Source organism: Dermochelys coriacea, chromosome 1 (genome assembly GCF_009764565.3).
Source record: "Dermochelys coriacea isolate rDerCor1 chromosome 1, rDerCor1.pri.v4, whole genome shotgun sequence".
NCBI lineage: Eukaryota > Metazoa > Chordata > Testudines > Dermochelyidae > Dermochelys > Dermochelys coriacea.
This window is the reverse complement of record NC_050068.2, coordinates 158633560-158737771: the sequence shown is the minus strand read 5'-3', so window position 1 is coordinate 158737771 and position 104212 is coordinate 158633560. Positions and strand designations below refer to the sequence as shown.

General features: G+C 43.1%; 2 protein-coding genes and 1 long non-coding RNA gene across 12 annotated transcripts; 1 reads left to right on the top strand and 2 right to left on the bottom strand.

Moving 5' to 3' along the window:
* Window positions 1–8931: 8931 nt before the first annotated feature.
* LOC119849700 (histone H4 transcription factor-like) lies at window positions 8932–32148 on the bottom strand. The gene is given in 11 exon segments (XM_043507055.1): window positions 8932–9294; window positions 9296–9515; window positions 9869–9984; window positions 13432–13570; window positions 15397–15517; window positions 17480–17557; window positions 18568–18720; window positions 19806–19920; window positions 28260–28483; window positions 30288–30449; window positions 32017–32148. Coding segments are annotated over 10 exon segments (1497 nt in total). The 5' UTR covers window positions 30439–30449; window positions 32017–32148; the 3' UTR covers window positions 8932–9114.
* A 110-nt stretch (window positions 32149–32258) lies between these two features.
* On the top strand, window positions 32259–59961 carry LOC119852100. 2 transcript variants are annotated; one of them, XR_005291522.2, is made up of 3 exons: window positions 32259–32519; window positions 53892–54894; window positions 58885–59961. It is a non-coding gene; the product is annotated as an uncharacterized LOC119852100 (long non-coding RNA). The 2 variants fall into 2 exon arrangements; XR_006278499.1 differs by lacking the exon at window positions 58885–59961 and having other exon boundaries at window positions 53892–56686.
* On the bottom strand, window positions 49944–102020 carry PRDM15 (PR/SET domain 15). Of its 9 annotated transcripts, none has more exons than XM_043507023.1 (25): window positions 101885–102020; window positions 92702–92747; window positions 89098–89191; window positions 86208–86361; window positions 83821–84073; window positions 81389–81511; window positions 79261–79359; window positions 78059–78283; window positions 76368–76503; window positions 67765–67946; window positions 67087–67181; window positions 66101–66188; window positions 63662–63829; window positions 62432–62526; window positions 61371–61502; window positions 59958–60092; window positions 58161–58324; window positions 57448–57527; window positions 56402–56521; window positions 55559–55690; window positions 55028–55111; window positions 54674–54849; window positions 53419–53499; window positions 51774–51983; window positions 49944–51321 (listed from the first exon to the last, which is right to left on the bottom strand). In XM_043507023.1, exons 1-25 carry the CDS (start codon window positions 101993–101995, stop codon window positions 50845–50847), a joined length of 3660 nt encoding a protein of 1219 aa, XP_043362958.1. In that variant the 5' UTR covers window positions 101996–102020; the 3' UTR covers window positions 49944–50844. The 9 variants fall into 9 exon arrangements, with proteins under 9 accessions (XP_043362958.1, XP_043362944.1, XP_043362972.1 ...); XM_043507009.1 differs by having other exon boundaries at window positions 55559–55711; window positions 101885–101991; XM_043507037.1 differs by having other exon boundaries at window positions 55559–55711; window positions 89098–89214; window positions 101885–101978.
* Window positions 102021–104212: the final 2192 nt, after the last annotated feature.

Genomic DNA, 104212 nt, shown 5'->3' with positions numbered 1-104212 from the left:
GAGCCTAATTTCTTTCAGCTCTAGTCATCTCAAAGATTACTTGTAACTATACAGTATTTTCACACAAGTGTTTTTTTTCAAGCTGATGTCCCTGTAATAACTGTAGGTGTCAATTAAAGAAACTTTATTCCTGGGGATGATACATGAGCATGAGTTTGCCGGACGGGAAGCTAGACTTTGATGTACATTTAACTTGCACAAACAGTACTTATTCAGCACAGTATGTTAGCTTTCCCAAACCCTGACAGGACTCATTTATTGTCACATGGAAAAATGGATTTTGAAAAGTTTCTCCAGTGTGTTTCTCCACCCTCCAGTTTCTCCACCTTCCCCCTCACCCAATATTTGCTGTGGCTATTGCAAAAAAAATTCACTCCCTTAGTTGTGTTCCATTGTAACTGACTTACAACATTTCCAAATCATGCCAGAGAACAAGATTTGTACTGCACTTCAACCTTTTCTTTCAGGATGATTCTCCTTTAAATATTACTCAATATTCATGGAATAAAACAATCTGAAGTTTCTATGATTTCAGCTCTGTCCTATGCATCAAAGATCTATGATGTTGTATTGCTATATTGTACTGTAAAACAGAATAGCAGGTATGGAACTATGTGATCTTACAGTCCAAACCAATATATTGTTATAGACAATTTGGTCAAAAGTAGCTACAGATTTTGGGTGCCCAACTTGCGACACCTTGGGCACCCATACATGCAGAGTACGCACATCTCCAGGTTAAGGCCCCAGGCCTGAAAATGTTTATGCACATGCTCAGCTTTCCGCATACTTAACAATCCCATTAAGTTAAAGTTAATTAAATATTTTAATTGGACTGCTCACCCTGTGTAAAGAAAAGCAAGTGCATCTATCTTTGCAGGTTCAGGGAGTAAGTTAATGGAAGCTGTCTGTGCTCAGCATCCTGAAACCATGTCCTATATGTTTCAGCTTGAGCACCCAAAAACTGAGGCATAAGATATCAGTGACTGGTTTTGAAAATGTGAGGACCTTTATAGGCATTTTGATTGTGCTTTTCACTGTAATATTTGAACAAATAAAAAACCTGAAAGTAGGGAAAGGAAATATGTTAGAGGTGGGGAAACTGAGGCACAATTGGGGCAATCCATGAAGGTACTTAGGTGCCTAAGTCCTGACACCACTGAAATCCACAAAACTCCTGCTTGGTTGCCACCTATCCCTGTAGGCAACTAAATTCACTTGGTGCCTGTGTTTTTCTCTTTGTAAATGTTCATTGCAGCTTCACTCTAGGTCATGTGGGTGGGTCATCCAGATAGATTGTCTCAGGTGAGTTCACACCAAAGCAAGTTCACCTGAGAGAGAGCTAAGCACTGTTCAAATCCCTTCTCCCCCTCAGGAGGAGGGGGAACTTGAACTGGGGGAGGATGCTCCCACATCCTGGGTCAATATCCCATCCCCTAGGGTAAGGGAGGTCTTCCTCTCTCCCAGCCATTTTGTTTCAGGCCCCATATGGAACATAAGCTGCTGAAGGCCTATCTTCCCCCAGTTCCTGGCAGCCTGGGCTTATGCACCTCTGAGAGGGGGAGAGCTTGGTGCACACCCCTCTCATCAGCATCTCCCATTGGCTACCTTAAGCAGCTCCCCACCTACTGTGCTGGCTTTGTGTGAGGAGTGTGAGGCCCCTATTCCCATTCATTGTATAGGGAGCCTAGGCGCCTCATTCAGGTTTTGTGGATCGCAGTGGTGTTCTTGTGATTTTCTAGGCAACTAAAAGTTAGGGTCTGCAACGCTCAGCATTGCAATGCCTGCGTCCCTTCATGGATCCCACCCAGAATGATTTGCTCCAGATCACAGAGGCAGCCTATGTCAGAGCTAGAACAGAACGCTCCAGCTTTCCATTCCTAGGCCTGACTCAGTGGGCCATTCTACCTTTTCATTTGCTTAACTTTATCCAGCACAGAAAAGATGGACTCGCCCAATAGTTTGGTATTCTACTAAAACGACTGTTGCAACACTAACAAAAATGACCCCAAAAAAGAGAAAGCTAGTTAAAACATAGTAATGACTGCAAAAGGTATAGTTATGCCACTATAAAGATAATGTGAAGAAGGAGTGTGACCTAGAGCGCTGAGAAAGATCAGAATAAAAAAAGGGAATGAACAACCACACTTGGGTCCCCCCCCAAATCTATTGTCATCCCGTAATTGATGACCTAGCAACAACTGATGTTTTGTAGTAAGAGGGTAAATGTTTCTATGCTTTAGCATACAAAGAATGCTTTGAACTTTATTTAATACACCTCAATTTTATGTAATTATATTAAGTATCCCACGTTAAAAGAACAGTAAAGTTGCAAAGTCAAGCACTCAGAAGTTAAGGAATGCCAGAAATAGTGCACTGAATGAGGGAGAGGTTCTGTAGCAAAAATTATAGGTGATCACATAATTAATGACTATCATAATGAATACATACAAGGGGGCTAAATTAAGGTTGCACAAGCAACCCTAATTCTGGTATTTCCTAACTTTTAAGTGCTTGACTTTGCCACCTTACATTCTTTTAACTTGTTTTTTCAAATGTTATTTCCTAATTTTTTTTTTAAAAAGCAACAACAACAAAAATCCTTAGTGTGAAAACGTATTGACCTCTGCACGTGTCATCAGCAGAATATGGAACCTTTAGATCCACACCACAAATTCTACCACTTGAGCTAAAGGAGCAACTAATAGTAGTGTAGTAGTGTGTTGTCATTTTCTACATGGACCAATCACTAGAGAAAGGCTGAGATACACATTTTATTAGTCAGTTTCATACCCATTTGTTGACAACAGAAGAATGGTGAGACTGGAGAATTCTGGTTTTGGAGGTGAGTATGCTCTAGTGGTACAGACCTTTCTTACCTCCATTTCTCCACCCCCTCCATCAAGACTGATCCTTTCTTTCTCTCTCCCCTCCAGCCTGTCCCTGTCCCACACTCTCCAAACAGCCCCTTTCTGCCCTTTCCCACAACCATCACCCAAGGCTCCTGTCTTGGTTTTTCCTTCCCTGGCTCACTCCACTCTTCCCCCCCACCCCCACAAAAAACCTTTCTTCACCCCTCTGCATTCCACTTAGGCTGCGTCCTTTACCTCCATTCTCCTGGGCACCAAAAAGGCAGGTATCAAGAGCACAGGAGAGACACTTTTGCCAGTCACCACAATAGCATCTGCAGCCAGAAATAGCAATTTCAGGGAAAATTCTACTCAGCCCTGCAGCCTTGGGAAGGAGCATGTTCCATCACTCTGAGGGAATGGAGCATACTCAGTACAGACAGAATCTTCTGAGAATTTAGCTACAAAACTCTAACAAGCCTCTACTGAGCATGTATAAATTGTGTTTTTTTTTTAAATAGGCTTATCATTTGGCCAACTGGGCAGATTTCCATGGGGATGGCAAAACGCACATCCCTGACACCAGGCAGACCCCTCTGCCAATTTTCAAATCCATGCTTTTCAATTAAACAGTTGTAATAATACATCTAGGAAGAAAGCATTGTATTTTTCCCCAACTGCATTCTTAGAAAGAGCTGGACTATTTTTGCTGATATTTTCCCAAAAAATCAGGCAAAGATAGATATCCAGCATGTGAAATTTCAGTCAGAACTATTAACATCTGGCAAAGGTATAAACAACTCAAATCAGGATCTTACAATGGAAAGTGTAAGGAAACATTAACTGTGTGTGTCACTACCGGCTCCGCCTACAATAACATGATCCTCAGATGAAGGGGGGACCTATACAAGTGCAAAATATGAATAAAATAAAACAAATGAATATTATTAAAATAAATAACTGAAAACCAAAGTTGCTTCTCTAGTATTAAGAAAATCTGTAGGGCTCCTCAAGCCCTTGAGCACCGATTGCTGCTCTTCTACCATCTCCACTAACTCAGTCTTGCTGCTTTCTGGCAGGGGTAACCATTTTCATGGTGCATTTCCTCCTGCTGCAAGGTGAGCAGGAGGGCATCTAATGAGTTTGGTTTGTACTGTTTGTTAGTCAGTACCGCAGCTGTCTTTCCCTTTATCTCCTCAAAGCCAAGGGCACAGTCCTGTGGCACTGACATCTGTTAAAGCTAAAAGGCCAAATCCTCAGATAGTATAAATTTCCATAGATGCATAGACTTCAATCGTGCTATGCCAGTTTATATTGACTGATGATCTGGCTCCATGAGAACAGTATGGGGCCCTAAATGAATCATGGCCATCTCATTCTGATATGTGGGAGTAAAGCAGCAGTTTTTCAGCTGGGGTCTCACACAGCACAACACGTGATTTTACATTTCTAACAAAGCTTTTTCTCACTAAGAAATAGCTGCTTAAAACATTTATTAAATTATCTTGTTTCATATATATATATGCACACTGTACAGAACAATGCATAACACCAAACTAATGGCAAGATTTGGGTTATACTCATGAGCATTCAGTACACCTGCACCCTCTACAGGCCCCTCCAGGAAACGGCAGCCTTTTATATCCTCTAATTATACCTAACACAGCTACGCAACCTAAGGAGAAAACAACTTGAAAGTAAAGGCTAAACAGAAATTAATTACAAACACCAGAGCATTCCTGGTGACTTTACTTTTCAGGTTTTTCGGACTGAATGACTAACACAAAGGTTTTTCAGTTTGGAATCACAACATCGTAGTGAAATTGAAATAAAAGCTTTTTTTTACCGAAGAGCTTTTCAAAAAAATACCAGATACACATTTTATATTATATTTTGTTTTGCATAGTGCAAACGAGCGCACATACAGCTGAAAACAAAAACAATAAACCCTGAAATCCATCTTTCCTATCAACTGGATCTGAGTACTGGTGAACATGAGCAGTAAGAATAAGCAGTGTAAACAAAGCCTCTTGATCTGCACAGGAATTAGTATATGAACACATTATAAAGCAAGAGAATTACAAATCTGATTTGAAAACAAATTTCACTGTCAGCTTTCTGAAGCCCCAATACTGCGAACATGCACATGATTAATTTTACTACTGTGAATAACAGTAAAGTTAAATGTGTATAACTGTTTGCAGGATGCGGGGAGTATGGTGTGATTAATAAAGTAACTAAGGGAGGAAATAAAAGTATGATTTTCAAAGGGATGATTTCTCTTTGAAAAAACTTGTCATTGCATTGTTGCTGCTCTAACAGAATTGTTTTACCTTACAACAGTACATTTAATAGGATCACATTAACTAATAGCAATTCCTGCAGGCTTATAATATACAGTGAGTTTGTAGACTAACTACTCCACTACAGGTTTCAGAGTAGCAGTCGTGTTAGTCTGTATTCACAAAAAAGAAAAGGCGTACTTGTGGCACCTTAGAGACTAACAAATTTATTTGAGCATAAGCTTTCGTGAGCTACAGCTCACTTCATCGGATGCATCCGATGAAGTGAACTGTAGCTCACGAAAGCTTATGCTGAAATAAATTTGTTAGTTTCTAAGATGCCACAAGTACTCCTTTTCTTTTTTACTCCACTACACGCATTCTTCCTATTACTTGTCTCATGCAGAGGCAGCTGTAGCATGGTTTCAGTTGCACCTACGGAAATCAGGCCCAAATTATCCAGTGTGCACTATCAGTGCACTTACACAGGACCTGTCTCAGGTTTGGTCTGGCTGCCTTTCCATCATGATAATGTTGGGAGTGACTTGCCTGTGCCAGCTGGGCCCTGATCCCATTGTTGTTGCTGCTGGGATCACCACACTGGGTCAAGGCAATCCACCGAGTCAATAGCCCAGAGATAGGAGTGGGGTTTGGGACACTACTCTCACCAACAGCACTGCTGGAGCTCAGGAAAAAGCTGAGCTGAAAGTGGCTTCCGGCCACATATAGGGCAGAGCCCCCCATCCCCATGGGGAGGGCTGTGACCCCCTTGTTCCACAGGGAGGGCAGCAACTCCACAGATTAGACTAGAATTTTAATATAATGCACCCATTGAATGGGGGGTGGGATGAGGACTAAATCCTCCTCTCATGTATTGATATTCACTACAGGAACTTTTGATCTGATGTTAAGTCTTTGATCCTGCAACTGACTTTATGCAAGTGGACACCTGCACCTGCATGGAGTCCCCAGTGATGTCAGTGGAGCTCAGTGTGGGTATGGGGGTCTGCTGCGGGAATCAGTGGCAGGATTGAGGCCTAAGATTTTTCTCGTGGTTCTTACAGGGGAACTGGTAATGACCTGTTGATTTAGGTTGCCTAACACTTTCCATTTTAAAAGATTCTTTTCTTTGAGAAGCATTAATAGCTCTATTGTTTGCAGCAGGCCTTCAAAAGTCAGCTGGGAGAAATCCCTCAGGCGATAGAAGTGCCTTTTTTTTTGCCCAGTGAAATTCCATTCAGATTTAGGTTAGTTGTAAAGCATTACAAAAAACAATCCCAATTTTCTTTTACTGGCATTCCAGACAAGTATTGGCAGCTTGCCAAAATCAACCACTATTCTAGACAACCTGGTCCATGCTGCCACCAAAGCAGCTGCAGCAGCCAACACTGTGCTGGGAATATTTGTGGGCTGCCGGAGCAACTGCAGGGGGCAGAGCCAGGCTGGGCTTCCTGCCATCAATCCCTCCAATCTCACCCCAGCATCCCATTTCCTACTCACCCCACTTCAGGGGGCACATTATGCATCACAAGCTCCCCCCCGGAGGATGGGGTGTGAGAGAGACACGCTGGGATTCCCACAAAAACCCCTTTTGATCCAGCATATGGCCCCATCAAAACAAACCTCCTCTAGGGGCAGGTATTCCCCCAATTTTTAGGACAGGAGAGAGCAAGCCAAGCTGGACTCCAACCATAATGCATAGGCACTGTTGCTCAAGTGGTAGAAGTCAGTGCTGCAATGGTGGAGGTTCAGATGTATAGATTGGAACTTGTCAAAAAGCGCATTATTTTGACCAAAAAAATGAAAAATTTTTGGCTTTTGTTTAGTTAAATACCTTAAAGATTCCATCTCTGGTAGGCATTTAGTTAGAAGTAAAAGATCCTATAACAATTTCTGAAACAATTAGGTGATAAGGGGCAGGTCTGAACTTGGTGGCTAATTCAATTAGGATTAGAATGGGGACACATTTTTCTCAAAGGAGGGCTTCTTTATTGTGGAATTCCCACACCAAAAAAGTCTGCCAGAACCCCTCCTTAGCTGCCTTTAAATACATCAAATTTTCATTTATTTCAACTGGCCTATTTTTGGCTGTCTGGGCTCCTTCCCCTTGCTTTTATATCTGCTACTCTTGTTTCTCCACTCTTTTTATTGGTCAGGAACTGATCGCTCTGTAGGTTGGGTGATTTGATGGATACTAGGTTTGTTCTAGGTTGTAATGGGTATGACCCTGTCCCAGTTTTTCTGAAACTGTATATCCCTGTAAATTTTAGTTGGAGAGCTTATTCTTTTTTAGGTTTAAAAAAAGGTTTATATTGTTTTTTTATTGCATGGCAGTAGCTGTCTCATTATTGGCACTTTTATAAGTGAATTAAAAAACTAAATAATACTGGAGCCATGACTAATATTTTTTATTTAACAGGTTCTAATAACCATGGCTGCATAGAATTATTTCTGAAAACTAGTCAGCACTTCTAGTGCCCAAACGATTATTCTGAAATACTTTGTAATCTCTCAGTTATAATTAGTGCTATCTGAAACCAAGATCGGTTCTCTGAACATCTTTTTCACTATTCTATGAATGCAAACAATTATTGAATTGTAATCACCTTTAAACAATGAAAAAGGTTTTAAAATTATATTAATTTACAAAACACATCAGAGCTTAAAGCCAAAGTAAACTACTTGAAAGATACTTAAAATTACTCTTGCATATATTTAATATATACTTAACATCACTAACTAAAGGCAAAGACACTTGTTAGAAATATTATAGACCAGATGCATTATGAAAATAAATGTTTGTCTAATCAAAAATATGGCAGTGCACAATCTACCACATCAAACCCTTTGTCTAGGTAAGGGGCGGGCAAACCTTTTGGCCGGAGGGCCGCATTGGGTTTCACAAATTGTATGGAGGGCCGGTTAGGGGAGACTGTGCTTCCCCAAACAGCCAGGCGTGGCGTGGCGTGGCCCCTGCCCCCTATCTGCCCCCCCGATGGCCCCCTTCCCGGGACCCCTGCCCCATCCACATACACCCCACTCCCTGTCCCCTGACCGCCCCTCGAATCTTCACCCGACTGCCCCCTGCCACCCCATCCAACCCTTCTTCTCATTCCTAACTGCTCCCCTGGGACCCCTACCCCATCCAAGAACCCCTTCTCCCTGACCATCCCCGGAACCCCTGCCTCTGACTGCCCCTGGCTACCCCATCCAACCACCGCTCTCCTTCCTGACTGCCCCCCTGGGACTCCTGCCCCCATTCAACCTCCCCATTCTCTGCCCTCTGACCGCCTCGACCCCTCTCCACACCCCCGCCCCCTGACTACCACCCCGAACTCCCCTGCCTCATCGCACTGCCTGGAGCACCGGTGGCTGGCGGTGCTACAGCCGCACTGCCCAGCTGAAGCCAGCCACGCCACTGCACAGCACAGAGCACCGGGTCAGGCCAGGCTCTGCAGCTGCGCTGCCCCGCCGCCCAGAGCATTGCGCCGGCAGTCGTGAGCCGAGGCTGCTGGGGAGGAGGGACAGCAGCGGAGGGGTCGGGGACTAGCCTTATGGGTTAGGAGCTCAGGGGCTGGTCAGGAGGGTCCCATGGGCCGGATGTGGCCCATGGGCTGTAGTTTGCCCACTTCTGGTCTAGGTACTGGCTCACAATTTTGCCTATGAGGGATAGCTTTGTTTCCTTTGTATATACAGGCTACAAGAGCACACAGATTAATGAAATCCAATACCTTCTTGTTTGATGAGTTAGTATCACATATTGAACATACAGCAAAACCTTTCTGGTATATCATCATATATTCAGATAAAATACATTTAGTTTATTTAGCATATTTAACAAATACATACACAATGTTACATACAAAATGTGACAAGTGAAAACAATGCAGACTCTTTGTAAATGTCATATTTAGTTAAAATAATGAACTCTTCCAGGAGTACTAAATAGGGACCAAGGTAAAATCCAAGAAAATGCATTTTTCTTAAACAGCAATCTGAATTCCCAAGCCCATTGCAATTTCTATTATTTTTTCCTTTCTATTCAATGTCATTGCTTCATCAAGTTCAGAGGGAGCAGCAGAGCTTTCAGATGACTGTGGTGCAGTTTGAACTTCAAAATACACTGGCTCCTTAATGGAGGTCTCCAATTCCACAATAACCTTCTTCTGCAGTATTTTGTGACCATCTCTGACATCTTGTGGAATGTAGTTCCACTAATGAATGGCTTCTTTCGCAAGAGGCATAGCTCTCTTTTCCAGTACTGTTTTGAACTACTGAAGGCTTCTTTGGTGCCATCTTGTTCTCAAGACCCTGATCTAAACCCATGACAGCATTATAAACTGCTACATTCAGCCTCAAGTACCCATCATCATCATCTTTGTATCTAAGAGAATAAAATGGAAGTAATGAAAATAAAAATTAATGTAGCTTTATATACATGCATACAAATAAAAAATTACAAAAATGCATACTAAACCCAAACGGCTAGCATTTAAAACGCAGGTCATAAATTGCAACTTATAAAATGGTAATTAAAGGAAATGAAATTTATGCAAAGAAACAAACATAATGGCACTAACTACTTTGTGAACATACATGGACGAGATAGCTATTCATAATATATTTTATTAGAAGAGCTCCTCATTCTCTAAATTGAGAATTAGATAGTAATAACACCCCCCCACCCCAGGAAAAAAATATTTCATTTTTTGCTTTGGGTAAGAATTGATAACATACCTGAAGCGAGAATGATAGCTGAGTTTGTGTGCCTTGCGAAGATGCAGAGTCAAGGTGTAACACCAAGAAAAACATTTCTGACAGATGTGACATTTATATTTTAGATTGCCATTACTCTGAGGAAAAGATGGTGTGGAAATCAGTAACTGAGGTTGATGATAAATACAAAGAGTAAAATTAAAGTAAGAAAAATTTAATATTAACTATATGTTATAGTCCTGTAATATTTGCATTATTTTCTAAGTACGCATTTTTGATAGATAACCTCCACTGAATATTGCAGTTCTCTGATCTAAAACTATACTGCAGATACCTCAGTCTTTATTGGTCTATGGCTTTCCGTCAAGCAACTGCAGCTTAAACAAACATCAGCTGGACAGTACTGGATTGCAATACATCAGTCATTATAACCAGGGTCAGCCTTAGTGAAAATGGTGCCCTGGGCGAACTTGTATTTTGGCACCTCCTGTCCCCCCCCCCCGTCACCCCGGCTCCTATGGGCTCCTTGGGCTCTCCCTCGCCCCCTCATCACCTCCAGGCCATTACCTATACTTCATATGGAATGTCCACAGGAAAGTCCATTCAGTGTAGATGGGTGTCTCCCATGCTCCATTGTGAGTTAAGTGTCCCATGATGAGCCACTTACTTTGACTGAAAGAAAAGAAGGACTTGTGGCACCTTAGAGACTAACAAATTTATTTGAGCGTAAGCTTTCGTGGGCTACAGCTCACTTCATCGGATGCATTCAGTGGAAAATACAGTGGGGAGATTTATATACACGGAGAACATGAAACAATGGGTGTTACCATACACACTGTAACAAGAGATCACTTAAGGGGAGCTATTACCAGCAGGACAGCGCGGGGGGGGGGGGGGGGGGAAGAGAGAACCTTTTGTAGTGATAATCAAGGTGGGCCATTTCCAGCAGTTGACAAGAACGTCTGAGGAACGGTGGGGGGTGGAGAGCGGGAATAAACATGGGGAAATAGTTTTACTTTGTGTAATGACCCATCCACTCCCAGTCTCTATTCAAGCCTAAATTAATTGTATCCAGTTTGCAAATTAATGCCAATTCAGCAGTCTCTCATTGGAGTCTGTTTCTGAAGTTTTTTGTTGAAGAATTGCAACTTTTAGGTCTGTAATCGAGCGACGAAAGAGATTGAAGTGTTCTCCAACTGGTTTTTGAATGTTATAATTCTTGATGTCTGATTTGTGTCCATTTATTCTTTTACACAGAGACTGTCTAGTTTGACCAATGTACATGGCAGAGGGGCATTGCTGGCACATGATGGCATATATAATTTTCACTCCATGCATCTGAAGAAGTGGGGTTTTTACCCACGAAAGCTTATGCTCAAATAAATCATGTTTTAATCAGATAACGTCACAATGAGTAACTGCTACAACTAACAAATTCCGAGGGCACTATCAGCAGAAGTGCAGGTGGTATGGTATATGGTGTATTCCCACACTTACTTCTGTGCTGCTGCAGTGACCTGTGGTGCCTGGGGCTTGGCCTGCGGCTCAAGGCAGGCTTCGCGCTGTCACATGGGGGCTGCATCTTGCCACAGCCCACGGCCCTCCAGCAGGCCCTAGCCACTCCAGGCTCACCATGAGCATTTTGACAGGAAGTATCAAGCAGTAACAACAACACGTGTGTGTGAGAGAGAGAGAGAGAGAGAGAAAGCCAGTGTGTGACAGAGACAGAGTGCCAGTGTGTGTGAGACTGTGTGTTGGCGGATTGTGTGCAAGTGTGTGTTGGGGGGCTGTGAGACTGTGTGAGACAATCCGTGTTGGGGGACTGTGAGAGGCAGAGTGTATGTGGGTGAGAGAGCCAGTCTGTGTGCGAGACTGTGCAGGGTCGTGCCTACCTATAGTGGTGCCCTATGCAGCCCGAGCACCTGCACCCCCCTTGAGGGGGAAGCGGCCACCCTGCTGTGGGGGCAAGCCCGCTCTACACGGGGGGGGGGGGCATTACGCTCAAGGGCTGCAGGGCCGTGAGGAGCAGCAGCAGGGCAGCGTGGGGGATTAGTGGGGGGCCTGGCGCTGGCAGCAGGACTTGCGCCCGCCCCCCGGTGGCAGCAGGAAGCAGAGCAGGCCAGCCCCAGCCCGCTCCACTCTCCCAGCCCTGTCGCCTGGGGGAGAGGGCTTGGAGGAAGGGGTCAGGCCCGCCCTACACTCACCAGCAGTGGCAGCAGGAAGTGGAGCAACGCGGCTGGGAGCTGGCAGAGTGGAGCAGGCTGGGGCCAGGTCACTCTGCTTCCCGCTGAGCTGCCACGTGCAGGAGTGGGCCCGACCCCTTCTGCCAGCTCCAGTACCCCCACTAATCCCACGAGCCGCGTCACTCAATGTGGGGGCTTAGGGGAAGGGGTGGAGCAGGAAGGGATGGGGCAGAGGCTTGGGGGAAAGGGTTAAATGGGGGCAGGCCAGGGGCAGAGCAGGAGGGCTGGCCAGTAGAGCCAGCACCTCATATGCAGCATGCCAAATTTAATGGTGCCCTAAATTATATGATACCTTACGCAGCTACGTATTCTGCATATGCCCAAGGATGGCCCTGTGACTGTATGTTGGGGGATAGTGTGAGAGACAGAGTGTGTGTTGGGGAGTGCGAGACTGTGTGTGTGAGAGACAGAGCGTATGTGAGAGCCAGTTCGTGTGTGTGTGCATGTTAGGGAAGTATGAGAGAGTGAGAATCCAATGAAGTGAGTTTTAGCCCACGAAAGCTTATGCTCAAATAAATTTGTTAGTCTCTAAGGTGCCACAAGTACTCCTGTTCTTTTTGCTGATACAGTCTAACATGGCTACCACACTGAAACCAGTGAGCACGCTGTCATTTTAAGTCCCCCCTCCCCTCCCGCTCAGCCCATGAGCTCAGCCCGCCCTCCCCTCACTCACGTGGAAGTTTTGCTCCTCTTGGCACCAGCCCGGCCAGACCCCAACCAGAGACTGAGCAGCGCAGGGCCACAGGCAGGGAGAGACTTGGCTCCACTCCGGGCAGCGAGTGGTGGGCTGCACAGCTCTGGGTTCCCCGGCTGGCTGAGTGAGTGTGGGAGGGGCCCAAGGGGACAGGGGCTCGGAGAAGCCTTCTGGCCCAGCGCAGGGGAGGGGCAGGAGAAGAGAAGAGTCCAGCCACAGTCAGCCAAGGGAAGCCCGAGCCCCTTGTGGTGACCCCCTGGCTATAGCACCCTGGGTGCGGGCCCCATTTGCCAGACCCTGATTATAACTCAGACAAGTTCAAAACCACGTAATAAATATGTACCAGTTCTAGTTCTGTTTTAGTGTGCTGTACTAGTTCTAGGGACAGAGTGCAATAAATTGATATAGAAGTATATTCCTTCAAATATTTTGTTTCTCAAGCTAGGAATAGCTTGATTTACAGGAAAGAAAAACATGATATTGGCCAAGTTTTCAAGATTGGGAACATACAACTGTATACAGTTAATTTATGCACCCAAATAGCCTAGATGCAAGCACAAGTCAGGTATTTAGACAAACACATGCATTTTGAAAATCAGCCCCTACTGTCTATTAAAAATACTTCAGTCTACTTTTTTAATACCCACCATATGTGCTCTCTTGTAATGCTGTTTCAAGATCTGTGAAGTCCGTGAAGTAAAAACACATCCTTCTACATCGCAGCTGTAGGCATTTGAATCATTGTGTGTTTCAACATGTTTATGAAGATCATAAGCATTCTTAAAACTGAGGATACAGGTGAAAAATTACTTTTACTGTTCAAACAACAGCAAAAATAGCTGAGAGGGTGTGGTCTAGTACAGTGGATCTCAACTTTTTTGGGCTCAGGACCCCTTTTAAAATGTTTATGGCCTGTTGCAACCCAGTAAATAGTCTGGGTTGGAGGCCCTGGGATGGTTTTGGTTGGATCCTCCCCCTCCCCACCTGGGGGAGAGGGGGCTGGGTCCTGCCCAGCACTCACCCCACAGTGGCAGCTCCTGTGCTGTGGGGCTCACTGGGCTTGGCTCTCAGCTCCAGGCTTTGCAACCTCAGGGATTGCAGCGCTACTCAGGTTTGGCTCTGCCCCCGACTAGACCAAATTAGTCTGAGTGGAGTTGTGATCTGGCTCATGGGGTTGCAGTGCCACTTACTCAAATTTGGCCTACCCAGACTCCTGTCATAACAGCTAGGCCAAACCTGAGCGGTGCTGGGACCCCAAAGGTTTCAGTACCTGGAGCAGGGAGGCGATCCCACCAGCCTCATACAACAGGAGCTGCCATGTGACCTTTGGAAACATTCTAGGTACCCAGTGTTGGGTTCTGACCCACAAGTTGAGAAACCGTGATCTAGCAGTTGAAGCACAGGAGTGGGAGTCACAGATTCTGAGGTTCTATTCCTGGCTCTGACAATGAATATACTTCCAACATTCTCATTATTATGGTTTGGGCGTAATCTCTGATTCTACTTTCTTCCTAGGCATCCAGGCTAGGTCCAAATATTGCCACATTTCCAACAATAACTTTTCAACGATCCATCCATGCCTCTCTGTCCTCAAACTCTTGTCCATGCGCTGATCAACTGTTGTCGTAATAAGAGCAACTTCCTCCGCTCTAGTCCCTCCAATATTCATATTACTCCCTGCAGTCTACCTAAAACGTGCACATGAAAGTGTTATCCGTTTATCTGACCTCTCCTGGAATCCATCCCTGCATCAGGTTTAAACTTCTTATTCTCCCTTTCAAGGCCCTATTTAATTCGACCCCTGCTTACTTATGTGAGTATCATATCATTATGCCCTGCTCCCTTTGCTCCAACAGCGATGCCACCGTCAGTGTTCCCTTTGATTGAACTGAAAAAAGTAAAGAAGGTTGTGAGAGCCACCAGAAAGTTAAAGAATCAGGTGGGGAGCAGAAAAAGAGAGGTAGCTGATAGGAAATGGGTAAGATGATCCAGCAGCAGGAGGCCAATTCAGAAGAGGAGCATCTGACTCTCAGAAATATCCAGGTTTCAGAGTAGCAGCCGTGTTAGTCTGTATTCTCAAAAAGAAAAGGAGTACTTGTGGCACCTTAGAGACTAACAAATTTATTAGAGCATAAGCTTTCGTGAGCTACAGCTCACTTCATTGGATGCATCCGATGAAGTGAGCTGTAGCTCACGAAAGCTTATGCTCTAATAAATTTGTTAGTCTCTAAGGTGCCACAAGTACTCCTTTTCTTTTTCAGAAATATCCAGTAACCCTTGCAGCTGCCCAGTTGAGCGGGTAAATGGTTCCTAAATATGGCCTAAATTGATCATTGATGACCTTTTCTTACGGTATGCATAGTCTTACCTGGAAGACATCTTTTGGCACTAAGAAACCGAGTATGAATCCTACTTCCACCATAAGTTCAAGAAGTGCCTTTATGTGTTCCAGCAGGCTAATACATCAGACTACCTATTTATTTATTTTTTTGAGCAAAGGGTGGCTATTTTAAGGGTTGAAAGTTTCTTATCTTTGTTACCTCTTACATTCATTGAACACTGAATTATTTCCACACTTTTGTTGATTAGCTAAGAGTTCCAAATCTTCTTACCTACATTCACAGAGATCACAGTGGAAAGGGCGTTCATCACAGTGTCGGAATCTGATGTGCGCTTTCAGAGAGGAGACACTTGTACATACCATGTCACAAAATGGACATGCAACATGGGTAACTGGAGAAATAACAATACTTTTATTTTATTTCTATGTCACTCCTTTGCCAAGACACTCAGTCTGTGGTGCAATATGATAAAAACATTTAGAAAAACCCATTCACACTAAAATTAACAACTAAAGCTAATTTGGGTATACAGTGCATAAGAAAAAAGAGGAGAAAAGAAAGAGAACGGAGGGGTAATAAATATGGGCCAAACAGTGGGCATTCCAATAAACATGCATGTGAAAAGGCATTTTGAGATATTTTCAAAAGGTAGATGGAGAGAGAAACAAATTTCAGAGGGGAAGGGGGAGTTTGTTTCACTCTCTAGGGCTTAGTAAAACAAAGGCATAATTGCCTACTTGCTTATGGCACAATAGTGGGAATTCGTAAAAGGTGGATATTCTGAGAGCGCATGCAACAGGAAATTTTGAATGTAGGCAGGATCTACATTTTGGTGGGAGTTTAAACAAATGTGTTATTTTATAATCTGACGCTTTATGGGCAGCCAATATAAAATATGTATGGTTGGTATAATGTGCTCATGCTAACCGCTTGTCTGGATGGAGAAATTGACCAGAACAACAACTGAAGAATAAGCTATTCCTCATTAGCTACTGCTAGATTGCTCCATATGTGGACTCTCTTATCCCAGAATAAGAGTGCCCTTTTCTTATTGAGCTTAATCCACTTGGAAAGTTAATTAAACTAAGTTACAGAAAGTCACTCATATTCCACAATAGCTTTAGCACTTTAAATTTATACCCTATCTTACTCCAGAATAACCTCCCCATGAAGGCAAACCCTAAGAGAGAATTGTAATACTCAAACTTTGTACTCAAGTGAGGACATGAAGAGGAGAAAGTCCTAAACAAGTGGGCAGCGTTAAGGCTGAATCCCCACTCTGCTACTTTGAGTACAGAAGGTGGGGACCAGCAAGGATTCTAAAAATTAATACTTGCCACTCCAGGCTTGTATTAAACTCCCAAGGTTACAGCTTTTCTCTAATCTTGGCTTAGTAAACGCTGTCACCACCCAAATGCAAAAAAAACCCTTTAACCCAGGAAGGAGCACTTGGGAATTCCTCCCTGTGGGGTACCCTCAAGCCCCTTCACCCCCCCCCCCCCCCGGGAAGAGCTGAGAAGAAAACAAAGGAAATTAGCTGTTGCCACCAGCTAATCAAATAGCATAGGTACAAACCTCTTAGGATACAACAACCAAATTCCATTCTTAAAAAAGGTAAATTTTATTAAAAACAAAAAAAATACATCTGGAACTTAGGCTATTACTAGATTTTAAAAAAGCAATTCAAAAAAAGTTAAGCACCCAAAATAGCTTTCTTGGGGGTTCATCTTAAAGGTTATAAGCAAACAAAAGTATCGGGGATTAGCACAGAGGAGATCCACAAGCCAAAATAAACCTGATCACGTTTATCTAAACATTCCCTATCCAAATGATTCCTTCTAGGTATGGAATTTTTCATACCTGGTTCAAACCTTACACAGCATTCCTGCTTATAGCATTGCTGCTCCACGTCCCTGCAGCCCAGAGAGAACAACAGACAAGGGAAAGTTTTTTTCCCCAATTTTAAAATGTTCTAGCCTTCCCATTGGCTTTTTTGGTCAGGTGCCCACTTTTTTTTCCTTTACCAGGGGGACTTTTTAACCCTTTATAGGTAAAGCAAGTAGAGAACCATCACCAAGAGGGATTTTACAGCTAACTGGCTGGCTGGATGTTCATCAAAGGAAGCTACACCCCTTTATTTATCAAAGCATGAGAAGAGGAGAAAACCCATCTCATATGGACTATCTATCTGATAGTAAGACTTCTGTTTTTCTACAATTGTATCATAATTGCCTTGAGTCTATATACTGCTTCTCTCAGCTGACCTATGAAAAGATATCTTAATAATACCATCATCTAGCTATGGTTGTGCTACAGTTTAGTGGAAAATTTATTTTAAAAAGCTCTGACTCACCATGTCCTCTCATATGGTCTCGTAGTAACCTCTCATTTGCAAAGTGTTTGTCACAATTCTGACAAACAAATACTTGTTCTGAAATTTAATGGGAACCGATCAGTGATACAAGAGATATTTATTGATCTATTTTTAAAACACATAGATTAGGGTTGTCAATTTGATCACTAAACTGACAGCAGTGGGACAATTTCAGTATTATTTTGTATTCCTGATGGTTTTCAGAAAAAATCTGGTTTAGGGTAATTGCAGAATTTTAATTAGCAATACATTATTGTCTTGTCAGTAGTAAAATTAATCTGTTAAAATATTAACAGTTTGAAACCTGCCAAATTTTTGAGCTTTATGGTTTGAGTACTTATATAGACCCCATTACCATAGCATCCATAGTACCTGAGCACTTTCCAAGTATTTAAAAAAACAAAACAAAAATCTCTCTCTTCCTTCCTGGCCTGTAGGAAAAATATCCTGATTAGTTTATAATTTGTTGAAGGGGGGGTAGGAGAGTATGATGCAGTGAAGAACATATTGAGTAAAATCTAAGCTCAAGAGCGTGTTGCATTTAGTTCTGAAAGTGCTGAAAGTTCTGAAAGCTCAAGAGCGTGTTGCATTTAGTTCCATGATTATTCAGATCACTTTCACAAGTGAATTCCATAATTTAAGTCCAGCTCCTGTAAGAGTTCTGTCTCTGGCATTCAACAGCCTCTCCTATTTGTCATCAGTTTCATTGTTCCAGTGGAATGCAGTTGCCCTGAGAAGCCATGGGCATGGAGTCAGAAGCAATCTCTATTCTTACAATGTAATGCCACAACTGTCAGGTGGAAAGCCCACTATTTTTAAATATGCATCTGTGAGTGCTCTCCCTCTTTCCCCCATTACCCCAATTCATCATTTATGTCAAGCAATCATTGCAAAGCCAAAAGTACTTCCATGCTTCAGGAAGATAATTTCCTTCCTGAAGTCAATTTTGCATTTAATTGACACTTCTGAAAAATAATAAGGAGATGTTATATATGTGCTGTTATAAAGCAGCCCAAAAGTAAATCCCTAAATAAATGTAAACTCGGAAATAGAGCAAATCCACTTACGATCCTCTGAAACCTGTCTCTTGGCATGATCAAAAAACTTGGTATTATTGGAGAACATCACTCCACAAGAGGGACAGGCCACCACTCTTTCTTGAGTGTGGGTTCTTAAGTGATCCCAAAGCTTATGCTTTCCTTTAAAAGTTCCTGAACAATCTAAAAAAAAACACACACTACGTAAGATTACAGAACAGCTGCACATGAGCACTTTACTTTCTGTTGAGTACAAACAGGAAAGATTGTATTATATATAGTCCACCAATACATTTTTAGATGAGCACAACTAAAATGTTTTTAGGAAAAGTCAGAACATTACTACTGCAAACACTACAAAGAGTTCAGTTCTGCAAATGCTACACAGGGCCTGTTCTAAAGCCTACTAAAAATCAATGGAAGGATTCCCAGTGACTTCAGTGGGCCTTGGTTTACGCCAGTGTTGCCCAAACCTTTCCCGTCTACGACCCCCAACCCCCACATTACTCCTCAGCCAAGATTACCTCAGCAAAGGAGCCCGAGCTGACGGCGGAGCTGGGGACAGAATTGAGGATGGGGGAGGAGCTAGAGGCAGAGCTGACCTGGAGGTGGGGCAGAGGGGGAATGAGGGCAGAGCTGGAATGGAGCTGTGGCTGGCACTGGAGCTAGGCTGGGGGCAGAGCAGGGCTGGATAGCACTCCCTCCACGCCTCCTGTGGAGGCTGGCCTGGGCCCCACCACGCATCCCCTTGAACATTCCTCAATGCCCCTATTAGGGGGGCATGCCCCATAGTTTGGGGATCACTGGGATCACTTAGGCAAAATTCCCAGTGAAGTTATGTGCAGAATGCCCATTAAATTACTGTTTTTGCATTTTTACAAAGTGTGAAAAAGTTTTAGGGCTGCAAAATTGTTACTCTAAGCTCAAAAACATGCCTTCAATGTAGGACCCCAAGCCTGTGGGTGCTGAAAGTTTTCAACTCCCACTGAGGTCAAATGGGAATTGAGGGCGATCAGAACCTTGAAAGACTGGACTCTGGCATACTAGGCTTTTAATAAAGTGATTTGGCATTGCTAGTGTAATCCATTTAAATTAATCAGGGAGCATACAATGTAGGTAAAGTACTTTATTTAAGATTGCTGGAAAAGGGCTGTAGGAAGATATCTAACATATTGCTGTGCTTCATGAAACAGTAAATTTAATAGTGGCAATGATATTATTAGGGCAATATTTCATATTTTGTAAATTAAAGATAGAATGTGAGCTACCTTTCCAGTGACAACAAAAAACAGCTTTCTTGTTACTTGGAATGTTTTCTTTCTCAGTAGAGTATGCATGCATGGCAACATGCCGATAAAACCATTCTGGGTTGTTGTAGGTAACCTGAGGACAAAATGGAACCATGGAAATGATGGATAGTATTGGCAGGAAACCAAATGTCAAAAAACAAAAAACACACTGATTGAAGTGATTTCTAGAGAATTTACACAGAGTAAATGGTGTCTCATCTATGGAAGAAATTTTGAACAGGGTTGTCGATTAATCTCAGTTAACTCATGCAATTAACTAAAAAATTAATCACGATTAAAAAATTAATTGTGATTAATTGCACTTTTAAACAATAGGATACCAATTGATATTTATTAAATATTTTTGGACTTTTTACATTTTCAAAAATATTCATTTCAGTTACAACACAGAATACAAAGTATACAGTGCTCATTTTATATTATTTTTATTACAAATATTTGCACTTAAAATGATAAAGGAATAGTATTTTTCAATTCACCTCATACAAGCACTGAAGTGCAACTTCTTTATCATGAAAATGCAACCCATAAATGCAACCCATAAATAAACCCAGAATTTTGTTACAGAACTGCACTCAAAAACCAAAACAATGTAAAACTTTAGAACCTACAAGTCCACACAGTGCTACTTCTTATTCAGCTACCATTACAGAGGACATATGTGGATGACGCTCATTTAAAAAAAAAAAAAAAAAAAAAGTAAAGTAGTGTTAATTAAATTTGTGACCGAACTACTTGGGGGAGAATTGTATGTCCCCTGCTCTGTTTTACCAACATTCTGCCGTATATTTCATGTTATAGTCATGACCCAGCACATGTTGTTCGTTTTAAGAACACTTTCACTTCAGATTTGACAAAATGCAAAGAAGGTACCTGTGATGTTCTGAACCTTGCAGGAACACCCAGCACCCCCACGTTCATCCTTATAATATGATTGTGTGGTATCTAATGCAAAGTTTGTCATGTTGAATGTCTTCAGAAGGCTCATGATGCACTGTGCACTGTTATAATAATGTTATAGTAGTAATCTTTGTTATAGTAATGTTATAGGTTGTAATTTCATGTATATGGTTATGAGGCTGAACATGTGTCCTCATGGCTTAAAGCAAGCCCAGGCAAAAACTCTCCAAGAACAGAGAAGCAGTTCACACCTCATCAGGGCACCTATGGGACAAATCAGCCCAGACCCACAGGAACAAAGGACACTGGCCTAGGCAACAACAAAGGATCTGTTGGACTCTCGATTGAGTCACCCATTTCCTTTGGTCAGTTTGGGACTGTGATGAGGTAATGCTCACCTGAATCTGAAGGGTCGGGGGGGGGGGGGGGGGGGAGGAGGAGGCAAAGTCAAGAGGGAAGAAAGGACATGATAAAAGGAAGAGACATTTGCCATACTTTCCTCTCTCCTCCACCTCTATCTGCAGATATCACCACCAAGCAACTGAAGCGCTTTTCAAAGGGGAGAATCTGGCTGAAGGGCATCCAGCCAGCCTGTGGTGAGACCCATCTAAGTTTGTAAGGGCACTGAAAGTGTTAAAATCAGCTTAGAATGCGTTTTGTTTTTATTTCATTTGACCAAATCCAACTTGTTATGCTTTGACTTACCACTTAAAATCTATCTTTATAGTTAATAAATCTGTTTGTTTATTCTACCTGAAGCAGTGCATTTGAAGTGTGTCAGAGACTCCCCTTGGGATAACAAGCTTGGTACATATCAATTTCTTTGTTAAATTGACAAACTCATATAAGCTTGCAGCGTCCAGTGCTCATAACTGGACACTGCAAGATGGAGGTTTCAGAGTAGCAGCCGTGTTAGTCTGTATTCGCAAAAAGAAAAGGAGTACTGGTGGCACCTTAGAGACTAACAAATTTATTAGAGCATAAGCTTTCGTGAGCTACAGCTCACTTCATCGGATGCATTTGGTGGAAAAAACAGAGGAGAGATTTATATACACACACACACAGAGAACATGAAACAATGGGTTTATCATACACACTGTAAGGAGAGTGATCACTTAAGATAAGCCATCACCAACAGCAGGGGGGGGAAAGGAGGAAAACCTTTCATGGTGACAAGCAGGTAGGCTAATTCCAGCAGTTAACAAGAATATCAGAGGAACAGTGGGGGGTGGGGTGGGAGGGAGAAATACCAGGGGGAAATAGTTTTACTTTGTGTAATGACTCATCCATTCCCAGTCTCTATTCAAGCCTAAGTTAATTGTATCCAGTTTGCAAATTAATTCCAATTCAGCAGTCTCTCGTTGGAGTCTGTTTTTGAAGCTTTTTTGTTGAAGTATAGCCACTCTTAGGTCTGTGATCGAGTGACCAGAGAGATTGAAGTGTTCTCCAACTGGCTAGGGTTGTGCCTAGGACCGGAGATATTGGCTAGTGTCATTCGGTTGCACAATCCAAGGAGCAGCTTACAAGCCAGAGACTGTGCGTGAACAGCCCAGGAGATTCTCACAGCAGAGCAGGGTAGGTTGGCTTCCAGAGTCAAGGACTGAAGTGACGTAGCAGATCACCGATCCGGATAACACCAGGGGAACGTCACAGTACAACATGAGAGTTCTAAAGATAGCTACAACACGCAACCCAAGGTTTAACAATCTGAAGTGCCATCCAAAATCTGAGGGATGAAATGTGGAGCATGCTTTCAGAAGTCTTAAAAGAGCAACACTCCAATGCGACAACTACAGAACTGAATCACCAAAAAAAGAAAAAAAAAAATCAACCTTCTGCTGTTGGAATCTGACAGATGATGAAAATGAATATGCGTCGGTCCACACTACTTTGGATTGTTATTGAGCAGAATCCGTCATAGGCATGGACGCATGTCCTCTGGAATGGTGGCTGAAGCACAAAGGGACATATGAATCTTTAGCTCATCTGGCATGTAAATATCTTGTGACACCAGCTACAACAGTGCCATGCAAACACCTGTTGTCACTTTCAGGTGACATTGTAAACAAGAAGCAGGCAGCATTATCTCCTGCAAATGTAAACAAACTTGTTTTTCTGAGCGATTGGCTGAACAAGAAGTAGGATTGAGTAAACTTGTAGACTAAAGTTTTACATTGTTTTGTTTTTTGAGTACAGTTATTTTTTGTACATAATTTACATTTGTAAATTCAACTTTCATGATAAAGAGATTGCACTATATTATTTGTATTAAGTGAATTGAAAAATACTATTTCTTTTGTTTTTTACTTTGCAAATATTTGTAATTAAAAATAATATAAAGTGAGCACTGTACACTTTGTGTTCTGTGTGGTAATTGAAATAAAAATATTTGAAAATGTAGAAAACATCAAAATAGTATTCTATTATTCTTTAACGGAGCAATTAATTGCACGATTAATCACAATTAATTTTTTTAGTTGTTTGACAGCCCTAATTTTGAACATACTAGAGTTGCTACCACATATACCAGATCCTGAATTTGGCCTTAATTGTTGGTTTCAGAGTAGCAGCCGTTTTAGTCTGTATTCGCAAAAAAGAAAAGGAGTACTTGTGGCACCTTAGAGACTAACAAATTTATTTGAGCTGTAGCTCACGAACGCTTATGCTCAAATAAAGTTCATAGAATCATAGAATATCAGGGTTGGAAAGGACCTCAGGAGATCATCTAGTCCAACCCCCTGCTCAAAGCAGGCACAATCCCCAATTTTTGCCCCGATCCCTAAATGGCCCCCTCAAGGATTGAACTCACAACCCTGGGTTTCGCAGGCCAATGCTCAAACCACTGAGGTATCCCTCCCCCCTGAAGTTTTGTTAGTCTCTAAGGTGCCACAAGTACTCCTTTTCTTTTTTGCCTTAATTGTTGTAGCTTGAAGATAAAGTCAGTCTATTTTAGTCCAGTGGCTCCTGACTTTCTTTTATTGGAAGCCCCCTTTTCTGATGGGTTAGCAAATAGGAGCCCTCACCATCCCATTGCACCATGCCCTGGTACAGTTGTCACTGACTCTCCATATTTCTTTACCTATTCTCATTTTTTAAAATTGTTTTTCCTATCTCTTCTTTTTCCCTAGTTTCTTTCTTTTTCCTTATTTTTTTGCTTCCCCCGCTACATTCTCCCATTCACCAGAAACCTACTAGTGCAGGCTCCTCAGAGTAGGCATAGGTGGCGTGTTGCACATCACCTCAGTAACTTTAGATTTAAGTGTTGCTGCAGTAGAGGAGACAGAGAGAAATTTAAGAGCTGCTGCCTGAGCCAGATAGTTTGTACCATTGAGTTGATCTGCAGTTTGATACATCAGAAGCCACCACATAAGCTGGGAGGCAAAATGGGTGATTTTCAAGGAGGACTTTATCCATAGCTATGGGAGCACATTTGCAATAGGAGTGGAAGAAGTTAGCAGCTTTCCCTGCACCCACTGTCTTCTCTTTTGTTTTGCATCTTACCTCACCTTTCTGGACTAGTCTAGCCTGCCTACCAGGTTGGGAAACACTGTTTTAATTAATAAAATTCAAAACAGCAGTTTAAGCTTGAAGGAACATGTATAGAAAGATTTAGCCAAGTGCTACATATAGAAAAATAAAATTAAAGGGTATATTTCATCTTAATAAGTGGAAAAAAACATACAAAAAATGCCAATTACCCACAAAAACTGATTATATGCTAACGGAAAATGAAGTTACTACCCCATCAGAACAACTCCCATAAACGTTAAGGGTTTGTTTGTTTTTTTTTTTTTAAATAGATGTTCTAGAAAAGAGAACCGGTTTCCTGACATGCACAACCAGGGAGGCTTTTGATTCCTGGCCTGAAAAAATGTGAGATCTCCGAGTTTTATTGGTACTGTATTTCTTAAAATTAAAAGCCTAGCAACATACAAGATCTGTTCTAGTATGTACATCCACAAGGACTTTTTTTTTTTTAACCTTTATATTTTAAAAACAACAATCACCATGGGAAAAATAACTTCCCCAAGTTATGGGGTTCATTGGAAATGGAACTTGCAGGTCAAGCTATACAACCAATTATCTTATGATACAGTAATGAATTATATCTGTTTTGGTTTTCACTTTAAAGAGAAATTAATGTTTGTGAAAGGTTTTATATTTCACACATTGGGCCCAGATCCACAAAGAGACTTAGATGCCTAGAAAACCACAAGAACAACACTATGATCCACAAACCTTGAGTTAAGCACCTAAGAATTCCTATACAATGAATGGGGAGAGATAGGTGCCTAAGGCCACCCACAAAACTCAGCACACTAGGCGGGGAACTGCTTAAGCTAGTCAATGGGAGATGCCAATGAGAGGGGAATCCAAGCTTCACCCTTGTCATGGAGATAAGTGCTTAATTCTGGGCTGCAGGGAGGTGTCTGTTTCTGCTTGTGATCCACAAACTGAGAGAAGATAGGCATTCCTCGGCCTATGTCACATGTGGGCCTTATCTGGTAGATATGATCTGAGGCCACCAACTCTGCACAGAAACACTGCGTGGATGGGAACCCCAGTTCAAGTCTTGCCTCTGCCCAGTGAAAATGTATTTGAACAAGGGATCTGCCACCTCTCAGGTACATGTTCTCATGTGACTATTATGTGGATTTCCCTCATTCTTTCCTTTTGAAGTTGTTCCACTTTAAATAACTGAATATTAATTTGGCCAGAGAAAGAGTGAGAATCATTACAGTTCAGTGGGGACTTGAACTGCTGGTCTCCAGTATTCTGGGTGAGCGCCCTAACTACTGGGATAAAGATAAAGATTCTTTCCTTACCTGCTCACCCCCCATTATTGGTGTGGAGTTAGGTGGCCTATGTACACACTTACTGGATTGAGCGCCACATGCAATTTAGTCAGAGGGACACCTATCTTCCTAAGTCATGACTCACGTGGAGGCTTAGATGGCAGATAGGCATCCATACCATAATGCCCCTCTAGCACATGGATTAGATCACTGGCCTTATAAACCAGGGTTTGTGATTTCATTTGTCATTAAGAACTTGTACCAATAATTTTCAGACTAGATGGTCAAAATGATCCCTTCTGGCCTTGGAATACATGAACACCTACAATGAGGCAGCAATGTGCTTGCCCAGAGGCAGAAACATAGGCGTCTAAGTAACTTTTACTGCAAAAATTTAGGTACTGAGTGACTCTAGGTACCTACAGGGTTAGGCAGCAGCCGAGCAAGGGTTTTGGGAATCATAGTGGCACAGGTGTTATACGGGCTCCTTTGTAGATCCAGGCCCTGGTGACTAAAGTCCTCTATTTATACAAGTAGAGGTTGTTGTGACAGATTAAAACCAATCTGTCAATAATTCTTATTTGATGTAGAAATGCATTAACATAAAGAGAGAAATCTAAGAATTATATGAGCACTGTCTCTTTAAATTCAGAGCCAAAGGAACAAATGAGCTTTCTTCTAGGTTAACATCTCAAGCCAGAGGGGACAGCGCACCGGGATCCAGTCACCCTTTAGGCAGACTAAGATAAAAGGGCTTGTGAAATACTACTTCTTGAGAGAAGAAATTGGGAAATACCTCCAGTCCTAGATAGGGGGAATGTTAATAGAAACATGGGACAATAGCCATTGTACAGAGAATGGAAACTATTCCACTCCCTCAAGATAGTACATTTGTTCAAACATTACACTGACTTAAATTCAGCAATAAGCTCCATGTAGGCAGACCTTTGTGCCTTTGCAGAGAACCAGTGAGGTCAATGGGGGGACATCTCATGGACTTCACTGAAGAATCAGGATCATTGTTTGTACCCTCAACCAGAATTGGCACACCTTTGCAATGAAAAATGGTCATAAAGAGAAACAACTGAAAGTTGAGGGAAGGTACTTGAGACTCCTCAAACCATACGACTCTGAAAGGCTGAGAGGCCAAAAGAGTGGTGGGCAGGAAGGGGAGAGAGAGCTCTTTTAGAAATGTACGTGTCTGCTTATTTTTAATTTTGTAGAATTAAACTTGGTGAACCTATCTAGATGAGATTTTTAGACTGAGTTTCATAGCGTTTCTGTGTTCTGTATGCCAAGTCTTTGGTTTAATCTGATTCTCTATTCTTAATTTACTTATTTGTTATTAAACTATTTGAGTCAAAGATTGATGTTTGTAAATTTCATGAAAACCAACCTGGAGAGGGGCAACAACCTTTAAAAAGAGGTAGTAGTGAAGGAAGGTTGTCTGAAGCCTACCTTGCTCAGTGTTCTCAATCTAAAGGGCATGCCTAAGGAGTCCTCTTCCTGATGGAGTATCACTTGCAGGGCTCCAATCCAATGGATTCAAAGATAATGCCCACTGACAAGAACCGAGTTTAGGGGGCCAAAGATGAAACAGTGCTTTTCCACACTGCCCTACCAATATGGTCCCATTCTGCTAGGATGAATACTTCTAAGGGGCAAAAGGTAGTTTAGTTTCAGAGCCCATTCAGTCATTACTAACTATGCTAACACTGGCAAAGAGGATATTAATTGGTGTAAATGTAATCGTTCTCTTGATACAGAAAGACAAAGTGATGAGGTGATATCTTTTATTGGACCAACTTCTGCTGGTGAAAGAGACAAGCTTTCAAGCTTACCGAGAGCTCTTCAACAGCTAACATGGGTACAACAACACCGCAAACAACTCTTGAAACTGACATGGTCCACTAGGAATTGGATGGAGACCACTAGTTAATTTTACATATTCCACCAAAGAGGTGTCAGAAACTGACATTTTTCAGTTACTCCCAGGCTATGTCAGATTTGAATTAGTGACTTAAAGATGAAAGACTCATTAACAAATCCTCTGAGCCACCCTGTTCCAGAATCATTAAAAGGCTGCAATGTCTGAGAAAATATCAGATGTTCTTGTCTAATTTTTGTTCCAGAAAATGGACAAAGTAAATACAGTGGGTCTCTTAACTAGGTTGATGGCATATTCATTAGCTTGTAAAGTAACCAGAAATATTCTAATTTTGTATGATATATTTCTAAAACACAGAAAAAGCAGTGCAGTGGGAAAAAAGTCATTTTAGTTCTAACAAAAGGAAAAATACTTGGATTTAAAGTAAATTGGTTGCATATGCTAAAATAAATGGTGTTTACATACAGTATATACTATATGTAAACACTATCACAATAATTACCACTTCTACTTATCATAGAATATCAGAGTTGGAAGGGACCTCAGGAGGTCATCTAGTCCAACCCCCTGCTCAAAGGTGGACCAAACCCCAATTTTTGCCCCAGATCCCTAAATGGCCCCCTCAAGGATTGAACTCACAACCCTGGGTTTAGCAGGCCAATGCTCAAACCACTGAGCAATCCCTCTCCCCAAGGTGGAAGATATGAAGATGAAATGGAACACCACTCAATAATAAATGATAAAACCTCTCTTTTCCAGGTCCTGGAGATGGGGAAGGTTAAGGTAGAGTTAGGAGACAAGAAAGGAAACAACATTCACTTCACTTACATCACAATTCTCCCAATGGCAAGCATATATCTCTGACATCCTTGGTATCTGATTATGGGTATGGCTGTTCTGGGAACATGCTGGCCAATCTTGGTGCGATGCGCTTAATTGAGAGCCTAAGAATTTCAACTTGGTGTGGTAACTATGAAAATTTACATGGGTTACCAGCTCCCTGGGACCTGTAGCCAAAAATTCACAATTTCTCCACCAACACCGGTACTGCTCTAAACACAAAAAAAAGAAATACTGTTTCATGGAATGTTGTATTAAATTAGGGAGTGTGTGAGACAATCTTCAAGAAGGTACCAGAAGATAACTATTACTTACATTTTAGGTGATGATCTACTGAGCCATAGGTAAAACTAGTAGAGTGATGGATAACAGCTATGTTCAGATCATTAAGTATCTGAAGATTTTAAGCCTCAGCAATAAACAAGATTTTTCACTTTCTCAAAACTCAGATAATTCTAGTATACCCAACAAGTTAACAAGTGGAATTTTCCCCAGAAAGAGAGCACTGGGCTTAGAACGTCTGAGTAAGATCTATTGAACAGTGCTACTGATTACTATTAAAAAGACAAGTTGGGCAAAGTAATATTCTTGTCTCTGTAATATCCTGGGACCAACATGGCTACAAGAACACTGCATATAATTGATCACACATTACCACAATATAAATGATAATAGTAAAAGTCTTGAGGCTTGATTCTTAGCACTGGACTTTTAGCAAATGACAGTCCTTGCTCCAAAACTCTTGGTTGTGTTTTCAAATTTTACAATCAATTTGCAATCCAGCCTGTATAACAGCCAACCAAACTTTTAATTATTCAATTGCAGGAAAATAAGGCATGTAATAAGGCAACAAAACAAAAATTAACACATAAATTACTCGAGTCTCTAATGACCAGTACTCCAGTAAGTTTTACACAGATGTAACATCATAGCATTACTCATTCTGGAGCACCAAAGCAACCCAGGACAAGCTCAGTGGTGTCAGAGGACCAATACAGAATTTTGTAAAAATTAGCTTTTTAGTTATGTATAAGCTAAAATACCATTAGTCTGGATAGTGGAGGCACTGAGTGCATATTGTTGTTGGTTCAATTTTACTTTCCATTTACTGTACCTTTAATTAAACTCAGTCTAGTATCTACACCAGAAATTAAACATGTGAAAATAGTGTTAAGAATAAAGGTCAGGATTCCTAAGAGCTACAGTAACAATATTAAAAATATCTACTATTCTATTGCTATTACAGTCTACATAGCCTGCTTACAATTTTCTGTGGGATACAACTTCTGAGTTTTTCTTGTTAGTAACTGTAATTAGAAGAAAGATGCAAGATATACAACAGGAGCAAGTAAATACTGTTTATTTATTCACAGAAAAACAGTTACAACCAAAGGGCAAGTTACCTCTAAGTTGATTTCTCCAACCTCCACCTTAAAGTTAGAAATCTTAAATAACACAAGCTCCAGAAAGCTAAAGATTTTTTTTTGAGACTACCAATTTAAAAACAAAACACATACCACACTTTAGCCTTAATTCAATAAGAAATTGAGTTTAAACTTCTGATTCATGACTTCACCTGCATTAGAATTATTTCTATTTTAGTACTGTATCTTTAGAAAAAGAGAAAACCAGCAAAATCAGATGCAAATAAAAAAAAACAAAAATAGGCCTCAGTCCTGCAAGTAAAAAGAAAAGGAGTACCCGTGGCACCTTAGAGACTAACAAATTTATTAGAGCATAAGCTTTCGTGAGCTACAGCTCACTTCATCGGATGCATTTGGTGGAAAAAGCAGAGGAGAGATTTATATATACACACACACACACACACACACACACACACACACACACACACACACACACAGAGAACGTGACTCTGCAGGTAGTCACCAGCACACACATAAAGTCCTATTGACTTCACTCTATCAGCACAGAGCCAGTGCAAGATCAGGGCCACAAAGTACAAAAATCTTAAAAACTGCAATATTATCTGTATGGTGAATGAGACAGATATATTACCTGTTCTTTCCAGACGATGTTGTTGATAATCTTTCAAGTGTTCTGCAATGTGATCACAAAATTCCTCCATGCATTTTCCTACAAAAAGGCATTCTTCCCATTCACACAGTAATATCAGTTCAGAGTACTTGAATTTGTTTCCAGGGGCCATTACTTAAAATCCTTTGAAGTACAGAGTAGTTTTGTTATTAGATTTTCAGAAATTTCTCTTATGAAAACAACCACCTTTTTATAACTGGGTGGATATCATCTTTCAGACTCTATGGCCTAATCTTGCCCACACACAGGCCTTGTCTACACACAAAAGTTGTACTTCTTTAATAATACTGGTATATATCAAGCGGTACACACAAGTGCAGGCACCGTTATACTGATATAAATCTGTTTATACTAGTATAGCTTATTCCTGCAGGGATTCTCAAACTGAGGGTCAGGACCCCTCAGGGCACGGCAAAGTTCTTGCCTGGGGGGGGTCACAAGCTGTCAGACTCCACCCCAAACCCTGCTTTACCTCCAGCATTTATAACGGTGTTAAACATATTAAAAAGCATTTTTAATTGATTGGGGGGAGGGGTCACACTCAGAGGCTTGCTAGGTGAAAGGGGTCACCAGTGAAAAAGTGTGAGAATCACTGCCATACAGGAAGGGGGCTAAGCTATACTGATATAAGCACCTGTATACCAGGATTCATACTAGGGGTTTGTACTGGTATAACTATATACTGGTAAAAGACCCTCATCCCCAAGCAACAGAATACCAACCCAATATCTATGTGAAGACTAGGCCTTAGGCAGACGTGTGAGGAAGTGGGCCCTAAATCGGTTTCTCTCCCTCGGCCAACATCATGAAAGGGAATGAAATGGGTACTCAATGCATTTGCGGACCATATTTCCTCAGCGTGCCTAGAGAAAGGGCGAGCAAAAGGAACACGAGTTAACGAACTACCCTCTTCCCAAGCCGCTGACGTACCTGGAAACGTTACACCGAGAAAGGTGCCTCTAAGAAATTGTCACGGGGCCACCTCAGCCGTTACACCGGACTGTCGGGCTCAGGGGCAGGGACTCTGACCCGGGGCCCAGAACGCGCTGACGCTCCTACAGCGGCCCCGAGTCCGCGCCCCGCGCCGCCCCCCCCCCCGCACTCTGCCCACGCAGCCTTTCGCCTTCCAAACACCGAACGAACAAGTTGCCCGATTTCGGAATAATTAACCAAAAAAAATCAAATTCACATTCCGAATGACCCTTCGTCTTTGTTTTAATGGAGCCCGGGCTGCACCCAACAGGGGCCAGCCCGCTGCCAAGGGGGGCGGGGGAGAAGGTCCCCCGCGGGAAAGCGCCACTTGCAGCAAGGCTGGACAGAGCAAGCCCTATTCTCGGGAAAGGACCGCGGGGCCGGGGTCTCCGGAGGGCTGCCTCAGCGCCTGGCTACGGCCGTCCCCGCGGCGGGAACGGCTCCAATCGATGCATCTGAATCACAACGGTCCAAATCGTCCCCTTTGCCCGTCACTGCGCGTAACCCCCCGGCCACGGCTGCCGCCCCGCGCTGCAGGGACTTGTGGATGGGGGGGGGGCGAAGTGCGGACGTTAACAGGAGCCTCCCTCCTCATTAGCCCCACGCACACGGCTGGGACGCTCGGAGCCGGCGCGCGGGGCAAGGGCGGACGCAGACACGGGCTGGGCGAGCCGCGCGCGCGCGCGGGCGGGCGCACACGTCAGGGGCGGGAAAGCACCTTCGAGCGGCCGGAGCCCACACACACCTCAGCCGCTCTAGCAGCGGGATCGAGGCTCCCGCCGGTTGGCCCGGATGACTCACGTGCCTCGTGACGCGAGGTGGGCCGGCCGCGCGCTCAGGCGGCCCCGCGGCTGAGCCAATCAAAGCGGCGGCGGCGGCGGCGCCTCGCCCCCCCCCCCCCCAGCAGCCCGGGGGGCGGGGCCGAGACTCCGAGGCCCCGGCGGCGCCGCCTCTTCGCCTCGGCGGGTGGGGGGTGGGGTACGCGCAACCGTCGCCAACGGATGAACTCGGTGCCCGAGACCTGCTCCCTCCTTATTTCCCCGCTACTGTGACCCCGTCGCCAAGCCCCTCTTCTGTGGGGCGCTACGTGTGAGGCACAACACCTCCCCCACAGGCAGGGCGGTTGCCTTTCCTGGCCCATTGCCCGCCCGATTTCCCTAGTGTAGACAGGCCTCAGGTGCCGCCTGCGTGGCCTTCATAGACTGCTTGGATTCGCACGCGGTAAGATTTGTAAGTTGTATGTGGGATTTGTAAATGATCCGCTGTGACATTGTACGTGACACAAAAAAGGCGGAGGAGCACCTTGCGTGAAATGTAATCACTCCTCTTTGATCCTGCCAGGGATGGCCCCCGCTCATCTAGAAAAGGTGGACACAGTGTTCCTATGAAGAAAAGGAGGACTTGTGGCACCTTAGAGACTAACAAATTTATTAGAGCAGAAGCTTTCATGAGCTACAGCTCACTTCATCGGATGCATTTGGTGGAAAAAACAGAGGAGAGATTTATATACACACACACAGAGAACATGAAACAATGGGTTTATCATACACACTGTAAGGAGAGTGATCACTTAAGATAAGCCATCACCAGCAGCGGGGGGGGGGAAAGGAGGAAAACCTTTCATGGTGACAAGCAGGTAGGCTAATTCCAGCAGTTAACAAGAATATCAGAGGAACAGTGGGGGGTGGGGTGGGAGGGAGAAATACCATGGGGAAATAGTTTTACTTTGTGTAATGACTCATCCATTCCCAATCTCTATTCAAGCCTAAGTTAATTGTATCCAGTTTGCAAATGGGTGATTGAAAGAATCGGGTTTTCCAAAAGAAACAGCAGCGTCCTGGGCTGGTTGGTTTAGGCCTAGGTCAGCCGTGTTGCCCACTCTTGAAAGCCAGTGCTATGCTAAGTAACATTAATGTTTAATTTTACTTACGTGTAGACTTGTTGAAGTCAGTGTGGGATTACTCAAGATCTTAAAAGTTATTCATGTGGTTAAACGTATGCAGCACTGGTGCTTTATAGGATGACTGATGTGCTTAGTTAAATGTGTAAATCTTTATAAATATCTTGGGGCAGTCACTGTCTCTTACTATGTGATGGTCTAATTCCAGTACAATAAGGCCCTTGTCCTGACTGGGGTCTGTAACTGGTGCTATCACAATACATACACATAATAAACATGAGACGTTGTAAATGTCATACTGTTTTCATGGTAGCTTACTGAGCGATTGCTGTTTGTGACTTTTATTTTCCCATTATGTCTTTGTTCTGCCTGTTTTCAATAGAATTTTTTTCTAGGCCAAATAGAGTATTGCATGGAACAAAAGTAAAAAAGAGATCAGGTAGGTGAGGTAACATCCTTTATTAGACTAACTTCTGTTGGTGGAAGGTACAAGCTTTCAAACTACACAGAGCTCTTCTTCAGATCTGGGGAAGGAAATCACAGTATTTGAGCTAAATACAGTTTGGGATAGATTGTGAAGCATAAGGAAAAAGAAAAGGAGTACTTGTGGCACCTTAGAGACTAACAAATTTATTTGAGCATAAGCTTTCGTGAGCAGCTCACGAAAGCTTATGCTCAAATAAATTTGTTAGTCTCTAAGGTGCCACAAGTACTCCTTTTCTTTTTGCAAATACAGACTAACACAGCTGCTACTCTGAAACCTGTCATTAAGCATAAGGAGTAATGCATGTTGTAGTCCATTACTTGAAATGGGCAATTGAGGGTGAGATTGTTATGCATACGGGGTATGAAGTGGGAAATTAAGGGTAGCAGGCAGGGTAGTGTGTTAAAGATTGGTTTTATGGCTCATTACAACAATGTCCCTGTTTTCATTATCTATTAGCATTTTTAATTTAAATTCCCAGGCTCACCTTTTGAAGGTGGTTTCCTTTGAGGATGTGATCACATACCTTACTTCACATGTAGTCAATTACTCAAATTGTAATGTACTATTCACATGATTACAGGGTTGATAATCTATCTTGTAGCTGATAGCTATTTCTGTTTGAGTCCAGTAGGTTAACAAATCAAATATTGCTGGGATTAGTTTTAGTTGACAAAATAGATTTGCTTTTTTTAGACTGGTAAATGCAAAACAGGCAGTTAATTTACTTTGAGAGGAAAGTGTATAGACTTGCGTGACAGACTCTGTTCACACCCTACAGGCTATTGTAATAATTTTTGTACAAGGCATGTCTTGTATCATTTGAAAACTCATAACTTGCTGGTCAGTCTCTTCCTGCTAAAATATGTGTGGCAACAACATTGTAAAGTTATAAGATTTCCCTGATCATGTTATTAACATGTGTTCCAAACCCCACAGCCCTGCTGAAACTGAGATTAGCAAACAGGTCTGTCCTAAACAAAGGAATGTGTGCTCTGCTTAATTCGCATTTTCGCAGGGAACAGAATCATTGAGCAGGAAAGGAAACAAAGGTGAGAAAAAGCCAGCAGGAAATATTCTTCCACATAGACTCTGTCTCCTAGTGCCCAGCAGGAAATGTTTTCCAAGAGAGGGGCTGAAACTATAAAAAGGAGGGACAAACACCCCAAGTCATCCCTGTCACTCTTTCCCTGCCTATTGCATTCACTGCCCCTGAAATGACAAAGGAAACATTTGTTGGACTCAGGGAGAGGGGTCCTGACCTACATGGTTTGTTCAGTAAGACTTATGAAAAACTTTTCTTGAATGTGATATACCGTAGTTTGTTCAATTAGGTATTAGTAAACATCTTACCTTCATTTTTCTTGTAACCATTTCTGACTTTTCTGCCTCATTACTTGTACTCACTTAAAATCCCTCTCTTTGTGCATACACAGATATAGTAACTACAGTGTGCCCAGCCATTTGATGGTGTCGTCACCAGCCAGGTGGAGAGCTGGTATCCCGCCGTCAAAATAAGTCAGTTGGCACTCATCAAGAATATGCATTAGAAAAACCCCATTTAAAGAGATTGGTTGCAGAGCTGCCCTGCCCTGTTCGAAAGCAGTTCAGAGATGACCACAGGTGTCTTGGTAGATCAAAACCTGGTGAGCAGATGGTTAGGTCAGTGACGAGAGACTGATTAATGACTGTTGTCACTGACCATTCATTATGCCAAGCAGATTCCACCATCATGTCCTGTGGTAGCATAAATGACCATAAAGGGAGTCTAGAAGACAGGCAAGTTGGCGGGTGGTTGAAGAGGTCTGCGTACAAAGGCAAATTGCTGTTCTCACGGGTCTTGGCCAGCAGCATGACCTGTTTTCTCATGGCGAATATGGGATAGTGCTATCTTACTAAGTATCGGTAGCCATGGCAATGGAGTGGCCTGTAAAGTCCTGGTAACAATGCGCATAGCTTTGTTAAGCTCTATGTCTACCAGCCTTGTGTGAGATGAGCCTGGGCGGTATATAATAGGCATGGGGATGCGTTGCCTGCCCTAGCACAGCAATACCTGCCCCCTGACACTTAGGCCGTGGTGCCCCCCGCCTCTTCCCCAAGGCTCCCACGGCTTGTTGCTGCTGCCTGGGGTGAGTCCTCTCCTCCACCCCTTTACCCCTCGGAGGTCCCTACAGCTGCCGGCCACAGTCTCTCCTCACTGCTCTGTGTGTGTGTGTGTGTGTGTGTGTGAGAGAGAGAGAGAGAGAGAGAGAGAGAGAGAGAATGCGAGTGGGGAGTCAGTGGCAGATGGGAGAGTGGAGGGGATTCCTGAGTAACTTTACACAGTGCGGGGGGGAAAAAAGCCTTCCAGAGACCTAGTAGCAGAGATCACTGAAACTGTTAAAGAGCCATTAAAATGGTAATGAACCCATTTAACAGGCATTTGCCAACGCCCAGGAAGCCTTTGGCCACATTCAGTTGGCTTTTATATGTAGAAAAATGTGTTATTGGGGTTAAAAACAGTTTCCAAATGACGATCCTTCAGTTATTCTCTGTACCCAGAAGAAGTAACTGCTAACCTGGCTCAAGGAGGAGCTGACCTAGCCAGTGAGTTTATTTCTTGATCTAGTATCATAGGGTAGCCATGTTAGTCTGTATCCACAAAAACAACAAGGAGTCCGATGGCACCTTAAAGACTAACAGATTTATTTGAAGTACTTGTGGCACCTGAGTGAGCTATAGCTCACGAAAGCTTATCCTCAAATAAATTTGATAGTCTCTAAGGTGCCACAAGTACTCCTTTTCTTTTTGCAGATACAGACTAACACAGCTGCTACTTTGAAACCAGATTTATTTGAATGGTAACACACACAAGCCAGTGGGAGAACACGTCAATCTTCCTGGACATTCTATAACAGATTTGAAAGTAGATATAACTTGAACAAAAAAACTTCAGAAACAGACTTCAAAGAGAAACAGCAGAACTAAAATTCATTTGCAAATTTAATACCATTAATTTGGGCTTGAACAGGGACTGGGAGTGGCTGGCTCATTACAGAAGCAGCTTTGCCTCTCCTGGAATTGACACCTCCTCATCTATTGTTGGCAGTGGACTACATCCGATGGATCGAATTGGCCCTGTCAACACTGGCTCTCCACTTGTGAGGTAACTCCCTTCTCTTCACGTGATAGTATAATAATGCCTGTATAATATAGTATAATAAGTATTATTATATTATTAAATTATTATAAGTATAATAATGCCTGCATCTGTAACTTTCACTCCATGCATTTGAAGAAGTGAGGTTTTTACCACGAAAGCTTATGCTCAAATAAATCTGTTAATCTTTAAGGTGCCACCAGACTCCTTGTTGTTTTTCTTGATCTAGTCGTTTTATTCAAACCCAGTTTAAGTAAACGAGTCTGGCAGGGAATTCTGTGAAAGAAAGGTGATTAAACTATTGCTTTAAAGCAGGCGGTCAATGACAAGCAGTTTTTCAAAAGGAGAGATTGGGCTTTCATCTCTCTCTATACAGCATACACCGAACGCCCTGCCATGCAGAGGAGAATCTATCTGGCAATTTAGCTATACTTGTTGCCTGTTCAGTTCCCTTGGGGAATGTTGTTAGTGCTTTAAGGTGAAAAGGGGAGAGGGTGTCATGGGGGGGGGCAGCAGGAAGGTGAGGAGGCGAGTGGTGAGCCAGCTGTACAGCAGGTTGTGGTGGGGGTCTCGTGGTGAGCGGGGAAAGGAGCTGGTGGGGTGGGGGTGACTAGGTGAGCAGCGGGCAGGGGAGGAAGTGAGTGGATGGGGATCTTGGGGTGGGGGGTGAAGAGGTAAGTGGCGAGTCAGAGATGGGTGGGGGCGGGGCTTGGGGCAGAGCAGGGATGGAGCGTGGACGGTGCTGTGGGTGGAAGAGGCAAGACAAGGAGCTCGCCTCACCCAGAGGAAGTTTCACCCACTGCCCATGAAGGTGAGCGACACCAGACAGGAGCACATTACTCTGTAGTTGAATAGCAGAGGGCAAGGGCTGATGTTCTAAGCATCTGAGTGCTCGCACCCAGGTTGAACCAGCCAATTTTCTGAGCAGGTTGTTCTGAGTGCTGACTTTGGCTGTTAATAAGCTTATTTTACTGTTTTATCTAATCCAGTATGTTTAAATTGAAGTGTCTGATAACTATTTGAGATAATAAAATGGCATATTCCCTTTAAGGAATAATGGACTTAAAATATTTTGTACTGTTCAAGAGAGGGTTAGCAATAGATGACGTACATTTTGGGGGGGAAATCTGGGAGTGGGGGTGTGATGGAGTCATCCTGTAGTATAAACAAGGCTGGTGAGAGCCAGAGTGTAACCCAAGTGTGGCTGGCAGGCTGTAGTTACACACACACACTCAGGGTGTGGCTTGCATGCTGGAAGGCTGTTTGTGAGCAGCTCCGGTGTGGCTACTTCAGCAAGGCACTGTAAGGCACCCAAGGTTGCTGGGCAGGTGTGACACTCTTGCTCATTATTCTGGACTGTAGCTGGTCTCTCTTTGGAGACCTTTTTGGATCGAGGCAAAAACAAAAAAAGAAGATTTTAGATTATTTAAGCCTTACTCCCATCCTGTACTCCCAGAAAAAGAAAAGAGAACCTCCGCAAACAAAGTGGGACTTTTCTGCCTCATCTTACTTTTTCATGTGTACTTTGTTCCATTTTAACTCAACTGATATTGGTTCCCCAGGGCATTTTCTGCAGCACTGTAGCCGGTCATTAATATTGCTGTTACACTGAATGGCAGCATTGAATGTGTTGCTTATGTTGTAGTCCTAAATCCGTAAAAAAATAAAATAAAATTTGTAAACGTGAACACTCTTTAGCCCCAATCCTGAAAATACTTATGCACACGTTTCAGATTAAACGGGTGTGTATGTGTTTACAGGACTGGGCCTTTATTTGTAGCTAGATCAAAGCCATGTTTGGTTAGTTTTGCTGTACACTGTGATGGTTGCCTGAGCAGTAAACAAAGGTGCATGATAATCAAACAGCCAGAGTTTAGATTGTTACAAACTTCAGCTGAATACAGCTAGTCAGTGTTCAGTTGAAATTAGTTTTTAGATCAGTGGTGAAGTCTTTGCACTTATGGCTGATGTTCATTTCTGATTTGGTTAACTGACTATGATGAGAGAACAGAATGTTAAATAGGAAGGTAATTTAATGTGTTATAAAATGAAAATAATAACTGTCCATTTGCCAACCAGACGTTTTCAGGAATGATAGGATTCCTCTAACCCAAGAGCAATAAATACAGTGTGTCTTGTAAAAACTTTTCTGCCAGCAGCATGTTAGGGATCTCCCTGTTTCTGGAGATTGTCACCCGTTAAACCCATTTTTCTCACTTAGCTAACCACACAAATAAATTATGCCTACAGGAAAACTTATTTCATGTTGAGATCTGTATGTACTGCATGGGAAAATGTAGGGAGGATAGTGATGAAAATGAGATACTTTTTCCCTCAGGAGCACGTTTCTCATTTTTTCTTTTGATTACTCAAGTTAAATAGTTCTAACTTGCATGTTTACAAAGACTTTTGTTTTGCCTGAGTAAAGCCTGCAGGATTAGGGCAAAAATTGATTAATGATGACTTCTTTACACATACCAGAAAAACAGCTAAATACAAGATCGAACAGATAGTTTAGCATATCAAGCTATGACGCTCTTAGTAACTTTCTCAGCCCTGAAGAAGAGCTGTATGTAGCTCAAAAGCTTGTCTCTCTGACCAGCAGAATTTGGTCCAATAAAAGCTATTACCTTACCCACCTTGTCTCTCTAAAGTCCGAAACAGGCATTCCTTTGAAAGGTCAGAATAGGCTCTTAAATATGTAGGGGAGTAGAATGAATGAGGGAGGAAGAACAAACACGTCTCTCAATTGTTCTCTTCTGAGACCATCCACAAAACAGTATGTATAACAGCTCTGAAGCATAAAGAAAAGGAGTACTTGTGGCACCTTAGAGACTAACAAATTTATCTGAGCATAAGCTTTCGTGAGCTACAGCTCACTTCATCGGATGCATTCAGTGGAAAATACAATGAAGTGAGCTGTAGCTCACGAAAGCTTATGCTCAAATAAATTTGTTAGTCTCTAAAGGTGCCACAAGCACTCCTTTTCTTTTTGTAAATACAGACTAACACGGCTGCTACTCTGAGCTCTGAAGCATGCTGTCCTTCCCAGAAAGTGACAAAATGAGGATCTGCGTAATTCCCTTATCATTCTAGCATCTCAGACTTATTTGCATTGAGTACATTTCACCTTTATTTTGCTGCTGGACTAAACATGATAAAATTTTATCTCTTTCAAAGTGCAGAACAAGAGCCCTTCCTGGAATGACTGTTTGAAAATGATAAACACTAAAATTTAGTTTAAAACGGTCTTTAATATGGTATGTCCCCTCACATTGCATTCAACATACAGTTCTATGCTACCAGCTAAGTATTGTCTCTTTTCACTTATTTTATTCTTCAGAACAAAAATTTTTATGCCAGCACTGTGGTAAAAGTTTTGTTTAACCAAAGGCTACTCAGAGATCACATTAGGTGTAATTGGAAGTTAAATTTGCTTTCAATTTAGGTGATTCTAAGCAAAAATTTGGAAAACCTTCAGCTTGTGAATACTGCACTTTTTCTTCTGTGTATTTGTTTAGATAAACCATCTTTATCAAATGGTGACCGTTTATATTAGAATATTTTAAGTCAAAATAGCTAGATCAAATAAATAGGTCAGTATTAAAAAACTGTTTGAATGAGAGGGAGGAAGATGATACAAATCAGATACTTTTCCTTGAATGGAATGAATCCAGGGCCTGGTACTTTGAATTAGTTGTGATGTATTGCTGCGTGGGTATTACAGCAATAAAAATACGTATTAAAAACTAACTTTTGAAAAGTTTTCGAATATTCCTGTCTCAGTTTCAGTATCTCTAATGAGTCAGTGGGTTGTCTCTCTTATCCAGCTACACTAGAAAAATAAGGGAGTTTTGTCTGCATCAGGAAGTATTGCATGCATATTTTGATAGCATGTAATTTCTGCAGCAAAATCAAATAATATTTGGGCATTGGGAATTGCCATCTACTAAGCTATTGGGATAGATCTAATGGTATAATATGTCTCTTTAAATACTGCACAAAAAATCAGATGGCATACTGAAGTAGTTTATTTAACCAAAAAGAAAAGGAGTACTTGTGGCACCTTAGAGACTAACAAATTTATTAGAGCATAAGCTTTCGTGAGCTACAGCTCACTTCATCGGATGCATTTGGTGGAAAAAAAACTTTTTTTTTTTCCACCAAATGCATCCAATGAAGAGAGCTATAGCTCACGAAAGCTTATGATCAAATAAATTTGTTAGTCTCTAAGGTGCCACAAGTACTCCTTTTCTTTTTGCAAATACAGACTAACACGGTTGCTACTCTGAAATCTTTATTTAACCAGTAACTCTGTATTTCAAGAGTCACACTCAGGTATGAAAACTGCAAATTGCCTTGTCTTCACTGGGATTTTACCTCGAGTTAGTTAATGTTAGTTAGCTAACAAGTTAAGAACACCCCCACTCCCCTTTTTTTTCTTAGGGTATGTCTTCACTACCCGCTGGATTGGCGGGCAGAGATCGATCCAACGGGGATTGATTTGATAAATCAATCCCTGAGCGCTCTCCCATCGACTCCTGTACTCCAGCTCTGCGAGAGGCCCAGGCAGAGTCAATGGGGGAGCGGCAGCAGTCGACACACCGCGGTGGACACACCATGGTAAGTCGATCTAAGTACGCTGACTTCAACTACGTTATTTACGTAGCTGAAGTTGCGTAACTTAGATCGATCCCCGCTCCCATAGTAGACCAGGACTTAGTGAGGACAAGGCCAATACCTGCAAAACCCTCTAATGTAGACAATAGTTATATTGGTATAAAAGTGCTTATACCAGTATAGCGTATACTCAAAGACATTTAAGTTGCCTTTGTTTTGTGTTTTATTAATGTTCTTATATAACTTATAAATTTCTGTAAGTTTTGTGTTATTACTTTATCAGGAAACACTTGTCAAATGGGTTTAGTGTCTGTGTTCTGGTTTTATAGTAAAAATAATGTGAAATGAAAGAGAGACAACTTCTGAATCCATTTACAACTGTGTTAACCTTCTCCTTACTACTCCTGAGGGAATTCTGCACCAAAAAATTAAAAATTCTGTGCACAATATTTTAAAATTCTGAAAAATCCTGTATTTTGTCAATCACACAATATAGTCACACCAGTTTCAATTATTTTGGTATAGAGGAGGGAGATCACCCTCCAGCCCCGTCCCCATACCTTCTGGGACACAGACTCAGTGACGAGGCTGCACCCACCTGACACGGTGCGAGAGAAAGGCCTGCCCCACGCTTGCCCCAGAACCACCTGGAGCCCTGCCCTTCCATGCTGGGTGCACCATGATAGCAAGCGAGAGGGACAGAGTCTCACACGGACACCCAGCCCTGCCTACCCCCCACAACAGAGGGAGTGATTTATACCTCCCCCGGCTGCTCATGACACCCAAACTGATGCACTCATTCAGGACCACTGCCCAGGAGGGGTGCGTGACCCCTCTTGCGGCTTCCCTTCACCTCCCCATCAGAAACAATTATTCTGCAGGGGGAAAAAATCTGTGGGGGGTCATTAATTCTGTGCTTGCGCAGTGGTGCAGAATTCCCCCGGGAGTACTTCACCCCACTTGCAAATCCAACAAAAATCTTTCCTGAGGCAAGTGTGTAACTGATGTGCAAAATTTGCCCCAAAATATTTAGTGGGGTTTTTAGAGACTGTGATGTCATTTTTCCTGGCTTGTGAGCATTTATGGAATATTTTTCTGTTCAAATATTTTTTAGCGTATCTGCTTTTCCTATTGAACCACTGCAACTAGAAATAAGAGTGTTTTTCTTTTCAGTTAGTTGAGTAAAATGTTAATTGTATGAAATGATCAACTCGGTGGCAGGTTTGAAAATGCACATCAAATTGAGACACTCTGCTACTCATCCTTTTTACTGTGAATTTTGCAAAGGCAGGTAAGAATTTTGTGCTGTAACTTTAGTAGGCTGGCAGGAAAAAAATCAAGGGACTGTACTCCTTAGTAAAATGCTATCTATGGTTATGATAGGCTTCTGCTGCTGTATACAAAACAATCAAGTTTTGTTCTCAAGCCTTATGTCCCTTAGATACTGAAATTTAAAAATTCAGAGAGACTGATGGATGATATATTCTCCAACACATGAAATTTTTCACAGCCCTGAGCAATATAGCTAAGTCAGCCTAAGTTTTAGATGTAAACCGGGCCTTCAATGTAAGCTTCTTGGGACACAAACTGTCTTTCACTATGTGTTGATAGAGTGCTTAGTAGTACAATGGTCTGTGATCTGTATTGAGGCTTTTAATGCTATAGTGTAGGACAAATAATAATAAAGAAGCATTTCGTGTGGGACAGGAGGTTGTGTTTCTAGAATAATGTTCTGACAGTCTTCCTCAGTTCCTTCTCTAAGGAACCTTATAACAGAAGTGCTTTTACCAGATAACTGTTTATTAAGTGACTGTCTGATCCTTCATTCCCTCTGCATCCAAAATGCAAATGCCATTGCCTTTAATGGAAAATTTAGAAACATTAAATATAACAAAACTAAATATTAAAACCCAGAACATACTATTAGAAATAAATTAAAATAACTGAACCTAAGCTCCACTGTCTACACAGAGGAGAAGACAAAAGTTGATTGAATGTTAAGTGCAGCACATGAGAGAAGTTTGTACTGTGCTAGGAGCCAAAGGCTGTTTCAGTCCTGCATGTTCCCTTGGTGTGGTTTTTAAGAGTCGTTTAGCCAAAATCATGTTTCCTTATTTTTGTACCAGAAGATGACAGCTGATGAGACAAAAAACACATTCTGCTGCAGTTCCATAACTGGACACCAGCTCATCTCGTTAGGGCTGGTACAAGATAAATATCAATTCAGCCCCACTCCCTATGCAGGTCCCATCCATTGTTACGGCGGCAAAAGCCCTTCACTCTCATAGTATTCCCCACATACTTGACATTTTGCAGGTTGCTGAGTGTTTGCTCCTGGCGAATAACACAGGTACCTTTGACAAAAGCTCAGTCTTGTGAACATTCAAAAGGAAACTAAAGCCCAAAGCCTCCAGCTTTCTGCAGGGCAGCAGAGGGCACCCAGCAGAGCAGAACTATTTCACTTCCAGTGCGATAGGGATGGGAGAACAGGCTGCAGGGAGTCTGCGCAGGAAGTGGATGTTTACTGTGGGTTTGATCCTGCAAGGTGCTGAGCACTCTGGTTCTCAGCCCGCAGAGTACTTAAGCACATTCTTCACTTTGAGGACATAAGTAGCTCCCCTGGACTTCCATGAGTCTGAAGGTTAAGCACGTGCTTAAATGAGTTGCTGAATTGGGGCCAGTGTGCTGAGCACCTTGCAGAGTCAAGCCCTGCAGCTTGTGTAGTGCAGCTCTGGGGGGGGCTAGAGGACCCGCTACTAGGCAGGGGCACAATGAGGGAGCAGTCCAGACCCTTCATTGGCCAAATTGGAAAGGCATTGCAATCCTATGTGCCACATTGCAACACCTCTTTTTGTAGTCCTGGTGTCCCTGGGCACCCTCAACCCTCGGAAGAAGCAAAGCAGGGAGCACCAGGAATCCCCAGTCACAGGCATATGGGAGAATTGGATCTGGGTATTTGGTGCTTCCTGGAGAAGCAGAGAGACAGAATGCAGTTTGGGTTTCCAGAACTGCTGGGCCCCCTGGTGAGGATGGTGCTCTTCAGCCTGACTGTCTATCTGGGGAAGAGGTCAGAGCTGGATGCAGGGCAGCAGTAGGGGACTGCTTGTGTGGATGCAGAGACAGCATGCATGAGAGCACTCGGGACCAAGGATAGTGGAATGTCAAGGGAGAGCTCAAGGCCCTGTACAAGGGCAGTGGTGGATTTCTTGGATTCTTCAGAAAACAATCCAAAACATCAAATGTGGTTTGACTATCTTACAGATGCTTCCATAATGAATTTCAGTTTGAAATGGAAATGTGAGTTCCGTAGCTCAAACTAGTAGTGTTCGTAGAAATGTACAAAGAAAACATCCAAGACAGTGTTCTCAACATTTGTTTTAAAATATGCTGTATGCTACACTTTGTGTAGGTCAGAGCCTGAAATAAAATTTTACAGCAGCATTATAAAGGTTTCCAAATTAGGGGTTTATCAAGTAAACTGCAACTTCTTCTTACCTATTGGAGTGCAAATGGGTTAGTGGCAGAAAAATAAAACCTCAGAGCTGGAGGAAACAGCCTTTGGAAGACCTGATAACAGCCATCTGTGTCTTTCCCCATGTTCAGTTGTTTCCTTGAAATTGGTGATTTTAATTTTTTTTGGACATTAGCTGGCACAAGCTTATCTGTTGTTTTTTGGGGTTGCAGAGTACAAATGCCACATTTGTTGTGAGAAGTGTCTCTCCTGGTGTTCCAGGTTGCCCTTTTGCCCCTGCAAGGCTTCTGAATGGCAGTGGGAAGCTCGGTCAACAGCAGATGCACTGAATTTCCCTTCTTTAAGGAAACCAGGAATTGGAGATGTTATGGCATCTATAGGTTCTGTGTGTGTGTGTGTGTGTGTGTGTGTGTGTGTGTATATATATGAGAGAGAGAGATGGCTCTACTCATGGTTTTCAGGATGGGAAATTCAGTTACCTTTGCATACACACACACACACAGCACCATTTACTGGATTGTTCTATTACACTGTGATAGGAAATCTTTTTTGAAAAATTAACTCTTGAATACCTACTCCTGTGTCAACTTCAGACAAAATTTCCAGAACATTAACAGGTACAGAGAAGGTGGCTATTTAGACAGATGGAAAAGCAATATATACGTTTCTACACAAAATATACACCTTCCATATTGAGAAGTCTCAAAAAAAGTTTAATAGTAGACAGTGTAATAGCACTTGATACAGTACGTTTTCCTGAGAGAACTCAGACTACAGGTGAAGAGGACTTAACCTTTTCCTCATCCCACTTTACAATGGCACTGCTGTAGTATAATTATTTGAAAACTGTACCCTGTGTTTTTGTATTCTGTGGTACGTACAAGTGTAACAAGACATAACTTGAGTAAGCCTCTTGCCTTTAGAGCAATTCTGTGTAACTTGCAGGCAAAGTCTGATGGTTACACTAATCCCTTTTTGGTTTTGAATGATAGCGCTAGTAAAGATTCTGCAGCTTGAGGCTCCTTTGTTTCAGTGTCCATGTGCCATAGGCACCATTCAACTAAATATTTTATCAATAGACAATTGTATGTATATTGAATTGAATGCTATACAACATTGCTATTTTGGCTCCAAATAATTCAATATTTTGCTATTATCAATGTGCAAAATTCCCAAATCATGGCTGAAAAGACAGGGAATAACTTAACATTAGTCAGAAAAGGCTGGTGATGTACTGGCAAAGATATTGTTCAATAAATGCATGTCTCTGTGCTGGATTACACACCCCTTGTGTTTTTACTTTGAAACAAAAGGGAATAACTTTGGTATTCATTTGAACTAAAGACAATATTTCTTGAGCAAAGGAGATATAGAAACTGCTCAGATAAGTAAGTTCCTCATATTGGGCCAAAGTATTAAAGAAAAATCCTTGACAAACCCTGTGGAAAAAAGTTAAAAGCAGGCCAATCCTGAGGAATAACCCCCTGACCACAGTAGCATTGCAAAGGACATGTTTTCACAGGGAGAGCAGTTGTGAAGCTGCAGCACGCACTAGCTCTCCAAGATTGGCTCACTTTCAAGATCCTCCACCCCCAAATTCTCCAAAAAGACATCAGTCGTGCTGCAGTTCCATACATTGCATCTCACCTAGGTACAGGGCTTTTTGGGGGGAAGTTTAGTGAAAAAAAATCAAGAGAAATGCTCTGATAAATGTGATGTTTGTAGTATACTGACCCAAGTAAAACAGTTTTAAAGTTGTGGTGCTCTGAAAAATGTAGCTGAAATTCATTTTTTGAAAAACGTTCTAATACTTTTTTAGCTCATAGTCTCTTCAAGGAACTTCAATGTTTTTGCTTTTTGTTCTCCTGCAGTGAAATGCCTTTCAGTATTTTGGGGTTAGGGGAAGGCTGTTGGAAGATCAATAGAGACATTTCTTTTGATATGATTACAGTAGATCAAATAAATGTTTAGCATGCACACATTCATTATATGATCACACAGATAAAAAGCCTTTCCTTCTCCTCCACTGTGCCCACCCTGATCCCACCCACATGGAACTCTTCCCCACCCCCAACTTTCCTTCTAGGGCCTTGCTAACATCTGGAGGAAAGCAGCTCTGCTTCATTGGTCCTCATAAAACCGATGAAGTGAGCTGTAGCTCACGAAAGCTTATGCTCTAATAAATTCAGTAGGAATGAGTTGATTTTGAAAGCATATAGCAATAGAGCCTATCCTGTCCCACTGCAAATGTATTATAGTGCTTCTGCTTCAAAAATCCTCAAACAGGATAGTCTGGAAATGAACAGTTAAGGGATGAAGCCACTTTCCTCATTATTTATATTGCAGAAACACCAATCTACTAGGCTCTGGAGAAATTAAAGAAACTAAATACACACATGCTACATACTCATTTTACTTACTACCACCTGATGAACTTACACCTCCTAGCCAAACTTCAGTTTGCATAAATACATATTACTAGGAAAATGAAAGGAGGAAAAAAACCCCAAACATTTCCTTATCAAGGGGTCTATTTTCAGTGTGATATGGCTCTAACATGTAGTAAACTTTTTTAAAAGCAATACATATGTTTGTTAGTAAATTTAGGTAAAATGTACTAGTTAACTTTACATCACCATATATCAACACATTTTGTAACTCCATAATGTTTTCTCTCAGCCACAAGGTTTTTTTTCCCAGTGCGCGCGTGTGCTCACGCTCTCTCTCTCTCTCTCTCTCTAAAAAACCCACTTTCAATCAGCACAACACACTTGCAGAAAATTCTGAGTTCCAACATAAGCAAATGTACCCTGGGGCATAGAATCATAGAACCATAAGGTTAGAAGGGACAGCAAGGGTCATCTAGTCCAGGGGTTCTCAAAACAATTTTTTTGGTGGCCTTAGAATGTGACCAACTCCTCTTGCTGGTGGCCACTGTGTCAATTTTTCCTAAAATATTTAATTAACTTTAGGAAAAACAAATGTACAATGATTTGGACATGTGTATGTAATTTATTTATGTAGGGTTGGGGTTTTTTTTTTTGCAGACTCAATAATAAAAATAATGTACAGTTGTCTCTATTTACTGGGTCTGAGCAGAATAGAAATACAAATAAGTTGCTTTGCACGTTCTTGTCTTTTTTGTTGCCCCTTTTGCTTTTTTTGGTTGCTTTTTATATTTTAGACTTAGGTCTAGTAAGTCTGCTGCTATGAAAAGTGATGCTTCTATATTAATAGGTTTCAGAGTAAGTACTCCTTTTCTTCTATATTAATATCTCTTTTCACAGCCTCTCCCAGCTAGCTACTAAGTTTGCTGTGAAAATTGATATTAAAAAACATACAAATATCACTTTCACCGCAGACTTATTCAGCCCTGGCAAGCCCGGGGACAAATTAAGCCCTGGATGGGGAGGTGGATAGGGAGGCAGCAGGGGCCAGTGGCTGACAACCGCTGCGTGGCTGAAGCCTGGGGCCAGAGGAGGCAGCAAAGGCCAGGGGTGATGGGGGATAAGCCTAGGGCTGGAGCCTGCCAGTGTGACTGAAGCCCTGAGCTGGAGAAGGCAGTGGGACAAGGGTGATGAGGGAGGGCTGCTGAGCCTGGGGTTGGAGCCCTGCACCTATGGGATGGGGCCTGGAGACAGAGCCTGAAGCACTGCATGGCTGGAGCCTGCTGTCCACCACTCCAGGGCTGAAACCTGCCCCCAGTGCCCCCCAGGAAGGTGGGGAACTCACTGGCTGCCTGCTCCTCCAGCATCTGTGTCTGCAGAGGACAGGGCCCAACCCCTACTAGGGGCGTGGGGGGGAGGGGGGAAGAGGCTGCTGCTTTGCCCCCTTCCCCAATCATTGCCCAGAAGGCTGTGGCCACATTTGAGAAATCCTGATCTAGTCTAGCCCCCTGCCAAGATGCAGGATTTGTTAGTTTTAAAATCTTTAGTTCTAATTAAACAATGTTATTTCTTCATCTCACTAACATTATTATTTTAGACCACAACAAAGGTGCATAATTTAGGTTGCGTGGGAAGGTGTAATTTGCATGGGGCAATAGTAACTGAAGAAAGAATATATGGTTCTGAATTTTATTTTTGTTGTGAGCCCCTTGGGGCAGGGACTCTCTGTGCTGAAAGTTTGTACAGAACTTGGCACAATGGGGTCCTGCTCCTATTTCAGGCCTCTGGACAATGCTACAATACAAATAATAATGAGCAAAGTGGGTGCACATCTGTTCATTTCCAGGCATTCATACTTCTGAGGGATCTGTTTTTGTTTCTAAGTCGAATGCTTTTCTGTGGATATTATAACTCATTCTCTAGGGGTGAGGTAGATCTTGCTGTCACACACTTTCAAGTTTAACTCATTCCTCATCACGTTTTTGTTTACAAATTGAACATTTTCATTAATGTGTTAGGCACAGACAGGCTTTTCATCAACATCAGTCTGTATCCATTGTGAAGTGCAGCAATTGCCGTATCAAGGAAAATCCCTCTTAGCAAGTTTGAGTGCCTCTGTTTGTAATGCAACAAAGAAACTTTTTCTTCATCCATTGGTGGTTTGGAAGTTTTGCCTTTCAGGTGTCCAGTGGCAGAAAGCAACTTTTACTGTTCACTGCTCTTTGAGAAAAGCAGTGCTTTGTCCGTTGTGTGAGAGGATAATCATCTTCATTTTGATATTCAACAATCCAGACTGTGCACTGGCACAAACAGAAGATATGGAGGATACAGCTTATCAGGCATTGGAAATGGCAGTCTCAGCATAGATGGGTGTATCTATCCTTCATTTCCCGTATAGCCAGGCAGGCCTATATCCATTGGCTCAGACTGCCTCCTTGTGGCAGTATACATGAATGCTAGATATTGCACTTTGACTTCATGACAGCCAGTGGGTGGCTATGGGATTTGGAAGTTCTACAAGCAAAATCCACACACTAGTTCTGCCATGCAGAAGAATAAGGAGATGAAAAGATACATGGAACCAAGTCAGACCAGCCGCTAATACGTAAATATCCACCAAGAACACACAGTGAAATACAAAGGTTATATAAAAAATTACTCTCAAATGTTTATTACATGATGAAAGAAGACTAATTGGTAAATTCACATCCTGAACTTGATCAAAGGGGACTGATTGCTCTTCAGGCCTCCTAGCTAAAAGCAATATTGAAAGAGCAATTTTAACAAAATTACATAAAATCTTATCACATTATGGTTTCAGCTCATAACCAGTTTGATTCAAACTTAACTTTACTACAAGACCGTACAAGTTGTTTTAACATTAGACTGGCTATTTGCTTCAGATAGCACTGACATGTTTTACTGATAAAAGATTTTTCCATCACTACAATGGAAATACTTTGTGAAATTGGGCACATTTTCTTTCACCCATAGACTTTCCCCTACTTCCAGCCCCAAACCTTCACCCTTACTTTACCTGATGTTTTGTTAGATACAAGACCTTCTAAGGATGAAAAAACAAATCAATCCTTTTTTAGTGGGCTCAGTTATATCTTTACATTTCAGTTTCTAGAAGGTGACAACCAGTGAACCCCAGCTCACTGTATACATTCCCTCCAGATTGGAAAACAATTAAATTGTATGGCTGAAGGGTTAGTCATATTTACTATTTGTGATTTCCTCTCGTTGTGCAAGGTCTATTGTGATGCTCTTGTCAAAACCCAGAACCATCACTGCACAAAACACACCACCACACTGGGGTGCTGAATTTAGAACGAGACTTCTAGATGGTGCTGTGTTAGGAATAGTGTGCGAATTTCAAGACCACAGTGTTGCAGGGTGCTATGCCAATTTTAGTTTACATTTCATTGTATAAACATTTTCCAGCTCTGTTTGATATCCAGCAAACAATTCACTTACAGTTTCCACTTTTTTTTTAAATTGTCTCATAGTCTAGTCCATTTCAAGTCTTTTCAAGTATAAATCAGTAGCTGTACATCTGCTGTTGCTGCTCTGTTTGAACTTGCTGCTGTCCTGACTGCTGTTGTGTTTGTTGTGACTGGGGCTGCAGGACATCCGTCTGAGGCACTGCTCTCCATGTCAACGGATGCTGCTCTGTGATCTGGTTCCCTAGAGGAGCAATGGAGTTCACCAGGGTTGTCAGGTTTATAAAATGCGCCACAGACTGGGGATTGGCTGCCTCTGGCTGTGGCTGTATCTGAATATCATTTTGGCGATTGTGCAGCATGGCAGAACCACTGACAGTGTCAAATGTTACAGTAAGAATTGAATTGTCGAGCTGTAACTGGCGTTCAGGAGCAGTAAGGTGGCCCACAGCCACTGGCTGGAGGTTTGTAAATTGGGTTCCAGCTGCCGTGGTAATCGGGGTGACGGTAATATTTGTCAACCCAACAGAACTAGAAGGGGCCGTGACGTTTGGGTCTCCAAGGGTCACCACCACCTAAGGAAAAACAGAAATAAAACCTCAACCTTCCGTTGGGCTCTCTGAAATAAAATGTGTTAGCTAGATGGAGACCATTTTGGTGCCACTACTGCTGGCCCTGGATATCATGCTGAATGGAATCTGACTGCTGCTGTAAGTGGAAGAAAGCAACTAACAAGCTAGAGGCAAATGCAATATTGATAATGATCCCCTGAATTCACTCCAAACTTGCAAGCACAGCTTCAGCAAGAGGCAGTGGCACCAAATGGGCAGAAATGAAGATAAGGAGTTGAGTGGAAGTGAAGGAGATTAAATAGACCCCTCTTCCTCCCCCATCTTTCTATATCTCTTTGAATTGTGATTTCTACCTGCAGCTTTAAATCCCTAGCTCATTCACGTTTGCCCTTAGGATTCCAAGAGCATCAACCCCTGTTGCAATGTCTGTCCAGTAGCTTTTCATGGGAACTCACCTGCTGAATACTTTGTACAGCTGAATTGGTTTCATCTCCCACGTTCCCTGTGAATTCAGCTTCTTTCTCTGTGTATTCATTGAAGGCAGGGTCCTCAGGCACTTGCACTTCCTCCTCTTCGCCCGGCTTCTGCTTTCGCTTATGGCCACGTTTAGGAGCTTTCATATGCTTGCCTTCAGGTAACTCTCCCTGTTCCAGGGTTAACTCAGGCTACAGGAACAGAGTTTTCAGTACAACTGAATGTCGCTACTCAAGTCATTTAGCTCAGAGTGTCACCAGAGGTTGGTTTGCTGTCCATCCCCAGGTGAAGATGACATGACAAACTGGCTAACACCAGATTTGAGGGAATGGTTTTGCTCCCTGAAATTAACTCTTTACAATACTGGTACCCTCCACTAAACCACAGAGCAGAGAGATTATTAGCATCTCTGTAGTACTGTTCAAAAAATGACCTACACCAGCTGAGCTGAGTCACTGAAAAATGCATTTCCCACCAACCATGCTCACCACAGTTAAGATATTTGCAAAGGACATAACCCTTATTTACAGTAGGCATGGAATCCGGTTTTCCTTAGAATTTTTCTCCCTCTCTCTGCAATGTCTTTCACACTCATTCGGGATTTGTTTTCCACTCTGCCCACTCCCTCTTCTGTTTTTCACTCTTTTTTCTTGGAGTTTTTGCGGTTCCCCTTCCTGCTCCATTTTTCAGACAGTCTGATCATGTTTGTTGCCTCCTTGACTCCCTCCACTGCCTTCTGCTCACTTTAACATAAAATTAAAACTCCCTGTCCTCACCTTCTGCCCAGCATTGCTCCCTGACCACCCCATCTCTTACTACTCATGCTCACTTGTTCCCTGTTGCTCTACCTGAGCACTTAACATCCCTCTTTCATTTCCTTCTCCTATTCCTCTCCGAAAACCTGGCTCAGTTGAAATCAATGGGAGATTTTTCCATTGACTTCAGTAAGGCCAGGGCTTCACCTTCTGTTTTCCTCTTCAGAATCCTGCTTCTGATCTGATCAATCTCTTCTCTTTACTGTCCCTCCTAAAAACACACTTCTTTCACAAGGCCTATAAAGCCCCAGCTCAAATCTGCCTGTGATGCTTCTTCCACAGTTTGATCACCACAGGTCTGTAGCCTTGAGAGCAGGGCCTCTGTGTCTGATGTATTCATCACAGAGCCAAACACACTGACAGTACCGAAATGCTTAATAATAATAATAATTGTTAACTCTTCCCACTCTCTGCTCCATTTTTCCACTGCATTTTCTCTCTGCTTCTTTTTTCACTCTCTATAAACAGAGCACAAACCCAATCCCCATTGGAGTCTCTAGGCACTACTGTAATAAGAAGCTACAGTGTTTGAGTAAAGTTTTCAAGCCTGTTTTTCCACCTTCAGAAAAAGGAGTTTGTTCATCCTCAGTTAAGACTAAGCCTGTGACAAATGCAAAACACTTGCCCATAGTGCATACAGGATCCTGAATCCAACCCCAGCATTCCTGAGCAGGTTCCAATTTTATCTGGGGTCGCTCACCAGTGACGGTGGATGCTATGATGTATGTCATTCAGTGTCATGGAAACAGCATGTGAATGGCAAGGACCCAAAGCCGCAGAAGAATTTAGGATTCTGCTACAGTTAGTTTACCTGAACAATCCCAATAGAGGAGGCATCAATGGTGGTAGCTTCTGGAAGCTGCTCTAAATCGTCGATTCTAACTGAAAGAACCTACAGATAAACAGATCCTGGTTAGCTTGATAAATTATGGCCAGTACAGAACAGCAATGGAGAGATCCATTGACAAGTAATAACACAGGACAAGATCATGCAACCAAATGCATTTTAATTGATTTGGTTAATCAATATATTACATTTAATGTGTTTTACTTTCATTGATAATAATAATCTTATGGTATATAATTTTCCTTCCTCTCACTAACACCACAGCAACCAATTCCGTAACATTTAAATTCCATAAAATCTCATTGCTTTCTGTGGGAAAAAATAAGCATAATGTATGGGTCACTATATTGCCATATGAACCAAAGGGACCACACTGCTGGAAATTTAGTTTAAATGTAACAGCAGCTGCAGTGCATCTTTTTATTCTTGCTTCCTAGGCAGACAATACCCCATTAAAATTGAAGGACTTCAGGAGAAGACAAACCATCATTTGCGTGCCCTAATGCCTCAGTGAGCAACAAAAATTACAGCACCCCTGAACTACAAGTCTCTGAGTGTGGCATGCTCCACTGTATACAACAGGATCTATAAATCTCAGTTCACTGAAGATCAGAAACAACCAGCTCTCCACATTTCAGGTACTTTATTACTCAGATTGGTTTTAATGCAAGAGAGACTGCAAGAGTTTTGCCCCTTATTTTGTTTCCGAGCCTTCACTGGGAAACAAAGAAGATCAAGGAAGAGCAATAATAATGATAAACTGTTTATAAAGTAAGATCTCCAAGGGAAAAGTTAGTAGAGCAGGCCATATCTGAGCTAGATTAAAGGAATTCTGAGGAAAGACATGATAGCTGTCAACAAACGTGTGAAAGGGATGCCATAAAAGGAACAGGGATCAATTATCCACTCTAGTTGAGGAGTACAAAACAGAAAAATATGGAGTTAAGATGCAGCAGAAAAACTTAGCTGAATTAATAGGTAAAGGGAACTATTAAATGTTTATGAATCAGCAATTAGAAGGAACACAAACAGAGGGGCAAGATAGTTGTGGAATTGCCATTAATGCAGAAAATCAAGCCTAACACAGACACCTGGTTTACAAATAACCAAGATCAGTCCTGCCAGAATGTAAAAAGGAGGGAGTAGATGACCCACTTGAAGTCACAGATAAGCCAAGTGAATTGATAATAAGCCACAATCCATCTGCCACAGATCTTACCTCGGGATGTTTGCGCCTCATGTGTCGACTCATTGAGGCTCTGGTAGAAACCTTTGTCCCACAGAGCTGACAACTCTGAGCTTCTACCTTATCGTGAGTTAGCTGGATGTGCTTCTGAAGCATGTAATCGGTGACATACTTCTTATCACAGACTGAACACGTCCACTGTTTCCCCACTGGTGGTAAATGACATGAAAAGGAGTTAGTAGATATCCCTAAAGGTGAGTATTGTAATATTGCATTAAGAGGAACACCTTTTTTTTTTTAATTATGTAGTGCAGAACGCTGACTCAGGATTGCTTGAAGCAGAATGTCAAGCTGTTGTCTTTCGATACATTGCATTAGAACACTTACCTGTATGAATCAGTTTATGGGTCTCCATTGTGTTTCTCTCACTAAATGTCTTCCCACAGAGCTCACACATAAAATCTTTGATCCCTATATGGAGAGATTACATTTAAAACTGGAGTGATAACAAACAATGGTACCTAGTTCAATTGTGAATCTTAGGTTATGAAAAATCAGTTTCACTAGCCACTTTTTCCATTGTTTGCAAAAGTCCTGTAAGAAATGCAGGCACTAATTGGAGCTGGTGCAGTGGGTGAGACATTTGTCTCTGGGGATCAGAGTTCAAACCCTACTTCAAGTCAAAAACCGTACCCTAGACCCAATGGTCTATGTTAAAAAAACAAACCATGACACAGTGGGCAGGTCTCTGCTCATGAGAGGCCAAAGTCTTCACACCTTGTAAAATACTTCTTTAAACTGTGTTGCTTATGCTCTTCAACTGCTCAGAGCAGGGTAATGTCATGTATTTTCAAAACAACTATTTAACTGATTAAGTGCAATTTCTGCAGGATGACTGGTCCTCTGGGTTGCTCTCACCTGTGTGCCTTTTGTAGTGTTTCAGCATGTTGACCTTCTGTGCGAATTTACGATGGCATTCCTTGCATTCATATTCCTTAATCCCTTTGTGGAGTTTCATGTGGTGACGCAGAGCATGTTTTGTCTTCATTCCTGTGAGCCATGAAGATGTAACTGAAGACATGGTGGGAAAATTCATCTGCATTACCCTTTGCCCCGCCCCCAGAGTAACGACTCAAGATGAGCATGTTTCAAGCAGAGGATCCTAACTTCATCCCTAATAGAAGATGTCCACAAATGCCCATAGCTAAGCTAGAAATGCTCTTTAACTAGTGGGTTTGGGTTTTTTTAAGTTAAAAAAAAATATATGAAAATATTTAAATCACTAAGGAAGGTAAGAGAAAAGCACGGAGAGACAGGGAATTTGACAAGAGCATAATCTAAGGCACCATATTAGGGTCTTGCAGGGATTCCAGTTCAAGGTTGTTCAAATAACAAAGTAGAGAAAAATATTTATTCCAACTGCTAACTCCTGAAAACTCAGCCTAGAACGCACAGTTAAACTGTGTTCTTTCCGACTCTCTTTTGGGACGTAAATGTGATGGAAATCAGGCAAGCAAGCATTCCTGAAATTTGCAACAGGACAGATGAAGAGCTTTAGAAGTCAGGTTTGCTTGCTGCAAGCCAGGGAACTGATGGATGTAAAATTAAGGCAGACCCCTAACATCCTGATCAGCATGGCTTCCTTTTCAAAATACAAGACTCATTACTTTGAGGACTTCCCAGGTATTTAATGAAGCTATTGGTTTTAATATGGGAAATGTAACCTAAACAAAATGTCTAATTCAAAGGCGATGTCTGTACCTTTACCACATTCCGCACACAGGTATTCTCGGATGTTATCGTGGACTCTCATGTGCTCTTTTAACATGTCCTTTCTGGCAAATGACTTTCCACACTGCTCACACGCATGACTTTTTACACCTTCCCCCCCCCCAAAAAAAAAAAAGTTATTGCAGTATATAAGCAGACTCTCTAGGGGAAAATGTGTGTGTTGCTAAAAGCTGACAAACCTCTGGCAATAGATTCACTAAGCAATAATCAAACTGTCTCCTGAACAGCTCCTCTCATGCAAACTGTATCCCAAAATGAATTATGAGAAATAGGCTAGGGAGAGAAGAGGTTTTTCTCTGAGTTTTGAAACAAGACTGAGGCAGAGAGAGATAGAAGAAAGCTGTAGAAAAGGATCTGATGATGAGCTGTAGAGACTTATGCTTCTGTATCAACAATGCTGAGATTGAGTAAAGGGACAGAAGAGTGAGTGGTGCTAAGTGAGCAAGTGAGGGGAGTGGATGGAGACAAGGGACAGAAGTCTGACTGGAGATTTTTAAAAACCAAGGAGCTATATTGAACTGCATTCTGAAATGCACAGTGAGGAGCCAGCAAAGTCATTTAAGGAGGAAGGGATGTGGACGTGCTCCGCTCCACCTCAGAGGAGATGGGGAGCAGCCTTGTATACATGCTGGAGTAAGGAGCTGGCACTCTGGGATGCCAAAGAACTGCAAGGAACTGCAGTTCTCAAGGTGAGAAGAAATGAAGGCCCGGATGAGTATTTCAGCAGAGATAACTAGAGAACCAACATTTTTATTGTATGAAAGCTAAATTATATAATCAAGGAATCTCTTAAATCAAGCTCTGGTATCATTTACCCTCATCAATAATATATATTTATTTACTTTATAAAATTGGCCTGCCATAAAACCATAAAAATAGCAATAATTGTATGGGTTCTTACTGTAAACTACCATAACCAATTTCTTCCTGACAAGTAAAAGTATGGCCTCAGAAAGCATCCAGAAAAGGAAACCTTTGATATTAATAATAAAGGAACAACAACAACATTGTGTTACCTGTGTGTATAAGCTTATGTCGTTCCAAATTCCCGATGCTGTTAAAAATCCTTCCACAAATTTCACATGGGTGGATGTATCTGAAACAGAAAAGTAAGCAGACTCTGCCTTTCTCTTTTTGACAGGACTATGGTTTCAGTAATCTCAATCAGCAACTGAAATTTGTTTGAAAAGATTGTTACTGGAAAGGTTTCCTTGAAATATAAGTGTATGGTAAAATAGGCTTAAATAAAATAAGCCTTAAAAAACATACAAGTGCATCTGAAGGCAAGTGTGGCCAGGCAGTATTGTGCTCTCAAATTATATAGTCATTTTTTGATTTGATTAAAAATCCAGAACTATTATCTGCCCAATGGTGTACCTGCTATATATGACATGACATGACATATTGACAGTCGGGGTGTATTTTAACCCTTTGGTAAACGAGGACCTGATCTTGCAGCCCTTAATGAAGCAAGAGATCCCAATGGGACACAATAACTGCATGACTGTATAAAGCTGAGACAACGTCAGAAAACATCAGCTACTCATATCACAAAAGAAACTAAAAAAAAAAAAGGATTTCTCCTGGTACCTTGACATTCAAGAGAAAAGCCTCAAGAATGTCAATGTGTGTCTATCCCTCACTAACAAAGCACCCCTATTTGGCACAACTACCATGTTCTCAAAAAATGTAGTTGTTCATACAATATTAGTCAGACATATCATCTTACTTCTGCACATTGGGATCAGGCAGATTCTCCCGGTGAATGACCATGTGAGCATGGTAAGTTGCCTTCAAGGCGAATCGTCGATTACAGATGCTACAGCCATAGCCTTTCTCCTTGTGAATCTCCATTATGTGTTTTAGGTACTCCTTCCCTCTGCCAAAGGTTAACTGCAGAACGAACCAACAGTGAAGGCATGGGAAAAAAAATCTCTCAGGAAATAGTGACCAGTTATTGTAGTACTGGGACCTATAGCATAAATAGTCAATAATCAGAAATACTGTCCTCACCATCAGACAAAGAGTACAGGGAAATCTATACTCCTTCCTGGAACCTGTTTTGTCACTGAAGTACTAAGCACACCTATAAAGAACATCCAAAACCACTTCCTCTACATGGGAGACTGTAGTTTGCGATGCTAGCTCAGGCTGGTGCTCCCTTGCTGGCAGGGGCTGGGAATGCTGCAGAGGCAGTTCACTCAGCCATTGGAGATGGAAAAAAATGTCTCACATTGCTCTGCTAGGAATCCTCTGATTATTTCTGGCCCTAAAGGGAGCTACAGCCAACCACCCTTAGCTATCAATGCAGCAGACCTGCAGGGGGCGAGAGTAGCTTTTGGACTCTAAGGATCTGTCCCATTTCATTGGGGAAGCGGAGAGGATAAAGAGAAATTATCTCCTTGTGCAGGAGTCTCATTTTGCTAAGATTTACTTTTCTATTCTTCCTTTAGAATGAATGAAGAGACATTTCCAGCCAGGAAGAGCCTTCCCTTCCCAGCACTCACTCATTTTCCACAGCTGTTGCCGTCAGCTCTGATAGTGGATTGTTTCGTTTGCCTAGGACTGCAGGGGTGCTTGATACCAGAGCTGACAAAGAAAGAACTTTCTAGCCTGAATTGCAGGAATTCTCTTATTTTGAAGCTGACGTTTTCAGTTTATATCATGATTAGCCTGGCACAACAGGCAGCCTGAAGAGTTACCACAACGCACCACCTCATGGGTTTCGCTTCTCAGCTGTTTAAACTGTACTGAGCTGAAAGTGAGGCAGAGGCCCCGAATAAGATCAGGGCCCCCTTGTGCAAGGCGGTGTGGATGGTAAGTCCCTGTCTGAAAGAGATTACAATCTAAATAGACAAGATGGACAAAGGCTGGGAGAAGGGGAGTATTATTTTCCCAGTTGTACAGATGGGGAACAAATGAGGCACATAGAGACTAAATAATTTGCCAAAGGTAACAATCTGTGGCAAAGCTAGGAATTGAACCCTGATCTCCTGAATCTCAGCCCAGTGCCTTAACCACAAAGCCATTCTGCCTTTCTGACATAAGCAATAATTCAGTCAGTTTAGCTGTCCTAACCAATCAGTTCTCCAATAGAGAATTCTAAGAGTCTTGAAGATGACATTTTCCCCTGGCCATGCCACACACACACACACACACACACACACACACACACCTTTCCAACTCCCAAAAGCCCTGCCCAGCTGTGATGATCATCTCTTCCTCCCACACAGTGGATGGCTCAATCAAGTATGCTCCAGAGGCCACAAATGCCATTCCATTAGCGTCAGATGCCAGGGAGGACTATGGCACCCTCTTATTGCTACCAACTTTTGCTGATGTGGGTGTGCAGGACCACAGTTAGGTCGTGGTCTTGAATCCCCCAAACTGTGCTGCTGCTAGACCATCAGACTGGTCCTCTCTTAGCTTATTTTCAAGGTTCTGTGAAATTCTAATTAAAACAACTTTTTCTTTGACAGAAGAAACCAACACACACATTTAGTTGGAAAGGAGAATTTAAAGCTACCTGGCACCTTTTGCAGCTATACTTGTGAGGCTCAGAATCTGCACTTTCATCAGAGTTGTCATCGTTTTCCTCGGATGAGATTCCGATTTTACCAATGAACTCTTCCCTCTGGTGGTCATCCATTAGTGCAATGTCCTATACAGGGTGGGGAAAGAGATTCCATTTTAATCAGCTCTAATGTCAAAAGATAATACAGCCCCAACCCTTCTGCCACACTGATTAACTACTTAAACATCAACAATAATGTGATTCAAGGTATTCTCCCATATAATGAAATCCCTGCAAAAGTTCCCCAGTTTGTAGACAGACACAATTTTGTTATATTTTAAATGCCAAATAGATGCATATTTTATTAATATTAGTATAAATAGGGACTAAACTGCAGCAGTGTTAAATCCATAGCACCATTTTAATGGTACCATTGAAGAGTGTAACACCTTTCAGTTTGTGTTAAGAAATTGCACCATTTCACTAAACCACTTGACTCTTAACTGCATTAAAAGGGTTTGCCAGACAGTTCAACAGGCAAGACGTTTCCCCATGAGTATACTGTAATACCTCAGGGATTCTGAAAGACTTGCAGAGTATGGAATACATAGCAAAGAGACTATTTCAGGAATGCCTCCCCTCCCATTCATAATTGCTTAACAGCCCTGGAGCAACTATAGCAATTGCTTATATAGGAAAGTAACATCATGAAAATATTCAGGATATAGCTACTTTTTAATGCAGTTTAGCTGCTGGCAACCAGGAGGAGGAGCAGCAGCACCATGTCTGCGGACCACCAGCCTGTGCTCTGGGGATCAGTGTGACAACTGCTATAATAATTAATCATACTTCTACCCAACACTCGCATAGCACCCTCCACCCAAAGCTCTAAAAGGGCTTTTAGCTACCCAACACTCACCAATTGAGCCTCCACACTCTGCAAAGGAGGTAAGTGTTTTCTTTGCTTTAGGTGGGTGAACTGAAGCACTGTGGTTAAGTGGCATGCCCAAGGTAAGGCAGAGTGTCAGGGGCCAATCTTGGAACCTGAACTAAGCTGTCCTCCTGACTTCCAGTAGCTTGTCATAATCATTAGACACCATCTCCTCTATGTAACCTATCCATTAATGTTTAAAGTGATGGTTCCCTCAACTCTCCTACTTCATAGTTTTTTCTCATACTTAACCACTCACAGTGTTGAAGATAAGCTGCAAAGGTTTTACCTTAAAAAAACCAAAACCCTTGTTTCTGAGATTCCAAACAACAAATTCAGGCTTGAATCGAGTAACAGATCCCTACAGAGATGTACATACAAGGCAAGGAGATGTATGTGATCCCTCTTACGTGGCCAGCATGATCACGCCACCTTAGTAGTCGCTAACAGGTTTCCAATAAAAAATGCAAGTTATCAGAATATTAACAGAATACCTTAAAATGGACGTGAATATGATCTCTAAGAACATCCACTCTGAAAAATTTACGTCCACAGATTTCACAGGTGTATTTCTTGTCTCCGTGTGTCAGGAGGTGTTTGTTCATATTGCTCCTGCATGAAAATACCTAGGGTAGAAGAACACTGAAGAATGTTTTTCATGTCATGCCTCAAGAGGCATCTGAGCTACTCCTCTTCATAACTTAATTTGCACTTAGGTATAGGAGATATTTAATACTGCTCTACTTGTTCCTGGGCAGGGCAACCTATTTGTTTGTGTTTCAGAGAAGTAAGAGCTCCCATCATCCACTCCACACCAGGCTACACAAGCTGTTAATGTAGTGACTTATGCATCAATAATCACTCAAAGGGTTAGCAGAGATTGGTTATGTAAAAGAGGTGGATGGCTAATAAAGGTGGAGCAGACCTACAATTAATAAATTTGGAGATATGTGGGGACGGTCCTTTGAAAGAGGACTGCCTAAGGGTGGTCTCTTCTATATACGCTACACTGAAGTGACTCTTAGCTATATCCAAGTAAAAAAACCCATCATTTACTTAGAAATAAGGTTGCTTGAGTCCAAGTTCCACCACCACAAATCACTAAACATCTCGGAAACAGTACTTAAGCCCACATTCATGTCCATGCCATTCACATTCACACTAATCTTGGATTGCATATTTTACCACCCCACACTGCCCAATTGGACTCGTGGACACCATCACTACACAACACACTCACTTTCAGTTCTAACAAAGAATTGCTCACAAAGCCCACATCCAGCTCCTCTCACTCCAACACAAACCCTTCACTCCAACCTAAGCCAAATAAAGAGACTGTATTAATAGACAAAGCTGGAATGTAACAGTCTATAACTGAACTGGTCCTTGGAAAATATGAGGTTGGACTAGGGTTTTGTTTAATGCCGCTTTAAGTGAAAAGCTCCTCAGAACGTTGGCTACAGAGCTTCTCTTGGTGCATCTGTAGTGCACACTGGAGGGTTGCTGGAGCTTGAATGCAAAGCTCTACCTGACACAATCTGGCAAAAAAGCCTACCTTTCCACATACAGGACATCCCGAGGGTTCCTTCTTGTAGCGCACTATGTTCTCTGTGCTGTGCTCAAAGTCTTCTCTTTTCACACGCCTCACCCCTTAACGTCACAGTCCCCACCAAAAAAAAATAAAATAAAATAAACCACGTTTTCCACTCCTGCACGCCTTTTCAATCAAATACGCACTGTTCCTGTAAAGCGCAGTGAGATAGGGGAGTAGCACTCTGTGTGTAATTTTGTCTCTGAAAGAACGAATCAATGCTTATTTACAGCGGTGAAAGGGATCTTAGAAATACAAGAGAGGCGTGTTGACGATGTATTTTTGTTTTCCAGTTGGTTACTGTTCCAATCTTAAAGTGCAAGAAAAGATACTTTTCTACTGCAAGCAAATCACTTTCATTATTTGTTTCAGTAAAGTCTGCCCGCTGCGAGGTGCTTTATCCAGGGTGGTGAGCAGTTTAACCTAGAAACTCTTCCAGCCAGTTAGTCAGTGGGCGCTAAAGATGCACAGCCGCTCAACCCCAGGCACTTCATGTTTAACAAAGACCCCTGCTGCTTTCAAGGGAGAGAAGGGGTTCCCAGGTCACTGGCCCAGGCTCTGTGAAGGGCAGGGGAGACCCACGGCCCCCAACATCACTCAAAGTGGGGGATGGGGCTGTGGTATGGGGGGCAGGACAAAAAGAGGGGCCACTCTTGTCATGTGCCTAGGGCCCAGATTGTTTCATCTAGCCCTACTTCTAAATTACTTTCAATCTTGTCCCTAAAACTACCAGTGGCAGTTTAAAACATACCCAGATTTCATCGTATGTTCTCATTTTTAACCTCTTCTTTGTGGCTGTCATTTCCTTCAGAGGCTTATGGCTTAGTTATCAAAGGTGCTGGGCACCTGCAACACCCACTCACTTCAATGAGATTTGAGAGTGCTCAGCTCTTCTGGTCTGGTTTCATAAGTGCTCTAAATGTTGTAAGGCAACATATTGTGCCACATTCAATTTATTTGTTAAATTGATAGTCATAATCCCATGTTAGTCTCTGGAATGGATCTGTGTTTACTCACCGCATAATGCATCCGATGAAGTGAGCTGTAGCTCACGAAAGCTTATGCTCTAATAAATTTGTTAGTCTCTAAGGTGCCACAAGTACTGCTTTTCTTGATGCAGAATGATTTACTTAATTTCCCCAAGCCAACTGACACTTCAAAAGCGACAATCAGGTTCATGCCAAGTGTACTTACCTTCCAAGTGTCTCCTTTGATGATCCAACATGACATCCTTCCGGTAGAACATCTTATTGCAGATTTCACATGCAAATTTTTTATCTCCATGCTTCTTCTTGTGTTTTGAGAGGTTACTATTCGTGGAAAAGAACCTGAAACACATCTCACACTGGAATGTCTTGTCATCTGTAGGTAATGGAAAGAAAGCAATTACTTTAAGATAAAAATGTTTTTTGTTTTTTTGTTTTTAAATGCGGTAAGAAATTTATTCTATAGTTAGATCTAGCATTACAAAGCACCACACATGAATCGGGGGAAAGCAGAACATGACAGTTTTTTGTTCTTACTTGTCATTGTCTTCTGACTAAAAAAATAAAATAAAATCAACCAATCTAGAGTCTCGACAGGTTAAGATCTGCTCCTCAAAACCAATCACAAGCAACTCTACTAAAGATTCCACCCTTGCTCCCTCAGGTTTGTCTTGCTCTATGAAAGGCAAAAGTTACCAAAACACACCAAAATTGCTTCCAAAGTTAATTCAGCAATGATAAATATTAAAGACGTTAACATGAACATTGATTCTGGCACAATAAGTTCCTCATATAGGCCCTCGACCCCACAATCTGGCACACACTCATTAATTCTGTCCAAACTGGGTTCAGTCACAGGTTTTCCAAATACGATGTCCTGTTTGGAGCAGCACTGTCTGAGGAACTCAGTAGCATAGGAAATGCTATCCCAGCTTCAAACAAAGGCACATCTAGTCCAGCACCTGGTTTCCAAGAGCAGACAGTACTAGGTGCTTCAGAGGAAGGTGTAAAACCCCATAACGGACAGTTATACAACAACAGGCCTACTGGGGAAGTTTCTTCCTAAAACAGCGGTTGTTCAGAAGTCTGAGGGTTGTTTTATGGTCTTGCAGATGCCACAGGGATAAGAGAGAAGAAAGTAGTATTAGGCCAGTTAACAGTAGGTTCAAAATGTTTTTAATTTTTGAAAGGATCAACTCTGTGAGAGAGAGCTGCCACTGATGAAGGCAGATTACTGGGAGGTCTTGGCACCATCTGTCCTTTTACACGAGCATTACTCCTTGGAAGAAAAGTCTTAAATAAGGTTACTTCCAGTTGTGCTTGGAGGAACAATTACCCAGAGGATTCCAGGCTGATGAATATTGTGTGTCCAAGGAGTGACAAAGGACCCTAGGGAGGAGATGCATAGGAAAGCATAGGTTCTAGTGATCTCACAGAGGAAGAAACAACAGGACCTAGTGGGAGACTGGATTTACTGGGAGAAGGAATGAGAAAGCCGGTGAAGCTGCGTGCAACGCTGGGAAATGGGAGGCTGCAAGTCTGGAGCTGTCACTGGTGACAAAGGTAAGAGGAAGCAGAGATGGACTGAGAGGAAAGGTGTGAAGTTTAGTTTTAGAAAAAGCAAGCTGGAGAAAGTGGCAGGATATCTGGGAGGAGATATCTGAAACACAGCTGGGGATGTGAAATTTGAGAGAGGGAAAGAGATAAAATACTACGCAGAGGTGGAACTGTTGCTGTACCGATTGCCTGAAATAGTTTTCCATGATGTGGTAACAAATGTTTGTTTTTACAGTGCTGCTGTAGCGTGAGGAAGGTGAAGCCTGAAGGTGAAGCCTACTATTTCTTCTTGGTTGCTATAGAGATGAATTATGTTGTAGCAGACTTCACTTGAGGGTCCATAGGCCGTGGCTCAACAGTCCCCAAAATTGTGGGATGGCTTTGTCAGGCAATCTGAGGGCCTGGCAGCTGAGTTACAGCTGTCTTCCTCCAGTGTTCCCTGGGTTCTCCTGGCTGGACGAAGCAGGGAGGAAAGGGTACAGGGACCTGGGCCCTCTCTCTCCACTGGGTCCCAGCCCAAGGGGGAAAAGGGTAAGGAGGGTCTCAGCCCCCCTCTTGCTGATACACCAGACCAGCCACCCTTGGGCTACTTCCTATCTTCTCTATTCTTTTTTCAGTTTGGGGCAGGGTCACAGCACTCTGCTTCCCTTCCTGGGGAGGGTTGCTCAGACAGTCTCAACAATTCAGATAATCATTCGGGGCTTCGCAGCTCCCTTTGCATTGTCCAGTGATTCCCCGTCAGAGAGAAGGGGAGAGAAAAAGGGGTCGAGCCCCTGACTGCTAGGTCAGGTCTTACCCACAGTCCAGGCCCTTCCCCTGTGGATTCCTGTCCCAGAAGCTACCAACCAACTGGCTTCATTCCTGCAGACAGTTTTCTCTTCACTCTCCTGCCTGCTTGAGTGCCAGAGTCCCCTTTTAAATAGGTCCCCCATCTGGAGCAAGTTCTACAGTTGCTGAGGGGCGGGGGCCTCTTGGCCCAGTACTGCTCCATGGCTCATTTAGTCTTAGTGAGGGGTCTGTAAACACCATCACATATGGGAAATTAATAAAGCTGATTCAAGATTAGGTAATGTTGGTGAGCAGTTATCACCTGTTCTGCAATTGTGGAATTCCAATGCACTCTCTATCCGAAAGGCCTTTTCACATGTAGCACACTTGTACCTGTAGTCGCTGTCGACCTGATGATTGCAAATAGTAAACATTTAAAAGAGGGAGAAGAAACACAAACTATACACAATGTAAAGAGAGCTTGCAAAAAATTCTAGGCTGCTTTTTTATTGTGACAGCCATTTCATTTTCTTCAACAGAATTTTTTTTCTTTAAAACATGAGTACATTTCAGCACAGAATTCTGACACTTTAAATTTCAGAGCATGACTCCTAATTCTAAACTTGCTGCAAAAAATATGGTGCTGTACTTACTGTGTAGGTGAGAGTGTGTGTGTCTTTTTGGCTACTCTAAGCCCTGCAATGAAGAATTTGATTTAGAAAAAACAAGATGTTTTCTGACTCATAGTCAGGCTCCACAATATTCTTGGCATGAGATGCCAGTAATCTGAGAGTTTAGGGCCTGATCCAAAGCTCACTGAAGTCTGTAGAAAGACTCTCATTGCCATTAATGGGTTTTACTAGCATTATGATTTGTATTGCAATAGCATTCAGAGGCCGCCATCAAAGATCAGAGCCCCACTGCAAAACACACTGTACGTGTATACACACAGACACACAGACACCCCTGTTTCTGCTCTAGGAAGCTCATAGCCTAAACATAGAACAAGAGACAACAGGTGGCAATAACCAGAGAGGACATGCAAACAAGACAACAGTGAAATAATCCTACTTAGTATAGTGAACAGCAGTTGGAGCACACCTTTAAACCCTGCCCTGAGTCTCCAGCTAGCTCTGATTCAGTGACACTCCCCTTTGAGGTAATAAATGTCTGAGCACGTTTCCATAGGCAATTCATACCGGGGATCCATGCACATTTGACTGACTCACACACCGCAATCTTCAGCACTGAACTCACAGCACATTTTCATCTCTCCTCACGAAGAATCATCTGGTTGTTTCTACTCACCTCATTCCTGCTGTGTTTATAGGAAACATGCTGCTTCAAGCTCTCTTTACGGCTGAATAGCTTTGCACATTCCTCACATTTAAACAGTTTGTCACCTGAGGGATTCATGAAGACAAAACAAAGAGTGACTGACTGATGTAACCAGCTGGGAATGCCACGTGTGATAGCTAAACAATTCTATGGGTTGCTCCAAACAAATAGGCTAGCAATCAGTTGAAACATGAGCAGCTTCAATAATTAAAAGGACTAATTCATTGATTTTTGAAGTCAGAAGGGACCATTGTGAGCAACTAGTCTGACTTACTGTATAGCACAGGACAGAGAACAACCCAACATATTCCTGCATTTAGTTCTATGTGCCCAATAACCCCTGCTTGAACTAGAACATGTATTTTAGAGAGACAACCAATCTTGATTTAAAGACTCAGAATGACGGAGAACACACTACACCGTCTCACTGTTGAAAGTCTGCACCTTATTTCCCGTCTCAATTTATCTAGCTCAACTTCCAGTCATTGGATCTTATCATGCTTTTGTGTGTTTGATTAAGGAGCCCTCTAGTAATAAATGATGGAACCTGTGAAAAACATCTGCATCTCGAATATCTCAGTTCCTCTACTGAACCCCTGAACTGACTGGAGAGAACCACAGCATGTAGGGAGCTAAAGGCAAACCCACCATGAGACCGGATGTGCCTGCTGAGGTTGCTGCTGTTCTGGAAGATCTTACTGCAGATGTTGCACTGATATACCCGTTTGTGTTCCCCAAGTTGCTTTATCAGCTTTCGACGTATTCCATGTCTACTGGAGAGAATTAAACTTCTTTTGAGGGACATGGTGTTTTGATGATGAGCAAACCTACTGGATTAGAGCAATAAAGGCAGTGAGTGAACAGCATTCCATAGTTAAAAAAAAAAAAAAAAGTAAAGAATCCCATCCACTGACAAAGGCTAGGAGGGCTACCTCAGCCTTTAGGGGGAAGTCAGCCTCTTGTTCTGACAACGATGACTCCTCCTGGCCATATATGAAGAGTATCTGATCTGTCGGAAGAGAATGTGCTCCAGTCTCTCTCAGCCAGAAAAACAGTGGCCACCACAGTCAAATATTGCATCTTCAGGGCTCTCACAAGAACTGTTCTTTTCACCCTCCAAAGGTATCTCAGTGTCATTTTTTACTTAAAAGCTTTATAGTCTTCATGCAAGAACTGTACAAAATGAGCATGCATGGAACCATCAGGCAGCACTGTTCTGTTTCATTGTCTAAATGTGATTCAAGACATGTTTTTGAATGTGTACTTTCTTATTGCCGTCTACTTGCCGTGGACTTAAAATCATAGAATATCAGGGTTGGAAGGGATCTCAGGAGGTCATCTAGTCCAACCCCCTGCTCAAAGCAGGGCCAATCCCCAACTAAATCATCCCAGCCAGGGCTTTGTCAAGCCTGACCTTAAAAACTTCTAAGGAAGGAGATTCCACCACCTCCCTAAGTAACACATTCCAGTGTTTCACCACTCTCCTAGTGAAAAAGTTTTTCCTAATATCCAACCTAAACCTCCCCCACTGCAACTTGAGACTATTACTCCTCGTTCTGTCATCTGCTACCACTGAGAACAGTCTAGATCCATCCTCCTTGGAACCCCCTTTCAGGTAGTTGAAAGCAGCTATCAAATCCCCTCCCCATTCTTCTCTTCCACAGACTAAACAATCCCAGTTCCCTCAGCCTCTCCTCATAAGTCATGTGTTCCAGTCCCCTAATCATTTGTGTGGCCCTCCGCTGGACATTTTCCAATTTTTTCATATCCTTCTTGTAGTGTGGGGCCCAAAACTGGACACACTACTCCAGATGAGGTTTCACCAATGTCGAATAGAGGGGAACGATCACGTCCCTCCATCTGCTGGCAAAGCCCCTACTTATACATCCCAAAATGCCATTGGCCTTCTTGGCAACCATGGCACACTGTTGACTCAAATCCAGCTTCTCGTCCACTGTAACCCCTAGGTCCTTTTCTGCAGAACTGCTGCCTAGCCATTCGGTCCCTAGTCTGTAGCAGTGCATGGTATTCTTCCATCGTAAGAGCAGGATTCTGCACTTGTCCTTGTTGAACCTCATCAGATTTCTTTTGGCCCAATCCTCTAATTTGTCAAGGGCCCTCTGTATCCTATCCCTACCCTTCAGCATGTCTACCTCTCCTCCCAGTTTAGTGTCATCTGGAAACTTCCTGAGGATGCAATCCACACCATCCTCCAGATCATTAATGAAGATATTGAACAAAACCGGCCCCAGGACCGACCCTTGGGGCACTCCACTTGATACCGGCTGCCAACTACACATGAAGCCATTGATCACTACCCGTTGAGCCCAACAATCTAGCCAGCTTTCTATCCACTGTGACTAAGCTCTGTCCTTGCCTCCGTGGGTCCCGCGTTTCCTGGCGGATTTTGCTAGCCTCAGAGGCTCACTGTGACCCTCCACGTAACCCTTCTTTCTCTAGAGACAAGGGTCACAGTCTACTGAGCCATTTTCATCATAAGCCAGCGAGGGAGGTGAGGAGAAGTTATCCTTCCTTGCACAGTCTCTGTTGTCTCCCAGTCTCAGTGATTAAACAGGGGGCAAAGGTGGGGGCGGGGAGCCCAGACCCACCCTCTACTCCGGGCTCCAGCCCAGGGACCCTAATAGCATCAGCTATGGTAGCTGACCTTTTAGAAACATGACAGGTACAATTCCCTGGGCTATTTCCCCCACAGCAGCCCTCACTTCCTCAAGCTCCACTTTACCTTTACCTCAGGGCCTCCTTCCTTGTGCCTGATATAGTGTGTACTACTCAGCCTCTCCAACAGCACAACTTCTTCCCACAGCTCCTGACATGCACACCCACCTGACTGACTGGGAGGCTTTAAACTAGTTTCAGCCAGCCCCTGATTGGCTTCAGGTGTTCCAATCAACATAGCATTCTCCCTGCCTTCTGGAAAGTTCTTAACTGGCCCCAGGTGTCTTAATTGACCTGGAGCAGCTTCCATTTCACTTATCCTGGTACCAGGGATTTGTTTAGCCTGAAGCCAATATATCTATCTCCCACTACTTTTCTATAGCCATCTGGCCTTACCCCATCACATATCCCCCCCCCCCCGCTTAACACCATAGAGTTGGGCAACTTGGGACGCCAGGCAGTATGCTCGTGACAGACCATCAGCGTTGCCATGGTGGCATCCAGCCCTGTGCCGTATGCAGAACTGGAATGGTTGGAGGGATAAGAACTATCTGGTGACCCTTGCATTCTTTTCCTTATTCCGCTGCATCCACTGGAGGGGTGCATGGTCCGTCACAAGAGTAAATCACCTGCCTAAGAGGTAATAACGCAGTGTCTCCATAGCCCATTTGACAGCCAGGCATTCTCTCTCGACTACTGCGTATTCTATTCTCTTGGGAGAAGTTTTCTGCTTAGGCAGAGGATTGGGTGTTCCTCTTCTCCCACCATTTGCGACAGAATTGCCCCCAACCCCACCTTGGAAGCATCTGTTTGTAAAATAAAATCCCTGTTAAAGTCTGGGGCTATGAGTACGGGGTCATTACAGAAGGCCGTCCGAAGGTCTGTAAATGCCCCCTCTGCTGCATCAGTCCACTTTACCATGTCTGGACCTCGGGCCTTCACGAGGTCACTTAGGGGACTTGTCCTAGTGGCGAAGTGGGGAATAAACTGTCGGTAGTAGCCTACCACGCTAGGAACGCACGGACCTGCTTCTTTCGGGTCAGCTGGGGCAGGTTTTGAATTGCCTCTAGCTTATTTGTTTGGGGCTTCACTATGCCCCTTCCCACAATATATCCGAGGTACCTAGCCTCTGCTAGCCCTATGGCACATTTAGCGGGATTAGCAGTGAGGCCAGCCCGCCTTAAGGTGCGCAGTACTGCCTCAACTTTCTCCAAGTGGGTTCCCCAGTCTGGCGTATGGATGATGACATCATCTAGGTATGCAGCTGCATAACTAGTATGGGGGCGCAGCAGCTTATCCATGAGGTGCTGGAATGTGGCTGGGGCCCCATGTAGCCCAAAAGGGAGGACGGTGTACTGGAACAGCCCATCCGGGGTGGAGAATGCTGTCTTTTCTTTAGTTTCTTTGGTCAGAGGAATCTGCCAGTACCCTTTTGTCAGATCCAGTACAGTCCAGAATCGGGCACTACCCAGTCGGTCAACCAGTTTGTCGATGCGTGGTATGGGGTATGCATCAAACTGGGATATTTCATTCAGTCGGCGAAAGTCATTACAGAATCTCATGATACTATGAGGTTTAGGAACTAGAACAATTGGACTGGACCACTGACTGTAAGATTCTTCAATAACCCCTAATTCTAACATTTTCTTTACTTCGGCCTTGATTTCCTCTCTTTCGGCTGCTGGGATTCGGTAGGGTCTCAATGTTACCTTGGCTCTGGGGATCGTGCGGATATGGTGATAGGTCTCAGTCGTCAGCCCTGGTTTTGTAGAGAACACATCTCTGTTGCGATTAATCATGTCGGCTGCCTCGATCTTTTGGATTGGCGTCAATTCGGATGATATCCTCACTTGCACGTGTAAGTTATCCTCCTGGGGAAGGGTCTCCTGCATGACTAAGCATGTCTCTCGATTGTGGTAGAAGATTGATGTGGTAAATTAGCTCTGATTTCCGGCGGCCTGGCTGCCACACCTTATAGTTCACCTCTCCCACGGCTTCGATTATTTCGTAGGGTCCCTGCCACTGGGCCAACAGTTTACTTTTTGCTGTGGGCACCAGTACCATCACCCGATCCCCTGGTTGGAACCGTCGAAGCTTCGCTTGGTGGTTATAATGGGTTCGTTGGTCTCCTGTGCTCTCTCCAAGTGTTCCTGTACAATGGGCGTAACTTGGGCTATCTGATCTCTCATTTGCAGTACAAGCTCAAGTATGTTCCTTCCGGAATTTGGCTCCTCTTCCCAGGCTTCTCTGGCTATATCCAATATGTCCCGAGGGTGGCGCCCATATAGTAGTTCGAATGGAGAGAAACCCGTGGAGGCTTGCGGAACCTCCCGGATGGCGAACATGAGTTAAGGCAATAGGATATCCCAATCTTTCCCATCCCGGCTCACCACTTTCCTGATCATGGCTTTGAGGGTCCTCTTGAACCTTTCCACAAGGCCATCTGTTTGCGGGTGGTATACAGAGGTCCGTAGGGCTTGTACGTGGAGCAATGAACAGAGATCTTTCATCAACTTGGACATGAAAGGTGTCCCTTGATCAATCAATATCTCCTTGGGTAGCCCAACCCGGGCAAAGATCTGTACTAGCTCCTTAGCTATTGTCTTGGAAGCTGTGTTGCGCAGGGGAACAGCTTCCGGGTACCGGGTTGCATAGTCCAGTACAACAAGCACACGTTGGTGGCCCCGAACTGTCTTCTCTAGGGGCCTTACCAGATCCACGGCTATCTGTTCGAAAGGAACCTCTATTATTGGAAGAGATATCAAAGGAGCCCGCAAGTGCAGGCGAGGGTTATGTAACTGACACTCCGGACAAGAGGTGCAGTATTGCCGGACATCTTCATGTACTCCTGGCCAGAAGAACCTGCAGGATCCGTGCCTCGGTTTTCTCTACCCCTAGGTGTCCTCCAAACAGGTGACTTTGGCGAGACTCAATATGGCTTTTTGATGTTTTCGTGGCACCAGAAGTTGTTGTATCTCTTGCTCCTGCATTTGCACCACGTGGTAGAGGAGATCTTTCTTCGCTATAAAGTAAGGTCCGGAATCCCGGACCTTCCCATCCATGGGTATCCCATCAATCTCGGCCACCTCTTTCCTGGCGTTATCATATCTGGGGTCCTCCGCCTGGTCCCGTCCAAAAGTCTCTCTCCCGGGACTAACCTGCCCAAGCTCCCAGGGGCCAGCTTCTGCTTCTTCCAATGGCTCGCCGCCGTCATGGCTGGGGGCAGCTTCTGGCTCACCTTCTGTGGTGGAAGTTTCTCTGTTGGCTGCTCGTGTCCATCTGCCTACTAGCGAGGTCTTCAAGCCCTGAGTCAGGATCCGGGTTCCCAAGGCCTTCACGGCCTTCCTCTCTTTTTTTGTCTTCTGGATCTTTCGGGGGGGCTGAGAACAGATCCTGAGAAATCTCAGCGAACATCGGGGTTGGACATTCCCCCAGTGACGAGTCGCTGTCCTCAGGGTCCCCACCTCCCTCCAGCCTCTCCGGGGGGAGTAAATTATCAAACCCTGGATAGTCCCTCCCAATGACTACAGGATATGGGAGTTTAGGAACTACGCCCATGGTCACCTCAATGGGGTTTCCCTGAACCTCTATCTCCACTGGGATGGTAGGGTAATGGCTCACGGCCCCATGCACGCATGTCACTGCTACACATTTGGCTTGTAGTAGCTGACTGTTTTTTACCAGCTTACTTGATATGAAGGTGATAGCACTCCCAGAGTCCACAAGCGCTGTAGTCTCTGCTCCATTTATCCTCACTGGCCTGGTGTAATTATGCGGGGCTAATGCAACCCCTGCGAGGTGGATAAGGGAGCATGGGATCTCCCAATCCCCCAAGCTACATTGCATAGCTCCTCGGTGCTGGGACACTGTGCTGCTATGTGTCCCCACTCCTCACATGCATAACATCTACAATTGCTTTTAATCACTCCCCTATCCCAGGGGTTAGGGGGTTTAGTCCCGGGATTCCCCCCACTCAGGCCAATCCCTTCCTTCTGGGGTCCCTGCTGGTTTTTGCCCCCCTCCCTTCTTCCACCTAGGACTCCCCGGGGGTTTGGCTGCCCAACCTTCCAGGGTTGGGGTCGGGTGCTTGCTTCAAAAGGGGCGAGAATGCTGGCCCACTGCTCCTGAGGCCACGCCTCATGCTGAGCAGTCCTTTCGAATGAGAGGAGATATGCCTCTATGTCATCTCCTGATGTCATCTTTGGCAGACAACCAGTGGCCCTCAGGGTTCGCGTCCCGTCGGACCCCCGGGCCTGGGTGGTGAGGATCTTCAGCTGGTCCACCACCTCTCTCAAGAAGGCACGATCTTGGGTCGCCTGGCTCATCAATAATTGATTGGTTTCCTGCTGTAGCCGCATAGACTCCTATTGTGGCATTGCCTGAACCTGGGTGGCCTCCTGCTGGGCTGCTGTGGCTTGTACCAGAGCTCTTACCACCTCCTCCATTGTGGAATAAAGCAAACAAACAAAAACCAAACCAAAAAAAAATCCAAAACCCCAGTGCATTTTTTTTTTAAATAAAAATACCCTCTTTCTTCCGCCATGCTGTGAATGAAGTCCCACTCCTGACACCAGTTATGACAAAGCTCTGTCCTTGCCTCCGTGGGTCCCGCGTTTCCTGGCGGATTTTGCTAGCCTCAGAGGCTCACTGTGATCCTCCACGTAACCCTTCTTTCTCTAGAGACAAGGGTCAGTCTACTGAGCCATTTTCATCGTAAGCCAGCGAGGGAGGTGAGGAGAAGTTATCCTTCCTTGCACAGTCTCTGTTGTCTCCCAGTCTCAATGATTAAACAGGGCGCAAAGGTGTGGGGGGAGAAACCCGGGCCCACCCTCTACTCCGGGCTCCAGGCCAGGGACCCTAACAGTATCAGCTATGGTAGCTGACCTTTTAGAAACATGACAGGTACAATTCTCTGGGCTATTTCCCCCACAGCAGCCCTCACTTCCTCAAGCTCCACTTCACCCTTACCTCAGGGCCTCCTTCCTTGTGCCTGATATGGTATGTACTACTCAGCCTCTCCAACCGCGCAACTTCTTTCCACAGCTCCTGACATGCACATCCACCTGACTGGGAGGCTTTTAATTAGTTTCAGCCAGCTCCGATTGGCTTCAGGTGTCCCAATCAACATAGCATTCTCCCTGCCTTCTGGAAAGTTCTTAACTGGCCCCAGGTGTCTTAAGTGAAATGGAAGCTGCTCCAGGTCAATTAACCTGGTACCATGGATTTGTTTAGCCTGCAGCTAATATATCTATCTCCCACTACTTTTCTATAGCCATCTGGCCTTGCCCCGTCACACCACCTTACAGTCCATTCATCCAGCCCATACTTCTTTAACTTGGTGGCAAGAATACTGTGGGACACCGTATCAAAAGCTTTGCTAAAGTCAAGGAACAATACGTCCACTGTTTTCCCCTCATCCGCAGAGCCAGTTATCTTGTCAAAGAAGGCAATTAGATTAGTCAGGCATGACTTGCTTTTGGTGCATCCATGCTTATTTTTCCTTATCACTTTCCTCTAAGTGCTTCAGAATTGATTCCTTGAGGACCTGCTCCACGATTTTTCCAGGGACTGAGGTGAGGCTGACTGGCCTGTAGTTCCCTGGATCCTCCTTCTTCCCTTTTTTTAAAGATGGGCACTACATTAGCCTTTTTACAGTTGTCCGGGACCTCCCCCAATCGCCATGAGTTTTCAGAGATAATGGCCAATGGCTCTGCAATCACATCTGCCAACTCCTTTAGCACTCTCGGATGCAGCGCATCCGGCCCCATGGACTTCAATTTATTAATAGCACTACGAACTAGAACCTTAAAACACCAATGGATCGATCACCTCCAAGTCTCTCAAGAAGCTAGCTTCACCGGAACAAGTTTTTAAATATGTAATTAAATGACCAACATAGGCCTCCCTGAGGTTCTGTAAATTTCATAGATATTTTCCCCCTTTGCTCAAGGTTTATTACAAACTCTGAAATGTCATTCGCAGTGATTCAAGAGAAGCGATTCACAAGTTACAAATATCAGTGAGAGACTAAACAACATGCCTGGGAGAGATTTTAACATCCATATCTTTTTTAGCACCAACAATCCATGGGAGTAATATTTAACTCTGCAGCCTCTTACGGGTTTCCAATATCCCACTGTACAAAACTGTAGCAAGATAGAGAAATAATCCTATTGCACTGCACTCTAAGGGTGAAATTTATGCCACCAGTCTCCCATCACCAATGGCTACAACCCAGCATCAGCTTACAGTGCATTGGGCCTGCATGAATCCCCATTTGTGGCATACAAGGGTGCAGAGACTCCTTGACCAGTTGTTCCACCAGCACCATGCACGTATGTATGTGTGTGTGCACATACAAGGCAGAAGGCTTTGAATGGATGTGGCTATGTGTCCAAGTTCCCATTAGAGTCATTATACTCTGAAGAAGTCTGTCTAAGGGTATATGGCTCTCATCACATGTTCCAAATGAGCCTTCCTCCATGCTAATGGGGGGAAACAACAATGGTGCTCTACAGATGTTAGGAGAGAAAGTTCTACCCTGTTATGAAGGATTGCATCCCACTGTGACTTACTTTGTTACTGAACTGACGTTGTTTGTGGTGCTTGGCAGCTTTCCTAAAACCAGTTCCATAATCCTCTCTTCCGCTGCAGAGGGAAGGGCTGCCTCATCAGGTGGGATCTCTGTTATAATTTCAGCTACTCGATCCACTGTGAATACATTATTATAAAAATACAATATTTAAACACACACACACACACACACACACACACACACACACACACACAAACAGAGGAATAAAACTCAGAATATTTCTGAGGCAGACATTAACCATTATATTTACTTTGACACACTCTTGATCCAGAAATAAACTGAAATGGAGCTTCAACTCTTGGCATCCGATTGAGTTAAAAATAGATAGGACAGTCAAAAATGAAGATTCAAATTCAAGTCCATAATGGGAACCCCTCAGCAGCCACCTCCAAGACAAACGAAACCATCTGATTATGTGAGGAGGGCAGGACGCTTTTGGAACAATTTATTCTCAGAAGGAACAGAAAAGAAAACATTTCTCTTTCTCCACAGGACTCTTCTTTACATAAGAGAGACCAAGGTCTCCAGACAGATCTATCTACAATAAGAATATGAACAAGAGAATTGCCACAACTCTAGTCAGCACCAGCAGTGTTCAGGATTCAGGTGTTTACCTGGAAGTAGGCAATTACAGAAAAATCTGCCCCTAAGAAATGTTTCTGCCAACAAACTCAAGTTAAAGGTTGGCTTATTTTTCCAGAAGCATGGGTTTATCTCCTTTCCAAATTTTGTTTTTATACTATTTAATGTAACTATAGATATTCTTGTTAGCCACATAAATGTCCAATCTGTTTTTTTTTCCTGCTGAGCTAATGGCCTCAGACAAACTTTACACCCACAGAATAGTGTACTGCCAAGGACAAGGAGCCAAGTTTATTTTGCAGATTTAGGTTCACAAGCCAGCACTCCAGGGGAATGTTAAAGCTAGAGCTGTTCACAGTTTGGTGTGCAGGGCATGGACAGTAGGTGCTATGCCCTGTGTGGCACTGGCACATTCAACAGCTTCACTGATAACACAGGTGTCATGTAACAGAGTGCCAGACTGTAGCTGAGGCACAGCCAACATGTCTGACACAGGGGCATAGCCTTTTAAGAGCAGTGGTCTCAAGACAGGGCACATGTCAATGAAGGGTTGGCTGACCATGCATTATGTGACTCCCTACTGGAGACAATATAAAGGAAGGCTCCTGGCTCAATCTTTGGAAGATCAGGGTTGAGGCAAGACCCTTCATGGGAACAAGGCAGAAGGCCTAGGGGACAGCCAGGAGAGGCTAAGCAGAACGATGTGTCCTCTCCCTTCCCAGCTTGCAGAAAGCGAGTTAGGCCTCTGTTACCCAGTATTTTGTGTGTCTTTCTGCATCTTCTCTTTAATAAAACCAGCCCTAAAGAAAGGGACTTGGACCTGAACTTGAAAGTTTGGGCTTTCTGTTGATTGCCCCAATGGTAAATTTGCCCACCAGCTTAAACGCAGCTGCTGCAGTGTTTAGCACTGCGGCATCTAGAAAAGAGTGACAATCATTTTCTGCAAAGACACTAGGGTTTTCTATGTGAACTAAAAAAATTTCCAGGATTCCCCTTTTAGACTCTGAACTCGGCAGACTTTGCTGAGAATAGATCATTAAGGTGGAAGCATGTTTGGCAACTACTTTTATTAAACTTCTCTCATCTCACCTGCTGGATCTTTATCTTCAGCGATGACAAGAGGTATTTCTGCTTTTGCTGCTTTGGGCTTTCTTCCCCTTCGTGGAGTCCTCCTGGAGTCTACGTTGGCACTAGTACCTTCACCAGTTACAGGCTGATCAGCAATGGGAGCCTCTGCAGGCTTCTTTGGAGTTGCATCATTTTGGCTTGCCTGGGGGACTCCTTTGGCTTGTTCCAGGTGACTCAACAGATGTTCTGCAGCCATGTGTGTGGAGGAAACACAGTCATGAAACATGTGGACAGCTCCAGCACCAAAACTTATAATTAGATCTCCTTTATTGAACTGAATCTTGCTTAGATCAAGTATTTCACTGCAGTTAAAACACCTTTCTAACTAAAAGTATGCTCTCTATTATAAACTAAATTGATCATTATGATGGATTGAAATTTTAGAGGTTTTAATATTTGTTATTAAATTGGTGAGTGCGTGCTCAGATCCCCCTTCTGTGCCACTCTGCAGAGGATACGAATTGTTACACACCCCAACTACAGAGCCGTGCCTTTTTAGCTCAAGCTGTAGCAGTTCATACTTTTTGCTCTGAAGGTTCCTGGTTCAATCCCTGGTGTGTCAGCCAAGAAGATTACATTATATTGTATTGAACAGATCTGCGGCCCATTGATGTGCCTCAATGATTTAACAGCGTCCCATTTTACAAAATGACTTAGTAGCCTAAGTTTCATTGAAAGTCAACGGGACCTCCACTGCTAAGCCTTTTGGATGCTCTCAAAAATTATGCTCAATAGCTATAAACACGAAGTATGAAAATGACAAGCTCCATTAGCTTTTACTTATAATGCCTTTCAGCTCCAAATGCTTCGTTCATAACAACACTGAGCCTAGCCTGTCACTAATTTTGCACTGCTTTGCATATACAATTCCCTGTCATTTGACCGTCTTAATATTCATCTACGATATGTTATACAAGTATTTCTTTCATTCCAGATCCAATAACGAAAACATTTTATCAGACAGGACGCCTAAAGTCAATATCAGTTGCCACTGCAGTTTTACTATTTTTTTCCCCCAGATCCTAAGGAAAAAAAGATCTACAAAAGTGTAATTTATGGTATTATGAAGCCACTTCCCTGCCCATAATCTGTTGGCTTGGAAGGACAGAACTTCCAGAATATTTCTGGGTATATGTTTGATTCAAATTCCAAATTCCCCTTACCTGTCAGCAACTGAGGTTCCGGGAAAACAGATGAACACACTTTACACGTCCACTGGCTGGACTCCGCTTCAAGGGGCCCACTACTCTCTGGAGCGCTCACTAGGATATGCGAAGGAGAAATTATTACAAGTTTTTTAAAATGAAGACAGCAAACCCTTCAGCAACTTTCTGGGATTTACGATCTTGTTTATCCTGTAAGGAAGCCCTCAGAAGAGCAGATTACAATCAATCAATCATGAAAGACCCAAGGAGGCAGCTGCTGCTATCCTGGCACTAGTGTGGTAGTCTGGTAAAGAACAGGAGGGATAAAAACCACACCTCCTCAGATACTTTAAGATGTACAAAATGCCAGAAATGACACTCAAAGACTAACGTTTAATCCATGGGAAGGCTGCAAACAAGACTTTCCCATACCAACATTTAAGGAGCCAAAATAGAAACTGGAAAAAAAAACAGGAGAGATTTATGAGGTGGGAGTCTTCCTACGCCTCTTCTGAGTTGTAGATAGGATCTCCTTCTTCCTAAATTAAATGGAGATGAGAGAAACAATACAAAAAGCACACCTGGAGCGACCAATCTTGGGCATCTTCAAAACCGGAGTTACCCAGCTCTGGACAAACTGGGGATACAGACTGAACAAAGTACTGTCTGAAAAGCATCCTGGAAACACTAACATTTGGGTGAAAGTAAATAAGGGTGGTGATAAGGAAATCACATATTTGAACAGTTTAGTGAGCCGGATATTTTGCCAGAGGAGCATATTGGTGTTTTGCTTAAGCAACTTCCCAGCTCTTACATACAAAGAAAGAAAAGTAGGACATTATTTTAAGTAACCATGCAACACATAATGCTATTAGGGATTTTTCAGGAAAAAGGAAAGTAACAGAATCACAAAAACTGTTAAATAACTGTGGGTTGTGAACAGAGATTAAGTTCCAAACAGGTCATCTAAGGATCCATCAGGTGGACCTGAGAAATCTAGAACATTCTGCAGATTGTTTAAGATCCCCAAAGTTGAATATTTCACAATCTATTGAAATCCCACAGCCTGCCATGTGGGTAGCCAGGAATCCCAAGGGCCATATTTCATTTTGGAAACATGTTCCCATTTCCAACACAAAATATTGCAGGAGCTTAGTTCCATGAAAATGTCTTGAGTCTTAGATTTTGTCCCAATTGTGGATGAAAAATTTTCTGAAAATTTTAAATTTCCTCACAGAACTGAATTTCAGTTTCCTGTCCAGCTCTACCTTCTAGCAATAACAGTACTGGAGCTAACAAAGGGGGGGATGTTCTGGTGGAGTGTTTTACACTTCTGCAACCAAGAAAAAGACATTTTTAATGTCAATATGCAAAAGTTAGTGTAACTATGTTTCAAAGAACAGTCCTAGATTACCTCTTTTTGATCTAGATTCCAGAATCATGCATGCACCCTGATTTGAGTTTTTAGTGTGGCAATTTAAAAAAGTTTAATGCTTTTTAAAAAATTGCTTTGCTCCAGTTACTAGAGATTAGATTTTTTTTCCCCGCTTTGTGCCTATGAGAAGTGGGAGCCAATCTTTATAACACATTTAGGTTTTCCAAATTTATTTAAGATTTTTAACTACATCCTTCTACTTTAGCCAACACAAGATTTAGGGGTAACCACTGTTCTTGTTAACACCTAAAAAAGGGATTGCTTCCACTTTTCCTGTATCTTTTTCGTTTTCTTCCTGTATTCTACCATATTTCAGATATTATGTCTTGCCAAAAAAAAAAAAAAAAAAGAGGTAACATGAAAAAAAAAATAAATTAAAAGCAGTCAGCGGCATTTAGGATAAAAAACATCTGCTTGAAAAAGTTTCCATGTCCCTTCACTCTTTTTTCTATCTTCAATGGATTTTTAAGCACAACACTCAGGAAGGTAATAAAATGAAAATCCATAGATTTAAATTCTCTCCCCGTTAACTATCAGAGATGGATTGAGCACATACATATTTACTGTATGTCACGTAATCATGACGTTTCCATTACCACAGAAACACTGTGCACTGAGCAGCTCCTTCGCTCCATCCAGATCTGCCCATAAACTGTCACTATTGGCTTCATACAGCATAGACAGGAACAGAGGATGAAATATTTTATTTACCAGCAAAATCAGCTACAGGCACACTGGACTTCTTGATTTTTTTAAGAGAGAAGACTGCACTGGGAGGCTTTGAAGAGATTTTGTTCCCTTCCTTGTTGCATTCCATCACTACTAAGCATACATCTGCGGTGAAGGAAAAAATAGTTCCTTTTTGTTATTTTCCCAGTATCTGACTGGTACCTTGCTGTCGTGCCAGTGTGACATCTGTAGGTGCTGCGGGTTATGCCACCCAGCAGGTCTTTGACAACTTACTCCGCAAGAGAGCCTAATCAAGGCAAAACATTATGTTTGCCTGAATTCTGCAGAATAGCTTCCAGTTTAGAATCCAGGCTACAGCGGCATCGCACAGCACAGGTGCACACTCAGTATGCATACATATGGATTTCACTGTGTGTGGATATACTACCTTACAGAGGTATGCAAGGTCTCCATATTTTCATTTGACAACAAAGATCACTAACACTATGTAAGCCACCAATGCTTTGAAGCCATTTGGAAAGGATTAACCTACAAATGTGTACATTCATTCCAATATTTAGCACAGACTTGAAGCTTGATCTAAGCTAATCAGAATCCCTGGATAGAGGACATTTGATTTCATCTCACAATACATTCACAAGATTAACCAACTCTGGTGCTTTTTTGCTTGGAAAAAACCAACCAAACAACACTTAGGCTTTCAATTTACACCACTCAGAAACATCTTGGGGGACCGAAACTACTTTGCCAGAATGACCTAAATACCAATCAGCACTTCAGATGGCCTGCTGCACTGTCAAAAACACAAAGTTACCAAGCACACTCATGGTGCTGGCACATCACCAAACAATCATGGCTACATTCATCATCCTGGAAATTCTTCTCAGCCCAGGAACCACACTGTTCATTAAAGTGTTCTCAGCTAAACAGCAACAATAACACTCTTGCAATGTTAAAAGGTTTGGGTTTTTTGGCTACAGAAATGTAAAGATAGAAGAGAATTGAGGGAGAAATTATCATTATTATTAATTTTACAGTAGCACAAAGCACAGAAGCTTTAACATCAGTTTAAAGAACTCTAACAAAGCTGTCAACCTTCCTTTGCAGAAGCTCGAGTAATCATGTTGAACAAAAACTCAGTTTGAACTCATCTCCTTGTTTCACAGGGCCCTACACAAGACTTCGAAGGCGCATGTAATTGTTCCCAATTGTACAACACCCCATGACAAGGGCAGAAAGCTTCACTCCAATTAAAAGAAAAGAAGACTGCTTCTCAGGTGATCTATTTATATGTCTGGACTGTGCTGACATTTTAATTTCTTTGGGAAGAGACTGGAAAGCTCTTCCATGAAGAAACATTTTGATGAAATTACTGATTCTGCAACTAATGACCAATCGTCCAGTCTTGGGTCTCAAGCTGCTGCAGAACCAATTAGAACATGCATCTTTTTTTAAAGACTCAGATACCTCTTGGTGCAGAATTTAGGCATCTTTCTTGTAGGGCAGAAATGCATCTGAGAGTCCGATTTTTTACATAATTTACAAATTCAGGGCCAGATCCTACAAGGTACTGAGCACCCTCAACTGCCACTGAGCTCAAGAGGATGATCAGCACCTAGCTGCACTGGGCCCTTAGGATGATCCGAGGAATGGAAAACTTGTCTTATGAAAGGAGACTTAAGGAGCTTGGCTTGTTTAGCCTAACTAAAAGAAGGTTGAGGGGAGATATGATTGCTCTCTATAAATATATCAGAGGGATAAATACAGGAGAGGGAGAGGAATTATTTCAGCTCAGCACCAATGTGGACACAAGAACAAATGGGTATAAACTGGCCACCAGGAAGTTTAGACTTGAAATTAGATGAAGGTTTCTAACCATCAGAGGAGTGAAGTTTTGGAATAGCCTTCCAAGGGAAGCAGTGGGGGCAAAAGATCTATCTGGTTTTAAGATTCTACTCGATAAGTTTATGGAGGAGATGGTATGATGGGATAATGGGATTTTGGTAAGTAATTGATCTTTAAATATTCAGGGTAAATAGGATTAATCCCCTGAGATGGGATATTAGATGGATGGGATCTGAGTTACTACAGAAAATTCTTTCCTGGGTATCTGGCTGGTGAATCTTGCCCATATGCTCAGGGTTTAGCTGATTGCCATATTTGGGGTTGGGAAGGAATTTTCCTCCAGGGCAGATTGGAGAGGCCCTGGAGGTTTTTTGCCTTCCTCTGTAGCATGGGGCATGGGTGACTTGAGGGAGGCTTCTCTGCTCCTTGAAGTCTTTAAACCATGATTTAAGGACTTCAACAGCTCAGACATAGGTGAGGTTTTTTGTAGGAGTGGGTGGGTGAGATTCTGTGGCCTGCGCTGTGCAGGAGGTCGGACTAGATGATCAGAATGGTCCCTTCTGACCTTAGTATCTATGAATCTAAGAAAAAGGCCCCCCCAAACGTACCATTGGCAATACTAGTGACCTGCTTCAGCACTGGCTTTTCCATTTTTTTGGCGTAAAAAGCTGCATACCACACTCGCAGCTCAGTTCCTGGTGGGATATCCCGGGAGGTGGTGAAGTAAATATCATTGTCATGCTGGAAGGCTGTCAGGTTCTGGTGTTCATATTCAGTGGCTGCTCTCACCATCATCATCCAATTGCAGTCATCTTCGTTAGAGGTATCAAAATAAACCAGGGGCCCATCCTTCTGGAAAACCTGTGAGCCACCCATATAAACAAAATGCACATATAATACAAACATGATAATACATTAGGGCTGTCAAGCCATTAAAAAAATTAACCGTGATTAACTGCGCAATTAAAAATCAATCGTGATTAATCGCACTGTTAAATAATAGAATACCATTTATTTAAATGTTTTTTATGTTTTCTACATTTCCAAGTATATTGATTTCAATTACAACACACAATGCAAAGTGTACAGTGCTCACTTTATATTTATTTTTGATTACAAATATTTGCACTGTAAAAAAACAAGTTTTTTCAATTCACCCAATACAAGTACTGTATTGCAATCTCTTATCATGAAAGTTGAACTTACAAACGTAGAATTATGTCCAAAAAAGAAAAAAAGTGCATTCAAAAACAAATCAATGTAAAACTTTAGAGCCTACAAGTCCACTCAGTCCTACTTCTTGTTCAGCCAATCACTCAAACAATCTCCTGTTTACATTTGCAGGAGATAATGCTGCCCTCTTCTTGTTTACAACATCACCTGAAAGTGAGAACAGGCGTTTGCATGGCACTGTTGTAGTCGGCATTGCAAGATATTCAGTGCCAGATGCGCTAAAGATTCGTATGTCCCTTCATGCTTCAACCACCATTCCAGAGGACCTGCATCCATGCTGACGATGGGTTCTGCTTGATAACGATCCAAAGCCGTACAGACCGACGCATGTTCATTTTCATCATCTCAGTCAGATGCCACCTGCAGAAGGCTGATTTTCTTTTTTGGTGGTTCAGGTTCTGTAGTTTCTGCATCAGAGTGTTGCTCTTTTAAGACTTTTGGAAGCATGCTCAACACCTTGACCCTCTCAGATTTTGGAAGGCACTTCAGATTCTTAAACCTTGGTTTGAGTGCTGTAGCTATCTTTAGAAATCTCACATTGGTACCTTCTTCGCATTTCGCAGGAAATGTAAACAAACTTGTGTCTCTTAGCATGGCTGAACAACAAGCAGGACTGAGTGGACTTGTAGGCTCTAAAGTTTTACATTCTTTTGTTTTTGAGTTCAGTTATGTAACCAAAAAAAGAAAATCTACATTTGTAAGTTGCACTTTCACAATAAAGGGAATGCATTATAATACTTGTATGAGGTGAACTGAAAAATACTATTTCTTTTGTTTATCATTTTTACAGTGAAAATATTTGTAATAAAAATAATAATATAAAGCGAGCACTGTCAACTTTGTATACTGTGTTGTAATTGAAATCAATATATTTAAAAATGTAGAAAATCATCCAAAATATTTAATACATTTTAATTGGTGTTCTATTGTTTAACAGTGCGACTAAACTGCGATTAATCGCGATTAATTTTTCTGAGGTAATCGCATGAGTAAACTGCGATTAATTGACAGTCCTGTAACACATTATTGTTATGAATAATAAATCAGACTGTGTATTTTGTGCCTTGATGGTGCCTTTCATCAATGGGTCTCAAAACGCTTTAGGAACAAAGTAAGTCTCAACACTCCTACAAGGTACATATCACATATGCTTTCAGATGTGTAAACCAAGGCACAAAGACTTGCACAAGGTCACACAGACAGTGGGAGAAGATCCCAGGAGTTCTGATTCAAAGTAAGCTGCTTTAGCTTCTAGATCACAATTCCTCCCTCAAAACAGAAATGTCATTTAACTTGTTCACCTATCAAGGGTAAGGGAAAAAATCCTGAATGCTTATTACCCTTGAATTTGGTTTCTAGATCTTTATTGCTGAATCAGATATTTCTGTGAAGGGAAGATTGCACTGAAACACCCAAAGTAGTTTTTTCACTGAAACTTTTCAAGGGGAGAGAATGAAACAAAAATGAGAAAAAAACAAAACAAAACAAAAACTTTTCTTCTGCACGTTGTATAAACAGCACCACCACATCTTATGTACTTGTCAAGGCAAAAGCGTACTGGCTTTTGTGACTACCTATTAGAGAAGTGGGATCAAATCAAACCCTTCATTAAAAATACCTGGAGCACCCTACAGTTCAATATCTGACTCCAAGTTTTGTGGTTTGAACCCATCTCTACTTATCAGTTTCTTTACATCATCTGTAGGTGATGACCTTAAAACTAACGTCATGTCAGTATCATTTTGCTGGTGCCATACTGTACCTTCAGTGGAAATGCTGACTCCTTTTCCAGTTTGGCAACTCTCTTGGATTCAAATGGGCCAAACTGGGTACGTTTGACAAGCTGCGTCACTGCAAATACTCCTTCAGTCCCATCTTGCAGTTGTCTGATCTCCAGATTGGAAGGAAGGGATGACCTATTGAAAACAAAAATGAGAGACTCTAAGTACCATGTAAAGTAGCTGTGCAGAACACAAGTCTTGCAATGTCCAAAAGAAATCAGCACCTATTTCTCAATGCTGCAATGACAGGAGGTTGTTATGCTGAATAAAGCTAGTTTCCACTGGAATTTAAAAAAAGTAAAGAATGGAAACATTTCTACTGAGCTTCAATTCTATAAAAGCTGATTTTTAAAATAATCTATTTTTTGGTCCAAATCTGAGCCACCAGTATCTTTTCATAGATCATTTGTTTTCAAGATATTTTCCTCTTTAATCAGAATCTTTCCCATCTCTGATGTCAAATCCTGTCTCTCTTCTAAATCCAGAAGTTAGCAGTAGCTTTCCTTCAGATCATAGGTGCCTTGGTCATTGGTGCCTCACCATTTTTCCAAATCTGTTTTTAAGGGGAACCGTACCCAAATGTGACAAACATTTGAAAATAACTTCCTGTAACAAGAGCCATCATGCAGTTTTGGTAATAATTGGACAGGAACCTGATGTAAGAGACTGTAAACCATTCTCCATTGTTCTTCGACACTGGTGTAGAAGAAAAATATGTTGGCGTGTAAGAAGCCTAAGCATGCATTTATATTCAAGTGTTGCAGCCACACCCAGTAAATCTGTTTTCCTATTTAACTTATTGTGGTCCAAATTTTAGGCATAGAAACGGGGAGGAGGGACTGTATTTTTCTATACTATCCCTCTTCCAGCCCCTAATTGATGCCTTCAGTGAGAGCTGTGCTGACAGGGTTTTGTAGAAGGGTAAGGAAAAGAGACCAGGGAGGGGCTGCTCTCCACAATACCATCCCTTTCTCTGGGCTCAGATTTCCTCATGCAAATCTGGGCATCAAATAATACAGCTGGTATTGTCATTACCTCCCACTGAGTGGTGCTCCTCACCCGCAGGGGGACTGAGGCAATGGCAACTCAGCTTCTGTAACAGCTGTGTTACAAAAAAGAAAACCCAGCGAGTTCCTTTCCCTCCACGCTCCCAAGTTCTCCAGATGTGTGAGGTTGGCTTGGGGCAGAGCTTCCAAAATCCATGCCCCTCTCCCTCCTCAATACCTCACCTCTAAAGGGAAGGATGGGGTACATGGGGTAATTCAAAGTTTCTCCCCCACATAGATTCCCCCCATTGTTTTCCCACTGGAGGAGTGATCTGACCCCGTGCATTTATAGAACTTTAACCTTCAAAAAATTATGCTGGCCAGTCAAATTTGGCCCAAATATAAGTTTTATAAAAGCAAGTTGCTACAAAGCCTATGCTCAAGGGAAATGGTTTCCAAACATTTTTAAATTTCCAATTAAGTCAAGTTTATAAAAAGACAAACATTCCCCTGCATTGTTAGCTACCCCAACTTTTCAACACTGCTCTAGTGCATGAAGAACCTGAGAATGAAATTGGCTAGAAACCAATTATAAACAAAGATGAATCTGACCAGTCTATTTTCACTATCAAGGCTGAGAGAAATATAAAAAGTAAACCAATTAATCTTTTAGTGGAAAGCAAAGGAGAATTTTAAAAGCAGTTTTAATATCCTAAGAGATCATGTTATTATAAGATAGGAAAGGACATTTGTCAGAATGGTGATCTTGTGGTTAAGTCACTGGACTGGTACTCAAGAGATCTGTGTTCCAGTGCCAGCTCTGCTGCAAATTTCCCATTGGACCTTAGGCACGTCAATCTCACTCAGCCTCAGCTCCCCAAATGTAAACCAGGGATGGCAATATTTCTCCCACCCTTTGCCTATCGTGTTTATTTAGACTGTAAGCCTTTCAGGACAGGGAACATCTCCTCTTATAATACATTTATACAGTGACGTCAGTTGGGTTATCTAAGCATTAGTGTCATTGCTGGTGGTATGGGGGGGGGGGGGGGTTCGTCCACCAGAGGCGCTATGAAGAAGAAAAAGTTGATATGGACAGTTTAGCTCTCAATCAGTCAGTTTGGTACTGATCAAACATTCTCTAACATATGGCATAGGGGCAATGCGGTGATCAGTATCCTTCTCCGAGTTCTACTGTGTGTCAAAATTCCATTATAAGTGAACTCTCTTTCCCATAGCAAAAAATCAAACATTCCACATCAGAATTTAATTCCAAATGGAAACATTTAATGCTTCAATATAAAGTTTACTACTATTCCTAACTCTCTATTTAATTTGTTAATTTCTTTTGGGGAGCATAAATATTTCTGCTATTTTATTATAGACCTAGATTTACTGACAAAACTGGGATTGATGATCACTCTTTAGAAGACTTACAAAGATGGAAATGTTCCGAAGTTTTGCTTCTCACAGTAGAGGAATTACAGAGGCAGTGCAAATCTGTGCAACTCTTATTAACACCACTGGGAAATTCCCATGAACCATTTTGAAAATCTAGTGCAGCACGTGTAAGGAGAAGGAACGGGATAAAAATGTCAAAGATTTTCAACCAATATAGGAAACAAGTCTCCACCACAACTGGTACTATCTGACTACTCTGTCAGCAATCGCTGAGAGTTGCCAAGGAATGCATAAACAGAGCCTCTCTTAAGCCTTGATTCAGCAAATCATTTAAGCATGTACTTCGATTCTTTGTTTAATCGAGGCTGTATCTATTTTGTCGACAGAGGACTTCATTTTTCAGCTGTCAGTCTGGCACCTTTCACAAAGACTAAATTCTCTTTAAAAATCAAACAAGCCATATAGTTACGCTAAAGTTACTTACCTTGCCCTGCTCAAAACAAAGGAGTCTTTGACTGTCACCACTGGACCCAGCTCAGGACACTCTGAATCATGGTACTGACCACAATCCTCGCACCCTGTAAGTAAACAGCACATAGAGCTGCAAGGTAAATGCTGTCATCGGGCAATGCTCTCTCAGTCAACAGACAGAGAGAAAATTTAAACTAATGACATACAATAAAGTAGTAATTTGTACTGCCCCAAAAGATATACACAATTGAATCAAAGGTATCATTCAACACATACCTAAGACTACCAGAAGACACTTTAAAAATGTAAATATTTTCCTAAAGAAAATATTTGCTAAACAAAACTCCAGTAAATATTTTGTTTAAAAGCAGGAGAACTTAAAAAAACAAACAAAAAAAACACAAACCCCCACTGCGCTAACCTCTCTCAGCTAAAAAAATCACCATTCTGTTCACTGGAGTCCGGGGTTTAAAACGCATAGTCAAAATCTGATGGGCTCTCAGATACTGGGGGTGAAATCCTGACCCTACTGAAATCCATGGAAAACTGCCATTGGATTTCCCCCTGGGTACCAAGCTCTGTCCACAGTTGTACCTGTGCAACCCTCCCTTGCAAGTGTATGGCTGGGGGGGAAATTTAGCACTATGGCAACAGCTCCTCTGGACCTCTGGTCCCTTTCCAATACAATCTGGCAATTCTTTATTACAGGACAAAATAATACAAGCTTTCAGTTCCCCTAATTTGACTTTTATTTTAAAATACTGTAAGTTATCCAGGGCTAAAGGGATCCCAGGAAACAACCTTTAGTCCTGGATAATGATAAAATAAGAGTCAATTTAGGACCAGTCAAAACATACGTTTCTATGTCAAAGAGTTGTCAAAATGTTACTGTGAAGCCAGTTGATTGGATAGGGACAAGAAGTCATCACAGAGACGATACTCCCCAGCTGTCAAATTCATGTCAAACGTGGGGAACCCTGAGGACTTCAGTAAGATTGCACAAATATATTATTGCATACATGTTTGGAATGAAATTCTGTATCGTATTAATTTACAGACTGTAACTACTGAGAAAGAACACCTTGCTTTTACAATGGGAAACTAAACTCTCACCAGCACTGTTCACATCTGTGAAACTTGCATAGCACTGCCTTAGAGGATTTGCTGTCAAATCCTGAAGCTTTCACTCAGTGGTCAGCATTCAAATTAAGAGTGCCTGAAACTTTGGCAAAGATAGTATACAATGTACATACAGCCTGTGGCTCTCCACATTTCTTATTGTCCAGCACTATTTAGTGGGGAACATTAGCATTTTCGGACATATGTCTCTGAAGTCTATAGAATCTGTACAGGATGCCTCATAGCAGATCCTCCCCTGAGTTGGAGTACTTACCATGTGTGATTCTTAAGGGGTTATGACCACAGAAGAAATACAAAGTCAGACACAAAGAGATAAACCATAGATTTCTCAAAGGGGAGTATAAGAAGTTGAGCTTTAGCAGTGAAGATCCCTTTTAAAAGTGATGCATCCAATGAAGTGAGCTGTAGCTCACGAAAGCTTATGCTCTAATAAATTTGTTAGTCTCTAAGGTGCCACAAGTACTCCTTTTCTTTTTGCGAATACAGACTAACACGGCTGCTACTCTGAAACCTTTTAAAAGTGAGTTTATGGCAGAAGAATAACTCTAATCAATAAATATTTTAAAATAATATTTTGCATTTATATAGTGCTTTTTATTTAAGGATCTCAGAGCACTTTGCAAACAACTAAGTCTCAGTAACATATAAGGCAGGTATTATATCCATTTTGCAACTTGGTAAACTTTGGCACAGTCACTGGGAGAGTTATGAACAGAACACATGAAGTCTGCTTCCAATTCCCAGCTCTAACTACTAGACTACAACTCCCTCCACTGAATATTCCTATTCCCTAATGATGGCTCAATCCTGCTCCCACTGAATTCAAAGATAGAATTCCCTGCTCCCACTGAAGTCCAAGTACAGGACTTTATGTGCATCTTTTCAGTCACATGTGCTTAGTTTGCTGGCAGAAAGGAAAAAGTGTCACTGCTGTTAGCACTGCAAAGCTGTCATAATTGCTGAAGAGCACTACATATTATATTTGGCCTTAGGTTTACCAACACGACTGTCAACCCATATTTCTGGTGATGCCGCATGCAACAGAAAGAGACAGCCACAATTTCAGGCCCCAGACTAAGCATGTAAGAGCTGACATTTTAGAAACAAGTTGTCTGGCTTAGAAACTGAGGTAACTGGATATGAAACTCTCTGATGGTCAGTAACTCTGGAAGCCTACAATGTCAGGTCTAGACATTCACTTTTCTGAAACAGAAGAGGCCCTTAAATTCTGTGGAAAAATCTCACATAGGAGGCAAGAAACTTCATGAATTCAACATTCCTGTCCCATCTGGGGTTGGGGGGGGAAGGGGGTTATTTGACATACACCATCTGTGGAACTGGCAAGATAACTCGCCCCCCAAAACCCATAGAGGTCAGAGCCTTTTTCTCTGCTTCCTGGTCCTCTCCAGCTTCTACGGCTCTTCTGAGGAGGGGCAGGGGAAGAAGGCTCACTGTGGAGCTGAACAACCCAAAGTAGGACTATATCAACTGAATCAGCATTACTATTTAGGAGGGAATCCCAGCAAATTCTGAAAAGAGAGAAGATGTCCCAGTCAGTCCCATCCTGACCTGTGGAGCCCGAACCCTGAAGTGCACCTACAGGGACTGTGAGAGGAAGGGACTATGACACATACCATCAAGGCAGCACTCTCTGCTCTTGATCTCCCCAGGCCAGATTGGCTAGATCTAGGTCCCGTCCACTTATGTCAGTGTAGCTCACTGGCGAGGGTGTGTTCCAGTTCCACCTCTGTGCCATATCCACAGAGGATGCAAGGCTGTCACAGCCCCAGCTAGAGAGTCTTCACTGTTTAGCCCAAGCAGTAGCAGCTCAAGCTTTTAGCTCTGGAGCGCCTCGGTTCCTTCCCCAGTGTGTCAGTCAAAATGGCAGCAGTCACCTAACCTAAAGGAAACAATTTAGCCATGGATAACCTTTAGGCTTTTAGGATACGTCTACACTGCAGTTAGACGCCCACGGTTGGCCCGTGCCAGCTGACTTGGGCTTGCGGGGCTCAGGCTAAGGGGCTGTTTAGCTGCGGTGTAGACGTTTGCAATCCAGTTGAGCCCCAGCTCTGGGACCCTCCCATCTTGCAGGGTACTAGAGCCTGAGCCCAAACCTCTGTACTGCAGTTAAAGAGCCCCTTAGCCTGAGTCCCGTGAGCATGAATCAGCTGGCATTAGCCAGTCACAGGTGTCTAATTGCAATGTAGACATACCCTTAGTCTCCTGGAGGCTAGGAATTAAAAAGCTGAGCTACTAATTCATATCTAGCCATTTCTTGCATTTCCCAACAGAAAATTGAGAATTTGTATTCTTAACTTTGGTGCAATTCCCTCCACACTGCCACAAACTATTTGGGTTTCCCTTAAATAATCACCTTTAGGAAAACAATAGAAGAATAAGTTGGTTTGAACTTCAAAATTAATGCTCTGTAAATACATGTCACATTACAACTCCATCATTGTTCTTCTAATACTTACAAATAAACATGGTCTCATTGCTGCCATCTTCTGCCATTTCTGAAACCTGTCAAAATACAAGGGAGAAAACTGAGCATAATGTAAATGCTGCTTCCTGACACAGTTCTAATACACAGATCTAATAAAAGAGTTACCTACTGAGTGATAATATTAACTGACCCCAATGCGTGTGCAAAGAGACTACTGAACCTGAGCAGAGTATATCATACATAGAATGTAAAACACAAATTAAAGCGGTTAATGATCCATTAATGCCTATATTAAGGGTGATATCAGGTGTCTTGCAAGACCCCGCCTATGATAAATATCATGCTTTTCTTAACCACTCTGGTTCATGCAGTTTTTTTTAAATGAAAAGAACAGAAATACATTATTTCAATCCTTAATCCTTACACAAGCATTTATGAACAAACAGTTCACACCAGCTCATGTACTATCACACCTTTACATGCAGACAAAAACACAATGTAACTTTTTCTTTTATTGTCAAGTATTTTTTCCCTTCCACATAACTGCTCACTACGAATAAATATCCACTAAACAATATGGGACTTTTATTCCATTTCACTATAAACTGACCTTCTCTCTGAGTTTACTCTAAGTGCATTCCACTGTACATTATAACAGCACCTGTTAGTAACGTGTCAGCTACGGCAAGATTCACAAAAAAGGGGGCAGAAATGTTTTAAGTGTGCACCAACTATTCAGGAACTCATACTTTCTATCATCTAGACAGTACAGCACATGGTACATAACCTCACAATGAGCTCAGATCCCACACAACTCTCAGTCATAAAGAGTCAAGTTGAGCATGAAGTAGAAGATTCATTTCTCAATGCCTTTGCTTCACAAGCCTGAAATGAGGTCTGCCAGCTTTGGTGTGGTGCACAGTCACATCACGTTATTCCTTCCTCCACCTGCAAATACTGTTCTTCTGAGCCAGAAGGATGTCAAAAATGACAAGAATCCATAACGCCAATCCTATGTTCACTAAGAAGATTAGTCAGAGCAAGCAGAATGGAAAAATGCTGCAATGTGAATTTCAATACTCAAGTCATGACGCTGGGTTTTTTGGTCATGGGTCAGAGAGCTAAGGAGCTGGGATTCTAAAAACTACAACCTCAGCTGTGGAAGACTGATTTTATTTGATTTATTTTTGGTATTGCAGCACAACAAAGGAAAAACTCTGAGAGAGGAGAGTTATTTCTTTGATAAGCACCAACCACGAGCTTTGGTTAAATTTTAGTGGCTGTAAATCATTTATGCCTTTGCACATCTGGTCCAGAGAGGTAGCATGCTTTGATAGAGAGGATACAGCATTATTATTATTACTGGGAGCCCCAGTCACAGATCAGGATCCCATAGCGGTAGACGCAGTACAAACACAGAACAAAAGACAGTCCCTACCTCAGAGAGTTTACAATCTAAGTACTGGGAGTTAGAAAACACACAATCTAGTCTGAGCTGTGCCACTGACTTTGTGATTGTACTTATTCAAGTCACCTGACCTCTATGCAAACAGGTTTTCCCTCACCAGTGAATGAGGCTAAGAACCCATACCCTCACTTCTAAAGCACTTTGAGTGTTAATGGATGAAAAGCATTGGATAATTGCTTTTCACTGATGTCTAAATAACCTAAACGGTCAATGGCTGGTTGTTATAACTGGGCCCTATATTTTGTTAGTTATTATCTGGGGCTCCCAGCAAAAAAAATTGGGCAAGCACAAACAAGGTCAGGAAAATCATTTCTCTCCCAACTCCGAGAGGTCATCCTGGTCCTCTAATGACATATCTAGAGGCACAAGAAAGAGAAGCAGAACCCCCAAACAAGGGACAGGCTCTTCCCAGAGCTGAAGTGGGAGATGAGAAGGCAAAATGATCTGCAGAAGAACTAAGGAAGGAGAGAAAGAGGCTGGATGCATTTGAGAGAGGATAAATATAGAAGAATGAGAGATTAAAACTGCAAACTGAGGGAGAAAGACTAAACACACACTCAGGAGATGGCTATAAACAGCAAAGCTAGTCTGTTCTGAGAATCAAAAGGTCTTCATGCTGCCATAGGAAACACTCACCAAAGATACATATAGCACGGCAGTCACCCAGTTTCACTGAAGAGGCAGAGATCCCTCATGACAACAGAAACACTGACCCTTCTTGTACAAACCAGATTTATTCATGTTTCATGCAGTTTGCCTGTCCAGCAAATGGAAATATCCAAGAACCATCCCAAGAGTCACCAGCACTTGCTTCTGAATGGAGCAATAGTCATTCTGGATGATGGCTCCTAAAATGCGCATGGGATAAGCATGCACGTTCCATCAACAGCCCTAGCATGCAAGTTAGGTCAACTCATGCTCAACTCTTTCTATTGAGCCTCAGGGATATTTTTAAGACTTCCCTGCAATTCACATTCCTAGCACAACAGCCCAAGCTGCAGACTTGCCAGTACCACATATATGTACCAGAAGGAAATATCAGGTATTTCCTCTACAGCTCTCAGCTGCATTGATCATCACTGAAACACAGGGTCAGCTCTGCACAGAGATACTAAACATGTTCTTCCTCCTTCTGAAATCAAGAAGCTACTTCTGATTAATTAGACACGACATTGTTACATTACCAACTGGATCTGAGCCAGCACTCCACTGGGCAAGTTCGATAGCAAGAAAGAGGACAAGGTGGGCCACTATTGTCCAGTCACTCGGACTCCTCCTGGATCTGTCCTCCAGGCAACATCCCCCGGGACGATAATCTGGATATCCTCAGTCTCCTTATGAATTCCACCAGCTACTACTTCCAACCATTGTCACCCATTCAAGCTTTAATGAAATGTGCTTCTAGTGCATTGGTTCTCAACCCACAGCCCAATCAGCACACAGCTGCAGCCCATGTGATGTCCTCAGGGCAGGGGTGAAAGTAAGTCGAGCGACTTACCAGTACCCTGGGGCCAGCTCTGGCCCCCGGAAGGGGCGGGGCCTAGGGTGGAAAGGGCGGGGTTGAGGGGGTCAGAGCCAGCCCCAGCCACCCTGTAAGGTAAGTGCCCCCCCCCACCGGGGTAGCAGCAGCAGCCCAGGGTTCCGGGGGCTATTTAAAGGGCCCGGGGCTCCCCTCTTCTACCGCCCCGGTCCTTTAAATAGCCACCAGAGCCCTGGAGTAGCGGCGGGGCTCCAGTGGCTATTTAAAGGACCAGGGTGGCAGAGGCAGCTGGAGCCCTGACCTCCAGCCACTGCTGGGAGCCCGAGGCCTTTTAAATTGCCTCCTGGGGAAGCCAGGCTGCCTCAGTACGGTGCACTGGCTCTTACCGGTATGCCGTACCGGGGCGTACCGGCTTACTTTCACCTCTGCCTCAGGGCCATACTGATAGCATATATATATTGTGCGGCTGCAGCTCACATAACAAACAGTGAGCTGCATACGTAGCCCATAATGGTAAACAGGTTGAGAACCACTGTTCTAGTGTAAAAGAGCCCATACAGCTTCTCCATCATGTGTTCAGTGCCGACAATGGCTGTGACACTTGTGGAATTCTAGGTTATACATAGTCTGTGCCCTTGCAATGGTTTCCATACATCGTGTGGATGGGTCCTAAAGTAATCCCTGTAGAATAGGGCTGAGACTCATTGGTGTGGCACACTGCCTGTGTCAGACCTGTTGTGCAAGCAACTCTGGCTTCAGGACTATCAAAATGGCATTTTTCACAAACAGCAGATTAAATCAAAACATATTTTTGATAATAATGAAGATGCAGATTTGTACTGTTGTGCAAGAACCAAAACTGCTATTTGCTTTGGGAAAGTGAGAGTGATTTAACAGAGAAAGGGGAGAACACAGTAACATCATAATGCTACCCTTTAAGGAGATGAGAAGAGAATAGAAAACAAATACCCTTCATTAATTAATTGATAAGATAAGGTGCTAACTCTCAGTAAACATTTTACATCAACTTAATATCCACCTTTCTAAACAAGTATTTTTGTTTCCTACACAGCACAACGGTTTCTGATGCATCAGAGGTCTTTTCAACAAGTTTAGCACAGTGACTTACTGTATTATGTTGAGCAAAGACAGAATAGATAATGCAATATGTAGCAGGCTTCTGATTTTAGGTTTCACCAACAAACACCAATGAAACACTTAAATTGCTGTTTATCCCATTAACACCAGAAAAACACCCGAAATGATTACTCAATTCATGTTGACATCATCCCTTTCCAAGTGCAGTTTATTTATACAGGTGATGTCCCTGCTCCCCAGCTTGTATCTAAGGCAGTGGTGGGCAACCTGTGGCCAAACTGCGGCCACTGGGAGCTGCGGGAGGCTGTGCCTGTGGACGGTCAACATCAGCAAAATGTCTCACAGCCCACAATCAAATTACCCTAATGGGCATGCAGCCTGCGACCCACAGGTTGCCCACCACTGGTGTAGATCCTCTGGGATGCACTAAAGTTTCCCTACTGCGCTTTAACATAGTGTTTTGGAAACAGTACTACATATATGTACAAAGAGAAAGCCTCTCCCAAAAAACAATCTTGGACATCTACATGGAACTCAAAACTTACTAAAAATAAGCCCTGAAAAATTAAATTAAAAAAATCCTGAAAACCAGAAGCCGTAATTATATATCAAGTAGACTCAAAACTCCTGTGTAAATATATCCATTGGGACTGAGCTAATAAAATTTGCTAAAGGAAACACCTCAGGTGCAGAGAGAGATCTCAAAGACTACTGTACATTACTATATGCACTCTCATGATACAGATTTCTGTCTAGTCTCTACAACTCTGGTATTCCCAAATTTGAAGGAAGGGTAACCGTACAACTGGATTTCTTTGCATTCACATAGAACTTTTCAGGCAAGGACTTCAAAGGTCTTTGCAAACCTGAAGTAAGTTTTCATAATACCCTTTTGAAATATGTTTTATTATGCCCCTTTAACACATGGGTAAATGAGGCCCAAAGAGGTGGAAAAACTTGTACAAAGTCACACTGTGTGGCACAGCTGAAGACAGAACCCAGGAGTTGTTACTTATAGTTTCTGCTCTAACCCTGAGACCATGTTCATTTCCTCCCTAAGATACTAACATTCGTACAAGCAGAGAAATCTATTAAGTTACTCATTCCACTGCACATAGTTATCGGCTTGTAGAGGTGATAATGAACTTCTGTAAAGCCCAGACATTTTTGTACGAGACTGACAGGAATAGTTCCATGGTAACTAAGCAAATGAACAGCAATGTTCCCATCTCCATGCATGAGGAGTTCTGCAAATAATGTTTCAGCTAAGCGGACAATGGCCATTAGATCACAGGTGCAGAGTGTACTCTCGGCAATGGAGGAAGGGCAGGACAGCGTACCCTTTAAGTAGAAAGAGTGAGGAACTCATATCAGCTTGATAGGTGACTTCTGACTTACCAACCTGCGCTTGTATTTGGGGTCGAGGCTGAAGAAATGATGTGCAAACAGCCCAAGTTTCTTTAGCAAATTGTCTACACCGAGGAGCATATGAGTTCTGTCAGCCCACAAACAGCAAGCTATCATCAGCTCGATATACTTTTAATATAATAGTTAGTGAAGAGAATCTGTTGGTTTGTCCCTTCAGTTACCAATATACATAACTATACCCAAGTGATAGATAGCATCCTATAGTTATATGTTAAACCAGTTAAGATTTTGCAAGTAAATGGGAGAATTTTACCCACCCCTCAAAAGTTTGCAGCATTACTGTAATAATCTAATAATCATCAGCAGATTGTAAATGTAGGTGACGCCTATTTTCTGATTTTATACCTAACTGAGCAATTTTGTACATAAGCAAGAGCTCGAAGCACATAACCAGGTAAACTCCCTTTTTCCAACTGTACTAAGGCTCCGATCCTGAAAGCTTTTCTGAATTCACAACCTATAAAATCCACGTGGAGCTTCATTTAAGTCAGCCCCACTGAGGGTCTATAAAGGCACACGGTACAAGTTGCAGGATCAGGACCTATGCATTTAAATTGCACTTATAAAAATATTTCCATTTATCTGAGCATATGAGAGTGAGTGAACATTGTTACATATTTAAAACACAGAGTTGGAAAGGTTTCAGAGTAGCAGCCGTGTTAGTCTGTATTCGCAAAAAGAAAAGGAGTACTTGTGGCACCTTAGAGACTAACAAATTTATTAGAGCATAAGCTTTTAAGAGTTGGAAAATGTAGGTCAAAGTGGCAAGATGCGCAATTTTGGTTTCACAAACTGAACTGGTAACCTAGACATAAAGGGAAACTATATAATTTTTTTTAAACTCAAGCATAAGATGCGTAGACTCAAACCTTTCATTCTGTCTGAATTTATGAGGATACCTGTCATTAAAAAAAACAAGCAAAGATAGAGTATATGATACAGGTTTCCCTTTCTACATTACAGTAGAACTTCACTAATTTGCACAAATAACTGAAACACACTGCAACTGAATGAAGGTTGCAAATACACACATAAAAAGAAGAATTCATCAAAAAATTTACTTTGTTCACTTATTTCACTACGTAGTTTACATATAATACTTCTTAGCATACTAAAGATTTTTTTGCAGTATATTTTGTCAAGTCATAAAGTTTTAGTAACACAAGGCTTCAGTATACAGTTCTACTGTTAATTTTTTTGCTGAGAGATGAAGAAAGGGTATCTTATTTTCATGCCCCAATCACTTAGAGTGCAGATTAGCAAAGTGTAGAGTACTGAGTTTGTGCTGTTTTCAAAAGATACAGCACATTTTATTTAGCCCCTCTGTGAACATGATAATCACTTGTGTGTACTAAGAAAAAGTAGACTTCAAAGTGTATTTAATGAAAGGCATCAGCAAGGAATGAATGTTTTATAGGAAAGAGCACTGAATGCACCATGGAAAAGGACATTTTTCCTTTATAATTCAACCTACAGCATCACACCTTGTTCTTAGTTATAGGCCAGCACTTATAAAGCAGGATCAAAATAACAGGGCCAATATGTTTTATAATGCAAGTGGCTTGAAATAAAACCAGAACATTACATTGCTAACGGCCATCAGAAAACTCAAAGTACTTCCTCTTAACATGAAATGTTATCCTGCCCTCCTCCCTTAGTCCTGTCTTCCTGACTTTTCATCATGCCTTTAAATCCCATACTTTAACAATAAATTTAGCTATCAGATACATTCATTTATACCATTTGATGCACCCCAATAAGCAGATACATGTTTGTGAAGAAATATAGATGGGATACCCATAAGGCCACAATATTACATTTTAGGCTAAAATCTAACTGTTACTAAACAAAATAAGGTTTCAGAGTAGCAGCCGTCGTTACTGCAAAACTTTCAAGTGTCTTCCATTTCCACAGGCCAGAATGACAATACAGAACTCACCATGACAGTTACAGAGTGAAGAGGACCATGCCACTTTCATCCTCACCACCACTGCCTGCAAAGTACATTTCCCATGGAGGCCAAGAGGGCTGGGCTATTTTAAATGTAAAACTACTAAGAAATGTATATCTCAATATCATGATAGCAATGCCTGTATTATGTAAATAATACTTAATAATTTCCTAAATGAGACCACTTCCCAACCTGCTTACAAAGGGCCTGATCCAATTTAACTTTAAGATTGCTTTGGGCACAATCCTATCTGTTAACATTGCCCAAGAAAACTGTTTAAATTAAATACAAGAGAGTAGTAGTGAGTCACACTTCAAAAATATATAAGGGACCAATCAGAAAAAGCCCCACTGCCTGATAGAGGTGGTCTTTAACAATTGAAGGAAATGGAGATATTATGAAGTGGCTTCTTCTGAATGCATCCGATGAAGCGAGCTGTAGCTCACGGAAGCTTATGCTCAAATAAATTTGTTAGTCTCTAAGGTGCCACAAGTCCTCCTTTTCTTTTTTCTGACACCAATGGTTTCCCTCACTGGAGGTGGGGTCTTTAGCAGAGGTTTCACTTTCTGTGGCAGAATAATGCTTTGTCACAGCTAACTCCTTTTGGGTCTAGGTAATGCGTAGCCCAAAAACAGAAGAACAAATCCCTTAAAATTGGAAGTCAAAACATCTCACCTCTTCACAGAGCTCAAAAAGGGCTCGTGTATGGAGACACAGAAGTAATGACAACCCTCTCTGGATATATACAATAAATCCCGCGTCGCTGTGGACGTGCAAACTGTTTTCACCTTGTTTTTTTAACATGCTGTTTAAATAAACAGCTTGCGCATTTATGGACCGGAAAGCCTCACAGAGTCTGTTCATCAACACCTAAGTTACGTTCCAGAGGAGCAGCCGTGTTAGTCTGTATCCGCCAAAAGAAAAGGAGGACTTGTGGCACCTTAGAGACTAACATTTATTTGAGCATAAATGACGAAGTGAGCTGTAGCCCACGAAAGCTTACGCTCAAATAAAAACGTTAGTCTCTAAGGTGCCACAAGTCCTCCTGTTCTTATTGCCTAAATTATGGTGATTTCACCCCTGCGACAACAGATTCAATCCCTCTCCGGTCTCAGCAGCGAGTCTGTGCCGGGCTCTCCAGGAGGGGTGCGGGGGGACTATACTTAAAACCGGATTTACTAGCCTTGAGCTCCTGCCCGGGTTTACAGCGGCTGCAGCCCTGAGAAGAGGTTGGGAAGCAAGGGGGGCGGGGCGGGGGCGGGGGCGGGGGGAATCATTTACACCCCGCGCTCCGGAGAAATAATGGGCGGGAGGGGGGCTCTGCACCATGGCTCCTCAGAGAGCGACACGGGCCCTGCAGGCTCCCGCCCCCCCCGGCACCTGCCGAGCCCCAGCCCCAGCCCCGCCGGGCTCCGCGCGGCCCCTTTCGGGGCTGACCCGCGCGCTCCCGGCTCCGGGCTGCAGCTCCGAGGCGCCGTGGGGGGGTGGCTGGGCCGGGATCGGCTCCGCCGGGTTTTGCCTCGGACCCGCCCGGCCCCCCCGGCAGCGGCGGCGCGGCCGCTGTAACAAAGAACAGGCGGCCTGGAGATGGAGATGGAGGCGGAGGCGGAGGCGGCGGCAGCTGCGGCGCAGCCGGCCCGGGGGCCCCGCGCGCCAGGGGCAGCCCCAGGGGGGCGGGGGCGGCGCGGCGCGGCGCGCGGCGGGGGCGCGGTAGGGGCGGGGGCGGGGGTTCGCCGGCCAGGGGCAGGCGGCGCCGCGCGCCGCGCTAGAATGCGGGGATTTGCGTTACCTGCTTTTGGAATGTTCCGACCCGGATCGAATCCGGACTCCAGGTTCCGATCCACTCCGGAAACCACGCGCCACCGGAAGCCGGCCCAGCCGCCCGCCAGCAAAGCACCATGGGAGTCGTAGTTCGCGGGAGGGGCGCCTACTCTCCCGCGGGGCTTGTGGGGGCGGGGCTGTTACCCGCTAGCGCTGTTGCCATCGCGCCCCGAGGCTCCCGGTGCAGGGCGCTGTACACCCCGGCGGGGTCGCCCGGCAGAGCTCAGCCAGCTCGCCTGCAGCACGTGGGGGGGGGGGGCCGCGCCCGCCTCCAATTTACGGACCCTCCGTTGTTTCATTGCGGTGTAGCTGGCCCGGCAGCTCTCCCCGTGCCCGAGCAGCGACCCCCCTTCCTCTTCTGCCCGCGCCCGCCCCGGGGCAGCCCAGCCAGTGCTCAAGCCGCCGGCCGGCCCTGCTCTGCCCCTAGCACTCGCAGCCACCTGCTCCAGCGTTAGGTCGCCCAATCCCCCGCCCTAGGCCCCAGAAGACTTCTGCCCTTGCTTAACAGGTGTATGTGGGCACAAGCTTTCGTGGGCTGCAGCCGCTGAAGTGGGGTCTAGCCCACGAAAGCTTGTGCCCACATACATCTGTTAGGATGTAAGGTGCCACCGGACTCCTTGTTGTTTTTGGGGATAGGAGGGGCTGGCCAGGGGCATGGCCGGGACAGTCCTGTCCTGCTCTGCCCAGCCCAGTGCAAGGGCACTATTTACAATGGCCCGCCTGGCCCTGTGCTGCCAGCATGCCCCTTCCCTTTGGGGTTAGGCCCATGGCATGCCCCAGAGCGCCCCCCCGCCCTGCTATGTCCAGCACACCCCCAGACCCTGCCACAAATGCACTGCGCCTTGCACAACACCACCCCGGCCCAGCACCCCCCTATCTACAGCCCCACCACAACTGCCCAGCACCCCACATAGAACCTCCATTCCCTAGTGCCCCAACCCACACAGCTCTTCCCCACCCCCTCACAGCCCAGCACCCCCAATGCCCTGCCTCCAGCCGCAAGCACCAGCCCTACTGGGACGTGACTGTGTCTGCCGGACTGAGCCACCAGCGCAGCCAGGGCTGGTCCCGGGGTGGGGAATCGCACTGGCCCCTCAGGAGTGACCTGATCAGCCAGGCCAGGGCTTGTCCCAGCCAGGCTCCCTCAGGACCCATTTACCTGGAGGGGCACAGCCAAGCCCACCACCGTCCCCTCCCCCACAACGGGCCAGGCTTCTGTATGAGGCCCAGGTGGCTCAGCTCCGGGGAGACGGGGGGGGCCACATAGCTAATGGGAAGAGGAGACTGCCTGGAGCCGGAGATGCACTGTGGTCCAGCCAGGAGGAGCTGGCGGGTGGGACTAGGGGGTGGAGAGGAACCCTTGGCTGACCGGCAGGCCAAAAGGAGCAAATGATGGGTGGGGGAGGGAGAGCCAGGGGGCAGCTCAGTGCAAGTGGAGCAGGCCGGGGCCGCTTCTGAGCATGGGCCTGGCTCCATGGCACCATTGTAAACCTGTTACTGACTTACCTGAACATGCCTAACCCTGATTTGAAACTAGATGTGCTGGCTTTTTGGAAAAGTCATCAAGACGCTTCCCAATTTCAGCAAAGTGACATAGTGAGCTCTGAGTGTACCCCCTCGCTGTCTTGTCGCAGGGTGCTTATTTTCAAGGTTGGACTATCTCCAGGACAGCAAGAGGCTCAACAGGAGTGAAGATGCTTTGAAGAAAATTATGTGAGTGTACGCAAATCAGGATTTCTGGAAAAACTATTAGCTCCGAGTGAGACAAAAATATCTTTGTACATAAAAAATGTGTATATTATGAATGTGTTTTTCTTTTTTCCATTTTTTAAAAGCCCAATTTCATCCCACTTTTAATGTTTGGAAAATGAACATTGAAAAATTCCAGAATTCCCCCCCCCACACACACACACACACAAATAAAAACTAACACACTCAGAACACTCAGTATCCTTTAGGCAAACAGCTCCATTCAGTTCATCTAAACACCACTGCATCTTGACATCCAATACTGCTATACTACTACATATACATAATCCTGCCTCAGTGCAGGGGGCTGGACTACATTACCTGCCAAGGTGGCACCCAGCCCTACTTTTGTAGGATTCCACACAAGATGACATCTGGACATTCTGTTCTGCTAAAGGACCTTTTCTGACAAAAAAATGGTGAAGTGATAGTTGGTTTTGGGATATAACAAAATTGTCCATTAAGAGCTGGGCATGTTCATAAACCTGGAGAAACAATGCAAACATCAAAACTTAGGCTCAAATTATTCATTAGTCCCTCAGTCCCC

Bases quoted from the DNA above. Each gene is read 5' to 3' on its own strand.
- PRDM15 (XM_043507023.1), bottom strand. From the start codon at position 101,995: ATGGTGCTTTGCTGGCGGGCGGCTGGGCCGGCTTCCGGTGGCGCGTGG. The intron at 66,189-67,086 runs GTGAGTAGAAAC...TGCAATCATCAG, and splicing joins ATAAACACAGCAGGAATGAG to GTCGACAGCGACTACAGGTA. The intron at 55,112-55,558 runs GTGAGAGCAACC...CTCTCCATATAG, and splicing joins ACACTACAAAAGGCACACAG to GGATCAAAGATTTTATGTGT.